At 38.1% G+C, this 134,616-nt stretch overlaps 1 protein-coding gene across 2 annotated transcripts; it reads left to right on the forward strand.

The window, feature by feature from the left end:
• The first annotated feature begins 214 nt into the window (after positions 1-214).
• Positions 215-101,067, forward strand: tun (N-terminal glutamine amidase tungus). 2 transcript variants are annotated; one of them, XR_016546788.1, is made up of 7 exons: positions 216-516; positions 23,881-23,980; positions 52,413-52,466; positions 65,885-66,036; positions 75,115-75,239; positions 91,752-91,911; positions 100,069-100,171. XR_016546788.1 is itself a non-coding variant. In XM_090370691.1 (6 exons), the coding sequence occupies exons 1-6, from the start codon at positions 443-445 to the stop codon at positions 100,170-100,172; spliced, it is 609 nt and encodes a 202-aa protein (XP_090226817.1). In that variant the 5' UTR covers positions 215-442; the 3' UTR covers positions 100,173-101,067. The 2 variants fall into 2 exon arrangements, 1 of the variants encoding a protein (XP_090226817.1); XM_090370691.1 differs by lacking the exon at positions 91,752-91,911 and having other exon boundaries at positions 215-516; positions 100,069-101,067.
• Positions 101,068-134,616: the final 33,549 nt, after the last annotated feature.

The raw sequence follows: 134,616 nt of genomic DNA on the forward strand, positions 1-134,616 counted from the left end.
CACACAGATGCAAAATTTTTCCTTTATTAATTTTTTTTTATCTTTTTTATTTATTATATAATAATACCGACAATTTTTTTTTTTTTTTACTGTTACAGCCATATATAGTTACACACAATGCATAAACATATACAATCGTAAGCTGGACTGTCATGCAGTTACTTTTTGTCTCCATTAGTTCTCGATCGATCTAGGTGTATCTAATAAAATGGTCTTTTGGTATATACAGATCAATGAAACCATCATGGGGGAATCTTGCATGATAATTGTGATATAATTTCCAATGATTTATATCTTACACAGTTGGATTTTATTTTGATATCAATTGTGAGCAGTGCCCTCCGATACTCTACGCTTTTGAAAGTATTGGAGTTGATTTATGCCATCAGTCCTATAATAATGATATGTGAAAGCTGATATTAGATTAGAAAAATAAAAAAAAATGCTGGAATTAGAAACACTGAATAAGTTGTCGTTGCCTCCACGAAAACTGTGTACCTATACATCGTGTTATTGGTAAGTTAAAAGAAAAATTACATGTTTGTTACGATTTTGTGTGATTTTATACTTCTGGTTATCCTAATTACCTTCTTAAACCCCAGTGGCGCACATCTTGTGACTATGGGCTTGGCACACATAGGTCCTGAGTTGGATATCATCATTCTTCAATTTCTTGGTGATTCCCTTCTACTTTTGACTCTCTCTATCTCTCTCCTAGGGTAATTTGAAATTTTTTTTTTGGCTGGTGCGCCTCAGGCTTCCTTGCAGCATATAGCTAATACTACTACTAATAATAACAACTTCGCCTCCCTTTAGCTAAACAGAAAGACATTGACTGCTAACTATAACATAACATTAATTTATATTTATATTCATAAATATAAACTATGCAGCAGTCGCAATATAGGCAAGTATTTTCGTACAAATTACTTATGCAAAAATTCCTCACAAATAACATATATATATATATATATATCATTGTTCAGCCCATTATTGTTTTCTGTATTTATTAATGATATTGCTGATGGTATATCAGGTTTAATGTCCAAGTTTGCTGACAATACGAGGTTGGCAGGGTTGTTAGTGACACAAATGACAGTACACTGCTGCAATGGGATCTAGAAAAGTTGAGCAGATGGGCTGAGAGGTGGCAAATTAAGTTTAACATTGATAAATGTAAAGAACTGCATATGGGAAGCAGTAACCCCAGAGTAACGTATCAACTGTGTGGTACTACACTGACAGTGGTAGAGAGTGAAAAGGACCTGGGGTTAATTGTGCAGGCAGATACGTAGTTTTCTGAGCACTGCAGACAGTCTACAAGAAGAGCTCATGGTGTCTTGTCAGTGATATATACAGGAATTTTTCTAGCAGGGATAAGGAGGTGATTATCCCCTTGTATAAGGCAATGGTCAGGCCACACCTTGAGTACTGTATACAGGTCTGGAGGCCTCATTTTAGGAAGGATGTAGAGCTGCTGGAATGAGTACAGAGAAGGGCAACAAGACTAGTGAATGGAACAAAGGGTTGCTCTTAAGAAAAAATGCTTAAGTTTTGCAAATTACCGTGTCTGGAGACTTGGCACCTGTGAGGTGATCTGACTGAGGTGTATAAAGCCTTGAATGGTTTGAGCATGCTCAGTGCTGAGGGAATTATTCCTCTTGTTCAGAATAATCGCCTGAGAGGGCATAAATTCAAATTGAGGAAAGACAGTTGTAGGATAGATATGCAGAAGTTTGCCTTTAGCCAGCGGGTGGTTGATTGCTGGAACAACCTTCCATCTGTCGTTGTAGAAGTCGATAGCTTAAATATATTTAAGGCAGAACTAGACAAACATTTGGATCGAGTGGATGAGTGAAATGAGAAGTTTTTTTTTTTTTTGGCTGATGCTATATAAGCTTGCTTTCTTACATCATGTGCCTTTACTAATGCTATATATATATATTATATTAATAGAAGGTACTACTTACATAATATACATGGGAAAATAAGCAAGATACAATCCCATCTTAGAGTAAAAAATAAAAATTGTTTCGTTTGCTGATAATATAGTAGCTTAACATGCAAGGATGTGGTTTAAAATAATTTTAGAGTCAATAATTATTCAAATTCTCTCCATGAACTACCTGTGTATAGAAAGGATGGAAGAAGAGAGTTCATAAAATAAATATTCAAAGCAAAAATAAATTGTAATGAAAGCAGGTGGACAAAGAGGAAGGGAGCATAATCTGACTAGAGCTGAAGATCTGAACAAAAATAGGATAGTTTGGTGATAAATAGTGAATGGAAGTCTTGTAGTCCAGGAGGATAGCTTTGTACTATCATAGTGATCTGTTCCCACTGGATATGACAGTTATGGATGATGATGATAGGAGGTCATAAGAACAATATAATTGCACATGAATTTTAACAAGTAGAAACTCAGGGAAATGGCTAGGAATAAAAATCAAAATGCATTTTGATTTTTGTATTGGTGTATACGTGTCCAAACTTTTGGGGAGCATAGAGAAATTTTCCTACCAAGGACAGAGATGACTTTCCCATTGTAATTGTATAATACATAAGAATCAATGGCAGTCCTACAGGAGCTAGCCATTGACAGTGACTCAGTGAAACTGGAAATATGTTGTGTAAGAGGATAGGTGGAATTTGACGGTACATTTACCAAGCTATAAAGTGTATGATTTAGGGCAGATATAATTTTTTAGGGGCACAAAATGTGATACTGTTGTACATGTTGGTACTAATGATGTTAAGAGAAGTAGATCTGAGGATTTAATTAAAAATAAGGGCAATGATGACAAAAAAGTCAAGTTAGAATTGAAATTAAAAGTCTGTGATTCTGCCCATGCATGATAGGAGGAAGTTAGTGATGAGAGTGTAGCCGATGTGAGAGACTATTTTTACACGGATGGGATGCATGTAAGAAGTGGTGCAGGAATATTGTTGATGCTATCGAGGCAGTGTTAGATGGGTTGAAACACTGATACACAGTCTAATTGATCAACAGCGTTCAGAGGTGAATGATTCTTGTGTTGCTTCTATTGTAACATACGGCAGCCTGAAAAGTGAAAGTAGCATGGAGATATTGGACAAGTTGATATAAGATTTAATCTCCATGTGAAAAACACATGGAGATTACAAGACCTGCTGGCAATCATCATGCAACAAGCAAATATGGGGGTTGTGTTGGGGTCTTTAAAAGCAAAAATTAGGTCCATGTATAACTGCTTGTACACTAATGCAGACATAGTAGGCGATTTCAGAAATGTCATCATCAGCACTCAGACATCATCATCAGCCATTTTCAATCCACTGCAGGATGAAGGCCTCTCCAGTAACTTTCCAGTTCCTTCTGTTTTGTGCAATGGCCATCCATTTACTACCCACAAACTCATGAATTTCATCTATCCATCTCTGCTATTGTCTTCCAGGTTTTCTTCTAGCTCCTCTTGGGTACCATTCTGTTATTTTCTTAGTCCATCTGTCATCATATCTTCAAGCTATGTGTCCTGCCCAAGACCAGTTTGGTTCTTTAGTTTTGATAAGAACGTCCTTTACTTGAGTTTGCTGCCTAATCCATGTGTTTCTCTTCTTATCTAACAGTCTGATTCCAAATATAATTCGTTTCATTCTTCGCTGTGTAGTTCTCAGCTTCTCTTCCATTCTTTTGGTGAGGGCCCAAGTTTCACTTCCATGTCATGGCGGGGAGTATACATTGGTTCATTATTTTACGTTTCAGACAAACTGGGATATTGCTCCTCAGTATGTTACTATATTTCCTGAATGCTATCCATCCAAAATTTATTCTTCTCATGAATTCCAGTCATTTATCATTATTACAGCTAATAACTTGTCCCAGATAAGTATATGACTCCACCTTTTCAATTACTGCTCCTTCAATCATTATGTCCCTTTCTGTGGCATACTTGTTCGTCATTACTTTTGTTTTAGCCATATTCATCTTTAATCCAAAATCCTTACCAACTGTGCATAACTGATTAAGATTTTCCTCTAATTCTTTGGGATTGTGGCTTATGGCCAAAATGTCGTCTGTAAATTGTTTAGGTACTCTCCATTCACATTGACTCATTTCTGCGACCAGTCTAATTTTCTGAAAGCTTCCTCAAGGGCAGCAGTAAACAGCTTCGGAGATATTGTGTCTCCTTTTCGAACTCCTTTCTCAATTTTAAATTTGCTACTGTCTTTGTCTAGTCTAATAAAGGAGGTAGTGGTCTCATATATTTTCTTCAAAATCATGCCTTGTCTTTCCAGTGCCCGAAACATTGCCTTATGTTGTATGGAGTCAAATGCCTTTTCATAATCCACAAATGCCAGGCATAATGGTGTTTTATATTCATTTTCTTTCTCCATTAGCTATAATATTATGTGAATGTGATCCATAGTTGAGAATCCTGTCCTAAAGCCAGCTTGCTCTTTCGGTTGATTCTCATCAAGTATTCTTTCTAATCTGTTAGTAATGACTCTTGTGAACAACTTGTAGATGTGGGATATCAAGCTAATTGGTCTATAATTTCCAATTTCTGATTTATCTCCTTTCTTATGCAGCAAAACTATGATTGCATTATTCCACTGCTTAGGCGTCATACCATACCTTTTCTAATAAATTTTGTGAAGAGCCTTGCCAGTTTTTGTGTTATGTCTCTTCCTCCCAATTTTAACAAATCTACAGTAACTTCATCTTCCCTCAGGGCTTTCTGATTCTTAATTTTCTTCAATGCATGTTCTACCTCATCAGGAAGAATATCGGGTTTGTCGAATGTGTTGCTAATTTGCAATCCATCTTCCCCACTGCTGTCATCATTCTCTCGCTCCTTGTATAATTCTCTATAGTAGTCTTCTGCTATTTGAATTATGCCTTTTCTGCTGTTTATAAGTACACCATTGCTATTCTTCAGTTTCAGTATCAATTGTCTTTCTTTATTACTGCTCATGGCTGCTGATTTAAGTCCTTTGTTTTCCCTTAATGCTTGTTCTACTTTTCTTGTATTAAATCTTCTTATGTCCTCTTTGAGTCTCTTTCTAATGGCTTTGCATAACTCAGTATACTCAAATTTCTCCTTGTCATTGTTTATCTTGCTCTTCATATGTCACCTTCGGTTCATCACAACAAGTGTTTCTTGGCTAATTTTTTCATCCTTGGATTTTTTTTTCCCTATAGGTTTCTTGGGCTTTACTACTTTCAGAAAGTTGTAATGTTCCTCGTCGATATCTTGGTTCTGAGCAGTAGTAGTAGTGGCGTGTGGTACAAGAAAGCAAGTGTATGAGCTTATGCAGCATCAGCCAAAAAAAAAAATCACACCATTCCCTCCAAATGCCTGTACAGTTCCTCCTTAAATTTATTCAACCTATCAACTTCCACAATGACAGATGGAAGTTTGTTCCAGCAATTAACCACCCGCTGGCTAAAGGCAAATTTCCGCACATCTATTCTACATCTGTCTTTTCTTTATTTGAATTTATGCCCCCTTAGGTTCGTAATCTGAACAAGTGAAAGGATCCCATCAGAATTCAGTGTGCTCAACCCATTCAAGGCCTTATACACCTCAATCAGATCACCGTGCAGATGCCTAGTCTCCAGCCACTGCACTTTGCCAAACTTCAGCCTCTTTGGTAAGAGGATACCTTCATCCCCCCTCACCAATCTTGTTATCCTTCTCTGTACATGCTCAAGCAAATCTGCATCCTTCCCAAAATGAGGCCTCCAGACCTGTACACGGTACTCAAGGCTTGGCCTGACCATTGTCTTATACAGAGGGACAATCACCTCCTTTTTCCTGTTAGCAAAATCCATGTATATCATTGACAACACCCCATGACCTGCCCAGGTAGCCTGTCTGCATTGCTCAGAAAACTTCATATCTGACTGCGCAATTACTCCCAGGTCTTTTTCATTTTCTATCACCGTAAGTGTAGTACCACACAGTTGGTACGTTTCTCTGGGGTTACTTCTACCCATGGTGCCTCCGTAGCCAGGTTGGAAGGACAGCAGTGCGTAGCACACGCTTTCTTGATTAGACTGGGGTTTGAGCCCGTCATCACCAAATACGGAGGATGCGGAAAGGTCAGGGAATGACCACCACATATTCCCGGAGCAATATGGCCTTAGTTGCTAATGCTCCTAAAAACCAAATAACAACAACAACTTCTACCCATATGCAGTACTTTGCATTTGTCAAGGTTAAACTTCAGTTGCCACTTCTTAGCCCATCTGCCCAAATTATCTAGATCCTGCTGCAGTAGCACACTGCCATTACTGTCATTAACAACCCTGCTAACCTTTGTATCATCTGCAAACTTCGACACTAAGCCTTGATATACCTTTATCAATATCATTGATAAATATACAAAACAGTAGAGGACCCAACACCGAACCCTGTGGGACTCCACTAATAACATTAGTCCATGAAGAACAGTGCCCATTAATTATCGCCCTCTCTTCTCCCACTCAACCATCCTTTTATCCATTGTAGTAACTTACCGTTAATACCATTCTGCTCCAGTTTGTAGAATTGTAGCAGAATGGTATTAATGATCTTCTCCAGTCTGCAGAAGCTCAAACTTGTTCTTAAGTTCCATTACATACTGCTCTTTCTCCTCTTCTGTTATCTCAAAGACCTTCATATTATTTACATGGTCAAGTGTGCATCTTACCATTCTGTGATCACTTGCAACATTTACCTTATTCAGGACGGTAACATTATTCAAGATATATCTTTTGTTAGTGAGGATGAAGTCGATTTCATTAAGATATATCTTTTGTTAGTGAGGATGAAGTCGATTTCATTAATTAATCCATTTGGACTCTTCCATGTCCACTTTCTGTTCATCCTTTTCTTGAAAAAAGTGTTCATTACTGGCAATCGTTGAGATTCTGCATATTCCACAAGTCTTTCACCTCTTTCATTTCTTTCACCAATTCCAAAATTTCCTATAGTTGCCCTTTCTGCGCTGTTTTGTGTTTTTCCAACCTTAGCATTGAAGTCCCCCCATGATAATAGTGTAGTGGGTTTTCTGCTCATTTAGAAGACTCAATGCTAGCCTGGCGGGTAAAGTGCCTGCCTGGCAACCCAAAGGTCGCGGGTTTGAATCCTGCCTCGGGCTTGGATCACAGTAGAAAATGCAAAAAACTTGGGAGGTGCAATATGGCCACAGAAGCTGATGCACCAACAACTAACAAAAAAAAAAAAAAGAAAAGAAAAAGAAGACTCATTTTCAGTGTACATTTCTTCAACCTCCTCATCATCATGGCTCGATGTTGGTGCATAAATCATTATAACCTTTAGCTTATACCTCTTAGAAATCTTGAGTATTAGTCTTGACACCCTTGGTGATGTACTTTTGAATTCCAAAATGTTGTTTTTTTATATCTTTATGGACCAGAAATCCAACTCCGCCTTCGCTCCTTTCACTGTTTTCACTCAGACATAAGTGATGCTGAATTTGAATGTAGTGGATATTATAATATGGTGGATATGATATACAGGAAGATACTATATCAAACCTGCCACATGCAGATGTGAAGTACTGGTCATGATAAAGCCAGTTGGTGTAGCACAGAATAGGTCTTATAATTGTAATGACTCTCATGTGTTCTAAGACTGGATGCTTAGCCTAGAAGTCCATAGGGTTCTATCCACCTAACTTTATTGTCCTTTGTCACGAGGAGCCAGGCCATCTGTACTATCAGTCTATCATTTATCAATTGAGCTGCTTTTGCCAAAATGGTTAGGCTATGAATAGAAGAAAGGGAGTATTAATGCTCTTAGTTAAGAAGCACATAGAATCTAAGGCAATGCACCCAGATCAACATTGAATCAGTTTGATGTGACAAGCATTGAGAAAACTAAAATGAGAATAGTTGTCCGAGGTTGGCCAAATAGCTATGATGAATGTAATAAACAACTGCACAGGCAGGCACAGTGGGCCAGTAGATTGGAATATCTTATAATGGAGAACTTTTAACTTTCTGGACATTGACTGGAATATAAGAGTTGGTCATTCACATAATAGCAGAAATTTTCTGAATTTATTGGATAATTGTTTCCTACAGCAGTATGTTAAGGAGGCAAAAAAAGAAAACAGGAAATTTATCTGATTATCAGGAATGACTCATCATGCATTAAGAATATTCAGATAAAGGAACCACTATGTAGCAGTGATTAGTAATAGCCATATAATAAGGGGCAAAAGTTGATGATGTAGAGCAGATATCATCTTTTAAGGGCACAAAGGGTGGTACTGTTGTACATGATGGCGCTAATGACATTAAGGTAGGAGATCTGCGGACTTATTTAACAAGTACAGGTCAATGTTGAAAAAAAGTCACGAGTTAGGGTTATATTTGAAAGTGTCTGCAATTCTGCCCAGACATGATAGGAGGGAGTATATGATGAGAACCTTGTCAATCAATTCGGTCCTGAAGATATTGTGCAGGGCTCATGGAGTAGAATTTTTCTCAATGTGGTCTGTGCTTGTTAACAGGAGAGAGAGAGAGAGTGTTTCTACAGGGATGGAATACACTTAAATAAAAAGGTGCAAGACTATTTGTGGTTGATGCTGTCAAGGCAGTGTTAGTTGGATCAGAAAACTGCTAACATGGGGTTGATTTACAGACTAATAGATTAATGGTAGCTACAGGCAAAAGTGAAAGTGCACAGCTTCCATTGGAATGAGCGGCAGCCTGGGAAGCAAGGTGCTGGGGATTTCAAGGACTGCTGGGAATCATCGAGGAAAAAGTAAATACATGGGCTGTGTTAGAGTAAGACTAGGTGTATGTATACACAGATGAGCCAAAACATTATGACCAGCAAGTCGTTATGCAAATTGAAGCAATGGCAGGTGAACTACTACGCGGGTTGGGACACGGTATAAAAAACACCTGATACTGAGCTCTGTTAATCAGTATTACTCTTGTTCTTCAGATGGGAAAGGCAGCAGACTTAAACAAGTTTGACAAAGGCCAAATTGTAATGGCCAGACGATTGGGTCAGAGCATATCCAAAACACCATAGCTGTGGTTAGTACCTACCAGAAGTGGTCCAAGGAATGAAAACTCACGAACCGCCGATGAGGTGTTGGATAACCATGGCTCATTGATGCTAGCAAAGGCTCTCCCAGATAGTAGATTATTACCCTGGCCTCCAAATTCCCCAGACATCAATCCCATTGAGCATCTGTGGTTTGTGTTGGAACAGTAACTCCGATCTGTGGCATCTCAACCATGGACCTTACAGGAGTTAAAGGATCTGCTGGTTACATGTTGGTACCAGATACCACAAGACAAATTTAGATATTTTGTAGCATCCATTCTTCGCCAGATATGAGCTGTTTTGGCTGCACCTGGAGGAACATTATATTAGGTAGGTGGTCATAATGTTTTGTCTCATTGGTGTACTTGCATGTACACCATTGCTGGGAGTATAGTAAATAAATTTCATGAATTTGGGGTGCTGGTGAAGACATCAAAGGCAGATATTGTTGGGATATTAGAGACATGGTGTCACACAGAGATAAGGAATGCAGAAATGGAATTTGGGAAGTACAATGTGTACAGAAAGGATAGCAAGGGAAGAGGGGGTGATGCTGTTAGTTAAGAAATATATAAAATCTATGGAAGTGCATCCAGTTGACATGGGCAGACAGTGCAGTTTTGAGTCAGTTTGGTGTGACATAAGCACTGGGAAAGCAAAGTTGGGAGTAGGAGTGTGTTACAGGCCTAATGACTCTGATGAATACAACGAACAACTCTACAGAGAAATAGTGGGCCAGGAAATCAGATTGTCTTGTAATGGGTGATTTTAACTTCCCAGATATAGTCTGGAACTTGCGGATTGGTCACTCACACACTAGCAAGACTTTTATAGATTTATTGGATGATTGTTTTCTATATGTGCAGAAGTTTGCCTTCGGCCAGTGGGTGGTTGATTACTGGAACAAGCCATCAACTGTTGTGGAAGTGGATAGTTTGAATAAATTCTGCCCCCTCGTGTGCATAGTCTGGAAATCCTATCAGCATTGAGTTTGTTCACGCCATTGAAAGCCTTAAAGTGTGCTGAACTTGGCTTTCCAATGTCAATGACAAAGCAAACAGTTAAATCTGCACATTTATATAAACATGTGGCTCCAAGGATAGGCTCATTCATTTGCACATCTCCAATCTGTAGGCACCTCCCCTGTATCCATACAGGTAAGCAAGCCATTTGCCATAATTATGCAAAGGGTTTAGTTACTGCTTTTGCTGCTTTTTTCAAGATTATGTAAGTCCCAGATATATTACAGTTTTTAATTTTAGCTTCAACAATTTTTAGCATATCTGAGTAAAGTGCTTATTGTCTTCATGATGTCTGTCTGTCTGTATGTAACATTGAAATGTGCTTTTCCAAAGCTTCTCATCCACTAGGGACACTTCTAAAATTCAGCACCTTTCATTCTTTAGGGGTACTGGATTTTAAAGTGTTTACTGTATTTAACTTTTACTTAAATATAATTTTATTTGGAGAACCAGTTTTTCATCCAAACTCATTTCATTTTTCATTTTAACCAAATTCATTTCATTTCGTTTTTCATTTCATTTCATGAAATGAACTTCAAAAATTCAACGAAATTCAACTCATTTCATTTCGTTTTTCATTTTAACCAAATTAAAATGAATTGATTGTGCAACATGCATGCATACATGCACACACAGTTTCCAGTTCCCATTAACACATAGATACAGAAATAGATATTTTACAGTATCAGTTCTGTTGTGTCAGTGTGAAACCTTTGCAGAAGCTATTGTGCAAGAACTGATGTACAGCAGTCTTCAGTTGGGACGCAAGTTGCTGGAATGAAGCAAATGACTGAGTTCAGATCTGGTGAATCTTCGAAAATGCTCTTGGCAACCAAGTCTAAACAGCAGTGCCATTGTTATGAACAAAAACTATGGCTTAACATTTCTGAAGATGGCAAAGTCTTTCATAGTATCTCTCTTCAAGCAGTCATCAGCTGATAGCTAACAGAAAATCCTCCAAACTGAAAAGGCACAGACAATCCTAGATAAGCTAATGTCTGAAAATATGCTGTGCTAGTAAATATCCTATTGCTGTATTTTAATATAAAATGTGCTAGTAAAATTTAATTTATAGTGCAGTGTGGACTTAAAAGAATCTGTTGCTTTTTCTGAAAAATAATTTTTCCCTTATGTTTTTTTTTTTTTTTTGCCTGTTTTCACTACAAAACCTGTTTAGTTACCCAATCTCCAATATTTTGAAAGTTGAGAGCTGGCAGTTATGAAGCTCTCTCAGCCAGAATTAGAAGAGCATCAGCATACGGGATCATGTGAATATTCCCATATTTTAAGCTATTCATTCAAGCATATGTTGCAGAATACTGGACCTAGAAACCCTTGGTCTGAAACTCTGTGAGCATCCTTTTGTAACATATGTGTTTAGTTAGCATTAGCGTTATTAGAGGCATACAATGCAAGAAAGCAAGCTTATGCAGCATCAGCCAAAAAAAAAAAACACCCCTTTTTCATTTCACTTATCCACCTGCTCCAAATATTTGTCTCGTTCTGCCTTGAATCTGTTAAAGCTATCAACTTCTACAATGACAGATGGAAGCTCATTCCAGCAATCAACCACCCATTGGCTAAAGGCAAACTTCCGCACATCTATCCCACAACTGCCTTTCTTCAATTTGAATTTATGCCCTCTCAGGCGATTATTCTGAGCAACAGGAAGAATCCCATCAGCATTCAGCATGCTCAAACCATTCAAGGCTTGATACACCTCAATCACATCATCCCGCAGGTGCCTAGTCTCCAGACACTGTAATTTGCAAAAGTTAAGCCCTTCTTCGTAAGAGCAACCTTTTGTTCCATTCACTAATCTTGTTGCCCTTCTCTGTACTCGTTCCAACAGCTCTACACCCTTCTTAAAATGAGGACTGCAGACCTGTATACAGTACTCAAGGTGTGGCTGACCATTGCCTTATACAAGGGGATAATCACTTCCTTATCCCTGCTAGAAAAATTCCTGTATATCATTGACAAGACACTGAGCTACTCTTGCAGACTGTCTGCAAGAGTAGAAAACTTCATATCTGCCTGCACAATTACCCCCAGGTCCTTGTCGTTCTCTACCACTGTCAGTGTAGTACCACAGAGTTGATATTTAAGGGCACAAAAGGTGATATAGTTGTACACGTTGGCACTAATGATATTAAGAGTAGGAGACCGGCGGAATTACTTAGCAAGTACAGGTCACTGTTGAAAAAAAAGCCGTGAATTAGGGTTGAATTTGAAAGCGTCTGCAATTCTGCCCAGACACGATAGGAGGGAGTATATGATGAGAGCCTTGTCGATCAATTCGGCCCTGGAGGGATTGTGCAAGGCTAAAGGGGTAGAATATTTTTCAACCTGGACTGTACTTATTAACAGGAGAGATTGCTTCTACAGGGATGGGATACACTTAAATAGAAAGGGTGCAAGAATTTTTGCTGATGCTGTCGAGGCAATGTTAGGAGGGTCGGAAAACTGCTAGTTGGGGGGGATACAAGGACTAATAAATTAACAGTAGCCACTGGCAGAGGTGGAAGTGATTCTTGCACTGCTTCTATTGAAATGAGCAGAAGCCTGAAAAACAAGATGCAGGATATTTCAGAGACTGCTAGGAGTCATTGCGGTACAAGTAAACACATGGGTTGTGTTAGGGTAGCTAGGAATAGAAACAGGTGCATGTATACCTGCGTGTACACCAATGCTAGGAGTTTGGTAAATAAATTTGATGAATTTGAGGTATTGCTCAAAACATCAAAGGCAGATATTGTTGGGATATCAGAGACGTGGTGTCACACAGATATAAGGAATGCGGAACTGGAATTTGGGGAATACAATGTGTATAGAAAGGATAGACAGGACAGGAGGGGAGGAGGGGTTATGCTATTAGTTAAGAAACACATAAAATCCAAGGAAGTGAAGCCAGTCGACATTGATGGACAGGGCAGTGTCGAGTCAGTTTGGTGTGACATAAGCATAGGGAAATTAAAATTGAGAGTAGGAGTGTGCTATAGGCCTAATGACTCTGATGAGTATAATAAGATATTGTACAGGGAAATAGAGTGGGCCAGTAAATCAGAGAGTCTTATAATGGGGGATTTTAATTTCCCAGATATTGACTGGAATTTGTGGGATGGTCACAAACACACTAGCAAGGCTTTTGTGGATTTATTGGATGATTGTTTTCTACATCAGCATGTTCGTGCGGCAACAAGAGGGAGCAATATTCTTGATCTGATTATCAGTAGTGATTCTTCATGCATTAAGAATCTGCAGATAAATGAACCACTAGGTGGCAGTGATCACAGTGTGTTGAAGTGGGATTTACTCAAGGAGGTAACTACCATCAGAGGTAAAGGGAAGGGTTTTTGTTTTCGTAAAGGCGACTATGATGGTCTGAAACAGTATTTAAATTCTATACAGTGGGACCAACTGATGATGTTACCAACAGCAAACTCAAAATGGGAAGCATTCAAGGAACTAATCTTGGAAGCTACCAGTCTTTACATACCAACTAGGAAATATTGTTCAAGTTTAGGCCTAAATGGTTGTCAGATGAACTAATGAGACATGTGGCAGAGAAGAAAAATGCATGGAATACATACAAATTAATGGGTGACATGGAAGCCTATGATAGATATGTTGGTCTGTAACCAAGTCACAAAGGATATTAGGTAGGCAAAGGCAGACTATGAAAAATCCTTGGCAAAGGATACAAAGAAAAACAGAAAAGAGTTCTTTACCTATTTAAACTCAAGAAGGAAAGGGATTAATCAGATTGGTCCACTGGATATTGATGGTTCAACAGTTGAGGATCCTGCTCGGGTGGCTAACAATCTAAACGAGTATTTTGCATCTACATTCACGCATGAGGAGTTATTCAAGAAGGAGAATGACGTAGGTAAAGTAAACATTGGCAGTGAGCTAGATGATTTTGTAATAACTGAGAGGAAAGTGGAGGAGAGATTGTTGAGGATAAACATAAAAAAGGCACCTGGGGTGGATGGGATCTATCCAGTTGTATTAAAGGAGGCAGCAAAGGAAGTAAGCAAACCCCTAGCCATAATTATGAGAGCTTCTTTGGACTCAGGGGAGGTACCCATAGACTGGAGATGTGCAAATGTAACCCCAATTCACAAAGGAGGATCAAAGGCTGACACAAGTAATTATAGACCTGTTAGTTTAACTTCCGTTCCAGGTAAATTAATGGAGGCACTGGTTAAAGAAGCACTGCAGGATCATCTAGACAAGAATTCAGTTATAGCTCAGATGCAGCATGGTTTTGTTAAGGGCAGGTCTTGCCTGACCAATTTGATTGGATACTATGATGTAGTCACAAAAGAACTGGATGCAGGGAATAACTTTGATATTATATATTTGGATCTTAGAAAGGCTTTTGATACTGTTGCACATGGAAGACTGCTGCACAAATTGGAGCAGTGTGGCATTGGAGGCAAATTGCTGCTATGGATAAGGGGATGGTTGAGTGGCAGAAGACAGAGTGGTAATCAATGGACACTGCTCAACGTGTACTAATGTTATTAGTGGAGTTCCTCAGGGTTCAGTGTTGGGTCCGTTGTTGTTTTCGGTGTTTATGAATGATATTGATGATGGTATATCAAGTTTAATGTCCAAGTTTGCAGATGATACAAAGGTTGGCAGAGTTGTTAAGGACACTACTGACGTTATGCTGCTGCAACAGGATCTGGAAAGGTTGAACAGATGGGCTGAGAGGTGGCAAATGAAGTTTAACATTGACAAATGTAAAGTACTACCTATGGGAAACAGTAACCACAGAGCAACGTATCAACTCTGCGGTACTACACTGACAGTGGTGGAGAATGAAAAGGACCTGGGGGTAATTGTGCAGGCAGATATGAAGTTCTCTGAGCAGTGCAGACGAGCTGCAAGAGTAGCTCATGGTGTCTTGTCAATGATATACAGGAATTTTTCTAGCAGGGATAAGGAGGTGATTATTCCCTTGTTTAAGGCAATGGTTAGGCCACATCTTGAGTACTGTATACAGGTCTGGAGGCCTCATTTCAAGAAGGATGTAGAGCTGCTGGAACGGGTACAGAGAAGGGCAACAAGATTAGTGAATGGAACAAAGGATTGCTCTTACGAAGAAAGGCTTAAGTTTTTCAAATTACAAAGTCTGGAGACTAGGCACCGGCGAGGTGATCTGATAGAGGTGTATAAGGCTTTGAATGGTTTGAGCATGCTCAATGCCAATGGGATTCTTCATCTTGCTCAGAATAATCACCTCAGAGGGCATAAATTCAAATTGAGGAAGGACGGATGTCGGATAGATGTGCGGAAATTTGCCTTTGGCCAGCGGGTGGTTGGTTGGTGGAACCGACTTCCATCATTTGTTGTTGAAGTTGATAGCCTAAACAAATTTAAGGCTCAACTGGACAGGTATTTCGAACGAACGGAGGGGTGAAATGGGAGTGGTGTGTTTTTTTTTTTTTGGCTGATGCTGAATAAGCTTGCTTTCTTGTGTCATATGCCTCTACTAATGCTAAAGCTAATATGTCACTCTGGGGTTGCTGCTTCCCATATGTATTACTTTACATTTGTCAGTGTTAAACTTCATTTGCCACCTCTCAGCCCATCTACTCAACTTTTCTAGATCCTGCTGTAGCAGCAGCGTACTATCATTAGTGTCCTTAACAACCCTGCCAACCTTTGTATCGTCTGCAAACTTGGACATTAAGCTTGATATACCATCATCATCATCATCATCAGCCATTTTCAATCCACTGCAGGATGAAGGCCTCTCCAGCAACTTTACAGTTCCTTCTGTTTTGAGCACTGGCCATCCATTTACTACTCAAAAACTCATGAATTTCATCTATCCATCTCCGCCTTTGTCTTCCAGGTTTTCTTCTAGCTCCTCTTGGGTACCATTCTGTTATTTTCTTAGTCCATCTGTCATCATGTCTTCTAGCTATGTGTCCTGCCCAAGACCATTTTAGTTCTTTAGTTTTGATAAGAATGTCCTTTACTTGAGTTTGCTGCCTAATCCATGTGTTTCTCTTCTTATCTAACAGTCTAATTCCCAATATAATTCGTTCCATTCTTCGCTGTGTAGTTCTTAGCTTCTCTTCCATTCTTTTGGTGAGTGCCCAAGTTTCACTTCCATAAGTCATGGTGGGGAGTATACATTGATTCATTATTTTACGTTTCAGACAAACTGGGATATTGCTCTTCAGTATGTGACTATATTTCCTGAATGCTATCCATCCAAAATTTATTCTTCTCTTGACTTCCAGCCATTTATCATTATTACAGCTAATAACTTGTCCCAGATAAGTATATGACTCCACCTTTTCAATTACTGCTCCTTCAATCATTATTTCCCTTTCAGTGGCATACTTGTTCATCATTACTTTTGTTTTAGCCATATTCATCTTTAGTCCAAAATCCTTACTAACTGTGCATAACTGATTAAGATTTTCCTCTAATTCTTTGGGATCGTGGCTTATGACTACAATGTCATCTGCAAATCGTTAATGGTTTAGGTACTCTCCGTTCACATTGACTCCTTTCTGCGACCAGTCTAATCTTCTGAAAGCTTCCTCAAGGGCAGCAGTAAACAGCTTCGGAGATATTGTGTCTCCTTGTCGAACTCCTTTCTCGATTTTAAATTTCCTACTTTGTCTAGTCTAATAAAGGATGTAGCACTCTCATATATTTTCTTCAAAATCATAATATATGGAGTATCTATGCCTTGTCTTTCCAGTGCCCAAAACATTGCCTTATGCTGTATGGAGTCAAATGCCTTTTCATGTCAAATACCATCATCATTATCATTTAAAATACAGAAAACAACAGTGGACCTAATACTGAACCCTGAGGGACTCCACTAATAACATTAGTCCACGATGAGCATTTTCCATTGATTACCACTCTCTTCTCCCACTCAACCATCCCTTTATCCATAGCAGCAATTTGCCTCCAATGCCACACTGCTCCAATTTGTGCAGCAGTCTTCCATGTGCAACAGTATCAAAAGCCTTTCTAAGATCCAAATATATGATATCAAAGTTATTCCCTGCATCTAGTTCCTTTGTGACCACATCATAGTATCCAATCCAATTGGTCAGGCAAGACTTTCCTTTAACAAAATCATGCTGTGTCCGAGCTATAACTGAAGTCTTGTCTAGATGATCCTGCAGTGCCTCTTTAACCAGTGCTTCGATTAATTTCGGAACAGAAGTTAAACTAACAGGTCTATAATTACTTGTGTTGCCCTTTGATCCTCCTTTGTGAATTGGGGTTACATTTGCACATCTCCAGTCCATGGGTACCTCCCCTGATTCCAAAGAAGCTCTTATAATTATGGATAAGGGTTTGCTTACTTCCTTTCTTGCCTCTTTAATATAACTGGATAGATCCCGTCCACCCCGGGTGCCTTTTTTATGTTTATCTTCAACAATTTCTCCTCCACTTTCCTTTCAGTTATTACAAAATCATCAAGCTCACTGCCAGAGTTTAACTCATCTCTGGCAATCCCCTCCCTGAATAACTCCTCATGGGTGAATGTAGATGCATCCTTTGCCAAAGATTTCTCATAATCTGCCTTTGTGATTTGGTTACAGACCAGCTTATATCTATCGTAGGCTTCCATGTCACCCATTAATTTATATGTATCCCATGCATTTTTCTTCTCTGCCACATGTCTCATTAGTTCATCTGACATCCATTTAGGCCTAAATATTGAACAATATTTCTTAGTTGGTATTTAAAGCCTAGTAGCTTATAAGATAAATTCTTTGAATGCTTCCCATTTTGAATTTGCTGTTGGTAATATCATCAGTTGGTCACACCGTATAGAATTTAAATACTGCCTCAGACCACCGTAAAGTAAAGTAAAGTGCACCCATTATCAACCCACTGCAGGATGGAAGCCTCCTCGACAATTCATGCTGAGAGAAATGGACCATAATCTGCCACTCTTGTCCAGTGCAGGTTGGCAGATCGACCGTATTCAGCAGTCAGGGGCTTGAACCCCGGTCTACTCAAAGAGTGTGTGCTACTGCACTCCTGCTCCTGCCCACTCGGCTACTCAGACCACCGTAGTCACCTTTAAGAAAGCAAAAACCCTTCCCTTTATCCCTGATGGTAGTTACCTCTTTGAGTAAATTCCACTTCAGCACACTGTGATCACTGCCACCTAGTGGTTCCTTTATCTGCAGATTCTTAATGCATGAAGAATCACTACTGATAATCAGATCAAGTGTATTACTCGCTCTAGTTGCCTCCCGAACATGCTGATGTAGAAAACAATCATCCAGTAAATCCACAAAAGCCTTGCTAGTGTGTGAGTGACTAATCATCAAATTTCGGTCAATATCTGGGAAATTAAAATCCCCTATTATAAGACTCTCTGATTTATTGGCCCACTCTCTTGCCCTGTACAGTTCGTTATTATACTGATCAGAGTCATTAGGCCTGTAACACACTCCTACTCTCAATTTTGATCTCCCAATGCTTACGTCTCACCAAACTGACTCGACACAGCACTGTGCAGTGATGTCGACTGGCTTCACTTCATTGGAATTTGTGTTTCTTAACTAATAGTATAACCCATCCTCCCTTTCTATCTTTTCTATCCTTCCTGTACACATTGTACTCCCCAAATTCCAGTTCTGCATTCCTTATATCTGTGTGACACCACATCTCTGATATCCCAACAATATCTGCCTTTGATATTCTGAGCAATACCTCAAATTCATCAAATTTATTTACCAAACTCCTAGCATTGGTGTACATGTAAGTATACATGCAATTGTTCCTATTCTTAGCTACCCTAAAACAACCCATGTGTTTATTTGTACCGCAATGACTCCCAGCAGGCTCTGAAATATCCTGCATCTTGTTTTCCAGGCTGTTGCTCATTCCAATAGAAGCAGTGCAAGAATCACTTTCACCTCTGCCAGTGGCTTCTGTTAATCTATTAGTCCTTGTATCCCCCCAAGCTAGCAGTTTTCCGACCCACCTAACACTGTCTCAATAGCATCAGCAAATATTCTTGCACCCTTTCTATTTAAGTGTATCCCATCCCTGTAGAAGCAGTCTCATACTTCCCCTTGAGCTTTGGTTTTGGGAAAGGGATGATAGAGACTGAATTATTGGAATTGTGTATAATGCAGTTTGTTTACTTCATATAAATTGTTTCCAGTGCAGGTGCCTTTTGTTTATTTTCATATTAACCTCAAGCTTTAAATGTAGAAGGGCTACTCTTTACAACTACGTGCCTTCCCATTTATTGGCACATTCACATTTTTTTTTAATTCAATGTTTTTCATCCACTTCTTTTGCTGATACAGTGATTAGTTTTGTGTGTTCAAGTTAGCAGCATTAAATTTCATCAATGATAACATTAATATTATGTTAATAATACATTTATACAGTAATAACTCAAGATATATATAAGGCAATGAGGTGTATAAGTCCTTGAGTACTGTGTACAGGTCTGGAGGCCTCATTTTATGTAGGATGTGGAGTTGCTAGAATGAGTACAGAGAAGGGCAACAAGATTGGTGAGAAGAACAAGGGGCAGCACTTGCGAAGAAAGGCTTAAGTTCTGCAAGTTGCAGCATCTGGAGACTAGGCACCTTCAAGGTGATTTGATTGAGGTGTATAAGTCCTTGAATGGCTTGAGCAGGCTCAATGCTGACAGGATACTTCCGCTTGCTCAGAAACCTGCGCAAGGCATAGATTCAAATTTAGGAAAGAAAGTTGTAGAACAGATGTGTGGAAGTTTGCTAGCCAGCAGATAGTTGATTTCTGGAACAGACTTCCATCTGTTGTTGTGGAAGTTGATAGCTTAAATATATTTAAGGCTGAACTAGACAAACATTTGGAGTGACCGGATGGGTGATATATTTTTTTTTTTTGGCTGATGCTGTATGAACTTGCTTTCTTGCATCGTATGCGTCAACTAATGCTAATATGTTTAGTTTAATAAAAATATTTTTAAAATTTTAATTTTGTGTTGCAAAATATTGATAAAAATAATCACCAAGGAGGACTAGGGGCTAGCTCCTTTGAAAGTTCCATAATGGGATTTTACTGTCCATCCACATGCACGCAGACATAGTGGTGAGTTGTGAATATTTTAACAATGGGCTTGCAGTTTTGCCGACTTTCTACTGAGTAAATTTGATCGGTCATCCGAGGCTTCCACCAGAGGCGCTGCTCACTACTAGTAGTGTGATTAGAGCGTGTGACGCATTTATCGTGACCGGTTTGATATCTCGAGTCAGGTGCAGATTTAGGGAGGTGGACAGATGGGGCTTATTCCCCCATTAACCATATGTATAATGTTCCTAGGTCTGTAAAAAAAAAAAAGAACACTCAAAAATCTGGTTGTCATGCCTCTCCTTATGATGATTCCTGGATACGATAGTGTCCGGAGTTCTAACTTTTTAGAATTCTTGAATAGTATGATGTCACAATCATACTTCCTGAACTTACTATTTCAGTAAGTTGCAGCAATACATGTATTTGTCATATGACTGCGACAATACTGTACAAGTATTTATCAATATATATATATATTTTTTTCATCTCGCATTTTCATTCCATTGTTAGGTGCCCCTAACAGCTACGTATGTCACTTGAACTACAAGATCGGTACTTCAATCGATGCTGTTTTCCAGAGACATTTAGATAAATTGCAATCTCAGGTATACATCTCTTACTTTAGTTATCATAAATCCATTGTATCTTGTGTTCCAGAAATTATGAAAATTTGTGAATGGTCAATAAAATATTTACAATAAAAAAGCTTTTTTATTTCGTAATAAATATATACAAATCAAAATATCTAAAAGAAATGCGAAGGATGTTTCACATAAATCATCTACTGCGCATGCTTGGCACACGCACAACTTTTTTATTCATATTTTTATTTTTTAACAACTAGGAAAATATAATTGATTCATTTTTTCATGATAAAATTTTAATATTGTGAATAAAAAATAGTATGAAATATTTCCTATATCACAAATAACATAAAAGCTATCACAAAACATTCCACAATATAAAAACAAATATTACATAAAAAACAAACTATTCTAGAAAAGGTACACAAAAGTCACAGATTACATGTAAAAATATTATTACACAAATATTCAAGAAAAATTTATTCTAAAAATTGCCACGTGCAATTTACTTCTTTATTAATATTTGTTGTCGATCTTCTTCTTTGCTCAATAGCTGAGTGATGATTATGGAGGAAAGATCTGGCATAATGATCCGAATCAAATTGAAGCAGTGGTTTTCCATTTAGATGTATGGTCATCATAATCTGCAACATGTTTAATTGCCAACATTATTCATTCATTTACATAATATTATTCATTACGCTGAAAGCTCACTCAGCTTCAGCACCGCTAATCGCAATGTTTTCAAAGATATTTCTGGCTTTCTTAATTGAAAAGGGAATTTTGGAATTTCACTATTTTAAAGATAAACTGTCTTTGACAAAATCTCTAAAATCATTCATTTTTATTTCATATTTTATCAGAAAACTTAAGTTTCTTATTTGGTTTTCACCGTCTTGCCACAGAGACGAAAGTTCTTTCATATTCCACGATTTCGGGTAGCATATGTTTAAAATAAAATTTCCTTCAATTCTTTGTTGTCAATGGCATCATCATTATTTTCTTTATTTAATTTAAAATCACTCTGTTGCATTAATAACTTATCCTTTAAGGATAAAACAATGCATTTAATAACTTGTCACGAGATAATTTTTTAAATGTGTTCTTACTTTTGATTTTGATTCCTTCAAATTCTTTCCACTTCAGCATGCTCTCAATTTTAGCATCATAATTTCCTTCACAATTTTTCAAATTAGCAATAGCATTGATAGTTCGAATCCCAGGGGCTCACATCTGGTGAGTATGGACTTGGCAAACCCAAGGTCCTGAGCTGGATATCATCATTCTTCTCTTTCTTGGTGATTCCTTTCTACTTCTCTCTCTCTCTCTCTCTCAGGGTAACTCAGGGAATTTTTTTTTTTTTTTTTTTTTTTTTTGGCAGGTGCAGCATCATAAGCATCAGGCTTCCTTGTACCATATGGCTAATAATGATGGTAATTAATTTATCTGCTTTTACCATAGTGATTCTGTAAAGCTTCTGAAAGGTAAGAGCTTCTGCAGGATGTTGATCATTAGTGCTAAATTGTTAAGAAATTACAGATTGAAAAGTCGTTTTAATAAACCAAAACATTTAACTTTCTGATTCAAAATGTTTTCACAAAGCGGGATAATTCCTCCAACCCATAATTGCTATCCACAAGCTACAAGCTGCCCATCGTGGCCCAAACACGTGACCGATCTTTATAGTTTCCACATGAAGTTCTTTAGCAATAATCCTTAATTCGCGCTGGATTTTTCGAGATTGGTGATATAATGCATACAGTTTTTTTTTTTATATTATTATTATTATTATTATTATTATTGCCTGTATACCATTATATTTTGGAATATTTTCTACACAGTGAAAGCCTCGACGAAGTTTCAAAATCTGCCAACATTTCATCTTCGTAAAGTTTATATAATATCTTAGTTGTCTCAATCCCTCCTCCCCTCTACGCTGTTACTGTCACTAGTTGTTTGAATACTCTGCAAAAGCTGACTGGGCTAGCCGAGTGGGTAAAGTCCTACCTGGTGACCCACAGGTTGCGGGTTCGAATCCCACTTCGGGCTTGGATCAGAGTAGAAAATGCAAAAACTTTGAGAGGTGCATTATGGCCACAGAAGCTGATGCGCCAACAACTAACAAAAAAAAAAAAAAAAAAAAAACCTGTGCAAAATGTCGGAATCACATGGATATTCAGCTACTGTGACCATGTAAACATAGACAGGAGAAATTTACTGGAAGGTGTGGATCACTCACTTCTCCGAAAAATATATGCCTGTTTGTTGGAGTAAAAGGGAACCACAACACAGGTTGACCAGAGGCTGTTATCCATGTTGGGAATCTTCTTAATCCTCTAGCTATGGAAAGCATATTGACTAGTGCAACTTCTCGGTATGTGACTGCATAGGTTTTACGGACACCACTAACATTGTGAAATGGTAATCCCTTTCACTCTTAATTCACGCTTTATAATTACCTAAATTGCCTAAAGGCCAGAGGTGAAAACAATGCGTACAGTTGTCTTGTAATCCGTTCATTATGTGGAAATTTTCCTCATTCAACGGAAACTATTTTAAATTTAATAACTTACCAAAAAGGAATTTAAAAAAAAATCGCTATAAAGAAGTTCGTTAAACAGAGGACTGACTGTAATTAAATCAGAAATGGAGCAATTTTAAAATACATAACTGGTCGATTACACCATTAAAATGCTGGGGATGGGGCCCCACTTGCCCCACTGTAGTTTTGGCTCTGGATACTCAGTTGCATTCAGGATTTCATTTGTAAAATAAATGATCGTCTCAACAATGGGCTCGCAAATTTTCAAAAAAAATAACAATGGGCTCTCACGAGCCCACTACAGCTCACCCATCGACGTGTGTGTGTGTGTGTGTGTGTGTGTGTGTGTGTGTGTGTGTGTGTGTGTGTGTGTGTGTGTGTGTGTGTGTGTGTGTGTGTGTGTATTTTTTTTTTTTTAAATTGATGCAAAGCTGTCATCCTCTTGAAATGACTTATTTAACTGTGAATATTCACAAATACAGTACTATATAGATATCTTGTGGAAAAACATTTTTTGAATATTTCTAAATAGCAGTATAAATGAAGTAATATATATATAACTGAGTAATGAGTAATCGTGTTCTTTTTGTCTTTTCTAGTGAAGAAAATGTGTGGAAACTATGCGAGTTAATTAGGGACAATCAGCATGACTTACTTCCATTTTGCTATGTTGTTTTCATTTCAAACAAAAGCGAGTCTGTAAGTATAAGTTTTTATTTATTTTAATTTTGATTGGTAAAAAAAATCTGCAAGGGAGGGTAGATATATACATGCACTTCATGACTATTCAGAATAGTGGAAGGAATAACAAACTTATTATGTACTTGAAAGGCATGTTCAAATATAGGTAATCAGCATTTGGTAAAAAGGATGCTTCTCGTTATTTCTTTGCTAGAAAATCTGTAGATTAAAAAGGTAAAATCACATGTGTACACATGTGAATCAAATCTGTTTACTCTGATCAGAGAGATTAATATTTTAAACAGTGTAACCTCAATATCACACATCTCTTCATACCATGGTGTCAGATATACTGCAGGTATGATCATGTCCCCCAAAAACTAATTATGAAAAAATTACTCGAAGAACTAGCAATTTCATATTGGAAACTGGAAAAAAGTGAATACTTTATATCTACTGTACCCTTCTACCATATTTCCAAGTGGGCAAATTAATTTTTAAATTGGCTGCATTTCACTTCAGTATTCGGTTGCAGAGTAGTAGTAGTAGTAGTGACATGTGATGCAAGAAAGCAAATGTATGAGCTTATGCAGCATCAGCCAAAAAAAAAAAATCCTTGTAAACAACAGGACTCGTCAGAGGTTAATTACTGTATACACTCAGTTTCTCCCTTAGCTAGAGATGCAGTAAAGGAGTATATCAGTGGAATGCTAATTACAAACAGCTACCTCTGGAGGAGAATACAGCTACTGTTCAAGTGCAGTACATTAGTACTGCACTTGAACAGTACATTTTGGTAAGATCAAAATAAATTTTTGTAATAGTACAACATCTTTTCTTCGATAATAAGTTATGCTTAGGATAGGAAAAACTGCTAAGTACTAAACTAGACAAAAATATGTGTAAATAGAAGTGGTTGATGGAGAAATTAGGACTTCACTTTGGCACTATAATAGGCTAGACAGTTTGGTTTTGATTTAATTTTCTCAAAACACGGTAGAATCTAGGCATCAGAAATAAATATACAGCAAAATTAGTAAATCAGTAGGCCACCAAAAGAAAAAAATTATACAGTTGAAGAAAGTTAAAGATTATTAAAAGAGTAAAGAGTGCCGAAACAAAATGCAGTATATTTCATGAGCGTGGAATTCCAAAAGGAAGAATCTGCAGTTTGATGAAAGAGAAAGAAAAGTTGCGTTTGTGGACCCCGCAGAAGATGAATTAGGGCTCCAAAGAAAGAAAACTAGATTTTGTTAAAACAGTAATGTAATGTGGAACAATGCTTATAGAAGTGGTTTCTACATACATGCAATTTCTACAGAAGCATAGTGAAGAAGTACGATAAATGGGGTAATTTTGAAAGCACAGGCACTTAAATTTCATATGCTACTTAGTGGATGTGGAGATACGTTTAAATCTTTTGAAGGGTAGCTTTGGAAAGGGAAGGCATGTCATGGGATATCCCAGATGAGGCTTTTAAGCAAATTTGCATTTGGAGACATTACAGCAGCAGTAGTAGTTGTAGTAGAGGCATGTGATGGAAGAGAGCAATTTTATGTAGTATCAACCAAAAAAAAAACCAACCCATTTTACATATTCATTCCCTCTAAATGTGTTTGTCCAGTTCCTCCTTGAATTTATTTAAGCTATCAACTTCCACAATGACAGATGGAAGTTTGTTCCAGCAATCAACTACCTGCTGGCTGAAGGCAAATTTCTGCACATCTATTCTATAACTGTCTTTCCTCAATTTGAATTTATGCCCCCTCAGGTTTATAATCTGAGCAAGAGAAAGAATCTCATCAGAATTGAGCCTGCTCAACCCATTCAAAGCCTTATACCCCTCAATCAGATCACTGCACAGGTGCCTAGTCTCCAGATGCTGAAATTTGCAGAACTTAACCTTTCTTCGTAAGATCACCCTTCTGTTCCCTTCACCAATCTTGAACTACTGTTCAGGATTGATTCCCCAGGGGCCAAAAAGTTGCTCAAGCAACTCTTCATCCTTCCTAAAATGAGACCTCCAGACCTGTATACTTTCTCTACTAGCAAACTTCTTGTATATAATTGACAATACTCCATGACCTGCTCTGGCAGCCTGTCTGCGTTGCTCAGAAAATTCATATCTGACTGCACAATTACTCCCAGGTCTTTTTCGTTTTCTACCACCCTAAGTGCAGTACCGCACAGTTAGTACATTTTTCTGAGGTTATGTCTACCCATATGCAGAACTTTGCATTTGTCAATGTTAAACTTCAGTTGCCACTTCTTAGCCCACCTGCCCAAATTTTCTAGATCCTGTTGCAGTGCATGCTGCCATTAGTCACTAACAACCCTGCCAACCTTTGTAACATCTGCAAAATTCGACGTTAAGCCTGATATACCTTCATCAATATCATTGATAAATATACATAACAGTGGGCCCAACACTGAACCCTGGGGGACTCCACTAATAACATTAGTCCACGAAGAGCAGCGTCCATTGATTACCCACTCTGTCTTCTCCCACTGAACCACCCTATTTCCAATGTAGCAACTTACCCTTAATACGTGCTCCAATTTGTATAATAGTCTTCCATTCATGTGCAACAGTGTTAAAAGCTTTCTTGAAATCCAAGTACAGGTTGACCGTCACTAATCCGCAGTGTTGGGACCTGTGGGTTGCTGGATCACCGGTGGTTAGATTAGCATATAGAGTTTATCCAACAGCTAACCACCTTTCCTACCTTTAAAACGTTGACTGCCAAGCTACTTTAAGAAAAAAATTCCCCAGGGGCCAAAAAATATTTAGCAAATAATTTGCTTAGTAATTCTAAAATAAATATTGTAATGTCAGTGTTGTCATCATTTTTTCGCTTAAAATATCAAAAAACTGACTGCACAATTACTCCCAGGTGTTTTTCGAAACAGCACTGTGTTATAAACTTCTCCCTGACAAGGCACTGGACATTAGAAAGGAACTAAACAAAGCCGGCATGGAAACTAACAAAGAGAGAATTACTGTGTTATAAACAAGACTGGAAATCACAAGGTAAAGGCATTGTGCATCAGTAAAATTTGAAGTATCCAGTGTATTGAGCATGTCAACCTGAAATCTCTACCTGTGATTTGTAAAAATATCTCCAGTGCTTGGATGATGGTTGATATTTTTGCTTCATCTTTTGAAAGTGAGTTTTTCCACTTGCTTTCCAGAAAACTTGAAGAAAAGGCTCTGTTACTGTTGGATCACTGCCCAACTCATCCTTTGGCTGATGTCCTGAAATTGAAAGATGGCAAAATCAGAGTCATGTTTCTGCTGAGGAACACAACTGCACACTAATTCAGCCCATGGGTCAGGGCATTATTCGAGCTTTCAAAGCCTACTGTTTTGGTGAACTACTTGCTGTTATTGTGAACTCAGAAATTGAAGTACTAGAATTTATAAAATCATTAATGCTTGCATACAATACTGGATTAGTGTGGAAGAAATTAAGTTCAATAGAAAACTGCTGGAAAATATGTATTGGAAAAGATGAGATCACTAACAATAACCTTGAATTAGCAGCATTTTCGGAACAAGAAACAAAGGCTGTTTGTAACGTACTTGGTGGCAGTCTTGGAGCAAATGACCTGGCTGCTTGGGAAGAGGTGGATCCAGATTACCTGAGCGAGGAAAAAATTTCAGTGTCTGTGAATAGTGGGATGACAATTGACAAACAAGGCCAGTGATTCAGAAGATAATGTGGATGACTGATATAAGGAAAAAGCACAAGAAATTAATAGTGCTTGAAAACATTAATAAGGTGATGGCATTGGTAGAAATTCAGAATGATAGTGAACATCTTCAATTATTGCATCTGACCAGCATTAAGAATTATGTACTGAAAGGAATGCTGTCATCTGTTCCGATAAACTAAATTACATGACTGTCTCAGAACGGATGCATAAAATGTAAGTCCATAACATTATGTATTAGTAGGATGTAAAGGGAATGATATAGCCTTTAATACTTTATCTTTTAGTTTGTATTCTCATAAAATATTAGTAAAGTGTATTTATGTTAAAATAACTGGGGGAAAAAATGGTAAAATTTTTTTGGATATAAGGCACTTCACTATGTACGTGGGTATAAAGGTTGTCATTTGACTTGCATTATATCGTGGTTACACTGTATTTAAATTATATAACATATGAAGATGTCTACACTGCATTTTGAACCCTTTCCTGCTGGGGGGTCATGGAAATAGAAAAAAAAGAATTATTATTATTAAAAAAAAAAAAAAAAAAAACCTTTTTCTTCTTTAAGCAATTTTTTCTGCCCCGTGACAGGAACTGGTGCAAAGTGCATGGGGCTGGTTGGTTGTGTCCAGTTACTGTTATTACTGTTTTTTTTTTTTTTTTATGAAAATCCCAAACACGAAAGGTATCAAAACCTATAGCACTTAGTACCGTGCATGGGTTGAAGGATAAGTATGGGGGGAGGGGGATGCCGGAAACTTTGCTCTAGAGACTAAACATGGGTTTCACCACTTCAAGCCTCCAATAAGCAAAGTGGTGGTATTTCACCAGTTGATGAAAATGTTTGTTGAGTAATTTTCTTACTATCATACAGATGTTCAGGATTGTGGGTTTCTGGCATTCCATGTAAGTGTTCTCTTGGAGGCCTGTTGCTGCTAGGTTCTTATGGTGGCTCTTTGGCATCATGCCAGTGGTTGACCCAATGATCAAGATGGTCATTACCACATATCTTTGACTTCCTTTGTCTTAGATCGAGTACTTCCTGATCTTTCCCTCACGTTTTCTGGAGTTTGTTGCTGTTGGGCACTGCTGTGTTGCTCAAGCGGCAACCCCCAAGGCAGAATGCGCTTGTCCCAAAGGAACTAGTAGTAGTTGTGACTCTATTGTCAGGGAAATGGGAAACATGCTTTGTAAAAAGGATAGGTGGAACAAGACCAGGGTATGTCTGTGAGGGGCAAAGGTTGATGACGTTGTATAGCGGATATCATCTTTTAAGGGCACAAAAGGTGATATAGTTGTACACGTTGGCACTAATGATATTAAGACTAGGAGACTGGCGGAATTACTTAACAAGTACAGGTCACTGTTGAAAAAAAGCCGTGAATTAGGGTTGAATTTGAAATGGTCTGCAATTCTGCCCAGACACGATAGGAGGGAGTATATGATGAGAGCCATGTCGATCAATTCGGCCCTGGAATGATTGTGCAAGGCTCAAAAGGGTAAAATTTTTTTCAGCCTGGTCTGTGCTTGTTAACAGGAGAGACTCCTTCTACAGGGATGGGATACACTTAAATAGAAAGGGTGCAAGAATGTTTGCTGATGCTATCGAGGCAGTGTTAGGTGGGTCGGAAAACTGCTAGATTGGGGGGATACAAGGATTAATAGATTAACAGTAGCCACTGGCTACTGTTAATCTATTAATCTACTAATCTATTAATCTACTGTGAAAGTGATTCTTGCACTGCTTCTATTGGAATGAGCAGCAGCCTGGAAAATAAGATGCAGGATATTTCAGAGACTGCTGGGAGTCACTGGGGTACAAGTAAACACATGGGTTATGTTAGGGTAGCTAAGAAAAAGAACAGGTGCATGTATACTTGCATGTACACCAATGCTAGGAGTTTGGTAAATAAATTTGATGAATTTGGGGTATTGCTCAAAGCATCAAAGGCGGATATTGTTAGGATATCAGAGACGTGGTGTCACACAGATATAAGTAATGCAGAACTGGAATTTGGGGAGTACAATGTCTACAGAAAGGATAGACAGGATAGGAAGGGAGGAGAGTTTATGCTATTAGTTAAGAAACACATAAAATCCAAGGAAGTGAAGCCAGTCGACATCGCTGGACACTGCAGTGTCGAGTCAGTTTGGCGTGAAATAAGCATTGGGAGATTAAAATTGAGAGTAGGAGTGTGCTATAGGCCTAATGACTCTGATGAGTATAATAAGAAATTGTACAGGGAAATAGAGTGGGCCAGTAAATCAGAGAGTCTTATAATGGGGGATTTTAATTTCCCAGATATTGACTGGAATTTGGGGGCTGGTCACTCACTCACTCACTAGCAAGGCTTTTGTGGATTTATTGGATGATTGTTTTCTAAATCAGCATGTTCGGGAGGCAACTAGAGGGAGAAATACTCTTGATTTGATTATCGGTAGTGATTCTTCATGCATTAAGAATCTGCAGATACAGGAACCACTAGGTGGCAGTGATCACAATGTGCTGAAGTGGAATTTACTCAAGGAGGTAACTACCATCAGGGATAAAGGGAAGGGTTATTGCTTTCGTAAAGGCGACTACGATGGTCTGAGACAGTATTTAAATTCTATACAGTGGGACCAACTGTTGATGTTACCAACAGCAAACTCAAAATGGGAAGCATTCAAAGAACTTATCTTGCAAGCTACTAGGCTTTACATACCAAATAAGAAATATTGTTCAAGGTTCAGGCCTAAATGGATGTCAGATAAACTAATGAGACATATGGCAGAGAAGAAAAATGCATGGGATACATATAAATTAACATGTGACATAGAAGCCTATGATAGATATAAGTTGATCTGTAACCAAGTTACAAAGGAGGTTAGGAAGGCAAAGGCAGATTACGAGAAATCTTTGGCAAGGGATGCAAAGAAAAACAGCAAGGAGTTCTTTACTTATGTAAACTCTAGAAGGAAGGGGATGAATCAGATTGGTCCACTTGATATCGATGGTTCAACTGTTCATGATCCTGCTTAGGTAGCTAACAAACTAAATGAATATTTTGCATCTACATTCACACATGAGGAGTTATTCAGTAAGGGGAATACCATAGATGAAGTAAACATTGGCAATGAGCTAGATGATCTTGAAATAATTGAGAGTAAAGTGGAGGAGAAATTGTTGAAGATAAATAGAAGAAAGGCACCTGGGCTCAGCTGGACAGGTATTTCGAACGAACGGAGGTGTGAAGTGGAAGGGTTTTTTTTTTTTTTTTTTTTTTTGGCTGATACTGCATAAGCTTGCTTTCTTGCATCATATGCCTCTACTAATGCTAATTTCCTTCTTGTCAATGAGGGTTATGTCTGGTCTGTTGTGCAGATAATCTTGTCTGTTATTATGGCACAGTTCCAGTATAGTTTGTGAGTAGAGGTGTCTAGTATAGCCTGAGGCTTGTACCTGTAATGCGGTAAACTTTCTTTGATCAGATATTTTTGCTAGCTTCTGATGTATTATCCCAGTGACCTGGTCATGTCTGTGAGTGACCTGGTCACGTATTTATCATCCTGCAGTGATGTGCTGGATTGTTTCTGGGGCAAGGTGGCATCAATGATGTGTCATCTGTTAGCCCGGGGTCCTTGGGGACATATTTCCTGTAGTTGCTGGTGTTGATTACTTGATCATGGATGGAAAGCATGAATCCTTCAGACTCCTGGAAGAGCCTATCCATTCGTGAGCCAAACTTTGGAAACCACCTTATCTATGTAGTCCCGATGGAGTGATTGTAATGTCTGCCATGGAGTGCCTTCTTTGCCCATTGTTCTGGCTTTGTTTCTTCTCTCTGTGCGAGTGTGGTCCTCTTGTTAAGATTGTGTGTTGTGTACCATTTGTCTACCTTTCTTTGGCTTGGTAGATTGGTGCCATGTTTTCCTGAAAGTAATCTCACAGGTTCTTAATCACCTTCCCTTGTTCAGTGAGGTCATTCAGGCCCCTCCCTCTTCTTTTATAGGCTATGGTCAGTCTCTCAATGGCCAACTTCAGGTGGTGTTGGCAGCTCTTGGGCATCATCATTTTGATTGATCGATCTCATAATTTCCTCCAGCTCGGTGTTTGTTTAATCTAAGATCCCAAAGGAGTATGTTAGTATTATTATTATTATTCTTATTGCTCATATTATTTTTCCCTGATTTGGGGATTCCACCTCGTGACTGGTATTGCTACCAGGTACACATGGTGGTTATTGTTATGTCTGGTGTTACTGTTGGTTGAGGAACTCTGACTGTCATACAGGTGTTCAGGATTGTGACTTTCTGAAGTTCCTTGTAAGTGTTCTGTGGGAGATCTATTGCTGCTATTGCCACAGAAAACAATTTGTTTTCTACATCAGCATGTTAGCAACTAGAGGGAGTAATATTCTTGATCTGATTATCGGTAATGATTCTTCATGCATTAAGAATCTGCAGATAAAGAAACCACTAGGTGGCAGTGATCACAGTGTGCTGAAGTGGGATTTACTCAAGAAGGTAACTACCATCAGGCGTAAAGGGAAGGGTTTTTGCTTTCATAAAGGTGACTACGGAGGTCTGAGACAGTATTTAGATTCTATACGGTGGGACAAACTGATGATGTTACCAACAGCAAATTCAAATTGGGAAGCATTCAAAGAATTAATCTTGGAAGCTACTAGGCTTTACATACCAACTAAGAAATATTGTTCAAGGTTTAGGCCTAAATGGATGTCAGATGAACTAATGAGACATTTTTCAGAGAACTAAAATGCATGGGATACATATAAATTAATGGGTGACATGGAAGCCTATGATAGATATAAGCTGGTCTGAAACCAAGCCACAAAGGAGATTAGGCAGGCAAAGGCAGATTATGAGAAATCTTTGACAAAGGATGCAAAGAAAAACAGCAGAGTTCTTTACCTATTTAAACTCTAGAAGGAAAGTGATGAATCAGATTAGGTCACTGGATACTGATGGTTCATCTGTTGATAGTACTGCTCGGGTGACTAACAAACTAATTGAGTATTTTGTATCTACATTCATACATGAGGAGTTATTCAGGGAGGGGAATGGCAGAGGTGAATTAAACTCTGGCAGTGAGCTAGATGATTTTGTAATAACATAAAAAATACACATAAAAAAAAAAAACTAACAAAAAAAAATACAACATAATAAACATAAAAAATTCACCCAGGGTGGATGGGATCTACCCAGTTATATTAAAGGAGGCAGCAAAGGAAGTAAGCAAACCTTTAGCCATAATTATGAGAGCTTCCTTGGATCCTGGACTGGAGATGTGCAAATGTGATGCCAATTCACAAAGGAGGTTCAAAGGGCGACACAAGTAATTCTAGACCTGTGAGTTTAACTTCTGTTCCAGGAAAATTAATGGAGGCACTGGTTAAAGAAGCACTGCAGGATCATCTAGACGAGACTTCACTTATAGCTCGGATACAGCATGGTTTTGTTTAGGGGAAGTCCCGTCTGACAAATCTGATTGGATACTATGATGTGGTCACAAAGGAACTGGATGCAGAGACTTTGATATCATATATTTGGATCTTAAAAAGGCTTTTGATACTGTTGCACATGGAAGACTGCTACACAAATTGGAGCAGTGTGGCATTGGAGGCAAATTGCTGCTATGGATAAAGGGGTGGTTGAATGGGAGAAGACAGAGAGTGGTAATCAATGGACACTGCTCTTCGTGGACTAATGTTATTAGTGGAATCCCTCAGGGTTCAGTGTTGGGTCCATTGTTGTTTTCTGTATTTAATGATATTGATGATGGTATATCAAGCTTAATGTCCAAGTTTGCAGATGATATGAAGATTTGGCAGGGTTGTTAAGGTCACTAATGACAGTATGCTGCTGCTACAGGATCTAGAAAAGTTGAGCAGATGGGCTGATAGGTAGCAAATGAAGTTTAACATTGACAAATATAAAGTACTACATATGGAAAGCAGTAACACCAGAGTAACATATCAACTCTGTGGTATTACACTGCACCAGCGGCTTCCCCTATCTCCGCATAGTGTACGTTGTCATTGTGAAACAGAACACTTTTGAGGTCAGAGATTTAAAAGTGTATGGATATTGTACATGCTTACTGTCGTGTACCGTTGTTCATTTGGTCATTTAGCTGCGGGATCCCTAGTGAAGCCCAACGTTGCCTACACTTGGCACCGTGGAGGCAGACCAGGTACACCAGTATTACAGTTATTTACTCTGGTAGGCCCTGCCACCTAATTTCCTGAAATTTCAGTGGCTAGGACCTATGTTAAAAAAAAAAAAAAAAATGGGGTAGACGCTAGTGGCTTAGATAAGGCCGAGATAGGTTTTAAATGAAGGTTAGGTTAATTTTTTCACATTGGAGTTTAGCGCTTGCAGTTGCGACATTCATGTTCGGTGAGGTAGAGTGGGGGAGAAAGAAGATTGGGAGGGAACAGGTAGCAGTATGGGAACGAAAGAGAAGGTGATCCCAGGAGTGTCAGAGGAGCAAGCCCAACCAGGGGAAGAGGGGGAGGCAGGGGGGATTACACAGAGGCCTATCTCTTTCCCCTCTGTGCCTAGGGATGGGGTTTTGAAAGTGAACGAGGCAAGGGTGCCCAGTTCAGAACACCAGGCAGCATGCTGCAGCAGAGCTGCTGTGGTCATGTCCAGTCGTTGCATCACACATGGGAGAAAGAGTCCCACCCAGAGAGATCATTATCTAGTAGAGTCCGCATAGATGGCGACGGATCGTCTATCCTTTGCGATGGAGGTTCAATACTGAGAGAGAGAGAGAGGTCCCACCATAACGGTCATAGTCTGGTTCAGTTTGGATGTTCATGTGCAGGTAGCATTGGGCTAATGGCATGCATCATTGATTGCAATTTGTGTTCTCCTTCTTGCAAATAAGTCTTCTGCAAATTTGGTGAGTGCACTATACTCATTGAAGCTGTTCAGGAGATGGCATTCCCGGTCCTAAGGTAAGTAAATTAGTCTGGTGATTAGGATTCCACGTAGGTCGTCGTACAGTGGGCATTGGTGCATCAAATGTTGCCAGCTCTTGCATTCCCCACATAAACAGTGTGGGTCCTCCAGGAGCCCAAAGGCTGCAAGTTTTTCATTGACAGTTCTGTGACCTGTCAGGAGATAAGTGGAGTGCAGACCTGGGTGGAGCCAAGTAAGTCATTTAGGGTGAACTTTGTGTATGTCCGGAAGAAATTCCTTGTCACTTCTCCTTTGGTACTGTTTGTCCAGTGGGTTTGCCATTCTTGCTTCAGATACCCCAATAATCGGGTCTTTTCGGTCTTTCTATCATTTGTAGGTTCGATGGTGTAACCCATGAATGTGACGGGCATCCCCGTTAAATAGGTTGTATGACATCCCCTTTAAATAGGTTGTAAGATTTTGATATTGTTGCACATGGAAGACTGCTGCACAAATTGGAACAGTGTGGCATTGGAGGCAAATTGCTGCTATGGATAAAGGGATGATTGAAGGGGAGAAGACAGAGAGTGGTAATCAATGGACACTGCTCATCGTGGACTAATGTTATTAGTGGAGTCCCTCAGGGTTCAGTGTTGGGTCCATTGTTGTTTTCTGTATTTATGAATGATATTGATGATGGTATATCAAGCTTAATGTCCAAGTTTGCAGACGATATAAAGGTTGGCAGGGTTGTTAAGGACACTACTGATGCTATGCTGCTGCTGCTGCTGCAACAGGATCTGTAAAGGTTGAGCAGATGGGCTGAGAGGTAGCAAATGAAGTTTAACATTCACAAATGTAAAGTACTACATATGGGAAACAGTAACCCCACAGCAACGTATCAACTCTGTGGTACTACACTTACAGTGCTAGAGAATGAAAAGGACTTGGGGGTAATTGTGCAGGCAGATATGAAGTTTTCTGAGCAGTGCAGACGGGCTGGAAGAGTAGCCCGTGGTGTCTTGTCAATGATATACAGGAATTTTTCTAGCACGGATAAGGAAGTGATTATTCCCTTGTATAAGGCAATGGTCAGACAAAACCTTGAGTACTGTATACAGGTCTGGAGGCCTTATTTCAAGAAGGATGTAGAGCTGCTGGAACGAGTACAGAGAAGGGAAACAAAATTAGTGAATGCAACAAAGGGTTGCTCTTACAAAGAAAGGCTTAAGTTTTGCAAATTAGTCTCTGGAGACTAGGCACCGGCAAGGTGATCTGATAGAGGTGTATAAAGGTTTGAATGGTTTGAGCATGCTCAATGCTGATGGAAACCTTCCTCTTACTCAGAATAATCACCTGATAGGGCATAAATTCAAATTGAGGAAAGACAGATGTAGGATAGATGTGTGGAAATTTGCCTTTAGCCAGAAGGTAGTTGGTTGGTGGAACAGACTTTCATCCCTTGTGGAAGTTGATAGCCTAAATAAATTTAAGGCTCAGCTGGACAGGTATTTCGAATGAACGGAGGGGTGAAATGGGAGTAGTTTTTTTTTTTTTTTTTTTTTTCAGCTGATGCTGCATAAGCTTGCTTTCTTGTATCATATGCCTCTACTAATGCTAATGACAGGCCACACCTGACAATCTCCAAGTCCAGTGGGAGAATCCCCGCCAGCACCTGCATACTGACAGTCCTGCATGCGTGGGTTATTACACTGACAGTGATAGAGAATGAAAAGGACCTGGGGGTAATTGTGCAGGCAGATATGACGTTTTCTGAGCAGTGCAGATGGTCTGCAAGAGTAGTTCATGGTGTCTTCTCAATGATATACAGGAATTTTTCTAGCAGGGATAAGGAGGTGATTATCCTCTTGTATAAGGCAATTGTCAGGCCATACTTTGAGTACTGTATACAGGTGTGGAGGCCACATTTTAAGAAGGATGTAGAGCTGTTGGAACAAGTACAGAGACGGGCAACGAGATTAGTGAATGGAACAAAGGGTTACTCTTACGAAGAAAGGATTAAGTTTTGCAGATTACAGTGTTTGGAGACTAGGCACCTGCAAGGTGATCTGATTGAGGTGTATAAAGCCTTGAATGGTTTGAGCATGCTCAATGCTGATGGGATTCTTCCTCTTTCTCAGAATAATCACCTGAGAGGGCATAAATTCAAATTGAGGAAAGACAGTTGTAGGATAGATGTGCGGAAGTTTGTCTTTAGCCAGTGAGTAGTTGATTGGTGGAACAGACTTCCATCTTTTGTTGTGGAAGTTGATAGCCTTAATAAATTTAAGGCTGAGCTGTGCAGGTATTTGGAATGAAGGGAGGGGTAAAATGGAAGCAGGTTTTTTTTTTTTGGCTGATGCTGCATAAGCTTTCTTTCTTGCATCGTATGCCTCTACTAATGCTAATACTAAACAGGAGAGATTGCTTCTACAGGGATGGGATACACTTAAATAGAAAGGGTGCAAGAATTTTTGCTGATGCTGTCGAGGCAGAGTTAGATGGGTCGGAAAACTGCTAGTTGGGGGGGATACAAGGACTAATAGATTAACAGTAGCCACTGGCAGAAGTGGAAGTGATTCTTGCACTGCTTCTATTGAAATGAGCAGAAGCCTGAAAAACAAGATGCAGGATATTTCAGAGACTGCTGGGAGTCATTGCGGTACAAGTAAACACATGGGTTGTGTTAGGGTAGCCAAGAATAGAAACAGATGCATGTATACCTGCGTGTACACCAATGCTAGGAGTTTGGTAAATAAATTTGAGGTATTGCTCAAAACATCAAACGCAGATATTGTTGGGATATCAGAGACATGGTGTCACACAGATATAAGGAATGCGGAACTGGAATTTGGGGAATACAATGTGTATAGAAAGGATAGACAGGACAGGAGGGGAGGAGGGGTTATGCTATTAGTTAAGAAACACATAAAGTCCAAGGAAGTGAAGCCAGTCGACATCGATGGACAGGGCAGTGTCGAGTCAGTTTGGTGTGACATAAGCATAGGGAAATCAAAATTGAGAGTAGGAGTGTGCTATAGGCCTAATGACTCTGATGAGTATAATAAGATATTGTACAGGGAAATAGAGTGGACCAGTAAATCAGAGAGTCTTATAATGGGGGATTTTAATTTCCCAGATATTGACTGGAATTTGTGGGTTGGTCACTCACACACTAGCAAGGCTTTTGTGGATTTATTGGATGATTGTTTTCTACATCAGCATGTTCGTGAGGCAACAAGAGGGAGCAATACTCTTGATCTGATTATCAGTAGTGATTCTCCATGCATTAAGAATCTGCAGATAAATGAACCACTAGGTGGCAGTGATCACAGTGTGTTGAAGTGGGATTTACTCAAGGAGGTAACTACCATCAGAGGTAAAGGGAAGGGTTTTTGTTTTTGCAAAGGCGACTATGATGGTCTGAGACAGTATTTAAATTCTATACAGTGGGACCAACTGATGATGTTACCAACAGCAAACTCAAAATGGGAAGCATTCAAGGAACTAATCTTGGAGGCTACCAGGCTTTACATACCAACTAAGAAATATTGTTCAAGATTTAGGCCAAAATGGATGTCAGATGAACTAATGAGACATGTGGCAGAGAAGAAAAATGCATGGGACACATACAAATTAATGGGTGACATGGAAGCCTATGATAGATATAAGTTGGTCTGTAACCAAGTTAGAAAGGAGATTAGGCAGGCAAAGGCAGACTACGAAAAATCCTTGGCAAAGGATGCAAAGAAAAACAGAAAAGAGTTCTTTACCTATTTAAACTCAAGAAGGAAAGGGATGAATCAGATTGGTCCACTGGATATTGATGGTTCAACAGTTGAGGATCCTGCTCAGGTGGCTAACAATCTAAACGAGTATTTTGCATCTACATTCACGCATGAGGAGTTATTCAGGAAGGACAATGATGTAGGTAAAGTAAACATTGGCAGTGAGCTGGATGATTTTGTAATAACTGAGAGAAAAGTGGAGGAGAGATTGTTGAGGATAAACATAAAAAAGGCACCTGGGGTGGATGGGATCTATCCAGTTACATTAAAGGAGGCAGCAAAGGAAGTAAGCAAACCCCTAGCCATAATTATGAGAGCTTCTTTGGACTCAGGGGAGGTATCCATAGACTGGAGATGTGCAAATGTAACCCCAATTCACAAAGGAGGATCAAAGGCTGACACAAGTAATTATAGACCTGTTATTTTAACTTCTGTTCCAGGTAAATTAATGGAGGCACTGGTTAAAGAAACACTGCAGGATCATCTAGATAAGAATTCAGTTATAGCTCAGACGCAGCATGGTTTTGTTAAGGGCAGGTCTTGCCTGACCAATTTGATTGGATACTATGATGTAGTCAGAAAAGAACTGGATGCAGGGAATAACTTTGATATTATATTTTTGGATCTTAGAAAGGCTTTTGATACTGTTGCACATGGAAAACTGCTGCACAAATTGGAGCAGTGTGGCATTGGAGGCAAATTGCTGCTATGGATAAGGGGATGGTTGAGTGGCAGAAGACAGAGAGTGGTAATCAATGGACACTGCTCAATGTGGACTAATGTTATTAGTGGAGTTCCTCAGGGTTCAGTGTTGGGTCCATTGTTGTTTTCGGTGTTTATGAATGATATTGATGATGGGATATCAAGTTTAATTTCCAAGTTTGCATATGATACAAAGTTGGCACGGTTGTTAAGGACACCACTGACGCTATGCTGCTGCAACAGGATCTGGAAAGGTTGAACAGATGGGCTGAGAGGTGGCAAATGAAGTTTAACATTGACAAATGTGAAGTACTACATATGGGAAACAGTAACCCCAGAGCAACGTATCAACTCTGCGGTACTACACTGACAGTGGTGGAGAATGAAAAAGGACCTGGGGGTAATTGTGCAGGCAGATATGAAGTTCTCTGAGCAGTGCAGACGAGCTGCAAGAGTAGCTCATGGTGTCTTGTCAATGATATACAGGAATTTTTCTAGCAGGGATAAGGAGGTGATTATTCCATTGTATAAGGCAATGGTTAGGCCACATCTTGAGTACTGTATACAGGTCTGGAGGCCTCATTTCAAGAAGGATGTAGAGCTGCTGGAACGGGTACAGAGAAGGGCAACAAGATTAGTGAATGGAACAAAGGGTTGCTCTTACGAAGAAAGGCTTAAGTTTTGCAAATTACAGAGTCTGGAGACTAGGCACCGGCGAGGTGATCTGATAGAGGTGTATAAGGCTTTGAATGGTTTGAGCATGCTCAGTGCCAATGGGATTCTTCATCTTTCCCAGAATAATCAGCTCAGAGGGCATAAATTCAAATTGAGGAAGGACGGATGTCGGATAGATGTGCGGAAATTTGCCTTTGGCCAGCGGGTGGTTGGTTGGTGGTACCGACTTCCATCACTTGTTGTTGAAGTTGATAGCCTAAACAAATTTAAGGATCAACTGGACAGGTATTTCGTGTGAACGGAGGGGTGAAATGGGAGTGGTGTGTTTTTTTTTTTTTTTTTGGCTGATGCTGAATAAGCTTGCTTTCTTGCATCATATGCCACTACTAATGCTAATGCTAAATCTCGCATTCCCAGTACTAGTATGCCCACAATGAAAGCAACGCGGAGATAGGGTAACCCCTGGTGCTGCTAGACATCAATACTTTCGCTTTTATGAGCCATGCATTGGAAGCAATTTTATCTATGTGATCTTGATGGAGATCATTGTAGTGTCTTCTTTGCCCATCTTTCTAGCTTCTTTTGTGCCGTCTGGGTGGGAGGCGACTCCTCGCTTAGTGTTGGGGTATGGGGGTAGGAGTGGGATATACTGCTTGTCTATTTTCCTTATGGCCTGGTAGAGTGCTACTGTGTGTTTCTGCAAGTAATCCTTCAGTTAGCAATTGCTGTTTTCTGTTGCTCGATGAGGTCTATCAGTCCCCTCCTCCTTCTTTCTGAGCTATTGTCAGTCTCTCCCCTGGCTGACTTCGGGTGGTGTTGGCAGCTCTTGGTCATCATTGTCCTTGTCTTTCTTATGATATCCTCCTGCTCGGTGTTAGTCCAATCAATCACCCCAAAGGAGTGTGTTAGCATTGGGACTGCATAGATGTTCCCTTTAACTGTGTTCCCTCCATTCAGCTTTGCTTTCAGCAGGCTTTTTAGTCTGTGATGATATTTTTAGTCAGGCAGGACTTGATTTCCTTGTGCTCTAACTGTTGAGCCTGCATCATCCCCAGGTATTTGTAGGTATCTCCATCTGTCATGGCTTTGATCTCTTATTATTATTATTATTAGTAGTAGTAGTAGTATAGGAAGTATTGGCAAATGATGCTAGAAAGCAAGTTTATACAGCATCGGTAAGAAAAAAAAAAAAAAAAAATCTGTCCGCCTCATTTTTATATCATCTCTAATAATATGCTTAATTCTTCCTTAAAATATTTGTTAAAACTACCCTCTTCAACAACACCAGATGGTAGGTTGTTTTAACAATCAGTTACTCTCTGGCTTAAACAAATTTTTGCTCATATATCCTGCTGCCATGTTTTCAGTTTAAGTTTATGTCCCCTTATATGTATTAGCATTAGTAGAGGCATTTGATGCAAGAAAGCAAGCTTATGCAGCATCAGCCAAAAAAAAAAAAAAAGTAAAATAAATAAATAAAAAATAACCACTTCCACTTCACCCCTCTGTTCGTTCGAAATACCTGTCCAGCTGAGCCTTAAACTTATTTAGGCTATCAACTTCCACGACAAGGGATGGAAGTCTGTTCCACCTACCAACTACCTGCTGGCTAAAGGCAAATTTCCACACATCTATCCTACATCTGTCTTTCCTCAATTTGAACTTATGCCCTCTCAGGTGATTACTCTGAGCAAGAGGAAGAATCCCATCAGCATAGAGCATGCTCAAACCATTCAAGGCTTTGTACACCTCTATCAGATCACCTCGCTGGTGCCTAGTCTCCAGACACTGTAATTCGCAAAACTTAAGCCTTTCTTCGTAAGGGCACTCCTTTGTTCCATTCACTAATCTTGTTGCTCTTCTCTGTACTCGTTCCAGCAGCTCTACATCCTTCTTGAAATGAGGCCTCCAGGCCTGTATACAGTACTCTAGGTGTGGCCTGACCATTGCCTTATACAAGGGAATAATCAATCACCTCCTTATCCCTGCTAGAAAAGTTCCTATATATCATTGACAATACACCATGAGCTACTCTTGCAGCCCTCTGCACGGCTCAGAGAACTTCATATCTGCCTGCACAACCACCCCCAGGTCCCTTTCATTCTCTACCACTATCAGTGTAGTACCACACAGTTGATACGTTGCTCTGGGGTTGCTGTTTCCCATATGTAGTACTTTACATTTGTCAATGTTAAACTTCATTTGCTACCTCTCAGCCCATCTGCTCAACCTTTCCAGATCCTGTTGCAGCAGCATAGTGTCAGTAGTGTCCTTGACAACCCTGCCAACCTTCGTATCTTCTGCAAACTTGGACATTAAGCTTGATATACCATCATCAATATAATTTATAAATACAGAGAACAATAAAGGACCCAATACTGAACCCTGAGGGACTCCACTAATAACATTAGTCCACGAAGAGCAGTGTCCATTGATTACCACTCTCTGTCTTCTCCCCCTCAACCACCCCTTTATCCTTAGCAGCAATTTGCCTCCAATGCCACACTGCTCCAATTTGTGCAGCAGTCTTCCATGTGCAACATTATCAAAAGCCTTTCTAAGATTCAAGTATATAATATCAAAGTTATTCCCTGCATCCAGTTCTTTTGTGACTGCATCATAGTATCCAATCAAATTGGTCAGGCAAGACTTCCCCTTAACAAAACCATGCTGTGTCCGAGCTGTAACTGAAGTCTTGTCTAGATGATCCTGCAGTGCTTCTTTAACCAGTGCCTCCATTAATTTTCCGGGAACAGAATTTAAACTCACAGGTCTATAATTACTTGTGTCAGCCTTTGATCCTCCCTTGTGAATTGGAGTCACATTTGCACATCTCCAGTCCATGGGTACCTACCTCCCCTGAGTCCAAGGAAGCTCTCATAATTATGGCTAAGGGTTTGCTTACTTCCTTTGCTGCCTCCTTTAATATAACTGGATACATCCCATCCACCCCAGGTGCCTTTCTTGTGTTTATCTTCAACAATTTCTCCTCCACTTTACTCTCATTTATTACAAGATTCTCTAGCTTACTGCTAGAGTTGAATACACCTCTGGCATTCCCCTCGCTGAATAACTCCTCATGTGTGAATGTCGATGCAAAATATTCATTTAGTTTGTTAGCTACCTGAGCAGGGTCATCAACAGTTGACCCATCGATATCAAGTGGGCCAATCTGATTCATCCCCTCCCTTTTAGAGTTTACATAAGTAAAGAACTCTTTGCTGTTTTTCTTCACATCCCTTGCCAAGGATCTCTCGTAATCTGCCTTCGCCTGCCTAACCTCCTTTGTAACTTGGTTACAGATCAACTTGTATCTATCATAGGCCTCTGTGTCACATGTTAATTTGTATGTATCCCATGCATTTGGTATGTAAAGCCTAGTAGCTTGCAAGATAAGTTCTTTGAATGCTTCCCATTTTGAATTTGCTGTTGGTAACATCATCAGTTGATCCCACTGTATAGAATTTAAATACTGTCTCAGTCCATCGTAGTCGCCTTTACGAAAGCAATACCCCTTCCCTTTACCCCTAATGGTAGTTACCTCTTTGAGTAACTCCCACTTCAGAACACTGTGATCACTGCCACCTAGTGGTTCATTTATCTGCAGATTCTTAATGCATGAAGAATCACTACTGATAATCAAATCAAGAGTATTACTCCTGGTTGCCTCCCGAACATGCTGATGTTGAAAACAATCATCCAGTAAATCCACAAAAGCCTTGCTAGTAAGTGAGTGAGTGACTAGCCCCCAAATTCCAGTCAATATCTGGGAAATTAAAATCCCTCATTATAAGACTCTCTGATTTACTGGCCCACTCTATTTCTCTGTACAGTTTCTTATTATACTGATCAGAGTCATTAGGCATATAGCACACTCCTACTCTCAATTTTGATCTCTCAATGCTTATGTCACACCAAACTGACTCGACACTGCACTGTCCAGTGATGTCGACTGGCTTCACTTCCTTGGATTTTATGTGTTTCTTAACTAATAGCATAACCCCTCCTCCCTTCCTATTGTCTGAGAAAGAGTTATGATACCATCATCCTTAAGTTTACTTACTCCATTTAAAGGCTTTAAACACTTCACTCAGGTCTCCTTTCAAGTGTCTAGTTTCCAAGTGCTGCAAGTTGCAGAACCAAACTTTTTGGTGGTAAGAGTGCCCTTTTGTGTTCTTCGCTAATATGGTTGTTCTTCTCTGCACCTTTTTCAAGCGATCAACATTATTCTTAAAATGAGACTTCCAGACATGAATTCAGTAAACAACGTGTGGCCTAACCTTGATTGCTTTCTCTATTGTCTTATGCAGTGGGATAATCACCTCCATGTAGCTACTTGCAAAGTTGCAATATATTATTGACCTCCCCCCTGCAAGCTGTTTTAGCTTGTCATCACTGATCAGAGAACTTCACGGCAGACTGTACAGTTATCCCTAGATCTCCTTTATTCTCCATCACCAATAAATGTGCTAAGGCTGTTCAAGAGCAGATGGGCTGAGAGGTGGCAAATGAAGTTTAACATTGACAAATGTAAAGTACTACACATGGGAAACAGCAACCCCAGAGCAACGTATCAACTCTGTGGTACTACACTGAAAGTGGTAGAGAATGAAAGGGACCTGGGGGTTGGTTGTGCAGGCAGATATGAAGTTTTCTGAGCAGAGCAGACAGGCTGCAAGAGTAGCTCATGGTGTATTGTCAATGATATATCGGAATTTTTCTAGCAGGGATAAGGAGGTGATTATTCCCTTGTATAAGGCAACGGTCAGGCCACACCTAGAGTACTGTATACAGGTCTGGAGGACTCATTTCAAGAAGGATGTAGAGCTGCTGGTACGAGTACAGAGAAGGGCAACAAGATTAGTGAATGGAACAAAGGGGTGCTCTTACGAAGAAAGGCTTAAGTTTTGCAAATTACAGTGTCTGGAGACTAGGCACCAGCGAGGTGATCTGATAGAGGTGTATAAAGCTTTGAATGGTTTGAGCATGCTCAATGCTGATGGGATTCTTCCTCTCGCTCAGAATAATCACCTGAGAAGGCATAAATTCAAATTGAGGAAAGACAGATGTAGGATAGACGTGCGGAAATTTGCCTTTAGCCAGCGGGTGGTTGGTTGGTGGAACAGACTTCCATCCATTGTCATGGAAGTTGATAGCCTAAATAAGTTTAAGACTCAGCTGGACAGGTATTTTGAACGAACAGAGGGGTGAAGTGGAAGTGGTTTTTTTTTTTTTTTTTTTTTTTTGGCTAATGCTGCATAAGCTTGCTTTCTTGCATCAAATGCCTCTACTAATGCTAATGCTAAAGAGAAGAATGTTGCATATCGTAAATGGCTTGTTTCTAATACTTCAGTTTCATTTTCTTGCCTACACCAAAGCTCGCAACAATTGTAAAGCAGTTATTAATCATTCCAAACAGGAGTTTGAACAGGCTAAGAGTCTAACTTACTTCTTGCCCTAATTGTAGCCGAGCATTCTGGTCTCTTGCCAAAGCTATTGGCCGCAACTTTTGCCTATCTTTGCTCCCACTTCTGTCCAAACCAGATGGTTCTCTTGTCACTTCAGCCAAAGATAAAGCTGACCTGCTAGCATCCCATTTTTCTTCCAACTCATAATGATCTTGGTAAAACGCCTCCCACCATTCCCAACACACTCCATTCAATGCCTCCTGTGGTCTTCCCTCAAAAGGATGTCAGAAGAATTTTGAAGAATCTTGATGCTAAGAAAGCTCCAAGTCCTGATGGTATTTCTCCACTTGTTCTCAAAACCTGTGCTCCTGAACTTACTCCTATTCTTTGCCACCTTTTTCACTTTCTTATTCCAAAGGTGTTTTTCCTTCTGCTTAGAAATTTGCTCATATCCAGCCAGTTCCTAAAAAGGGTGACAAATCCCTCCCATCCAGTTATCGTCCCATTGCAATTACTTCTAATGTTTCCAAAGTACTGGAGAAATCAATTAACCGCCAACTCTTAAACTACCTAGAAACCTTTCATCTGATCAACGATTGTCAGTATGGATTACGTCATTGTCGATCCACTGATGATATTCTGGCTTATGTTACCCATTTATGGACTAATTCAATGGAACGGTTCGGTGAAACACAAGTAGTTGCTCTTGATAGCTCAAAGGCTTTCGATCGTGTTTAGCATAAAGGTCTTCTAAACAAGCTTCCATTTTATGGTTTGCCAACTGTTTTTAGTAATTGGTTATCCAGTTTTCTCTCTGATCACTCACTGAGGGTGATGATAGATGGCTCACTGTCTTCTAACTTCTCCAGTAATGCCGGTGTCCCCCAAGGTTCAGTTCTTTCCCCCACTCTTTTCCTGTTGTATATTAATGACCTTCTTCCATTGACTGGAAATCCTATCCATAGTTTTGCCGATGACGGCACATTGCATTCTACTTTCCATTTTGAGAAACCTTGCCCTGCTCATTAGCTTCAACTTCTCGAAAATATGCTACCAGTTTCTTAAATGCCGATCTTCAGGTAATTCTCCAGTGGGGCAAAGACAACTTAGTTGATTTCAAACCTTCTAAAACTCAGTCTTGTCTTATATCTCGCAAAAAGATTCTTTTGCTCCTATGCTTATCTATAGTGACACTCCGATTTCTAGGGAAAATGATATATCTCTCTTGGGGATTACCCTGACTTCTAATCTCTCTTGGCACAAGCACATTACAAATATTGCTTCCTCTGCATCAAAAAAACTTGGTTTTGCTCTCGCCATTACTTTTCTTCCAAACAGCTGTTAACTCTGTATAAATCGGAAATCTGCCCTGCCATGATATATTGTTCCCACATATGGGGTGGTACCCCCCCCAAAACTGCCCTCAGGCTTCTTGATTCCATTCAGAAGAGGGCAGTTAGCATTAGCATTAGTAGAGGCATTTGATGCAAGAAAGCAAGCTTATGCAGCATCAGCCAAAAAAAAAAAAAAAAAAACACTTCCACTTCACCCCTCTGTTTGTTTGAAATTCCTGTCCAGCTGAGCCTTAAAGTTATTTAGACTATCAACTTCCACGACAAGGGATGGAAGTCTGTTCCACCGACCAACCACCTGCTGGCTAAAGGCAAATTTCCGCACGTCTATCCTACATCTGTCTTTCTTCCCTCTCAGGTGATTATTCTTAGCAAGAGGAAGAATCCCATCAGCATTGAACATGCTCAAACCATTCAAGGCTTTATACACCTCTATCAGATCACTTCGCTGGTGCCTAGTCTCCAGACACTGTAATTTGCAAAATTTAAGCCTTTCTTCGTAAGAGCACCAATTTGTTCCAATCACTAATCTTGTTGCCCTTCTCTGTATTCGTTCCAGCAGCTCTACATCTTTCTTGAAATGAGGCCTCCAGACCTGTATACAGTACTCTAGGTGTGGCCTGACCATTGCTTTATACAAGGGAATAATCACCTCCTTCTGCTAGAAAAGTTCCTATATATCATTGACAATACACCATGAGCTACTCTTGCAGCCTGTCTGCACTGCTCAGAGAACTTCATATCTGCCTGCACAACCACCCCCAGGTCCCTTTCATTCTCTACCACTGTCAGTGTAGTAACACGGAGTTGATACGTTGCTCTGGGGTTGCTGTTTCCCATATGTAGTACTTTACATTTGTCAATGTTAAACTTCATTTGCCACATCTCAGCTCATCTGCTCAACATTTCCAGATCCTGTTGCAGCAGTATAGTGTCAGTAGTGTCCTTGGCAACCCAGCCAACCTTCGTATCATCTGCAAACTTGGACATTAAGCTTGATATACCATCTTCAATATCATTTATAAATACAGAAAACAATAATGGACCCAACACTGAACCCTGAGGGACTCCACTAATAACATTAGTCCACAATGAGCAGTGTCCATTGATTACCACTGTCTTCTCCCCCTCACCACCAATTTATCCATAGCAGCAATTTGCCTCCAATGCCACACTGCTCAAATTTGTGCAGCAGTCTTCCATGTGCAACAGTATCAAAAGCCTTTCTAAGATCCAAGTATATAATATCAAAGTTATTCCCTGCATCCAGTTCTTTTGTGACTGCATCATAGTATCCAATCAAATTGTTCAGGCAAGACTTCCCCTTAACAAAACCATGCTGTGTCCGAGCTATAACTGAAGTCTAGTCTAGATGATCCTGCAGTGCTTCTTTAACCAGTGCCTCCATTAATTTTCCTGCAACAGAAGTTAAACTTACAGGTCTATAATTACTTGTGTCAGGCTTTGATCCTCCTTTGTGAATTGGAGTCACATTTGCATATCTCCAGTCTGTGGGTACCTCCCCTGAGTCCAAGGAAGCTCTTATAATTATGGCTAAGGGTTTGCTTACCTCCTTTGCTGCCTCCTTTAATATAACTGGATAGATCCCATCCACCCCAGGTGTCTTTCTTGTGTTTGTCTTCAACAATTTCTCCTCCACTTTACTGTCAGTTATTACAAGATTCTCTAGCTTACTGCCAGAGTTGAATACACCTCTGGCATTTCCATCGCTGAATAACTCCTTATGTGTGAATGTCGATGCAGAATAATCATTTAGTTTGTTAGCTGCCTGAGCAGGATCATCAACAGTTGACCCATCGATATCAAGTGGACCAATCTGATTCATCCCCTTCCTTCTAGAGTTTACATAAATAAAGAACTATTTGCTGTTTTTCTTTGCATCCCTTGCCAAATATTTCTCGTAATCTGCCTGCGCCTTTGTAACTTGGTTACAGATCAACTTGTATCTATCGTTGGCTTCTGTGGCTCGTGTTAATTTGTATGAATCCCATACATTTTTCTTCTCTGCCATATGTCTCATTAGTTCATCTGACATCCATTTAGGCCTAAAGCTTGAACAGTATTTCTTAGTTGGTATGTAAAGCCTAGTAGCTTCCAAGATAAGTTCTTTGAATGCTTCCCATTTTGAATTTGCTGTTGGTAACATCATCAGTTGGTCCCACTGTATAGAATTTAAATACTGTCTCAGTCCATCATAGTCGCCTTTACGAAAGCAATAACCCTTCCCTTTACCCCTAATGGTAGTTACCTCTTTGAGTAAATCCCACTTCAACACACTGTTATCACTGCCACCTAGTGGTTCATTTATCTGCAGATTCTTAATGCATGAAGAATCACTACTGATAATCAAATCAAGAGTATTATTCCCTCTGGTTGCCTCCTGAACATGCTGATGTTGAAAACAATCATCCAATAAATCCACAAAAGTCTTGCTAGTTTGTGAGTGACCAGCCCCCAAATTCCAGTCAATATCTGGGAAATTAAAATCCCCCATTATAGAACTCTCTGATTTACGGGCCCACTCTATTTCCCTGTACAATTTCTTATTATACTCATCAGAGTCATTAGGCATATAGCACACTCCTACTCTCAATTTTGATCTCCCAATGCTTATGTCACACCAAACTGAATCGACACTGCACTGTCCAGTGATGTCGACTGGCTTCACTTCCTTGGATTTTATGTGTTTCTTAATTAATAGCATACCCCCTCCTCCCTTCCTATCCTATCTATCCTTTCTGTAGACGTTGTACTCCCCAAATTCCAATTCTGCATTCCTGATATCTGTGTGACACCACGTCTCTGAAATCCGAACAATATCTGCCTTCGATGTTTTGAGCAATACCTCAAATTCATCAAATTTATTTACTAAACTCCTTGCATTGGTGTACACTCAAGTATACATGCACCTGTTTCTATTCTTAGCTACTCTAACACAATCCATGTGTTTACTTGTACCGCAATGGCTCCCAGCAGTCTCTGAAATATCCTGCATCTTGTTTTTCAGGCTTTTGCTCATTCCAATAGACGCAGTGGAAGAATCTCTTTCACCTCTGTCAGTGGCTACTGTTAATCTATTAGTCTTTGTCTCCCCCCCAAGCTAGCATGTTTCCGACCCACCTAACACTGCCTCGATAGCATCAGCAAATATTCTTGCACCCTTTCTTAGGTTTCACCCGTTAGGTTAATTAATGATTCATCTCTAACAGTCTCTCCACTTGCTGTCTCATAGATGTACTGTTTCTGCTGCATGCCTCTTCTACAGATACTTCCATGGGCACTGTTCTTCTGAATTGGCTTCTATAATTCTCGCTCTCTCTTTCAAAAACAGTCCAAACACGTGCCGCCACCGGCGAACATCCATTTACTGTCCCACATCAAACTCACAGAACCAACTTTTCAGCTTCCTCGTTTATTCATTCAACTGCTGTTTTTCTGGAACAACCTTCCTTCATATGTATTTCCTGAAAATTAGTCTACAGAAGTTCAAGTCCAATGTTAACAAATATCTTCTTTCGTCTTCTCAACCTCGAACCCAAGCACGGTACTAAGTACTATAGGTTATACCTCTCGTGTTTGGGGTTTACATAAAAAAAAAAAAATCACCTTGAGTGGTATGTTTTTCTGAGATGACTGCTGCAGTAGTATCATGTGCACTAGTACCTTGTATTTACCATTGTTAATTCTCACTCCATTTCCATAATTTTTTTAGGTCTTGCTGCAGTAAGATGCCCTGATGCCTGTCATTAGCCACCTCCCCCTCCCCAACCTTTGTATTGTTTGCAAACCTAGACAGTAATTTGAGGTGCCTTCATCAGTATTGTTAATAAATATTCTAAATAGTAAAGGGGTACAGCATTAAACTCTGAGGAGCCCACTAATAACTATAGTCCAAGAAGAGCAATGCCCATTTATGGATGCTTGAGTGGCAGAAAACACTCAATGTTTTCTGCCACTCAACCATCCCTTTAGCACTAATTTTCATCTATTGATCCTGCTCCAATTTGTATGGTAGTCTTTCCTGTGGAATGGTACCAAAAGTTTTTGATACCCCACTCCCCAACAACAAACCCATGCTGTATAATTCCAATCCTGTTGAGATGATCCTTCAGTACTTCTTTAACTACTGACTCCATTCATTATTTTCCTTGGAACATAAGTCAAGCTTACAGGTGCTATAATTGCTCATGTTGCCTCTTGATTCCCTTTATGAATAGGATAGATATTGGTTCATTTCCAATCTGAATCCAAGGATACGCTCATAATTATGGCCAAGGGTTTGTTTACCTGTTTTGCTGCTTCCTTTAATAGAACTGCAACTCAACCCTGGGTGCATTATTTACTTTAAGCTCTAGCAGTTTCTCTTTTGCTTTTTTCTTAGTTATAACAATCATTTAGCTTCCCAGTTATAACTTAATGTACTTGTGGTGTTTCCATCCTGAAAAACTTCTTCATGCATGAATATAGCTGCAAAATATTTATCTACTTTTCAGAAATCTGAGCAGGATCATCAGTAATTATGCCAATTATATCTATTGGGCCAGTGTTGTTGATCCCTTTCCTTTTAGTTTTAACTAAAGTTAAAGGAACAAAGAATTCTTTGCTCCTTTTCTTTGCATCCTTTTAGCCAAAGACTTCTGATAATCTTGCCTGAGCTTACTCTTGGTGACCAGATTGCAGACTAGTCCATGCTTATTGTAAGATTCCATTTCACCTGCTAATTTATATAAATCGTATATTTTTCTTCTCTACCACTAATCTTGTCATTCGTCTGACATCCATTGTTCAAGCTCTAAACCTTGAACAATATCTGTTAGTTGATGTAAGAATTTTAGAAGCCTCTCTGATTACTTTCCTGAATGCTTCCCATTTGGAATTTGCAGTTGGTAACATCATCAGTTTGTCCCACTGAAAGGAACTTTACTGTCCAAGGTCTACTCCCCTGCCTGGCAGGTGGAGGGGGTAGATGGATCCCTGTCTCCTTCCCCCCTGCCACCTGCTTCTGCCTTGTGGGGCATGCGCCTGCCTCACTGACTTTCTGGGGTTGCTTTCTCTATCGTCTCCATACCTCTCTTTACCCCCCAGACTTCAGTCACCTCTTCTACTCTGTCTAACTTGCCAGTGTATGCCCCACACAATTTATCAAATTAATAATGCCCAAGTTTAAACCATGGTTACATAAACCTCTCTTAGCCTTTTCTATTCTAGCATTTATCCCCCCCCTCTTTTTTTTTCCACATAGGCCCTTGCCACTGAAATCTTCAGAAACTAGGTGGCAGGTCCTGCCAGAGTACAAAATAAAATCTACTGGGTACCTGACCTGCCTCCCTGTGGCAAAGTCTGGTAATGGTGGGGAGCAATGGTATACAACACTACACATCCTTTCACTCCCTACACAATTTTTAAAATCTGTAGCCTATACAGAGTACACAACACTGAGATGGGGAAATCCTTGGTGCTGTCAGACAACTAACACACTTTTCACTTGTCCAAGATCTCTGTAGTTGCCTTTAAGAAGCAAAATCCCGTCAGTTTAGTCTGTCAGTAGTTATATCTCTGTTGTAAATTCCACATCAATATCATTATGTTCACCTGTGCATAGTAGTTCCTTTCTCTGCATATTCTTAATCTGTACAGAGTTTTTGCTGTTAATCAGATCCAGAATATTGCTTTCTCTTGCTGCCTCTGTAATATGCTGGCATAATCCAGTCATCCAGTAAATCCAGAAAAGTTCTACTACTTTGTGAGAATTTTTAAAATTTCTGTTTTAAAGATGAAAGTCTGAATTAAGAATAATTATAACCATTATAATAATTTTTTTTTTTTTTTTTTTTTATGTTTTAAAAATGGAGTAACTTATTTTGTAATTTATTGTTAGGTACCCCTTTGGGGACAAAAAACTGGAACTGGAGAAGACCATTTAGCTGTTTGGGTAAGTTGAATAATTGCTGTATTGATAGTTTAGTGCAGTGGTGCACAAACTTATTTTGCTCGCAACCCCCTTTATTAAATATAAAATTGATGCGACCCCCATGTAAATACAGAGGTGGGATGACCAGATTTTTAGAGAAAAAATAGCATTTTATAAATTATAGAGTAGACAATTTTATTCGAGTACCGAGAAAGGAATAAAACATTTCTTTCTTTTTAATTTGCACATTAAAATAATTGCTTAATTGAATACAGTAAAAAAACAAATCAAATTCTTATTCTTCAATTAAAATTACAAACCAATAAAAAACGAATAATAGCAAAACAATAAAAAAACGAATAATAGCAAAACAATAAAAAAATGAATAATAGCAAAACAATAAAAAATTAACAATAACAAAACAATTAATGAGAAGGATGAGCATGAATAACCGATAATATTTGGTCCATATTTGGCTCAATATTTGAAATTGCTAATCTCATGTCATCTTCTGGGTCAAGTGCTGTTTTATTTTTATAGCTGTTAATTTTGAGAAACCAACCTAACATAAATATGTAGACCCGAAAGGTAGAAATGTTCATATCGCCATTTTTGATAATTCTGGATACTCGTATCGAAGAGAAAGCCAAAATTTTTCACAAGTCGTAATGTTGAAATGAGCACGTACTGCTTCGTCACACGACAGGTCGATAAGATCTTCCTTTTGCACAATGGTAATTTCGGGGCATGAAGAAATATCAAAAGCAAAGGGATCACGAATCCAATACAACTTTTTTTTCTGAAGAAACATGAAATCGTTTGGAAAAATTCTTAATTAGCATTGTCAGGTGGGTGGCAATGATATCTCTAAATTGTAACATGTCAATATTACTGCTATTAACAAAATCAGAAAAACATGGGACCATTTCAATGTTATTACGCTCAAATTCAGTTTTCCGAAGATTAAGCTTCCCTTTGAAAGCTTCTAGTATTAATGAGTATTAATATATTTGTTCCCTGTCCTTGAAGACTTAAATTTAAATCATTAAGTTTTTCAAATATATCAACAAGGTAACTAAGTTTTCCAAGCCATTTTTGATTTGTAAACAATTGGGAAAGGTTCTGATTTGTATCTGATAAAAACAAAACTTCATGTTTGAGGTCAAAAAGACGTCGCAACACTTTACCACTGGACAACCACGTCACTCTCATATATAAAAGAAGCGTTTCATAAGCGGATCCCATTTCATTACAAAGTATAGTGAAAATTCTGCTATTTAAGATTCTACTTTTAATAAAATTGATCACACTTACTGCATCTTTCAAAACTTCGTACAAATCAGTTTGCATTTCCTTCACTACTAATGCTTCCCTATGTATAATGCAATGATTAAAAACTGTATTTGGAGCAACTTCCTTTACTTTGCCCTTTAAACCTCTATTTTCTCCTGTTAATGCAGCTGCACCATCAGTACAAATCGCAACACAGTTCTTCCACGTCAGATTATTTGTTTGAAAGAAAATATTTATAACATCAAAAATATTCTCGCCCATCATTCTTCCTTCCAAAGCTTTGCAAAATAGAAAATCCTCCAAAATATCTCCCTCGTAGCAGTATCTGACATATACAATTAGTTGAGCAAGGTTTGAAATATCTGTGGATTCATCTAACTGCATTGCAAAAATTGGACTTTCTCTCAATCGATTTAATAAATTGAATTTTATGTTGTCCGTGATAACTGCAATACACCGCGAGACTGTGTCTCTGGACAGAGGAATGGTTTTTAAATTGTTGATGTACTTTTCTCCATGCATAATTGAAATCATTTTTATTGCAGAAGGGAGAACAAGGGATTTAGCAATAGTATGTGATTTCAAATTTTTTCCTATTAAATACGAAACTTCTAACAATGCCGTTAAAGCTTTACAAGGAACTGCCGTATGTGTCTTCATGAAAGATTTCTGACCTTGTATGGCGTCGGCATGGCTTTTTTTATTAGCTCTGGATGTTTCATAAGTGTCTTTTTAATTTAACAGGTTTCATGCTTTCGTTAGCCAGTTTTTCGTAGCATATTACGCACAAAGGATGTTGCTCATCATCAACAACACTGTAGGTGAAGCCGTACTTCATAAATTCCTGGCCGCCTCTGTAGCCCGGTGGGTAGGAGCAGCAGTGGGTTGCACACGCTTCTTGATTAGACCGGGGTTCAAGCCCGTGACCACCAAATACAGAGGATGCGGAAAGGTCAGGGAAGGACCACCGCATATCCCAGAGCAATATGGCCTTAGTTGCTAATGCTCCTAAAAACCAAATAACAACAACATCATAAATTCCTCTTGATATTTTCTATTCTTTTTCGTTCCTTTTGATTTGGAATATGATGGCTCTCTACCAGAAATTGGTGGTTGCACTTCACTTGAAATAACATTGGTTTTCACATGATATAATATTTCTTACCTTATTCTGAAGTACATATAGCAATATTATTGTCGTCACTCCTCGGCCTTTTTGTTCTGATTACCCAGTTGTCCATGGTAAAATATGTATTTTTTTTCTTCTTAAAAACAACGATAATAATAATGAAACGTGCAATAGAAAAAGTAGCAGAAGAATGAAAAACACATCCAAGCTGTATGAAAGCACCAAATTACAAAGCAATGTAAAGCACATGTGCAACACACTTGCTGTATATATTTACTGCTGCATAGCAAGCACAAATTAAGAGCTAAAGGGATTAATTGAATAGTACTTCTCGGTGCTACTCATTGCTGAGTTGTATTGAGAAGTATTAACATATATTGAGAAGCTGCATCAGTCAGCCGCTTTTTGTGTCCATGGTCAGTGAGCAAATTAAGGCAAATTACAGAAGCAGTAGGGTTCATTCGTATCTCAGACTTAGTTCCAGTAGTAAGATTTCTAATGTACAGTATTGAAAAAGTAATTTTAACAACAGGTTTAGTAACAACAGTAGCTTTTATATGCACAAAAAAAAAATTTATTTAAAAATTTCCGCTACCACTTTCATTTATCTGGCAACCCCTCTAGGGGTTGCACTCCACAGTTTGCACACCACTGGTTTAGTGTATCAACTAAAATATCATAAAAATAACAAAGCGTCACACAGTAATGCTAGCATCACTTGAGGGTCTGAACTTGTCTAGCTGCGGAACCAGCTAGAATATAATCCAAACTCTATATTCGCTCATCACTTTATCATGGTATAACTTATTCTTAGAGAACTAGCTATATGGAAATAACCTTACCAATTTGGATAAATTATGAATTGAAATTTTATCGCTACAGAGGACAAAGTAATAAACTTGTACCTGCTAGTATCATTAAGATCATCAAGGAGCTTGTGCTAAATGGTAAATAAGTGGGCTGTGTTAGGATAAGAGTAAGAACAGGTGCAAGTATAGTAAATAAATTTGATGACTTTGAAGTAGTAATCAAATCATCTAATGTGGATATTGTAGGGATATCAAAGACATGGTGTCACTCAGATATAAAGGATTGAGAATTTGAATATGAGGAGTACCATGTGTACAGAAAGGACATATATGTATGTACATACACTGTGCTGCCACTTTATTAGGTACACCTACCTAGTAGCATGTTGAGCCTACTTTAGCTTTCAAAACAGCCTGAATTTTTCTAGGCATGGATTGAACAAGATGCTGAAAACGTGCAGGAATGGAGTACCATGCAGACGTGTGTCGCGCAGTTCCTTGAGATTCGATGGAGGTGTAGGCCTGCAGTGAACAGCCTTTTCCAGCTCATACCAGAGATGTTCAATAGGATTGAGATCTGCAGACTGAGTGGGCCACTGCAACAAAGAAAAGTCATTGTCATGTTCCTGGAAGTACCATCTGACTGAGGATAAATAACATGAACGGATCAACTTGGTCAGCAACGATGTGGCATTCAGACCTGAATCTGTGGGTATCAATGAACCCAACTGTGCCAAGAAAACATTCCCCACACTATAACACTGCCCCATCACCTTTCACAGTAGTCGTCAGACATGACGGGTCCATGGATTCATGTTGTTTTCGCCAAATTCTGAGCCTTCCATCAACATGATGCACCAGAAACTTCAACTCGTCAAACCAAGCAACTGTTTCCAATCCTCGATAGTCCAATGCTGATGTTGCTGTGCCCACAAGAGGCGTGCTCTCTCTCTCTCTCTCTCTCTCTCTCTCTCTCTCTCTCTCTCTCTCTCTCTCTCTCTCTCGTTCTTCATTGATAACAAAGGTACGCAATGTGGCCGTCGGCTGTTGTAGCCCATTCGCGACAAAGTGCGACTAGTGGTCCGTTGCGATATTTTGTTCTGCACACCAAGGTTGTATTCTGATCTGATGTGTGACATTGTGGCCCGTCTGTTTGCTTGCACAATTCTAGCCATCCTCCTCTGACAGCTCTCATCAACAAGCAGTTTTCTCCCACAGGAGTGCCGTTGAGAGGATGTTTTCTGTTCGTTGCACCATTCTCGATATACCCTTGAAACTGTGGGTGCGTGAAAAGTTGGCACCTCTGTAACCAGGTGGGCAGGAGCAGTAGTGCGTAGCACACACTTCTTGATTAGACCGGGGTTCGAGCCCGTGATCACCAAATAGGAGGATACGGAAAGGCCAGGGAATGACCATCGCATATCCCCGGAGTAATATGGCCTTAGTTGCTTAATTAAAAACCAAACAACCAATAGCGTGAAAAGTTCAGAAGAACTGCCATTTCAGAGATGCTTTGTCCAGCATGTCTTGCACCTACTACCATGCCACGTTCAAAGTCCGTTAGATCACTCCTTTTCCCCATTCTTCCTACGGTGTGTACACTTAACTGATACTTAAGTTATATCCACAATTGTGGTCATGTGACTTGCGATTTGTGTGCACAGCAGGGGTGTACCTAATAAAGTGGCAGTGCAGCAGTGCATACATGCATAGGCAGATTCAGGGTATGGACATGTGCCCCCCCCCATGCTGGCATTGTAGGTAACGAAACAGCAGACCAGGCAGCCAAACATCCAGACAGTACCGCACCTCCATCTTACCAAGTACCCTATATAGATTTACTAACACATATCCGACATATCTGTAGAGACCAGTGTTTAAACATTTGGAAGACCCACATGAACAATAAATTGTTTGAAATTAAACGTGAACCACAACTATGGAACTCCAGCTACAGGCGAAAGAGCCATGAAGAGGTAATACTGGCAAGAGTCCGCATAGGGCGCACACACCTGACCCACCTGTTCCTGTTCATGGGTGATGATCCTCCTATATGCATGCATTGTTCATCACAACTTGCAGTCCGCCATATTCTCTTAGACTGTTCAATTCATTCTCACATCAGAAATCATACTTTCCGCTCTCTGTCGCAAATGCAAGAACCCTTATCACTAACTCACCTGCTGGGAAACAATGCTTTGATATCGATGGGTCAACTGTTGATGATCCTGCTCAGGTAGCTAACAAACTAAATGAATATTTTGCATCGACATTCACACATGAGGAGTTATTCAGCGAGGGGAATGCCAGAGGTGTATTCAACTCTGGCAGTAAGCTAGAGAATCTTGTAATAACTGACAGTAAAGTGGAGGAGAAATTGTTGAAGATAAATACAAGAAAGGCACCTGGGGTTTTTTTTTTTTTTTTTTTTTTTTTTAATGAGAACCCCAAACACGAGAGGTATTATAACCTATAGTACTTAGTACCGTGCTTGGGTTGGAGGTTGAGAAGACGAAAGAAGATATTTGTTGATATTGGACTTGAACTTCTGTAGATTGTAATTTTCAGGAAATACGTATGAAGGAAGGTTGTTCCAGAAAACGGCAGTTGAATGGATAAATGAGGAAGATGAAAAGTTGGTTCTGTGGGTTTGAAGTTGGACAGTAAATGGATGTTGGCTGGTGGCGGCACGTGTTCGGACTGTTTTGAAAGAGAGAGCGGGAATTATAGAAGCCAATTCAGAAGAACAGTGCCCATGGAAGTATCTGTAGAAGAGGCATGCAGCAGAAACAGTGCGTCTATGAGACAGCGAGCGGAGAGACTCTGTTAGAGATGAATCATTAATTAACCTAACTGCCCTCTTCTGAATGGAATCAAGAAGCCTGAGAGAGGTTTTGGGGGCACGACCCCAGATGTGGGAACAATATTCCATGGCAGGGCGGATTTGCGATTTATACAGAGTGAGCAGCTGTTTGGGAAAGAGAAAGAGAAAACCAAGTTTTTTAGATGCAGAGGAAGCAATATTTGTAATATGCTTGTGCCAAGAGAGAGAGATTAGAAGTCAGGGTAATCCCCAAAAGAGATATATCATTTTGCCTAGAAATCGGAGTGTCACTAAAGATAAGCATAGGAGCAGAAGAATCCTTTTTGCGAGATATAAGACAAGATTGAGTTTTAGAAAGGTTGAAATCAACTAAGTTGTCTTTGCCCCACTGGAGAATTACCTGAAGATCGGCATTTAAGGAATTGGTAGCAGATTTCCGAGAAGTTACAGCTGATTGAGCAGGACAAGGTTTCTCAAAATGGAAAGTTGAATGCAATGTGCTATCATCGGCAAAACTATGGATAGGATTTCCAGTCAATGGAAGAAGGTCATTGATATACAAGAGGAAAAGAGTGGGGGAAAGAACTGAACCTTGGGGGACACCAGCATTAGTGGAGAAGTTAGAAGACAGAGAGACATCTACCATCACCCTCAGTGAGCGATCAGTGAGAAAACTGAATAACCAATTACTAAAAACAGCTGGCAAACCATAAGATGGAAGCTTGTTTAGAAGAGCTTTATGCCAAACACGATCAAAAGCCTTTGAGATGTCAAGAGCAACTACTTGTGTTTCACCGAACCTTTCCATTGGATTAGTCCATAAATGGGTAACATAAGCCAGAATATCACCGGTGGATCGACACTGACGGAATCCATACTGACGATCGTTGATCATACGGAAGGATTCTAGGTGGTTTAAGAGTTGGCGGTTAATTGATTTCTCCATTACTTTAGAAAGAGTAGAAGTAATTGCAATGGGACGATAATTGGATGGGAGGGATTTGTCACCCTTTTTAGGAACTGGCTGGATATGAGCAAATTTCCAAGCAGAAGGAAAAACACCTTTGGAATAAGAAAGTGAAAAAAGGCGGCAAAGAATAGGAGTAAGTTCAGGAGCACAGGTTTTGAGAACGTGGAGAAATACCATCGGGACCTGGAGCTTTCTTAGCATCAAGATTCATCAAAATCCTTCTAATATCCTTTTATTGGAAGACCACAGGAGGCATTGAATGGAGCATGTTGGGAATGGTGGGAGGTGTTTTACCAAGATCATTAATACATGAGCTCAAAGAAAAATGGGATGCTAGCAGGTCAGCTTTTTTTTTTATCCTTGGCTGAAGTGACAACAGAACCATCTGGTTTGGACAGAGGTGGGAGCAGAGATGGGCAAAAGTTGCGGCCAATAGCTTTGGCAAGAGACCAGAATGCTCGGCTACCATTAGAGCAAGAAGCAAGTTTTCTACTCTTAGCCTGTTCAAACTCTAGTTTGGACTGATTAATAACTGCTTTACAATTGTTGCGAGCTTTGGTGTAGGCAGAAAATGAAACTGAAGAATTAGAAACAAGCCAATTACGATATGCAACGTTTTTCTTTTGGACAGCCTTAGCACATTTATTGGAAACCCAAGGTTTAGATAAAGGACGAGGTTTTAAAGTGGAGTGTGGGATAAAGGATTCCATTCCTTCAAGAATAATTTCACTGACACGATCTGAGCAAACGTTGACATCAGAAGTTTTGAAACAGTAATCAGACCAAGGAAAAGAAGAAAAGAAGTCTCGCAGGTCATCCCATTTTGCATTCTTGCAATGCCAAACAATACGAGGTTGGGAATAGCCATGAGATAAAGGTTCCATTGGAGAAGAGGCAATCACCAAGTTGTGATCTGAAGTGCCTAAAGGACCTCTCACTTCAACCTTGTACTTAGAAGGGTTGTTTGTGAGAAAAAGATCAAGCGTATTGGCTGTATGATTAGGATTGTCCGGTATTCTTGTAGGTAAATGAACAATCTGTGCTAGGTCATTAGTAATTGCAAAAGCCTCAGCATCTCGACCTGCTGGGTCGGTGTGACTAGAAAACGGAAGCCAGCTGGAGTTGTGAACGTTAAAATCACCAAAGAAAATTACCTCACTGTTAGGAAAGTTGGACTGGAGAAAGTCAAGTTGCAAAGAGAGGAAGTCAAAGAGCTCCAAGTGATTAGTGGAGTTGGGAGAACGGTAGAGACAACAGATGAATTTTACACAATGAGGTAGAGAGATTTTAAGCCAGTGAAGATCAAAGAGAGGGGATTCCAAATTGCCAAGTCTCTGACAGGGAATATCAGAATGGACATATGCACAAGTACCACCTTTGAGACGAAAGGAATCATACAGCAAATAATTTGGACATCTGAGATGAGCAGTAGTTGAATCAACTGATAACTGAGATTCAGTCAGAAAAAGTACATGGGGTTTGGAAGACTGCAAGTGGAAATGGACATCGTTGAGATTAGAATTGAGACCACGTATATTTGTGAAATGAATTAGGAAGTCCTTGGGAGGTTTAGATCTTTTCGCAGATAAGCTTGCTCTATTATTTTGACAATTCATGGTGTATTCAATAGTAAGAAAAAGTGGGTGGGACATGCTCTATGAAGTAATGAAATTTTTGGATATGGCGTACATGTGGTAAGAATATACCCAGATCCTTGACATAACGTGGCCTCGACAATGCTCCCCGCATACACACTACTTGGACTCCCTCCAGTCACTATCTGGCAGAGTAGAGGTAGCAAGATTATACACTAGCTGATCCGGAAGCTTCCTAGAGAGTTACCAATAGGTTCAGTCCGGTGTACTAACTAGCGGCCGGCCTGCGAACACCGTTTTAGAGCTGTACCCTCGAAATGTAAGGAATATTGGATCTCGCCACGACATTCATCATAACCTCAAAAATCATCAATCATACTGCATGGTGGATGAGATAGGGAAGGGTTGGCCGGAACTTAGCTCTAGAGACTAAACATGGGTTCCACCACTTCAAGCCTCCAATAAGCAAAGTGGTGGTATTTCACCGGTTGATGAGAGTCATCTACCACCTAGCTGCCTGGTAACATAGAGGGGCGGCATTCCTCCATGTGGTGTGGGCGCCACACCTCGACCCCTGCTTACGTTGCTTCACACCTGGGTGGTCATCCACCATGTACTTGTGCATGAAAGTTATACCTAGGATTACTAACAGTCCCACCATCGTGAAGGTGCAAGCAGAGGATTTGGCTGTCATAGACCGTCCGGACTTCGCCGAAATTGGGTCCACTTTGACTTGAGTGTCACCCGAATATCAGTTCCATCAGCGTTTTAGACTCCCAGGTAGCAAGAACAGCTTGTCTGGCATATCTGAGAGAATGTCTGTGACAACCTCAAGGGTGGATGGGATCTATCCAGTTATATTAAAGGAGGCAGCAAAGGAAGTAAGCAAACCCTTAGCCATAATTATGAGAGCTTCCTTGGACTCAGGGGAAGTACCCATGGACTGGAGATGTGTAAATGTGACCCCAATTCACAAAGGAGGATCAAAGGGCAACACAAGTAATTATAGACCTGTTAGTTTAACTTCTGTTCCCGGAAAATTAATGGAGGCACTGGTTAAAGAAGCATTGCAGCATCATCTAGACAAGACTTCAGTTATAGCTCAGACACAGCATGGTTTTGTTAAGGGGAAGTCTTGCCTGACCAGTTTGATTGGATACTATGATGCATTCACAAAAGAACTGGATGCAGGGAATAACTTTGATATTATATACTTGGATCTTAGAAAGGCTTTTGATACTGTTGCACATGGAAGACTGCTGCACAAATTGGAGCAGTGTGGCATTGGAGGCAAATTGCTGCTATGGATAAAAGGGTGGTTGAGGGGGAAAAGACAGAAAGTGGTAATCAATGGGCACTGCTCATCGTGGACTAATGTTATTAGTGGAGTCCCTCAGGGTTCAGTATTGGGTCCATTATTGTTTTCTGTATTTATAAATGATATTGAAGATGGTATATCAAGCTTAATGTCCAAGTTTGCAGACGATACGAAGGTTGGCAGGGTTGTCAAGGACACTACTGACACTATGCTACTGCAACAGGATCTGGAAAGGTTGAGCAGATGGGCTGAGAGGTGGCAAATGAAGTTTAACATTGACAAATGTGAAGTACTACATATGGGAAACAGCAACCCCAGAACAACGTATCAACTCTGTGGTACTACACTGACAGTGGTAGAGAATGAAAGGGACCTGGGGGTGGTTGTGCAGGCAGATATGAAGTTCTCTGAGCAGTGCAGACGGGGCTGCAAGAGTATCTCATGGTGTAGTGTCAATGATATATAGGAATTTTTCTAACAGGGATAAGGAGGTGATTATTCCCTTGTATAAGGCAATGGTCAGGCCACACCTAGAGTACTGTATACAGGTCTGGAGGCCTCATTTCAAGAAGGATATAGAGATGCTGGAACGAGTACAGAGAAGGGCAACACGATTAGTGAATGGAACAAAGGGGTGCTCTTACGAAGAAAGGCTTAAGTTTTGCAAATTACAGTGTCTGGAGACTAGGCACCAGCGAGGTGATTTGATAGAGGTGTATAAAGCCTTGAATGGTTTGAGCATGCTCAATGCTGATGGGATTCGTCCTCTTGCTCAGAATAATCACCTGAGAGGGCATAAATTCAAATTGAGGAAGGACAGATGTAGGATAGACGTGAGGAAATTTGCCTTTAGCCAGCGGGTGGTTGGTTGGTGGAACAGACTTCCATTCCTTGTCGTGGAAGTTGATAGCCTAAATAAGTTTAAGGCTCAGCTGGACAGGTATTTCGAACGAACAGAGGGGTGAAGTGGAAGTGGTTACTTTTTATTTATTTTTTATTTTTTTTTTTGGCCGATGCTGCATAAACTTGCTTTCTTGCATCAAATGCCTCCAGTAATGCTAATGCTAATTTGGAAGATTAATCAATCAGTTTTCCTTCTAAAACTGCCCACCAGTTTACTATCTGTTGCTGCCATGATTCTGTTTTAGGCCATCAGGTTTTCCAAGTGTAACTTGGTAGTCATTGCCTGTTTAATGGGATCTTCTATGCTTGCAAGTATACCCAGCTGATTTATTTCCTCTGTTTCAGCTTTTTCCTGACTCTCCACAATTACTGGTTATACCTATCCTTTTCTTGCTCTTTTAGTACTCGATGGCCCTGGTGAGCAGTTGTCTCAGCACATCATCATTGGTGTATTTTCACTCATTCTACTAATTTCTATTATAGGAAGATCTTCCATTTCTAAGTCAGGGTTTGATCCTGATGTTTCTACAGCCATTTTTTTTCTTACATTTTTCTTAGTTCTACTGATTGTACTAAATATAAACCAGATGACAGATATCCAGGCAAATAATTCAATACAGGAATACCTCGCATAGCGCGGTTAATTCATGCCAAAAAAAATACCGCACTGATCGAGGTATTATTAGTATGTATTTTAATGTAATGCGTTCCGACAATTTGATTATATGGGTTGAGTTGCAAAAATATATAGGTGTTTGTTTACAATAAATTGATGCACACGAAGTTCTTGCAAAAAAAGAAACTAAAATGATAAAAATGAAAAATACTAGTAAGTACAGTAGAAATGATTTTTATTGCAGTATGTATATACCAAAAGAATATAAGTGAAGTATGTACTGTATTTTTATTTTGAAAATTAACTGATCAGCTTAGTTTGCACAGTTTTTTTCTTCTTTTTATCTGCATACATCTCTTCATAACATTGAATGTCATTTTGTAACGCCTGCCTTACTTTCATACCTTGTTCAATGTTTGGATCTAGAAGAACACTCAGCACCATTAAATTTCTTCTTTCCACTCATATTTGTGTATAAAGGTGTAAGGTTTTTTAAAATAATTTTTAATAAAAATACACAGCGAAAAATATTTGTACAGCTTTCACACAATCAACGACCTCACCGCTCGGAATCTAGAGTGTTTACTAATGTATGAATGCTAGCATAGTCTGTGTATAATGGGAGTTTCGACAACAGTCAGAATAGCCTTGAATCCATAACTCATTGGCCTATGTGCTGGCATTATAATACATACATACCAAATGTATTGGTGCGTAACGCAGTTAATTTTTTTTCAATTTGTAAACCGCGCTATAGTGAAACCAGCGCTGTTCGAAACCGCGCTATGTGAGGTATTCCTGTACTAATTTTGTAGTAATATTCCCACTACAACCCAAGTTTCAGCTATCTGAAGTTTTGGGGGTGGGTAAAGAAACATTCACGAAAATCATCAATAACAAAGAAAGTCACTTGAGATCTATGTAAAAACATAAAATAAATTATAGTTAGATAGATTCCTTGGTCTAAAAACCCATATTTCAACATTTCTAGCCCCAAAATAATTACTATTGGTAAAGTTCTGAACTGAAAAAAAAGTGCCATATGTCACTAAATTATCATCATGGCAATGACCATAGCGAACGTGAAGCGACAAAAACAGCTCAGAAATAGACAAATACAGTAAAAGTAAAAGTGAGTTTATTGTAAAGTAATACAATAAACTCACTTACCTTGTAATTGCTAAGGGGTGACATGAATACTTACCTTTGAAATGCTGATAGCCATTATTATATTCTATGTTGCGCTTGAAATTTGGTACTGATGTTCACCAAGGCACAGTGGCCGCGATTGTCATCTTCCTCCGTATACGATGAAATTTACTTTGTTCTCCCCTAGTGGTAATATTCTGCCACCTACATCAAGCGCAGCTAGACAGCATGCAACTGTTCACATCGACGCCCTCTAGTGGACTTCCCAAGATGTGCTCTGTGATATTTTCCATAAGATGTTGTGTGAAGCATGAACTACCCTCTTGCATGAATAGTTTTCCATATAATGGTTGTTCCAGTAGACTTTTTTTTAGTGTGCTAACTCCCCCCCCCCCCAAAAAAAAAAAAAACCCACACATATCTGGCAACTAGGTTTTTGCAGGGTGGTGCCTAGATCCTGAGACAATTTGTTGAAGCCTGCTAATGGCACCATTACCAAAAGCTTACCTTTGTAGATGAACTTAGTAAAGTCAATTCAATGTTTCTTTTAGTGTCATCAGGGAAACAAATTTTTATTTTATATAAGTTTGACTCTCCCCCCCCCCTCTCTAAGAATATATTAAATATATAATATTGTGTAACAACTATTCCAGATTAGATATTAATGTTAAATTTAGTTTATCTGTAATGATGTGGAAGAAGCAACTTCCACATCTCATTTCCTTTCAGAATTTATCACTGTTAAATGATCATACTTTATAACTTTAATTTCTTTTCTTAAAATTGCATTACTTACATTAATTAAAGTTTTTTTTTTCCTCTCCATTTTGTAGGACTATCATGTGATACTTCTGCATGTTCCACCGGATAATAGTGAAACTTTGGTGTATGATTTGGATAGTATGCACCAGTTCCCAGAAACATTTCTCACTTATGTAAATGCAACATTCCAGCCAAACTTTAAATTGAATTTGGAATATCACAGGCAAGTATATTTTAATAGAATATCATATGTAAATGGCATGGAATGTTTATCATTGATACAGTTTAGCAATACAAAGTATTACTGAATAAATCTGGATTTTTTTCTTACACTGGACTTTTCTGGACATGAGCCACTATTAATATAGTTGGGGAAGAAACCCACCAAAACACAAGGTGGGGCCACATTCTACAGTAGTTCAACATCCCTTAAAAAAATATGCCTAAAAATACCTGACAACAATCCCAGAGGGCCTATATACTACATAAGGTGCAGTTGTGTGGTCACCTGCATCAGTGGCTTCAATTCAGACTGGATAAACACAGGATGCACTGTATGGTAGGTCGAACAAATTGGATACAACCTACCATGGCATCCAATGTGAGAATCTTTGGGGATTCAAAGATACAACTGTACTCACCACTGATCAAAATTACAAAAGAAGAACCTTCAAGGAGTTTCTTCATCAGGATTTTTAGTGATCATTCTTTAAACATAAAACAAGGATCAAACATCAACATCCTCAAAAAAACAATATAAAATGAAACAAAGAAACGGTTACTCACCAATCATGAGAATACCAGCTACCAGACCTCACCACAAGAAGAGAAGTGAAAAACAGCTAGACATTGTTGGAACCAATAGGATGTAATGTGCACAATTTTTGTGTAGATGTGTAAAATTTCCAGTTCACTGTCATTATCCTAGCTGAACCTCCCAATTCACAGCTATAGAACCAGCACAGTTGTCTTACAACCTGTGTCCTCAGGGTGGTCCTTATTCGTTGGGACAGCCACCTACCGTAATTGTACCTAGTTATTCTTTATAAAGCCTGTTCACTAGGAGAATAAAGTTGTAATCAAATTGCGATGTAGGAAGTAAGAGGGCCATATCCATAGAGCTATAGGTATGTCAGTTTTCGTGGTTACCATTTTATCTTGGTTATAATTTTAAATTCCTGAATGCACATCAGATTGTCTTTTAACATAATATCAGCCTTACAGCTTTTCCAGAATACAAAGTGTTATGAGCAATTTGATATACTGTAGTTTTATTGTACAGCATCTCAGAAACAGGAAGTATCATCACAGACCATGGATAGTAGAATGGTCAATTAGTAGGCTTCATATATGTCTAAAAGTTTATGCCCATCATCCATTTTTCTTTTACAATGATAGTTCATAGGGTTTTTTTTTTTTTTTATAATGATAGTATTAGTTCTTAATGCTGATTGTTCTGATTTACTGGCTTTCAAAGCTGCATTGCACTGTATGCTAGATATGACTGTCAATAGATACCATTACTAGTAGTAGTAGTGGAATACAATGCAAGAAAGCATGCTTATAAAACATCACCATAAAAAAAAGCTTCCAAATAACCTGTCCATCTCTTCCAATAATTTGTCAAGTTCGTTCTTGAATTTATTCTAACTACTCAATTCCACAACATGTGGAAGTTCGTTCTTAAAATCAACCACCTGCTGGCTGAAGCCAAACCAATTAGAATTTATGATCTCTCATGTGTAATCTCAGCAAGAGGAAGAATGCCATCAGAATTGAGCATGCTCAATCCAGTCAAAGCTTTAAACACCTCAAACAGATTACCACCTTGCAGGTGCCCAGTCTCTAGACAACGTAATTTGCATAACTGAAGCCTTTCTTGGTAAGACTACCTTTTGTTACCTTCACCAATCTTATTTGTCCTTCTCTGCACCTGTTCCAGCAGATTTACATCCTACCTAAAATGAGGCTCCAGAACTGTGTGCAGTACTCAAGATTCAGCCTAACCTTTACCTTTGTACAACGGAATAATCACTTCCATATTCCTGCTAGCATAGTTCCCACATACCCTTGACAGAATCCTATGAGCTGTCCAGGCAGCTCTCTGCATTGCTCAGATAACTTCTTATCTGACTGCACAACTGACTGTGATTTTTAGGGCTCAGGTTGCAAAATAGTTAATTGACGTGTAAGTTGGGCAAGTGCATCATTTCTACACTCAGTCAGCTACTAAGTAACTAGTAATTGGTATCGTTAAGTACATCTCATATTGTGAATACCTTCACAATGAGTTACTACCTCGAATAAATAATGCTTCACCAATGAAGAAGACTACTGTTACTTAACCATTGGTGAAGCATTACTTATTCGAAGTAAAGTGTGTTAGTTGTCTGACTGCACCAGGGGTTTACCCCATCTCCGCATTGTATTCTTTGTGAGTGACATAGAACTCTGTGGAGGCCAGAGATTTAAAAAGTGTATGGGGAGTGGTCTGTGGTGTAGTGTTATGTTCTGTTGTTTCTCTGACTATTTAGCCATTGGGACCCCCAGTTGCCCACACTTTGCCATGAGGAGGCAGGTCAGGCACCCAGTAGATTATTTAAGTACTCTGGCAGACTCCACCACCTAATTTCAAAGGATTTCAGTGGCAAGCCTAAAAAAAGGGGGGGGGGGGGTTGTACATTAGAATTTGGCCAAAAGAGATTTACAAGAAAGCAGTAGAATTTAGACATTGATTAGAATTTGGCAGCATTGTTAAGGGGTGTACTCAGTCAGTTTAGTAAGGGGGGGAGACTGAAGACTAGGGGAAATCAGATAGAAGGATAGGGACAACAGAGTAAGCATCCCCCAAAGAGGTCAGTGGAGACAAGCCCCACCAGGCAAAGTATGGGGGAAGGCAGGCAGGCAGGGAGGAGAGGAAACAGAAACCTGTCTCCTCCTCCCCTGCCTGGGGATGGGGTTTTAAAGGGAACCGGGTTAGAGTACCCAGTTCAGATCGCCAATGGTGTGTCGGCAGCAAAGCTGCAGAATGTCTTTGTCAGTGATAGTTGTCATGTCCAAGTGGTGTCGAATCCAGTAGGAAGGTCAAGCTGCCCATTCCACTCCAGGGATGGGATATGTTAGCTGCCAGTGGGGAACCCACCAGGCGAAGGGCTGGGAGAGACACACATTTACTTCATTCATAATCTGCATTCTCACTCTACTTGCATTCTATTTTTTTTTATTTTTTTATACTTCTTATATTTTATATATACAGTGGATTCCGGTTATTTGGGCCACCGGTTAATCGGGGCAGCCGTTTATTTGGGGCAAATCATAAAAAACAGAAACCAGTCAAGAAAATAGCCAGGGTTTACTTTGCTTAATTGGGACAGCATGCTGTTTAATCGGGGCAGAACTGGAGATTACCCTGCAATTGTCTCCAACGGTACCGCATGGTTCAGTCAAAATTCTGGAGGTCACAACCATAAAACAATAAAAACAATTAGCAGTCACCTGTTCTCTTCTTTCCTATTTTTAAAGCTTTGTAACTTGTTACTCGGTTCTCACTTGCACGTATTGTGTTACTTGCAATTTGTGTGTGCCATGTTCTTTGTTATTGATTGCTTATCTTTTTAACTGTGTTAAATTTTAACTCCCACCCACAAATGTCAGTGAACAGAAACGTCAACTAGTTCGTATGTACATATTACAATACGTTATTAATTATTCCGATAATCACGTATATTCTACCGATTTTCACGTATTTTTTAATTCGTAAGGTAATAAAGGGTAAATTTTTGCTTAATTATCTTTGCTTTTATAGCCTGTGGATAATATCCTCCTATTTTTGCTAATTAGCATCTGTTTAATAGAATTAAAATTCAATTCACAAACGTGATCACAATGACTGGCCTTACTGCACATTGTATAGTGAACGGTACTTTACTATGTTGAGTTCTTTGTAACGTGATTTGATTTTACAGTGAACCAATTGTAAAAAAAGGGGGGGGGGGTACATTGTATTTTTAACTATTTACGTGAAACTTTGGATAATTGGGCCAGCCACTTAATCGGGCCAAAATGCACTAGACCCGATGTGTCCCAAATAACAGGAATGGACTGTATGTGTGTGTGTGTGTGTGTATATATATATATATATACAGCCCCCTTTACAATTGATTCACAGTACAATTGAATCACATTATGACGAACTCAACATAGTAAAGTACCGTTCGCTATATGATGTGCAGTAAGCGCCGGTCATTGTGATCACTTTTGTGAATTGAATTTTAATTCTATTAAACAGCGATTCTAATTAGCAAAAATAGGAGGAATATTATCCACAGGCTATAAATGCAAAGATATATTAAGCAGATATTTACCCTTTATTACCTTACCAATTAAAAAATATGTGAAAATCGGAAGAATATAGTAATAGTAATAGAGGCATGTGATGCAAGAAAGCAAGCATATGAGCTTATGTAGCATCAGCCAAAAAAAAATTCACACAACCATTCCCTCCAAATGTTTGTCCAGTTCCTCCTTGAATTTATTTAAGCTATCAACTTCCACAACGAAAGTTGGCAGTTTGTTCCGGCATTACCCATCTGCTGGCTAAAGGCAAATTTCCACACATCTGTTCTACAACTGTCTTTCCTCAATTTGAATTTATGCCCCCTTAGGTTCGTAATCTGAGCAAGTGGAAGAATCCCATCAGAATTTGATGTGAACAACCCATTCAAGGCCTTATACATCTCAATCAGATCACCTTGCAGGTGCCTAGTCTCCAGCCGCTGCAATTTGCAGAACTTAAGCTTCTCTTGGTAAGTGGATTCCTTCATTCCCCTCACCAATCTTCTTGCGTTTCTCTGTACATGCTTGAGAAAATCTACATCCTTCCTAAAATGTGACCTCCAGGCCTGTACGCAATACTCAAGGCGTGGCCTGACCATTGCCTTATACAAAGGGATAATTACCTCTTTTTCCCTGCTAGCAAAATTCCTGTATATCATTGACAAAACCCTGACCTGCTCTTGCTCCCTGTCTGAATTGCTCAGAAAACTTCATATCTGACTGCACAGTTACTCCCAGGTCTTATATATACGTGATAATCGGAATAATTAATACGTACTGTAATCCATGCTTTTTTTATTAAAGGTGTAGTCAACTTCCAAAGATTTTGTGCCTCTAAAACATCTTGGGTTTTTTGATATTCCGACGACCAGAAGTCTTAATTTTTCACTTCCTGTCATATTTGCTCCAACTAGCACAGTGATTCTTTCTTTGCTTTGTTTTCTGCCAAAACATTTATCATCCTTAAAAGCAAGTGTTCTATTTGGTAAACATTTAAAGAATAAACCCATTTCATCAGCATTAGAAACAATCTTACGCTCATATTCTTCCAAAATCTTCTGGTATTGTTCCTCCAACCGTTGCAATCTTCTTCGCTTACATTAACACTTTCTCCACAAATAACCTTTTCCACAATTCTGTGGCGCTTCTTAAATTTATCTAGCCACCCAGTGCTCGCATTAAATTCTTTATGTCCAAAGGACTGTGCAAATTTCAGAGCTTGTTGCTTAATTATTAGGCTCGATATTGGGATATTCTTTTCACGTATCATTTGCACCCATTTTAGAACAGCTTTATCAACATCTTTGTATATACACAACTTAATTCGCTTCTTGTCTGCTCCTCCTTCAATTGCATTTAAAATTGATTCTCGATTTTTTTTTTTTTTAAATCGTAGATTTTAAAAAAATCTATCTTGATTTTTATCTAGATAAAAAAAATCTATCTAGATTTTAAAAAAATCTATCTTTAGATAGATTTTAAAAAAATCTATCTTTAGATAGATTTTAAAAAAATCTATCTTTAGATAGATTTTAAAAAAATCTATCTAAAAAAAAAAATCTTGCCATATCTGCTTGCAGATATGCCATATTTCTGCGCAACATCGTTTTTCTTAAAACCCTGGTCAATATCATAACAATCTTTGCTTTATCATTAATACTTAAACACTTTCTCTTCGACATTGTTTTTGCAATTGTAAAAATTACTGGACTGCAGCTCTTGGCGATACATATATCGGAAACTTCTCTATGCTGGCCGTATAGTGAATTATTAGTACAGGTACTTCCTACTCAATGACGTTCCCTTGCCAATTTAACAGTATCACTCCCTTTGAAGAAATATACGACTTTGTGAATTTCTTTTATTCCGCTTTCATTCATATATACACGAAAGAAAATTTATGATTAACGTATGCTGTATGTTACTTTTCAGAAAAAAAAAAAAAAAGAAAAACAACAAGAGCATATAGCCTATGTGATTGATGACGAACGAAAAAAAAAAAAAAAAAAAAAATTCATGAAAACATCTTCTGGGGATCCAGTTAGACGAGAACGGAAATATCATATAATGATTGACATGAAGGTCACGTGGTACAATTGAGGTGAGAAGCTAATGTCACTCAGTAGGTGTTACTAAAAACCGACTATGGTAGCATTCTATGTATTTCTGCCGCAGCATGCTAAAGGCTTACTGCAGCAAATTTCGTTTTCCCCTAAGCCAACATCAATTTACAAATCTTCCCTATTTATTGTAAAGTTTATGACCACTTTTAAGAAAACCCATTTGGTTTAATAACTGTAATGAAACAAAGACCCTCCTACGGGCGTCAATGGCCACAAGTGTTCACTAAAAGCATGACTAATTCCAGATGCTAATGTGCAATTTCGGAAGGAAGGAGCAGTATATTTGAGTGGCTGTTTAGCAGTAAATGCTTGAAAATCTTCAAAAATGCTTTAACTAATTTTTTTTAAAAATTTGTTATAGAGAGACTAACACTTCGTTATATGGGGTTAATTTTACCATGTAATTTCGTTTCAGGGTGCAATGTTTCGCGAAAAAATTCGTAATGTAGAGAAATTCGTTAAATAGAAGTTCGTAATAGAGAAGTTCCACTGTATTTTTTTTTTTTTCTTTTTGTTTTTCTTTCTTTTTTTTTTTTCTTCTTCCAAGTTTCATATATATATATATATATATATATATATATCTGATAATTAAAATAAATATGATATTTAAAATAAAAAACATCAGCCAGTAGTACGGCAAAAATGCAGAGCGAAACGAAACGCAAAATAATCAAAAAGGGAAGGAAAAGTAGAGATAATAAGACAAAAAAGTAGTCGATAATCCCCTGTATAATTTAGTCGTTAAACCCAATTAATAAAAACGATGTAAATTTAAAATAATGCCAATTATATATAATTTAGCGGTATCCCCCTTGAAGGTACCAGTTCCAAAAGACGTGAAATATCACCAAAAAGGGGTTAAAGAAACTACAAAAACTAAAATATCAAAATGATAGACTGACCATTATGCCCCATATCGACAGAGGACCACGAGGCCAATAATGGTCATGGAATCGCTGTATTTCAATCGTCATACAAATCATCGCAAAGGCGGAAATATCGAAGAACCAAACCACCCTTCCATTCTCCGATAGATCAACCAATGCAGAGGATTTGCATGGCGGTGGTCCTTATGCAGCGAGAAATAATCTATAGAACAGACAGCACTCTTGATCAGAGCCACACCACTGACATAATGCAAGCTTAACCAGCTTATATAATAGAAAGGAAAAGAATAGATGGCGGCACAGGCGCTGCTTATTTAGCATATCAACCCACTACTACCACTAATTTATATAATGTGATGTAAAAGTTAGGCAAAAGTAATAAAAATAAATAAATATGAATATGATGAATATGAATATTATTTTGCGTTTCGTTTCGCTCTGCATTTTTGCCATACTACTGGCTAATGTTTTTTATTTTAAATATCATATTTATTTTAATTATCAGATATAATTGGGCTTCATGTGGAGGATGTGCATTTGCTGCCTCTAATGATAGCTTCATATTCATATTTATTTATTTTTATTACTTTTGTCTAACTTTTACATCACATTATATATATATATACTATGTATATACACAATATACACTTGTGTATATACATAGTATATATGTATATACACAAGTGTATATACACACTTGTGTATATACAAGTGTATATACACAAGCTAATATACACAAACACACACACACACTTTGTTTTTTCTCACTCACATATCTTTTTCTCACACGCTGATAGGTGGCAAATGAAGTTTGCCGCCTCTCAACGTTCAGAAGTTTGCCACCTTTGAACGAAAAGGACCTGTGGGTAATTGTGCAGGTAGATATGAAGTTTTCTGAGCACTGCAGATGGTTTGCAATAAGCAAATTAGCTCATAGTGTCTTGTCAGTTTTATACAGGAATTTTTCTAGCAGGGATATGGAGGTGATTATCCCCTTGTATAAAGCAGTGGTCAGGCCACACCTTGAGTACTGTATACTGGTCTGGAGGCCTCATTTTAAAAAGGATGCAGAGCTGTTGGAACAAGTACAGAGAAGGGCAACAACATTAGTGAATGGAACAAAGGGTTGCTCTTAAGAAGAAAGGCTTAAATTTTGCAAATTACAGTGTCTGGAGACTAGGCACCTGCGAGGTGATCTGATTGAGGTGTATAAAGCCTTGAATGAACCATCAGCATTGAGCATGCTCAATGCTGATGGAATTCTTCCTCTTGCTCAGAATAATCACCTGAGAGGGCATTAATTCAAATCGAGGAAAGACAGATGTAGGATAGATGTGCAGAAGTTTGCCTTTAGTCAGTGGGTAGTTGGTTTGTGGAACAGACTTGCATCCTTTGTTGTGGAAGATGATAGCCTAAATAAATTAAATCTGAGCTGGACAGGTATTTGGAACAAACAGAGGGGTGAAATGGGTGTGGATTTTTTTTTTTTTTTGGCTGATGCTGCATAAACTTGCTTTCTTGCATCATATTGCTTCTACTAATGCTAATGCTAAAGACCATTATATGCTCCAGCATACAATGGAGTTGATGTTCACCAGTTTCTGGCAAAAAAAAATAAATCCATGTGTGTGAACATGCACCCTACTCATTGTCATAAAATATAATATTTATTTTATTGCTTAAGGGAACCCATTTTCAGTCCATTGAAGACACTGGGGGAAACAAAAATAACTGTGGTGTTAAGTGTTTACAGAGGCTGACTTCCAGAAATGTTTCTGTGCCTATGTCTGGATGATTCATGGTTTTGCTATCCACAGACAGCCAAAGTGTGACACATTTAATTAAAAAGTACAGATCTGTACTTTTTTAAGCTTTGATACTTAATGAATTTTTCATGCAAATTTTTGATACTTAATTATTCATGCAAATAGATGTAACATGTTACTTTTCTTCCAGGCAATTTAGAATAATACCAGGAGAGTTGTATTTAAAAACCTTTTCATCTGACCGATCAAGAATGAAAAAATCTGATGGCAGTTGGATTAAAAATCCTCCCGTATATCCTGCAATTCAGATTGAAGGTAAGTTGTTATGATAATATTATTAAAAATTTATTAATGTTGTTTTAGGCTCATTACTGTTTTCAGACATAATTGTTTGTATTGGAAATATTGCTTACATGGTCATGTTATGGTAGTCTTTTTTAAGATTGTGAGTATTACCATGTTTTCTGGGGATGGAGGAAATCCTTCAGATTATACATAAAAGGAAGTGGAATTTAAAAAAAAAAAAAAAAAAAAAAAAACAACTAGAAATTAATTTACTAATAACTGAATAATAGATGAAAAGCATTACAATTATTTAGTAAATATGGGTTGAATTTGAAGATATTAAATATCTTTCCAATATGGGTTGAATTTGAAGTGTAATATATCAAATTTATTGCTGGAGATTATCTCAAAAGTTTCAGTTCCTTGGTACATTTCATACTTTTTTTTAATTTCCATTTATTTCTTTTATTTTTCAATCACTATCTCTATTTTACTTTGAAATTGCTTGTGCATTACCTAAAGACTTGTGAAATCCAGATACTATACATGAAACTATACAATTTCAGCTGTCCACTGACAAATTTCACTGTACAGGATTCCTCTGCATAATGCTCTTAACTGCAGAAAAAAATAAACTAAGAGTGCTAAGTGCACATTAATGCAGGGGTTGCCCATAGGAAATAACATAAATAATTTAACTTGTTTGTATGACCATTATTTTTTGACTGATTTTAAGGCACCATTTTCTATATAACAATATCAAATGTAGTTTTAAGTTTAAATATAAACTTAAAATGCATAAATTAAGCAATAAATACAATATATGTTTAAGAAATGCAAGAAAACTTTCTTTAAAATCATGAAACCTTATGTCATTATAATCTTTTTTTTTTTTTTTTTTTTTTTGTAGTTGTTGGCGCATCAGCTTCTGTGGCCATAATGCACCTCCCAAGGTTTTTGCAGTACTTTGATCCAAGCCCGAGGCAGGATTCGAACCCGCGACCTTTAGGTTGCCAGGTAGGCACTTTACCCATCCGGCTAACCTGGTCGGCGTCATTATCATCATCCATTTTCAATCCACTGCAGGATGGACTTTCCAACAACTTTCCAGTTCCTTCTGTTTTGTGCAATGGCCATTCATTTACTGCCTGTGAACTTTTTAATTTCATCTGCCCATCTCCTTTGTTGTCTTCCAGGTTTTCGTTTAGCTCCTCTTGGGTAGCATTCTGTTATTTTCTTAGTCCATCTGTCATCATGTCTTCGAGCTATGTATCCTGCCCAAGTCCATTTCAGTTCTTTAGTTTTGATAAGAATGTCCTTTACTTGAGTTTGCTGCCTAATCCATATTTCTCTTATCCAACAGCCTGATTCCTAATATAATTTGTTCTGTTTTTCACTGTGTAGTTTCAGCTTCTCTTCCATTCTTTTGGTGAGTGTCCAAGTTTTCACTTCCATAAGGCATGGTGGGGAGTATATATTGGTTCATTATTTTACATTTTAGACAAATTGGGATATTACTCCTCAAAATGTGACTGTATTTCCTGATTGCTATCCATCTGAAATTTTATTCTTCTCTTGACTTGCAGCCATTTATTATTATTACAGCTAATGTCCAAGATTAGTATAAGAATCCACCTTTTCAGTTTCTGCTCCTTCAAAGATTATACCCCTTCCTGCATCATACTTGTTCATCGTTACTTTTGTTTTAATCATATTCGTCTTTAGTCTGAAATCCTTCCTAACTCTGCATAACTGATAAGCTCTTATGATCACAATATCATCTGCAAATCATAAATGGTTTAGGTACTCTCCATTCACATTGACTCCTTTCTGCGACCAGTCCAATCTTCTGAAACTAAGGGCAGCAGTAAACAACTTTGGAGATAATATGTCTCCTTGTCAAACTCCTTTCTCAATTTTAAATTTGCTATTGTCTTTGTCTAGTCTAAAAAAAAGAGAAGTTGAAACTACCTACATGGTAAACTAAAATCAGTTGTACAGGTGTTTCAGTGATTATTTTAGCCACAAGAGTGATATTTGATGCTAAGATCACTCTGAATTGTTGTTTTAGCGGACTGTAAAAGGAAATCCAAGTCTGACACGAAGCCATCTGTGTATCTACTACGTGTAATCACTGTGAAATGTAAAGTACTGTACAATGAACTGACTGGAACCAAAACTAAACTGAAAACAGCACACTGCTAAGCAGAGTTACTGCATAGTCTGCTGCTAAAAGCAGCTCCCTCTTTTAGGAAACAGTAATTCCTAAAGTGAAGTTTTATAAACAATGCTTCAATAAACTTTAGTCATTTAGAACAACTGAATTAGCAATTCCTTTCCCATAACACTGCTGGGTGGGTGGATTTGTAAAGTGTATATTTTTGTAATATGCAAGAAATGGGCGCATGTGTGCATAGTGTTTTACTGCCACAAACACAGAAAACTTGTGACTGTACAGAGATCTACAGAAAATTAACATAGAGATATAAATTATTCATGGGCACATTAAATAATTCTTAGGACAATTTATGATAGACACTGTCATAAATCAGAAATAAATTGGAAATGCAGCATTTATTCAGTTAGCAGTTCAGTGTTTTTTTATTAATTAGTTAAATGTTAATTTTTAATAGCAAAATTAAAACTTGAAGTTACCTTTGAAGGTATGCACTATGAATTATTACAGTAAATTGGAAAATCACATTGAAGAGTTTTTTTTTTTTTTTTTTGATGGAGTCTTTCAGACACCCAAACATCTACTTTTTCTGAGAGAAAAGTGGGAGCAGCAGATGACTGACAGACAGTAATTAGTACAGTATTAGAAATGGCCACATGCTGTAAGGAAGCATATGGCTTATGCTGCACCAACCAAAAAGAATAAAATAAAATAAATAATCGTAACGATTACCATCTTTGAAGGTGCCCATCAATCGGTAGTTTAAATAAATTTTAATAATTTGTCCAATCTTGCTTTGAAAGGATGCGTGAACATTTTTTTTTTTTTATTTGTTGATACCATATAAGCCATTATCTTTTCACATAGTGCAAAATGATCCTTGCATCATTTTGCACTACTAATACCAAAAGAGTGAAGTTGGCCTGAAAAATCTATCTTTTTATATATTTTCCAAAATTTTTCTGTCTAAATATGATTTCTCCATTCATCTACCTGTTTTTATTAGCCTCACATATTATCCCTTAGGAAAACAGTTTCTGGGTAAATTTTCTTTTATAAATAAATCATAAAATAAATAATGTGGGCAGTTTTGGGCATCCAGTGTTATAGATAAAATAACTGTAAAATTTTACTTTTCGTAATGACTTGTCCTGAATAAATCCTCCCTTGAATTGCACTGTTCTCAACAATGATATGTTAAGTGTGATACCGCCTAATTGGTGATATCACACTTAACATAATGGAGAATGAAAGCGATATAGGGGTAATTGAACAGTCTAACAAAGTATTCTGAGCAGTGCTGACAGCTTTTTCAGGGCTCAGTCAATGATATACAAGAATTTTGACAACAGGGACAAGGATATGATTGTCCCATTGTATAAGATAATGGTTAGGCCAGATCTTGAGTACATATACTGGTGTGGAAACCTTATTTTAAGAAAGATGTGAATCTCTTAGAATATTGCCATTTCTTTCCTGTTTTAACAGACAGAATGAAATTAGTCATCAAATATGATATTCCTGTAGTAGACATAACTTTTTTTTTTTTTTCATTAGTGGTTCCTGTTACCCAAATAGGTATAAACATTGAAAATGATCTTTTTAGCCTGGCTATAGTTTACCATGTTTAAACAATTTGTGTGTTTGTTTGTTCAACTCTGTTACCAACAGAGACAAAATACGTGATGGTGCCAGAACTGATTACTGCTTTCTGTGTGCATGTGTGAAAAATCCTCATATTTATGTGGCTCCATGACATAGATTTAAATTCAGCACATTAGAATTTACTAGACGCGTCTATTTCTCTTTAAAGGACAGAGAAAATTTTTTTTCATTTTGTTGTTCAGTGGTATCTGTTTGCAAATGCATTACCAGTAGCATACTTTTAACCTATATATACAGGGTGTTTCAGTTAAACGTTTCAGAACTTCTAAGAGGGGTAGGGTACATCCTGACAACTCGAAATCATATAGCAATGTGGGGTCGGAAATGCTTTCCCGAAGCGGTGTTGTACACAGAAGCACCATAAAGAAAAGAGACCGTAAGTGAGAAATCGTTTTAATACATGAAAAGAAGCAAAAGGTACATGGATTAAAGTAAGTGTTCGAAGTTTCTTCCACAGGCTACAATGCACGCCTCACATCTCCGACGCATGGACATCCGAACATTCTGGAATACTCCAGGCGAATTTCGAATTTCTTCGGCAGCTACTGCGATTCTTGCAACCAGCTCCTCAGCATTGTCAACAGGGGTGTCATAAACTAGCGATTTCATATGACCCCAGAAATAAAAATCAAGACATGATAGGTCGGGTGACCGAGCAGGCCAATGCACGGGACCACCACGTCCGATCCACTGTTGACCAAATGTGACATCCAGGTAGTTACGAACATCTCCGCTATAATGGGCAGGGGCTCCATCGTGTTGGAACCACATTGTCTGTTGCGTCGATGCAGAAATCTGTTCATCTCTCAAAAGTTGTGGCAATACTTGCTGCAGAAAGATCAAGTAGATAGGTCCGGTTAGACGACACGGTAACAGGTAAGGTCCGATGAGGTGATCTTCCATAATACCGGCCCATACATTGACCGAAAATCGAATCTGTGCTGCACGACGTCGTATTGCATACGGGTTCTCGACCGCCCAGATATGGTCGTTATGCGTGTTGAAAATTCCTTCTTTTGTGAAGGATGCCTCATCGGAAAACAACACTTCAGCAGGAAAAAGGGGATTTGTAGCACATTTTCCAAGGTACCACTGTGCGAAAGCAATACGAGGTGCATAATCCTCCGGTTGCTGTGTCTGGACACGCTGCACGTGAAACGGATGCATGTCTTGTTCTCGGAGAATCCTCCAGACGCTGCAATGGGAAACCCCAACTGCGTTTGCTAGACTTCGTGTACTCGTTCTTGGATTCCCCTGTACATGCTGCAGCACATTCTGTTCGACGGCTGGAGTCCGTGCTGTTCTTACCCTGTCCCTGTCAGCTCTTTCAAATGAACCTCTCTCAGCTAACCTCTGGTGCAGTCTTGCAAAGAAATTATGACTGAGAATACGCCTCGTCGGATATCGTTCCGCGTACAAACGCTGTGCGGCTGGCCCACTACAATTTGCAGCCCCGTACGCCAAATGCATATCGGCTAACTCTGCATTCGTGTAATCATCCATCCTACTAACTTGGCGTCCTTGTGAGAAATTAAGATTCCCTGCACTAAAGCTCGGAATTTTCGATTCTGCCCATTGGTATATGATTTCGAGTTGTCAGGATGTACCCTACCCCTCTTAGAAGTTCTGAAACGTTTAACTGAAACACCCTGTGTATATATATATATATATATATATATATATATATATATATATTTTTTTTTTTTTTTTTGTATTGACATTTCTATGGGTAGTTTATGCCCGTATTCCATGTTTGGCTATACAGCTAGTGGGAGGTAAAGTTAGATAAGTACTTAGGACAGCAATAGACACTCCTGCCCTCATATTGCACTAATAGCTCAGAGTGTTGAAAAGATTTAAGGGGAAGGATAGTAAATAGAATATGATTATAGAAAATACAGTTGGTGCTCAGGGAATCCGGGGTTGCAAATTTCCATCTGTATTAGTAACAGCCCTGGATTAGGTAGGTATTTGCAATTTGGAAAGAGTTATCTTTGTCTCTTTGTGTATACAAAATTTTTTTTTATGTCTACTCTTAATTTTGTAATGACCATCAACTATTAACAATAATAGCCTCAACTAGCCTTAAGAGCTCAATTTTTTGCAATTTTAAAATATTAACCATCAATTTTACGTTCTGAATAGTATTTACCATAATAGCCTTATTAGCATTAAGAACTCAATATTTAAAATTTTTCAAAAAATATTAACCATCAATTTTATGTTCTGAATAGTATTTACCATAATAGTCTCACTAGCATTAAGAACTCAATTTTTTATTAAAATCTAAAATTTTAAATATTTACTATAAAATTAATGTTCTGAATAGTTTTATATTCTTAGATTTACTAGCTTTAAGAATTAAATTTTTTAAAAATTAATTTTACAATATTAACCGTCAAATTTGCTTTCTGAATAGTTTTTGAAAAAATAGACTCGCTAGCCTTAAGGATTCAATTTTTATATATGTTAAATTTAAAGTTTAAAATATTAACCATCATACTTACTTTCTGAGTAGTTTTACAATTAAATAGGCTCACTAGCCTTAATAACTGGATTTTAAATTTAAAACTAACGATCTAACTTACATTTTGAAAAGTTTACATAAAAATTAAAAATTCTTAGATAAAAGATTCGACCAAGTGAGTTGGAAAAATATTTTCAAAAAATACAAAACTTATTACCACCACTGAAACAGAGGATTATCATTATTCCTAGATATAACCTCCAATCTCCTATCGGATTAAAGATCTGCAATTATAAAACCATAGCAAAAGAACTAGAAACAGCACAAAACTGTTACTGCAACCATTCCAGGTAAAAAAAGATTTATCAGTACAGACCATCAACATGTCCTCACAGGCAATTTATAAATAATAGAAGATAAAGATTTAAGGAACCTTATAAAACAGGGATTTAAATATAGACCCAACTACAAAAGTAATTGGAATAAAGTAAGAAAACAGGTATACTCTGACCTATTACAGTTCAGTTACAAGCTATCCATTAAATATGAAATACCAATCGAAGATTTCAACGGTTGGATTAGAAATGTGCTGGATGACAGCACAAACCTTATCAAAAGCACTGAACAAACGGCAACAATTAATTATGCAAACATAAATAGCAAAATTAGAGAATTACAAAACAAATTCATAATTACTAGCGTGGATAAAGCCTCCAACAACTTTGCAATCATATGTAAAAAATTATATGCTGAAACACTAAAAAATGAAGTAACCATAAGCAACACATACAAAAAAATCAGTAATAATATGAGAAGCACATTGAACAAGATATTAGCATTACATAAATGATCAACAGTTAGAATAAACAATACTAAGATTCCATTCTTATATATGATACCCAAATTCCATAAAAAACCGGTTAGCTTCAGATTTATTACTAGTGGAAGAAATTGCTACACCAGTGTCATAGCCAATAAGTTTGCAAAAATACTAAAACAAATATACATGAACATTGAAGTAACTTGGATTATAAATAGTAATGCCAAAGTGATACAGTATATAAAAGAACATCAAAATACAACTAAAATAGAAACACATGATTTCTCTCATCTATTTACAGCAATTCCTTTAGACAAACTCAAAATAGTACTTTACACATACTATAGAGAGCATGAAGAAAAATTAAAAATAAAAGACAACCAATGGGCAGTTTATACAGAGTTCTGCCTATTCGCCGACCGGGCTAGCCGAGTGGGTAAAGTACCTGCCCGGCAACCCAAAGGTCGCGGGTTCGATTCCCGCCTCGGGCTTGGATCAAAGTACTGCAAAAACCTTGGGAGGTGCAATATGGCCACAGAAGCCGATGCGCCAACAACTACCAAAACAAAAAAAAAAAAAAAAAAAAAAAATCTGCCTATTCAATAATTACATACACAATGGCAAATACATGTATAAACAAGTAATAGAATCAAAATTGAATTCCCAATGGAATCAAAATTCTCAGTTCTGGCAGCAAACCTTTTCCTACACCACTATGAAAAGGAATACAACAAAAAGAATTATAACAAAATTAAGACATACAGACACATTGACGACATGATTTCCTTTGACTTAGAAGAGATCAAAAAGGATATCTATCCTAATGAACTAACCTTAACAAAAACAAACAGAGATAACACTAAGGTAACATTTCTAGACCTAAATATAAATATGAAGGCGGTTAACCAGATAGAAATCCGAATTTACGATAAAAGACAAGAATATAATTTCGAAACAATACACCTTAGCTATTGGAGTTCAAACATACCTATTAAAATTCAAAGAAACATAATTACCTCACAGGCCATAAGAATAATCAGAATTTGCAATAACAGTAGACTTAAATGGAAGCACTCAGAACTTTAAAAGATATAAGCTTATTAAGAACAATATTCCATACAGGCTCATAGATAAAAACTTAAAGTAATTAAAATGATACAATATGGATAGAATAGCAAACTTTGACAGAACCATTTTGTATATGGTGTATATATTTTTGTAAATAAAGTTAATCTCTGCTTACATGGACTGTACAATTCCTCTAGTATGTAAGAGAGAGAACACCCTCCAGAAGGGCAGTTTCATGTTGCTTATTACTTTTTTGTAACTAGTTTCATCTTAAAATTTTTTTTTTTTTTTTGCTTGGTTCTGCTATTTTGTTAACATTATTGTAGAGGACCGTTACCACATTGATAGATCTTGGACCGTGAGAGGTCACCACCTTTGCCCTTGACTAGGGCAGAAAACTCTAATGATCATTCTCATTTTGTGGGTCTTGTTGCCTTGGGGCAGATGGGTAAGTCCTTGCAGGAAGATAACTTGGTAATTGGCCTTTGTCTTAAATTTAACAGCAGCTACTGTCAATAACTTTAAAGAAAAAGTAACCTAACGTAGATGCCACAGTTTCTGTACATAAAATTAATCCACGTTTGTAAACTTTTGGCCCTAACACTAATATTTAAAAAAAAAAAAAAAAAAAAAAAAAAAAATGGACAGGAAACTATTGAAATGTTAATGGCAGTATATATGTACTATTTCAGTACATGTACTGTAATACTGAAATGGTGTGGCATCCTGAAGAGATATCGTTTAGCATATATCTGCCAGTTACCTACTAATTTTTAATTTTTATGTAAACTTTTCAAAACGTAAGTTGGATCGTTAGTTTTAAATTTAAAATTCAGTTAAGGCTAGTGAGTCTATTTTTGTCAAAAACTATTCAGAAAGCAAATTTGATGGTTAATATTGTAAAATTAAAATTTTAAAAAAATTTAATTCTTAAAGCTAGTAAATCTAGGAATATAAAACTATTCAGAACGTTAGTTTGATAGTAAATTGTATAAAAAATAAAAAAAAATGGAGTTCTTAAAGCTAGTAAGTCTATTATTATAAAACTAATCAGAACATTAGTTTTGTAGTGAATATTTTAAATTTTAGATTTTAATAAAAAATTGAGTTCTTAATGCTAGTGAGGCTATTATGGTAAATACTATTCAGAACATAAAATTTATGGTTGATATTTTTTATAAAATTTTAAAAATTGAGTTCTTAATGCTAATAAGGCTATTATGGTAAATACTATTCAGAATGTAAAATTGATGGTTAATATTTTAAAATTTCAAAAAATTGAGCTCTTAAGGCTAGTGAAGCTATTATTGTTAATAGTTGATGGTCATTTCAAAATTAAGAGTAGACATAAAAAAATTTTTTGGATACACAAAGAGACAAAGATAAATTTTTGTTAAACTCTTTCCAAATTGCAAATACCTACCTAATCCAGGACCGTTACTAATACGGACGGGAACTTGGAAACCCGGATTCCCTGAGCACCAACTGTATTTTCTACAATCATATCCTATTTGCTATCCTTCCCCTTAAATCTTTTCAACACTCTGAGCTATTAGTGCAATATGAGGGCAGGAATGTCTATTGCTGTCCTAAGTACTTACCTAACTTCACCTCCCACTAGCTGTATAGCCAGACATGGAATATGGGCGGAAACTACCCACACTTAGAAATATCAATACAAAAAATATTTACTTACTGTTTTATCTTTGCAGCCTGTGCAACATAGGCAAGTATTTGAGAACAATTACGATAAGAATAATAGCTTGCAAACCACTTGGAAAAAAAATAAAATAAAAACACACACACACACACACACACACACACACACACACACACACACACACACACACACACACACACACACACACACACAAATATGTAATAAGAAATAAAAATATAGAAAAATAGAGAATTAGAAAATGAGTTCAGAACAGATTAATGCCATCAAGGTATCAATTAAACATTACATCTGTCTGTAAAACTTATATTACAGTATTTATTGAACAGAATACCATGGGAATCAAATGACAAATGAAATTTAATTTAATTAGAATATGGAATATAAGTATTTAGAGTAAAAGTATACTTATAGTGCCAAGTATTTAGTTAACCTAAGTTGGAATTCATTGTTATACCCTATAATTAAACACATAATATATAATAAAATAATATAAATTAGTATTTAGTATTTGTAATGGCCACATGGTGCAAGGAGGTTTATGCTGCGCCAGCCAAAAAAAAAAAAAAATAAATAATAATAAAATAAAATAACAAAAAATAAATAAAATAATAAGAATAAAAAACAAATTAATAATAATAAGAAAATTTTAAAAATAATAATAAAAAAATTAATAAGAGAAAAGGAAATGGACAACCTATGCATTTCCCTCCTCTCTTAGGTAATTATCCAGCTGACCTTTGAATTTCCCCAGACTGTCAGCCTCTACCACCCATGTGGTAACTTATTCCAGTAATTTATAACTTGCTAGGGAAAATAAAACTTCCTGCAATCCAGTCTAAACAACTCCCTACATACCTTGAAATTATGGCCCCTAGTTCTAGAATCATTTATAACTGTGAAAATTTTGCCCTTATTCATTTTGCTTATTCCTCTCAGAGCCTTAAACACCTCAATCAAGTCTCCTTGGGTGAAACTAAGGTGCCAAGTTTCCAAGCTCTGCAACCCACATATTCAAAGTCTTCCTTCATATGGACACCCTTTTTGCAAATCTCACCAGGCCAGTTACTCGTCTTTGGACCTTTTCAAGAAGAACAATGTCTTTCATTGCCAGTGAATCAAAAATAATGAGAGTGAGTGCCAACTAATTACTTTCTCATAGGTTTATTTACCAGTGAAAAATAATTGTCATGAAAGGGAAGGGCTTTTGCTAATTTAAGAAAAAAAGGAAGAGCAGTTAGGATAGTTATAGTATCTCAATTTTCCCTGAATTGCTTTAATAGATTTTGAGGTTTAAAAAATTAGGGTTAGTAAGCATAAAGAAAAACATATTATAGAGATACTTCAGATTTACCGGGAACATAACTGCCCATCCCATTAGTAGGAATCCTGATATTACAGCAGGTAATGATGCCTGAAGTAAAGTTGAAGAATTTATGGAATACCAGAAGTACTATATTACAGAAATACCTGATGTAATAGAAGATTTTAGAATAGAATAAAATGAAATATTAATTATAAAATTCTACCAAATTTCAGGTCAAATTTAGTTTTTAGAAATAATAAGAATAAACCAGCCTTACTGAAATAGTAGAACAAAGAGAAAATCAAATTTGGTTAGTTACTGTAATTATATAATACTAAATAATAAATTGAAAATGAACAATACCTTCGTACTGTAAGAAACATGGCTAAATGGATTTATAACTTGAATTGCAGCCTGATATATGATAAAGAAAGATAGCAGCACCCTCTCAATTTTGGTAACTATGTGACCAATTAAAGAAATAATTAATTTAATTACTGACAGTTTTAGAAAAATACTGTAAATTGTGGAAAAATAAAATAATTAATTAAATAACTTACAATATTTGTAGAAATTGAAAAAAAAGGCAGCAAATAACAAAATAAATAAATAAATGAGCATGGCATATAATAGAAAATAGTTAGATAGTATGAATCAGAGCTGTAATACTCAATATGTTCTACGTTGATAATAATATTAGTAAATTAATAAGAGGAGTTTACCTCAAATAATTTATCTTATTAATTTACTAATAGAAAATAGTGAAAATATAAGCAATGAAAACATGATAAGACAAAGAAAGATAGCAGCACCCTCCTATTTCTGGTTACTTTAAGGGCCAATTAAATAAATAATTAATTAAATAAATGACAATGTTAAAAAACAGCAATAATCAATTCAATAACTGACAAGGTTAGAAAATTTCTGGGATTGCTATAAATTATGTAAAAACTGCAAATAGTTAAATAACTGACGTTAGAAAATTACTGAGAATTGGAGGATAAATTGCACAGAACAGATAGCTGAAAATAACAGCCAATTGCATATAATTGTTGAAAATAGTGTGAAATCTGAAGTAATTCAAAAAAATTAACAGTAATTTTTTATACCTCAAAATCTATTAGAGCAATTTGAGGGAAATTGAAGTACTATAGCTATCCTAACTGTCCTATGTTTAGCTTTGTTAATAATATTTTTATTCTATAGCACAGAATTGAGCATTCCTATGACCTTTCTACCTTCACTCAGTCTTATGTCAATTTCCTGTGCAGATGATCCATCAACCTGAATAATTGCATCCAAGTATTTAAAATTCCTGTACAGTTTTCACCCGTATTCCATCTAAATCCAGAACATCCTCACTTTGATTCATGTACTCTGTCTTATTAAAATTTATCGTCAGTCCCCATGTTTTATATTCTTCTAATAACTTTTTTGCCCATGTAATTTGCATCATCCTATGCTACCACAACTTGGTCGTCTGCAAACAGTAGATTGTAATAAACCCTTTTTAACATTTATTAAAGATTCGTGAATAGTGTGAGACTGCATGAACACTAAACAAATAGCAAACCCCAAAAAACTTTTGTGTGGTTGTTCACCTCCACTTCTTTACTCATATAGCTTTTCATGAACAAGTTCACCTGCAATTCCTGCAATGCAGTGAACTGGTTTTAGCAGTCAGTCCCCTCTCTGTTACTTTCTGCGGCAACAGGATTTGCCTGCGGAAGTGAAAAAGACAATAAAATCATTGGGAATTCAAATTTATTGCAGAAATGAAACACTTTACTACTGGCAAAGTATAGCTTTCCTTTTGAATTTTGTAAGAGAAGGTTATATGTGTATGTGGTGCTAATTTTATTTGAAGGTTGTTTTATTTTAATTTTATTTATTTATTTATTATTTTTATCTTTTTATAAAATACACCAATCAGGCCTGCTAAAAGGTTAATATGCATTAACTCTACATTAGAGACACAATAAATACAAATTGTGAAAAAAGGCACACAAGATGGTGAAGTTATGCATATACTTACTAGAATAAATTGTAGCTTTTAACCAAGTTACTATACTCCCATCCAGTGAAGATGCTCAATCAAACTAAATAATAGAAATAAGAACAAGAAACTGAAATGTTATGTACACTGCCCTTTTCAGTAATATTTCTCTGTCATCAGTCTAGTTATGTGTTTTTTGTGATTATGCCATGTAATAAAAAAAAGTCAGTTATATTTTAACTTTCTTGTATGTATTTTGTGTGCTGAATTGAATGGTTGTTTTGGTTTTTCATTTGGTTTTTGTCATTGGATTTTCTCTAGCATCGATATTTTGGCACAGTTGAAGGTTTTATATTTGTTCAACTTTTATGTGTATTACTTTAAGTATTGCTCTTATATATCTAGAAATAGAAGGAAAGCAGAAGAAATATGTATCTGCAAATTTTGAAAAATATTAAGTAAGGGGCAAATACAGCCAAAATTATAAGCCAATAAATAATAAATTAAGATCAGCATCACCTAACCACAAAAGAAAAATAGATATAGGACAAACAAAGCAAGGAACAAAAATAGACAACCATTGCATCCAATCTCATCGGAAGGCCCTGGATACTACAGCCGTGAAAATTACTGAATTTAAAACATAATGCTGATTATTGCAACGGTCAGAGACAGACATTAACTGAAATGCCAGCCTGCTGAATCAATAAAATCACATCATGGAGGCCTTAATGCAGCAACTAGAAGAACAGAGTATCTTAAGCACTCACTACTAAACCAGACTGCTGCCAAAAAGAAAGAAATGAAGTTAAGAGAAAATATTTTTTAAAAAAATATACAGGAAACCCTTGATTAATGCGGTTTTGAACAATCCGGTTTTAATTAGTGCGCAAAATTTTTTTGATACTATCCCCTTAATATACGTGTTATCATATTTGATTAGTGCGCTGTTTTTTTCTTGCGGTGCTTGGCAACTCACAATGGCGCCTGAAGCGGCAAAAACGTGACACGCACTCACCAGGGTCTTCTAACTTAAATGAATGGGAATCGACTCCAAAACGCTCGACAGCAGCACCCCATACCACTCTGAAATTGAAATTTGCTCTGGTAACTCATATTCTTTTATTCTTTTATTATTAATATTAAACTTCTTTAATATTACGATATTAAAGAAGCAGTTGAGAACATACACAAATCGTGGGAAGAAATGACGAACAGCTGCATGAGAGCAGTCTGGCAGAATCTTTTGCCTGAATGTGCAAATGATTTTTGCAGTTTCATTAATCCTGTCAACAAAGTTATTGATGAAATTACTACAATTGGAAAAGACCTCGGCTTTGAGGAAGTAGATTCAGAAAACGTTAGAGAATTATTGGAATCGCATTCAAAAGACTTAAGTAACAACGATCTTCTTGAAATTGAGCATCAACATGCATACGAGGAAGAAGACGAAAATGAAGCAGAAGAAAAGCAATTTGCTCCCAAAGAAATTTCATTCAAAAAACTTGAACTATTTAATACACTTTAAAAAGCAAAAGAACTCATACTAGAGATTGATCCAGATGCAGAGAGAAGCATGAACGTTCGTCAAGGTTTAGATAAGCAAATTGATTGTTATCGCAAAATCATGGAGGAAAGGAAGAAAGCTACCACTGTTCAATTGAAGTTAAATAAGTTATTTTTGCAAAAAATAAAATTTAAATCATACTATCTTTTTTTAAATTTATTCCTTAATAATTTAAGAACTATGCAGTGCATTATAGGTACGTATTGAGTAAGAAAAAATGTTTTTACAATTTCATAATTTTCAAGGATTCATTATAATTATTCCCATTGTTTCTTAAGTTTGATTAGTGCGGTTTTAATATGTGCGGTATATTTCAAGGATTCATTAACCGCACTAATCAAGGGTTTCCTGTATATATATATTTTTTTTATTTATTATTTTTTTAAAATAAATAAATAAATATATTATTTAAAAAAAAAATAAAATAAATAAAGATGTAAATTATCTCCAGCCTTGTTCTACTATTTTTAGGGATATTATTTAGATCTGAAGCAGGTGAAGCATAAAATCGTTGGTGACACTGAGTTTTGCAGTGCATATGAAGCTTATTTTGGAATGACTATGGATGATAAGAAAGCTATTGTGGGTGTCTCATTTTTGCTGTAGTAGTTGTAGATCAACATTAGAGAGATGGTCTCTTGGTAGTCACAATAATTGCTACTTTTGTATGGTGGATATATTAAAGATTAAAACATTAGCGATCAAAAAGCTATAGTGTATCCCACCATACCATCCTCTGTTACTCCAGTGCTATACAGTGAAGAACTGTCAATTTGCAATCTTACCTTCCAGAGAAGTCTTCAGAATTGGATGATAAATTTGGTGAATGTTTTTTCTTAATAGGGATTATCACCTCAGAAGCTGGTTTAATTAAAGTGATACATTCCCTAATCAGCAAGAGTTGGATGACTTAGTGAAGACAGCACTCCTGACATCTTGTTGAATCTTCTGGATCCCGGCTTCAAAACCTTCACATACAGAAAAAGACATGTTGCTTATTATTCATATTTTTACACTGTTGCAGAATCTCAGAGCTACTGTTGATTTGATTGGTATTTTACTAATACCAATCAAAGACAGTTCAGCTAAACATTTGAAGTTTAGTTGAACTGTCTTTGGACTGTCTGAAAAGACTTTGGAAATGTGAAGTATGGATTAGAGAGGATTAAGTAGGACCAGTATAAATAGGATGTCTGGGGAGACTTCAAGGTGCTTGGGTTCCTTCTGGATTTGCAAGATTGTAGTTTCATGCATGCATGTTCCCAGTGCTTTCTCTGCCTCTGCAACAGCAGGACAGTGAGCACAGTACTATATACCAAAACTGTATAATTTTATAAGTATGAATGGTCTGCCAAAATTCAGTTGCAACCTGGCACACAGTGTAGTAAAGTAGTAAATAACCAGTACCCATGGTTTTCCAGTCTTGTTTCCCTCTCCATACCTGGCTGGAATTGTTCAAACAATCTGTTAAAGTATTAGATCCTCAAGTTGACAACTTCAAGCATACAATCTGTATTTCCAATATTGTCTCATAAAAAGTGAAAAGTGGCATATCTATTAGTCCACAAGTTGAGCAGACCTTGGTTTAATAAGAGCTGGAAGATGCTGAGCAAAATGCTTGGCAGTTATTTTGCCTTGTAGTGAATGGGTTTCTTGGGAACATTAAGAGTGAAAATTGCAAAGAATTAGTTGATGAGTTTGACTGAAAATTATAGAAAAATGGGAGCATAATATTAATCAAGCTACATTACCTGTACTCTCACATGGATATATATATTTTTTTTTTTTCTTTTTTCCAGACCAAATGTGGGCAGTAATAATGAAGAACATAGAGAGATTCCACTAGGACATGCAGTTAATGAAAAAGAGCGACCAAGGAAGGTGGAATGAAGCTGTGATGTGTGACTATATCCGATTCTTGGTTTAAAATGATCACACAGACCACAAAGACATTCAGAGGTACATCTTTAGGAAGCTTTTTTTTTTTTTTTTTTTTTTTTGTGATTACCTCATGGAGGGTTTCTACTTTTTAATATGTGATTTTTAGCTTTTTGCCTTCTTTTGGCAAAGATTAATATTTTATTTTTTAAAAGTTTAACATTGTTAATAAATTATGTTGAATTATTGCATTTCTGGACAAACCACTGAATGCTTTACAAAAACTAAGGTCATACTTGGAATCAGTATACCCAAATTCATAAATAAAAATCAAGAAATGCAGAGAAACAGAAAATTTATTACACAGTGTTTTGTATCTTTTACGGAGAGGCAACTGGTATTTAAACTCAACAGCTGCAATTTATTCTTATAGGTAAATGTGTATTCTTTACTGTCTTGTATATCTCCAGGGTCTAGAGACCCCACATAATCCACTCCTGGATAATTCAGTCTACACTGCCCTATTATTAATATCCAGACACCCTCCCACCACCCAATTAATTGGCCATGTCCATGCATCAAACACAACTACAAATATGCTCAAATGCCTTCCAGGAGGCAGTAGTACAATTTTGACTGCAAGATACTGCAATCAAGGGAGTTAAAAGACTTCTAACATGGAATGATTAATAGGGTACCACATAAGCAATCGGTCTATATTTGGCATTTCAACATCACCTGAAATACCTAGGTCAATAATTGATGATATGATCTGTGAATGTGTTGAAACCATCACAAAACAACCCAGAAACTTCTCAAGTTGATAGAACAAGAGTGGACTGCTCTGAAAAGAATTGTCTGTTCGGAACAGAGGTCAACATTGTTGCAGCAAACTTAAGCTCTCGATGAGTGCAGGATGCCACTGGGTTACCATGGTCATGTAGCTGCACACAAACCACTAACCACAATGACTAATGCCATATGACATCTATCTTGGTGTAAGGCCCACCATTCCTGGACTGCAGACCAATGGAAAGCTGTGCTTTGGTGTGAAAAGTTGGATACATGATCTACCAGGCTGATGGGCATGCCTCGGTGTGATGGGTACCCATAGAAAGGTACCTGCCAGGTTATACCATTCTGACAATGAAGTTTCGCTGAGACAGCATGATAATCTGGGGCTGTTTTTCAGGGACCATTTGTTGTCTTGTACAAAGCCATAAGTGCTGAGGTCTCTCTATGCATCCTGGATTCAAGACCTACAGTGGGCAGGTCCTTGTGGTGTCTCTGAAACATAAAGGATGCAGAATTTGAACAAGCAAATACATTGGCTGTGTTAGCATTAGTAGAGGCATATAATGCAAGACAGCACCTGCTGGCTAAAGGCAAATTTCCACACATCTATTTGACAACAGTTTTTCCTCAATTTCAGTTTATGCCCCCCTCAGGTTTTTAATCTGAGCAAGAGGAAGAATCCCATCAGTATCGAGCCTGCTCAGTCCATTCAAGGCCTTATACACCTCAATCAGATCACCTTGCAGGTGCCTAGTCTCCAATGCTGCAATTTGCAAAACTTAAGCCTTTCTTTGTAAGAGCACCTCCTTTGTTCCCCTCACCAATCTTGTAGCCCTTCTCTGTACTCATTCTAGCAACTCTACATCCTACCTAAAATGAGGGTTCCAGACCTGTACGCAGTACTTGAGGTGTGGCCTGACCATTGCCTTATACAAGGGGAAAATCATCTCCTTATCTCTGCTAGCAAAATTCCTGTATATCGTTGATAAAAACCCATGACCTGCTCTGGCAGCCTGTCTGCACTGATCAGAAAACTTCATATCTGACTGCACAATTACTCCCAGGTCTCTTTCATTCTCCGCTACCCTGAGTGTAACACCACATGGTACATTTCTCTGGGGTTACTGCTACACATATGCTACACGTTGCATTTTTCAATGTTACACTTCATTTGCCACTTCTCAACCCATCTTCCCTACTTTTCTAGATCCTGTTTCAGTAGCATACTGCCATTATCAACCCTGCCAACCTTTGTATCTCCTGCAAACTTCGACATTAAGCTTGATATACCTTCATCAATATCATTGATAAATATACAAAACAACAATGGGCCTGACACTTATTATTAGTCCACGAAGAGCAGTGTCCATTGATTACCACTCTCTGTCTTCTCCCACTCAACCATCCTTTTATCCATTGTAGCAGCTTACCTTTAATGCCATACTGCTCCAATTTGTATAGTAGTCTTCCATGTTCAAAAGTATCAAAAGCTTTCCTGAAATCCAAGTGCATACACTTGGATATCAAAATTATTTTTTGCATCCAGTTCCTTTGTGACCATGTCATAGGATCCAATCACATTGGTCAGACAAGACTTCCCCTTAACAAATCCATGCTGTGCCTGAATATTACTGTAGTCATGTCTATATGATCCTGCAATGCTTCTTTAACCAGTGACTATTATTTTTCCCAGAACAGAAGTTAAAGTAACAGGTCTGTAATTATTTGTCACCCTTTGATCCCACCCTCTATTAATATACATTTGCATATCTGCAGTCTGTGGAGACCTCGTAGAGTCCAGTGATGCTCTCATAATTATGGCTAAGGGTTTGCTTACTTCCTTTGCTGCATCCTTTAATATAACTGGATAGATCCTGTCCACCCCAAGGTGCCTTTCTTATGTTTAACTTCAACAATTTCTCCTCCACTTTGCTCTCAGTTATTACAAAATCGTTTAACTCCCTGTTAGAGTTTGATAAACTTCTGGCCTTCCCCTTGCTGAATAACTCCTCGTGTGACAATGCCAAATACTAATTTAGTTTGGCAGCTATCTGAGCAGGAGCATCTACAGTCAAACCATCGATATCAAGTGGACCAATCTGATTCATCCCCTTCCTTTTAGAGTTTATATAAGTAAAGAATTCTTTGCTGTTTTTCTTTGCAGCCTTTACCAAGGATTTTCTCGTAATCTGCCTTCATTTGCCTAACCTCATTTATGACTTGATTCAGACTAGTTTATATCTACCATAGGCTTCTGTGCGGCCTGATAATTTATATGCATCCAATGCAGGGCCGGCTCGAGGGTACCGCTAGGCCAGTTTGGTTTTCAGCGCCCGATCATTTTTTTTTTTTTAAATTTTTAAGTTTTATAAATTTTACAAAAGGGGCATATGTCGTAATAGAACATATTTAAAAAATCTTACATAAAATTAAATTTACAAACTTATTTACAAAAGAAACAACATTCGAAAACTAAACAAAAAAATATATAACAAAGCACTTTAACAAAGTGCTTTGTTATATATTTATATAACTGTATAACAAAGCAAAAAACTTCTTAAATAAAGTGTATAAGCTGTGTCTATAAAATATAAGAATAATTATTGAAACTCGTAACAAAAAAAACTTTTTTAACTAAATTAAAACTTTTCTGGCTTTTACTGTGCCAAAATTTGTTATCAATTCTTCCATATCAAGTTCTTTTAAAATATCTCGTTCAATCAATAATATTGTTAAACCGTCTAATCTTTCCTGACTCATAGTTGTTCTCAAACGAGTTTTAATAAATTTCAGTTTCGAAAAACTACTTTCCGCGCTAGCCACAGAGACAGGCAACGTTAGGAAAATGCGGATAGCAATGAATAGGTTTGGTAAGGAAGATGTTAATTGCTGATCACAAATGAATTGGAGAATTTTCGCGGGTGACATTTCTTCATTCGAATATGAACAGTGAAGATATCTAATTTCGTGAGGCTAATCCGTTCCTGATATGTCTTTTTCTTTTTCTGCTGTTAAAAGCATTTCTAAATTCATACAATGTTTTAAAAGTTCTGTCATTCATAGATGTACATTTATTTAAATTCAAAAGAATATTAAAATTATTATTGTGTTTCACTAACAAATCAAAATGATCCTTCAAAGCAGTGATGGCGTGGTCTAAAATGTTCCAAAAAAAAAGTTATATTTTAAAATTTTCTTCTTCATTGCATATTGCTTCATCTTTATTTTCATATGGAAACATTACTTTTCGTCTCCGTGTTCTAATTTTTTCAATATCTAATTTTATTGCAATATCTTCTGCTTCCAGCAAAATATTTTTAAACTTTTTGTCGCACCTATAATCGTGAAGATTAATTCAAACTGAGGAATAAAGATAAGTGTGATAGACTGCACAGATGTGTGGAGGTTTGCCTTTAGCCAGCAGTTAGATTGTTGGAACAAACTTTTGTCTGGTATTGGAGAAGTGGATAATTTGAATGAATTCAAAAACTAGACAAACTAATGGATGGGATGGACAAGTTATGTGGGAAAGTTTTTTTATTTATTTTTTATTTTTTGGTTGGTTGTGTAAACTTACTTTCTTGCATCAATTGTCATTGTTCATACTAAATAATGCATTACTGCCAGCACATTGGGAAGGCTCCAATCTGCAAAAGCAGGACAAAGCAATATGTCATACTGCTCACTTTGTGATGGATTGGCTTGAGGACATAAGTGTTGAATGATTTGGACTGGCCAGCCAAGAGCCTTGACTTCAATCCTATGGAAAACCTCTGGGATGAAAACCTATTGGATAATCAGTTGCATGCTGCAAATCTAAACCTCCCAAGTACTTCTTAATTCATTTCACAAATATACGTGGTCTCAATTCTAATCTCAACGATGTCCATGCCAAACCCCATATACTTTTTCTGACAGAATCTCAGTTATCGGTTGATTCAACTACTGCTCATCTCAGATGCCCAAATTATTCGCTGTATGATTCCTTTCACCTCAAAGGCGGTACTTGTGCATATGTCCGTTCTGATATTCCCTGTCAGAGACTTGGAAATTTGGAATCTCCTCTCTTTGATCTTCTCTGGCTTAAAATCTCTCCACTTCATTGTGTCAAATTCATCTGTGGTCTCTACCGTTCTCCCAACTCCACTAATCACTTGGAGGTCTTTGACTTTCTCCAGTCCAACTTTCCTAACAGTGAGGTAATTTTCCTTGGTGATTTTAATGTTCACAACTCCAGCTGGCTTCCGTTTTCTAGTCACATCGACCCAGCAGGTCGAGATGCTGAGGCTTTTGCAATTACTAATGACCTAGCACAGATTGTTCATTTACCTACAAGAATACCGGACAGTCCTAATCATACAGCCAATACACTTGATCTTTTTCTCACAAACAACTCTTCTAAGTACACGGTCGAAGTGAGAGGTCCTTTAGGCATTTCAGATCACAACTTGGTGATTGTCTCTTCTCCAATGGAACCTTTATCTCGTGGCTATTCCCAACCTCGTGTTGTTTGGCATTACAAGAATGCAAAATGGGATGACGTGCGAGATTTCTTTTCTTCTTTTCCTTGGTCGGATTACTGTTTCAAAACTTCTGATGTCAACGTTTCCTCAGATCGTGTCAATGAAATTATTCTTGCAGGAATGGAATCCTTTATCCCACACTCCACTTTAAAATCTCATCCTTTATCTAAACCTTGGTTTTCCAATAAATGTGCTAAGGCTGTTCAAGAGAAGAATGTTGCATATCGTAATTGGCTTGTTTCTAATTCTTCAGTTTCATTTTTTGCCTACACCAAAGCTCACAACAATTGTAAAGCAGTTATTAATCAGTCCAAATTAGAGCTTGAACAGGCTAAGAGTAGAAAACTTGCTTCTTGCCCTAATGGTAGCTGAGCATTCTGGTCTCTTGCCAAAGCTATTGGCCGCAACTTTTGCCCATCTCTGCTCCCACCTCTGTCCAAACCAAATGGTTCTGTTGTCACTTCAGCCAAGGATAAAGCTGACCTGCTAGCATCCCATTTTTCTTCCAACTCATGTATTAATGATCTTGGTAAAACACCTCCCACCATTCCCAACACACTCCATTCAATGCCTCCTGTGATCTTCCGTCAAAAGGATGTTAGAAGGATTTTGACGAATCTTGATGCTAAGAAAGCTCCAGGTCCTGATGGTATTTCTCCACTTGTTCTCAAAACCTGTGCTCCTGAAATTACACCTATTCTTTGCCGCTTTTTTTCACTTTCTTATTCCAAATTTGTTTTTCCTTCTGCTTGGAAATTTGTTCATATCCAGCCAGTTCCTAAAAAGGGTGACAAATCCCTCCCATCCAGTAATTGTCCCACTGCAATTACTTCTACTCTTTCTAAAGTAATGGAGAAATCAATTAACCGCCAACTCTTAAACCACCTAGAAACCTTCCATCTGATCAATGATCACCAGTATGGATTCCATCAGTGTCGATCCACTGGTGATATTCTGGCTTATGTGACCCATTTATCAATGGAAAGGTTCGGTGAAACACAAGTAGTTGCTCTTGACATCTCAAAGGCTTTGGATTGTGTTTAGCATAAAGGTCTTCTAAACAAGCTTCCATCTTGTGGTTTGCCAACTGTTTTTAGTAATTGGTTATCCAGTTTTCTCTCTGATCACTCACTAAGGGTGATGGTAGATGGCTCTCTGTCTTCTAACTTCTCCATTAATGCCGGTGTACCCCAAGGTTCAGTTCTTTCCCCCACTCTTTTCCTCTTGTATATTAATGACCTTCTTCAATTGACTGGAAATCCTTTCCATAGTTTTGCTGATGATAGCACATTGCATTCCACCTTTCAGTTTGAGAAACCTTGCCCTGCTCAATCAGCTTCAACTTCTCGAAAATCTGCTGCCAATTCCTTAAATGCCGATCTTCAGGTAATTCTCCAGTGGGGCAAAGACAACTTAGTTTATTTTAATCCTTCTAAAACTCAGTCTTGTCTTATATCTCGCAAAAAGGATTCTTTTGCTCCTATGCTTATCTTTAGTGACACTCCGATTTCTAGGGAAAATGATATATCTCTCTTGGGGATTACCCTGACTTCTAATCTCTCTCTCTCTCTTGGCACAAGCACATTACAAATATTGCTTCCTCTGCATCTAAAAAACTTGGTTTTCTCTTTCGCTCTCGCCGTTACTTTTCTTCCAAACAGCTGCTCACTCTGTATAAATCGCAAATCTGCCCTGCCATGAAATATTGTTCCCACATATGGGGTGGAACCCCCAAAACTGCCCTCAGGCTTCTTGATTCCATTCAGAAGAGGGCAGTTAGGTTAATTAATGATTCATCTCTAACAGAGTCTCTCCACTCGCTTTCTCATAGACGTACTGTTTCTGCTGCATGCCTCTTCTACAGATACTTTCATGGGCACTCTTCTTCTGAATTGGCTTCTATAATTCCCCGCTCTCTCTTTCAAAACAGTCCAAACACGTGCCGCCAACATCCATTTACTGTCCAACTTCAAACTCACAGAACCAACTTTTCATCTTCTTCGTTTATTCATTCAACTGCCGTTTTCTGGAACAACCTTCCTTCATACGTATTTCCTGAAAATTACAATCTGCAGAAGTTCAAGTCCAATATCAACAAATATCTTCTTTCGTCTTCTCAACCTTCAACCCAAGCACGGTACTAAGTACTATAGGTTCCAATACCTCTCGTGTTTGGGGTTCACATAAAAAAAAAAATAATAAAAAATGTGAGAAGAGACTGGCTAAAAAACAGCTAAAGTGACTGCCTCTTTGAAAGCTGGTTATTAATGATGAAAATATCGGAGGATATCAGAATTAGCAGTGGCAAATAATGAAAGAAAGCAAGCTTATACAGCATTAGCCAAAAAAAAAAAAAAAAAAGCCACCCCATTTCACCTATTCGTTTTTTCCAATAGTTTGTTTAGTTCTTCCTTGAATTAATTTAAGTTATCAACCTCCACAACAGATGCAAGATTGTTCCAACAATCAACCACCTGCTGGATAAAGGCAAACTTCTGCACATCTATTCTGCAGCCATCCTTCCTCAATTTGAATTGGTGTCCCCTCACATGTGTGGTCTGAGCAAGAGGAATAATCTCATCATCATCATCATCAAGCTTGCTCAATCCATTCAAAGCCTTAAACATTTACAACACATTTACAAAAACCTCGTGGAGAGTGTTCCACAGAGAATAGAGGTTGTCATAAAGGCTACAGGTTTCAGTACCTGTTATTAGTTATTTCTGTAAATAAAAGTTATTTGTGGATATGCTGGTGTCTGGATATTAATCATAGGGCAGCATACTTCATACTGGTTTTCATTGTTTAAAATCTTAATATATAAAACAAGTTTTAAAATCTTTAATATTGGATTTTTCTTAAATTATTAAATTACTACAAAATAATTTGATTATATATATATAATTTATTCTTTTTGTAGATTGCATTAACAATTTGGAAGAATTTATCAGCATGGATCCAAATGTCGGCATTGGAGAAATAATGAATTTAAAACAGTTTACTGAACGATTTTGGAATACCTGATAATTATTCAAGTATTGAAGAATAAATAATGCACTCAACTGTCCTGTTAAATGGCTATTTATGTTACTGCAGAAATATATATATTTAGTATAAAATAAAAATTGCTTCTGAAAAATTACCTCAGACTGACAGTGAAACACCCTCTTAACATTTTGTGTGGGTGTAAGGGGGCCTAGAAGTTCATAGTTACACTTGGAAAAATGTCTTACCTTTCAAGAGTCAGCTAAAACTTGTCAGCCAATTGCAACATAAATAGTCAGTTGTTAATAATATTCCATAATAAACACTTAGTACTAGTTAATTTCATGTTATGTAAAAATCTCATCTGAAATTTTGCTCACTTATAGATTGTCAAATAGTACTGCTATGCAAAATTTTAGTTTCTAATACCAACTACAAGTATATTTTGGGGGGGCCAAATTTCTGTCAGTGGCATGCTGTGAAGATACAATTGTAATATCTACTGTGGGGACTTTAAGAGTAGTGTGACTCACGCATGTTTTCAAGCAAAGCATAGAGGCAAAGGGGAGAATGAATAACCACAAGAAACCATACTCTTCACTGGAAACCCCTTTAATAGTTGATTCATGCTTTTATGTCAATAATCGCAAAGTATATGCTCAATGTGTTAGTGATAAATCTGAATTCAATTTTTGAAGAGGCTAAGAGTAGAAAACTTGATTCTGTTGCTAGTCGTACCTTCTGGTCTCTTGCCATAGCTATTGGCTGCAGCTTATCTCCATCTGTACTTCCACCTCTGTTAAATCTTGATGATGGGTCTATCACATTATCATCTAAAGATAAAGAAGATTTATTAATATCTTACTTTTCCTCTAACCCTTGCAAAATGGTCATGGTAATTTCCCTCCTACTATGCTCATTATATTCTATTCAAAAAAAAAAAGTCTCAGTTTGGCTTCCATCAGAAAGACATTAAAACAATTCTGAGTAATATTGAATTTTTCCAAAGTATTGGAAAAATCTATCAACTGGCAACTCATACATTATGTTGAAACCTTCCATCTAGCTAACAATGGTCACTATACATTCCATCAGCAGTGTTCTCCCCAGAAATTTTTACCAGCTGGGTGGAATGAAGAAGTAACAGATACTGCGCAGTATTATAAAATTTTCTGTTATCTGTAAAGATAACCCCTCTTTTTCTGCAAATACACATACTTAAAATAAATTTATATTAAGTATTGCAGGGCAAAAGTTAATTGCATAATTTAAGATGAACTGATTAAGTGATAATTTATGTAATAAAGGCAAAAGCTACATGTAATAAATAATATTTGTGTGTGTATGTGTATGTATATATATATATACATACACACACATATATATATATATATATGTGTGTGTATATATATATATATATATATATATATATACACACACACACAAAAAGGTAAAAAAAGTATATTTGTGTATATGGTAGGGGAGTTGAGCTATCAGGTGTAATAACCATGGAAGAATAGGGAGAACCTGTAAGTAAAAAATAAAATTCAATTAATAAGGGCATAATTATTGTAAGAAGCTAAAGCTGTGGGTCCTAGGACTTTAACTACTTCTTCAATAGGGTTGGCAGTGAAAATTGTAGGAGCTGTGGCAATAGGCCAGGTCTTTGTTTCTGTTATAATGTACACGTAAACGGTACAGCCGACCCGACAGAGACCAGAAGGAAAAATAAAAGAATAAATAAACTATAAAATAAAAATAATAATGATAAATAAAATCCTGTGGAAAGAGAAGAATGAAATGTAAACTCAAAAAAATCTAAGAGATAGGACAAAATAGGAAAACTTACTGTCTGTATGGACCGGAAGACGTTGAAAGTCAATGGTGATTGAAGGAGAGAGTTGAATGTTCACGTGCGGTGTATATATGCGTCAGTTGAAGTAGCCCCGTGTGGGGGGGAAAGGTGTGAAATCGTAAACCGGAACTGCACCCGTGTGACGGGGAAGCTCACTAATTGCTCACTTCCTCGTCACACAGGTGCAGTTCCAGTTTACAATTTCAGACCCCCCCCCACACACATGGGGCTACTTCAACTGACACATATATACACCACACTTGAACACTCAGCTCTCTCCTATTTAGTCTAAAATATTTTGGTAAATTTGACAATTGTCATCAATTTCCTGTCCATTATTCCTGGGTGGTTTAGTTAGTGGTGAGTTGATGTACATCGACTTCGCTTTGCTCTTCCTTTTGGTAATGAGTAGATTATGGAAATTGAATACAGGATTATTTTTAAGAAACCCTTATATATTAACAATTTTAAATCATAATATCGTGTCATAAATTTAGTTTCATATAATGTATTAATTTGATGTTGAGTGTCAGGCTGAAGAACTTCCTATAAAAAGGTATGAGTTAAATCTCTTATATTTTTCAAATAGTATTAAAGTAGGAAGGATTGAGCTGTATTGTCCTTATATATTTTGAAAACTATAAGTTGTGCAGTAAGCGCCGCTCATTGCGACCACATTTGTGAATTGAATTTTAATTCTATTAAAGCCGACTGGGCTAGCCGGGTGGGTAAAGTGCCTGCCTGGCAACCCAAAGGTCGTGGGTTCGGATCCCGCTTCTGGTTTGGATCTGAGTAGAAAATGCAAAAACCTTGGGAGGTGCAATATGGCCACAGAAGCCGATATGCCAACAACTAACAAAAAAAAAAAAAAAAAAAAAATTCTGTTAAACCGATTATAATTAGCAAAAATAGGAGGTATATTATCCACAGCCTATGAAAGTAAAGATTAAGCAAAAATTTACCCTTTATTACCTTACCAATTAAAAAATTAAATGATACGTGAAAATCAGAATATACATGATAATCAGAATAATTAATACGTACTGTAATATGTACATACTAACTAGTTGACATTTCTGTTCACTGACATTTGTGGGTGGGGGTTAAAATTTAAAACAGTGAAAAGATAAGCAATCAATAACAAAGAACGTGGCATACACATAAATTGCAAGTAACACGATATGTGCAAGCGAAAACGGAAACAAGTTACGAAGCTTTAAAAATAGGAATGAAGAGAAGATTCTGAAAATTAATTTTTTTATATGATTGAAGATTTCATGGAAGTGTAAACACGTTTTGCCATAATAATCCACAGAATTCCAGCTGGCGGTATTATCGCAAATTCAGTAAGATCGAGTTTACTATCTGTTTATGATAGATTGCACTAACAGAAAAGCCCAATAAACAGGTGACTGCTAATTGTTTTATGAAACAATTCCTAATCCGAACCATGAGGTACCATCGAAGACAATCGTAGGGTAATCTCCAGTGCTGTGGTCTCACGCCTCGATTAAATGGCGTGTTGTCCCAATTAAGCGAAGGAAACCCTGGCTATTTTCTCGATTGCGTTCTGTTTTTTAAGATTTGTCCCAAATAAACAGCTGCCCCGATTAACTGGTGGCCCAAATGGTTATGGTATTAAGGTTTTCGGGTACTACTGGTTTTAATGTCTTTCACATTTGGAGTTTTCATATATTAATAAAAAAAATCCACAATCAAAGGTCTTATACAGGGTGATTCACTACCAGTGCGACAAACTTGCACTGGTAGTGAATGTACCAAACTTGCACTGGTGTAGGGGGCACAAAGACGAATCGGAATCACATAGCATTGCAGGGTCCGAAATGCCTTCGTCATGCGGTAGAGGATGTTGAACGGGAGGTCGCGTGAACAGTGATCCCGCTGGAAGTCAGCATTTGCGAACCGTTTCTGTTGAAGAAACCAAGTAGCAAAAGTCCTCCAGAGTGGAAAATCTGCAGGCTCCAATGATTGGACGTGTTGCAGATGGTATGAACTCATTTGGTTTGTTGACAGTATCCTCCATACAGTGGATTGGGAAATACCCAATCGTTGGCCTATCGCTCGAGTGCTTGTACTCGGTAGCCTTCTGCAAGATGTAGGACATTCTCCTCATTGTCTGGCGTCCTCGTCGTTCGCTCTCGATTCGTGGTACCTCTCGTGAAACAACCAGTCTCATGTAACCTTCTGTGCACACATGCGAAAATCATATGATGAGGAGCACGCCTGTGCCGGAAACATTCCTGGTACAAGCGCAGAGCGACACACCCATTTCAGTCCGCAGCTCCATACGGGAGGTGTATGTCGGCCAGTTCAACGTTTGAATACTCGTCCATCCTACTACTTCGGGAACTGGTTCGCAAATGCTGACTTCCAGCGGGATTGCTGTTCACGCGACCTCCCATTCAACGTCCTCTACCGCATGACGAAAGCATTTCGGACCCTGCAGTGCTATGTGATTCCGATTCGTCTTTGTGCCCCCTACACCTCCTGCAAGTTTGTCGCACTGGCAGTGAATCACCCTGTATATGCCAAGGACAACTGCCTAAGTTTCTCCTAACTTTTCTGCTGAATTATCTAAAAATGAGTAATATAAGCCAAGATTTCACCAGTGAATTGACACTTTTTGCAGTGTTCTTCTTCCAAGGATCTTCTGAATGGGCATGCCTCCTGGTTGGTTTTAATGACCACCCGGCTAATTAATCTGGTGAACTGACATGATAAATTAATGAGCAGGAATGGAAAAATGATATAAGACATTTTTAATTAATACTAATAAATTGTAAAATTTCATGAAAATATAATATGGAATAAAGTAGATGCTTTAATGATTTTAAACAGTGAATGATAAATGTATATGAAATTTCTAGAAAAACAACTCATACATAATGTTTTAAGGTCACGTTGTCTACTGCCGGCTGGCTTGGTGGCATACTACTGGCTGTGCCCTGCACTATCAAAATTATTTATGTAAACAATTAATGCTGCCTTTCATATTTTTGAATATTCAATATAGTAAGCCTTCCCCAGTTTTAGACATACCAAAATCAATCTAGTCTACAATCCAAAGTCGTGTCACGATATCCCCACTCCCATCAATACACCATCTCTTTTCTTTGCTCTTGTTCTTGAATTTTATTATTAGGACAAAGATGGTCCTAATAATAAAATTCAATTTAGTGTACCGGAACAAGATTATTTTTTTTTAACCAATGTAAATAATGTTATTTATACATGTGCTTAAAAGTCCACGAGTCCAAAATCGTGTATGGTCTACATACATTTATAGCGTTAGGGTTTAACTTCATTTCAAGTGTTTCGTCTGTTAGGAGTTTTGTATATTCATATTGTGTATTAATTACTTTAGCCTCATTAAAAAGAAACATTCTCATGGATGGTATGAAAGGAAAGTTCAGACACACCTGCTCTTTTTGCCCTTGCAGATTCCTGGTGTTGTTGTTGTTGGTGTGGTGTTGTAGTCGCATTGAAAGACAAATAACTTTCTCCCTTATTAAGAAGTTTAGTCTAAAATATTTTGGTAAATTTTAGTAAATTTGACAATTGTCTTCAATTTCCTGTCCGTTATTGCTGGGTGGTTTAGTTAGTGGTGAGTTGATGTACATCGACTTCGCTTTGCTCTTCCTTTTGGCAGTGTGTAGATTATGGAAATTGAATACAGGATTATTTTTAAGAAACCCATATATATATATATATATATTAACAATTTTAAATCATAATATCGTATCATAAATTTAGTTTCATATAATGTATTAATTTGATTAATTTGATGTGTGTCAGGCCGAAGAACTTCCTATAAAAAGGTATGAGTTAAATCTCATTTCAAACAACTTATAGTGAACGGTACTTTACTATGGTGAGACCATCGTAACATGATTTGATTGTACAGTGAACTAATTGTAAAGCAGGGGTCCACTGTATTTTTAACTATTTAGCTGAAACTTCGCATAATTGGGTCAGCCGCTTAATCGGGCCAAAATGCACTAGTTCCGATGTGTCCCAAATAGCCAGAATCGACTGTACTTATTGACATTAGATTTGAGTTTCTGTAGATCATAATTTTCAGTAAATATATTCAGGGTTATTCCAGAAAACAGAAGTTGAAGAAAAGTTGGTTCTATGAGTTTGAACAGTAAATGGATATGACTGGTTTGTGAGGGAGTAGAGGAATTACGGATGCCAATTTAGAAGAACAGTGTCCATCTACAGAAAAGACATGCAGCAGAATGTCTATGAGACAGAGAGTGAAGAGACTTTGCAAGTGGGGTGAACACTGACCTGGACCTGGCTACTCTCTTGAATGGAGTCTGGAATCCTGAAGGAGATTTTTGGTGCACCACCCCACAAAAAATGGGAAACAATATTCCATGGTATGGTGGGTGGATGTGGAATGTGTACAGAGTGAGTAGTTATTAATCACTAATAGAGATGTGATCTTGTTTAGAAATCTGAGTGTCATTGAAGATAAGCATAGGAGTAGTAGGATGTTTTTTAAGATATATAAGATAGGACTGAGTTTTAGGCAGATTAAAATTAACTAAATTATCTTTGGTAAATTGTAGAATTACCTGGAGATCAGCATTTAAAAAAACTGGCAGTGGTGGAGAATTTTTACTTAGAGGAAGGGCAATACTATACAATAGGAAAAGAGTTTGAGAAAGAACTGAACCTCGGGGAACAACAGCATTAGTGGAGAAGTTAGAAATCAAAGTTTGTTTGTTTGTTATTCGATTTTTAGGAGCATTAGCAACTAAGGCCATATCACTCCGGGACATGCAGCGGTCATTCCCTGACCTTTCCACATCCTCCGTATTTGGTGGTGATGGGCTCGAACTCTGGTCTAATCAAGAAGCGTGTGCTACGTACTGCTGCTCCTTCCCACCTGGCTACGGAGGCACCAGAAATCAAAGCTATCTACCATTACCTGCAGAGAGGAACAACTGGATATCCAATTGCAAAAAGCAGTCAGCAATCCAAAAGATGAGAGCTTGTTTAGAAGATCTTTTTGCCAAACACATTTCGTACCCAAAAAAATTAGGTACGAGAGTTCATGTAGACACATGAAGTTTTTACAACTCCAGCTAACAGAGAAGTTTCCTTAAATTTTTGAATTTTTATTGACTTAAATTGGTATATTCATTTATTTTCTAGAGTTGCTTTATATACCTAGTAACGATACTTTAGTTTAATTTGAACTTAGATAGAGATTTTGTAGGTTATTACTTAGCATCGGAAGGTATTTAATCCACGTGTTGGACAAGTTTTGCAGCTCCCACGAATGGTAAGTTTTTAATTATATTTAGCCAGTTTATTGACTTAATTGTTAGATAAAATTATTTTCTATAAGTAGCTTATAGACCTAGTCAAGCTCCATGGTTTATTTTGAATTTAGATGGCACAATTTTGAAAGTAATTAATACCTCGTGTCCATAGATTTACCATTCGTAACTTGCCTTCATTGTTATATGATACAACATATCCCGAAATAGATAGCGTAAGGTTTAACGGAAAACTAGATAGCGAGTATAGTAGTATCAGTTAATCAGTAAAATTTACTAATCTTATTAAATTTCATTGTCAATTAAATTGTACTTTTTTAACTAAATACACATAATGACCTAGTTTTTACAAATGTAACATTATAAATTAATACATATAACTTGACGGGAAATAAGAAAGTCACATAACGTAACTCGGAGAAAATATTCGATACTGAAATATATATAGTGTTATAACTGCATTGGGATATAAGTTTAGGGTAATATTTTTTATTGGAATTTTATTTTAAATTGAATAGAAATCATGACTCAGACCAGCACAGCGAAGCAAAAGGCTCAAACTAATGGGAGTGCTGTGGCTCAGGGTAGAACTGAGGGGCAGTTGTCCTCTGAATCACAGCCTTTTGAAATGCATTGCTTGTTTGATGTTTGTGGAGTAATCAGGAACGGGACATGATATTTCCAAAAGGAATGTCTTTGTGTGTGCATGATGTAAGGAGTGTGAGAAAATCAGGTGCCAACTCAGCGTTGTTATGGGCCTATATGAGAGCTTGAAGGTCAGGGTGGATACTCTCGAAGGATTTAAATTGAGGGGCCCATCAAGATCTCAGCTGCCCACATCAATGCCAGAGTTTGCATTTAAACTTCACGCAACACCCAAGACAGAATGTGCTGGTTCCAAAGGAACTAGTTGTTGTGTGTGACTTTATTGTCAGGGAAACAGGGAACATATTGTGCAGAAAGGATAGGTGGAACAGGACCAGGGTATGTCTGCCAGGGGCAAAGGTTGATGATGTTGTAGAGTAGATATCATCTTTTAAGGGCACAAAGGGTGGTATTGTTGTACACATTGGCACTAATGATATTAAGAGTAGGAGACCAACAGAATTACTTAACAAGTACAGGTCAATGTTGAAAAAAAGCCATGAGTTAGGGTTGAACCTGAAAGTGTCTGCAATTCTGCCCAGACATGATAGGAGGGAGTATATGATGAGAGCCTTGTCAATCAATTCGGCCCTGGAGAGATTGTGCAAGGCTCAAGGGATACAATATTTTTCAGCCTGGTCTGTACTTGTTGACAGAAGAGACTGCTTCTGCAGGGATGGGTTACCCTTAAATAAAAAGGGTGCAAGAATATTTGCTGATGCTATCGAGGTAGAGTTAGGTGGGTCAGAAAACTACTAGCTTGGGGAGAATACATGGAGTAATAGATTAACAGTAGCCGCTGGCAGAGGTGAAAGTGATTCTTGAACTGCTTCTATTAGAATGAGCAGCAGCCTGGAAAGCAAAGTAATGGAGATTTCCAGGACTGCTGGGAATCAGTGGAACAAGTAAATACATGGGATGTGTTAGGGTAACTAAGAGTAGAAACAGGTGCATGTATACTTCCATGTACACCAATGCTAGGAGTATAGTTAATAAATTTGATGAGCCTGAAGCGCTAGCCAAGACATCAAAGGCAGATATTGTTGGGATATCAGAGACGTGGTGTCACACAGACAAGCAGTGCAGAATTGGAATTTGGGGAGTATAATGTGTACAGGAAGGGAGGAAGGGTTATGCTGTTAGTTAAGAAACACAAAATCTAAGGAAGTGCATCCAATTGATGTTGGTCGACTATGCAGTGTTGAGTCTGTTTGGTGTGACATAAGCACTGTGAAAGGAAAAATGAGAATAGGTGTGTGCAATAGACTTAATGAATCTGATGAGTATAATGAGCAATTGTACAGAGAAATAGTGGGCCAGTAAATGAGTGTGTCTTATAATGGGGATTTTAATTTCCCAGAGATTGACTGGAATTTTTGTGTTGGTCACTCACACACTAGGAAGACTTTTGTGGATTTATTGGATGATTGTTTTCACAGCAGCAGGTTCGGGAGGAAACTAGAGGGAGTAATACTCTTGATCTGATTATCAGTACTGATTCTTCATGCATTAAGAATCTGCAGATAAAGGAACCACCAGGTGGCAGTGATCACAGTGTGCTGAAATGGGATTTACTCAAAGACGTAACTACCATCAAGGTTAAAGGGAAGGGTTTTTGCTTTCTTAAAGGTGACTACGGTGGTCTGAGACAGTATTTAAATTCTATATGGTAGGACCAACTGATGATGTTACCAACAGCAAATTCAAAATGGGAAGCATTCAAAGAATTAATCTTGGAAGCTCATACCAACTAAGAAGTACTGTTCAAGATTTAGGCCTTAATGAATGTCAGATAAACTAATTAGACACGTAGCATAGAAAAAAAAATGCATGGGATACATGTCACTTGAATAGGAAAAGCCTAGAATATGGGTGAAAGTTAATTTGAATGTATTAAATGTTGTGTGGGGCATTCGCTTGCATTAAGATTGAGTGGGGGAGAAGACTGAAGACTGGAGGAAAAAGACAGAAATATGGAGGCAATAAAGAAGGCACTCCCAAGGAAGTCAGTGGGACAGGCCTATGCCCCACCAGGAGGGAAAGGGGGTCGGAGAGGAGATGGAAGACTCTCCGTCCCCACCAGGAAGAGGGAATGAAGGTGGCCAGGCGAGGTGCCTGGTCCAGGTGGCATGTTGATAGCAAGGTTCTGTGGGATCACGGATAGCTAGTGCAGGGCGGGGGGGGGGGTATTTCTGCACTCAAATTAAGCTCCACCAAGATGATAAGGCATAGGACAGCATCCCGTCCAGGTTTGGTTGTTGCAGTCAATATGTTTTTCTTTCTTTCCTTCAAAGCATTTCTCTCTTACTTTCCTTGTACTTTATTCTTTCCCTTTTCCTTTCTTTACCATATCCTTTCTTATTCTCTCTGTTTCTTGCAGTGTATTGTCTCTTAAGAGTTGCTGGGTTTGGAGGATTTGGACTGATCGTTGTGGGCTTGCAGACTTGCTGAGAAGCCATGCCGGTAGCTTTACGAGGTGTCAGTCTATTGTTCTATGGTTGTGGAAGAGTTTTTTTTCTTGAAAAGAGCTCCTGCACGAAGAGTGTGAAGGCATGGTAGTGTTCCTCATTTTGCAACACGATCTGTTCTTGGTTCCTGAGTGTAAACTGGGTCTTTGTCATGAGGATGCGGCGCAGGTCTTCATAGGTAGGACATTCATGTATGAGGTGGTCCCAGGTTTCTTCCTCTCCGCAGTGACACTGCGGTGAATCTGAAAGACCAAAGTCGTAGAGTTTCCTCCTGAAGGACCCATGTCCCATGAGGAGAAAGGTGGTATGTTGGCCTGGAGCGAACCATGCTGGCTGGCTTGGGTATATCTGATATACTTCTGGGAAGAATTTCCATGTTATGGCTCCTTTGGGGGAGTCGGACCATCGGGCCTGCCAGATCTGCAACAGGTGTGCCGTCAGATGCCTCTTTTCAGCACTTGTGTTTGTTGAATCAGTGGTGAAGCCAGTGCAGGAGGCTGCTCTCCCTTTGAACAGTCGGTAAAGCAGCCCACAGCGCATAATTTCCAGGTTCAGGGGAAGGGATCCAACAAGGACCTGGAGCACGTGGGTGCTAACCGCACAACACACTCTGGAGATAGTCAGAAGGATAGAGCGCTGTTTACTGCAGTGATTGCTTTGTTGTACCACACATCGTGGTGTCAGAGCCGGGATGAAAACAGTCTTGTAGAAAAGGGAGAGTGCACTCTTCTTCAAGCCCCAGTCCCTTTTGGTAACTGGAAATCATAGTGGAGTAATTCCTGATTTTGGTATGCAGGTAATTGAGATGTGGGGTGAATGACATGTTCTTATCCAGGACTATCCCGAGATATTTTAGTTCCATTTTTAGCTTTATGGTTGTTCCGTGGATTTTTATCTGTGGGGGCCTCCTAATATCCAGAGAATCCCTCAAGAGGATTGAACTCGTTTTTTCCGGCAAAATTCTGAGCTGGTTCTCTTGGGTCCAGCGCAGCAGTGTTGAGATGGCTTGATTTGCCATTGCTTCCATTTGGGATCTGCTGTTTGCTTCAAGCATCATTATCAAATCATCGGCGTAGGCTTGCATTTTTACTGTGTTCAGGTCAAAGTTTAAGAACTCATCAAGGACCAGATTCCACAGAAGGGGTCCCAGGACAGAGCCCTGTGGGCAACCCCTGAAGACTTGTTGTGACACCTGACAGTACAGAGCACTGATGTTGACTTTTCTATTTGCTAAGTAGGTCTGAATGCATCGGTATAAGTTGATGGGTATGTTTGCCTTCTGGAGTCTGCAGAGGACGCTTGGCCACCATAGCGAGTCAAACGCCCTGGCAAAATCTATTGAGATTATTAGGAAATACTTGCTGGTGCAGGTATGTGCTTTGTTTATTATGTTTTCCAGAGCATCAGCCACAGAGTGCCCTCTCCTAAAACCATATTGATTTGTTGAGGAGAGCCCCGCACCAACGTAATGGGTTTAAATTTTTTGATAGAGCAGTTGTTCGAAAGTCTTGCTAAGCAATCGGCCTATAGGATCCTGGAAGGTCTTGTTGCTTTTTTTGGGTTCTTCATTATGAGTCTCACTCTTGCTAACCTCCAATCTGTGGGGAAGTAGCCCTCTGTGAAGCAGTGGTTAAATAAGTTCAGGATTGTGTCCAGGATATATTCGACTGTCTTTTTGGCGATTTCAGGTTCCAGTAAGTCTTCACCAGGTGATTTCCTGTTTCGAATTTCAAAATCTACTCGAGTGAAGGCTCCTTCAACATGTGAGGGGTTGTAGTCAGCGTTCTCTTGGCAACACCTGCCGAAAAAGCTACCAGCAAGGTAGCTTTTTCGGCAGGTGTTGACTTCATGCCTTAGTGCTTGGAGCTGTGGGGACCACCAGGGGACCGCTCCAGGAGTCGGTTTTCTCCTCTAGATAGCAGCATCCGTAATTATTTTAACAATTACACGTTGGTGTTGGTCAGGACTGAGGTCTGAAGGGTTAAAGTTCTGGGCTGTCTTATTCATGGTTTCCCAGAAGAGGTTCCAGTCAGCCTTGTCGACTGCAAATCTGTGAAGAGTCTGTCTTGCTGTTGGTTGGACAATGAGAGAGCGATGCAATTGAAAGGTGAGCACCGTGATCAGATGTTATCCAGTCACCTTTTACCGTCCAGGAAGAAAGGTGTCCTGCAATCGAGCAGCTTGCAAGGCTCATGTCAATTGTTGCCTCCCACAGAGTGCTAGAGTAGGTTGGTAGATTATTTGGTCTATTGAGGATCGTGAGGCTGCTTTTGGAAAGGAAATCTAGGCATTGACCATTATTAGTGCTACACCCTGGTGTTTCGTTGTGCCAGGCTGGCGGCCTACAATTCACGTCAGCACCGATGATGAGTCTAGCAGTTTGGAGTTGTATGAGGATGTTTTCCAGATATTTGATGACTGGGATGATGTCAATTCCTGGTCTGCTGTAGAGTGAGATTGCATAGAACTCTCCCAGCGGTGTGGTAATGTAGGCGTATTCTGCCCAGCTGGTGCAGAGATCAGAGATTTTTGTGACAGTGAAATCCGCATTTCGGACAACAACAGCTGCCCAGGGGTATAACCTGTACCACCTTGTAGGTTAGCAGGTATCCTTTCACTACTTTCTGTTGTGTGTAAGGCTCCTGAATAAGGAGGAGATCCAGGTTTTCCTCCTCCGCCTTTTTTCTAAGTTGTGTCGCAACTGCGGTAATTGTCTGGTCGTTATGTTGTGCAAATTTTAAGATGTTAGTGTTAAAATTTTTGCAGTTACTCCCCATAGTCAATCCGTGATTGGAGGGCACTCTTTGCTTTTAGATACACCGGACATGTGTTTTCACAGATCGAGTGGTTAGCTGGCATTTTCTGGGCTTTGCAGTTTGTGCAGGTTGGGGACACTGACTTGTTCAGACAGTGTGTTGTATTGATGTCCGCTTTCAGTGCCCGCAGGTTGGCTGCTTCAGTGCACGTGTGTGTGTGTGTGTTGTGTGGCCGTAGCGACAACACCTGTATTTTAATATAAAATTTGTATTTTATCATGAAATTTTATTTCTAGTACAGTATAGACTTTAAACCCTCCCCTGCTTTTTTCCACCTCTTTTTCTTGATTTCCTTCTTACAATTACCTAAACGCCAGATTTTTGAATGGCAAATGTCATGCATCTTTTCCTTATGTATATTAATGAAAATTTTTTTGGGAAACATTTGGGAACAGCCAACATGTTCCTTGAATTGGTGGCTGCCCCAGTTTATGTAGACTCTTTGTTGATGGCTAAGAATTTTCCAGGCCACTGGGGAGAGTTCAACAACCCAGTTTTATTTTAATATAAAATTTGTATTTTATCATGAAATTTTATTTCTAGTACAGTATAGACTTTAAACCCTCCCCTGCTTTTTTCCACCTCTTTTTCTTGATTTCCTTCTTACAATTACCTAAACTCCAGATTTTTGAATGGCAAATGTCATGCATCTTTTCCTCATGTATATTAATGAAATTTTTTTTGGGAAACATTTGGGAACAGCCAACATGTTCCTTGAATTGGTGGCTGCCCCAGTTTATGTAGACTCTTTGTTGATGGCTAAGAATTTTCCAGGCCACTGGGGAGAGTTCAACAACCCAGTTTATGGCAATCCCAGTCCTGCTCTTTGTTTGATATTTTGGAGTGATTGCTTTGTATAACGGGATAATCACCTCCGTGCTAGCAAAATTCCTATATATCATTGACAAGACTCCATGACCTGCCCTGGCAGCCCATCCGCACTGCTCAGCAAACCTCATATTTGACTGCACAATTACCCCCAGGTCTTTTTCACTTTCCACTTCCCTGAGTGTAGTATGACACGGTAAGTTTCTCTTCGGTTATTGCTAACCATTGGAGTCTCCTAATAGAACTAAGTCCTTTTGAACCAGAATAGTTTGCACTTGGTTATTCTGGTCTGGGGTCCAAATCGGTAGTGCATCGCTTGGTAGGTTACGTCTTGAGTCCCTGACGAGCTCTCAGTTACATTATTCTCGGGGCATGCACGTGTTTTTTTCAGTGACTCAAACCATTCTAGCGATGCATTAAATTTTAACTTAAGATCGGTACACCCCACACAATGGTGACAAAGAAAAGAATTGCCAGGTGAGCTATGATTATCCACTAGGTCGACCTTGGAATACATGCCACAGGTTCTGCAAAGGATAATATGAATCAGCCAAAAATAATCATCAGCTATTTTATTTCTGTATGAGTCATGGTACCGTCTGACGAAGTGTTCAAGGTCGATCTTGCAACAACCATGGTGAAATTTACTAAATATCAATGAAAGTAACTTTCAAAAAGTTATTTATAATGTTATAAAAATCAAACTATTACAGGGTAAAAAAAAAACATACAAAATCAACTTTACAATTACTAATATAAATTATTTAAAAGCAATATTCAAACTTCTACAATCTTACTCTACTCCACTAATTTCAAACTATAAATTCAGATCTATCTCAGTACAGTTTTAGAAATAATTTTACCTCCATCTCAACAGCAGTGCCATTGTTTTAAATGAAACTTGGACTCAACATTTCTATAGACATGAAGTCTGCCACAATATCTTTCTTGAAGCAGTCATAATTTGTCGATATCTAACAGACAGTTCAAATGGAATTTAGTTTTTATTTGATTTTGCATATTTATTTTAATTTTCATACATAATGAAAAGCTATTAAATCTAACAAGTTAAAAGTTATTAAAATGCTTAACTTCAAGGAGGGTACCTCCCAGAAGTACATTTAGTTTGTCAAAACTTATTAACTCGCAATAAAACACGAAACCGAACGTGGTAACCCTTGAAAAATCACAAAAATCCACAGAAAAATATTCTGTCGATGGATTTCTGTGTAGGTAAGCTAATGTTTAAAAAACATACTGTACTGGTAAATAATGCTCTGGCTGTATTTTAATATAAAATTTGTATTTTATCATGAAATTTTATTTCTAGTACAGTATAGACTTTAAACCCTCCCCTGCTTTTTTCCACCTCTTTTTCTTGATTTCCTTCTTACAATTACCTAAACTCCAGATTTTTGAATGGCAAATGTCATGCATCTTTTCCTCATGTATATTAATGAATTTTTTTTTTTTCCACTGATTGGAATTCCTGTCCATATTGGATAAAAAATTTAGTGAACCTGTCTTATAACTCAGTCCTTAATTATTTCTCACAAAAAAAGAACACCCCTATCTGTTGCTCCACTGCTGCTCCCCTTTAAGAATAACACTCACATTCTAGACATCACATATCTTTATTATGAAAATATCACAAATACTGCTTCGTCTTCATTGAAAAAAAAAAAAAAAATTTTTTCATTTTGGCATTACCTTTCTTCTAAACAGCCACTGACTACAAATCACAATATCCAAGCGGAATACAATGTCTACATCTGGTGCCCCCAAAATTTCTTTTAAGCTCCTAGGCCAGTGGTTCCCAATCTTTTGTCACTCAAGTCACACTTTAAGTTAAAAGATGAATATTGACGGCACACTTAAAAAGGTTCATGGCACGCCGATTGGGAACCACTGTCCTAGACTCAAAAAGAGGCCAGTCACTTTAAATAAATACCCTATCTCTTAAAAACTCTATCACAGACATTCAATTTCTGCTGCTTGCCTTTTCTATAGATATTTTCATGGACATTGTTGTTGTAGTTTAGCATCTGTAATTCCACCTCTTTCTTCCAAACACTTGCCTTAATCAGTCAATATCTTTTTCACAGTTCAACTCAATCCTCGCTAAACAAACTTCCTCTTCCTCATTTATCCCTTTTGTGTCTAGAGATCACCATAAAAATATAAATTAAACACTTCTTGGCATGTGGAATCCAGTAAACTTTCTGAAGCCTGCAATATGACAAATGCAAACTAAAAGCCAAAGTTGATAACTTCAGTCAGCTATCACCCAGATTGTGTGACCTGATTGTGCAACTTTTTCTTTTCACTCGCAGTTGTTGATAAAGCATTGCCATTGGTTGCCACAACCACTGACAATGCTTTACATTCCGGAAAGTGAATATGAAAGCATTTTGTAAACATCAATCAGCCATCTCATGAGAAAAAGTAGGTATCGACATGATCAACATATGAACAGAATTTCAAATGAGGTTTCAGTTGGATAATGTTGGCTGCAAGAAATAGTGATAACTAGGAACTGAGTGATGTGGAAGGAATGCACTAGAAAATATTCTTATAAAAACCTATTTATTTATAACAATATTACAATGTATAAAACTGAATTCAGTTATGTATTTTCAGACTTTTTAAATAGACTTTTTACATTATAAGACTGATCTTACAATGCTACACCTGTCATCTGTTTTGCAATACTGAATTTTGAAGAAAATTTTTCAAAAATATTTTAAAATTGAAAATTGTAGACGTGCATTTTCAATTTTTTTTTTAGTAACTTTAGATATTTTGTAAAATAGCATAATTGCATTATAGAGAGCAACATTTCTAAAATGCAGTAAATCCCATTTATCTGAAAGAGCTCTGACCAAAGGTATTTTGGGCAGTTTTTTCAGATAATCAATTCTAAATGTACTATATATATAAAGATATATATATAAAAAAGGGAAGCACAAAAAAATTAATGAGTGTACAGTATTATGGTAATCTGCATTTATTATAGACACATTATATACCATGTATCCATGTATGTTTTATACAGCTTTAAAATAATTGCCATAAAGATTCAGTGCTTGAAGATTCAGTGTTTTCATCTGACACATAAATTGGGCCTCATTCAGTTATTGTTGCAATTCAACCCATCAGGTAGTGATCTGAAGGATAATAAATACTTCACAAGTGTTTCCATGGTATTTATTTATTGTAATATCTCTCATTTTCAAACCCTGACTGATTCAGATTAGTATTTTATAGGTAAAACTATTTCCTCATCTGTCAAAAAATTATAACCTGGATCATTATGAAAATTATGTACCACACAGTTTGTGCTTTGTCTCTCTAGCTTTTGTGCTTTGCTGTTAAAATTTTCAAAGAATTTATGACAGACTGTCCAACTGTACAGAGAAAACATGTTTAACTGAGGAAACTTCACAAAGTCCCTCAGTTAAAATTTAAGAATGAGGTGTATTAAAAAACTAAGCAGTTTGATATGGCTGTGAAAAAAGATATCCATGCCACTTCTGACACCAATCACACATGCGTTGCATAATAATTCTGCTAAAAAAAAATAAATAAAATGTATATAAATTGACTATCACTTTTTTTTTTTTTTTTCAGTATAATATTTAGTTATAATTTATATAACTAAAAAATTTTTTACAGTGAAGTTTTTATAAATCGTATTGGTGTGGTTTTTATTATATAGAATGAATGAATGAAATTTACACTTTGCTTCATTCATAATGCTTTATATAAGCAAATCATGATTTTATTATATTGATTGATAGCTTTATTTCTCACAGTTAAATATCACGGATGAAGATATTTCCTTTGACTGTAATTAAAAAAGTAAAAGCAAAAAAAAACAAAATTTTGGCAAGTTCTGTGTTGAGGTTGCAAATCTTGTTCTGGGAGGACCTTGTACGTCTTAGAAAGGCATTATTCAAGCAAAAGTGTGGGGGGGCAATCAATGCCCTACATACAATACTGTTAACAGTACTGTTCCAGATTTTTTGTATGTGGAAGGCTTTGATTAAATCCTTCTTTAATGGTAGGATTATGTTGAGAACTTTAGGGTTTCTGGTAACATCCTGAGATTGCATGGTGTGCTATAAATTGCTTTTGGCCATGTTGCCTCTTCTTGTGTAGTAGACATTCCCTTCTACTCTTTTTCAATGACGCCAAGTTCTGATGGGCTAGACATTTCAGAATTTACGCTATGTTTCATCACTAGAAACAATGCAATTGATGAAAATTTTCATACCAACAAAGAAATACTGTTCAAGATTTAGGCCTAAATGGTTGAACTAATTAGTCAGATGAACAAATTAGATATGTGACAAGGAAGAAAAATGCATGGGATACATATAAATTAACATGTGATACAGAAGCCTATGATAGATATAAGCTGGTCTGTAACGAAGTTACAAAGGATGATGTTAGACAGGCGAAGGCAGATTACGAAAAATCTTTCGCAAAGGATGCAAAGAAAAACAGCAAAGAGTTCTTTACTTAAGTAAACTCTAGAAGGAAGGGCATGAATCAGATTGGTCCACTTGATATCGATGGTTCAACTGTTGATGATCCTGCTCAGGTAGCTAACAAACTAAATGAATATTTTGCATCTACATTCACACATGAGTTATTCAGGGAGGGAAATGCCAGAGGTGTAGGCAGTAAGCTAGATAATCTTGTAATAATTGAGAGTAAAGTGGAGGAGAAATTGTTGAAGATAAACATAAGAAAGGCACCTGGGGTGGATGGAATCTATCCAGTTATATTAAAGGAGGTGACAAAGGAAGTAAGCAAACCCTTAGCCATAATTATGATAGCTTCCCTGGACTCAGGGGAGGTACCCATGGACTGGAGATGTGCAAATGTGACCCCAATCCACAAAGGAGGATCAAAGGGAGACAGGTAATTACAGACCTGTTAGTTTAACTTCTGTTCCAGGGAACTTAATGGAGGCAATGGTTAAAGAAGCATTGCAGGATCATCTAGATAAACTTCAGTTATAGCTTGGACCCAGCATGGGTTTGTTAAGGGGAAGTCTTACCTGAAAAATTTGATTAGATATTATGATGTAGTCACAAAGGAACTGGATTCAAAGAATAACTTTGATATCATATATTTGGATCTTAGAAAGGCCTTTGATATTGTTGCACATAGAAGACTGCTGCAGAAATTGGAGCAGTGTGGCATTGGAAGCAAATTGCTGCTATGGATAAAGGAATGATTGAGTGGGAGAAGACAGAGTGGTAATCAATGGACACTGCTCTTCGTGGAATAATGTTATTAGTTGAGTGCCTCAGGGTTCAGTGTTGGGTCCATTGTCGTTTTCTGTATTTATAAATGATATTGATAATGGTATATCAGGCTTAATGTCGAAGTTTGCAGACGATACAAAGGTTGGCAGGGTTGTTAATGATACTAATGACAGTACACTGCTGCAACAGGATCTAGAAAAGTTGAGCAGATGGGCTGAGACAACTCTCAAATGAAGTTTAACATTGACAAATGTAAAGTACTACATATGGGAAGCAGTAATCCCAGAGTAACGTATCAACTCGGTGGTACCACACTGACAGTGGTAGAGAATGAAAAGGACCTGGAGGTAATTGTGCAGGCTGATATGAAGTTTTCTGAGCAGTGCAGACGGTCTGCAAGAGTAGCTCATATTGTCTTGTCAATGATATACAGGAATTTTTCTAGCAGGGATAAGGAGGTGATTATCCCCTTGTATAAGGCAATGGTCAGGCCACACCTTGAGTACTGTATACAGGTCTGGAGGCTTCATTTTAAAAAGGATGTAGAGCTGTTGGAAATAGTACAGAGAAGGGCAAGAAGATTAGTGAATGGAACAAAGGGTTGCTCTTAAGAAGAAAGGCTTAAGTTTTGCAAATTACAGTGTCTGGAGACTAAGCACCTGCTAGGTGATCCGATTGAGGTGTAAAAAGTCTTGAGTGGTTTGAGCATGCTCAATGCTGATGGGATTCTTCCTTTTGCTCAGAATAATCACCCGAGAGGGCATAAATTCAAATGAAGAAAGACGGTTGTAGGATAGATGTGCGGAAGTTTGCCTTTAGCCAACAGGTGGTTGATTGCTGGAACAAACTTCCATCTGTCGTAGTTGATAGCTTAAATAGATTCAAGGCAGAATTTAACAAACATTTGGACCGATTGGATGGGTGAAATAAGGGTTTTTTTTTTTTTGGCTGATGCTATATAAGCTTGCTTTCTTGCATCATGTGCCTTTACTAATGCTAAATAGGATTTTTTTTTTTCTGTTCTTCATTTTTCAGATGGTTAATCATTTTATCACTGCTAAAATGAACCATTTCATCATTGCTTTAAGGTAAAGGTTGGCATGAATATTAATCTTCAAAAGATTTTTGGCCCTTTTGGTAACATTTCATCCACTGATAAATGAGAGCCTTACTTCATCAACTACATGTTAATGTAGCTCTTAACATGTGGAGGATTTTCACTCCATTTTTCGGCGCCTCCGTAGCCAGGTGGGAAGGAGCAGCAGTGTGTAGCACACGCTTCTTGATTAGACCGGGGTTCGAGCCCGTCACCACCAAATACGGAAAGGTCAGGGAATGACCATCGCATATCCCAGAGCAATATGGCCTTAGTTGCTAATGCTCCTAAAAACCAAACAACAACAACAAACTCCATTTTTCACATTCTTTACACAAAATGATTCAGGTTTTGTCTACATTATGATAGCAACCAGAGGCAGACTGGCCATAAGATTTGCCAGGGAAACCCCGTGAGACAGATGCCAGTGGAGGCCGGTGTGATTTTAAATATTACACTCTGACCTCTGATACATTCTATTTGTTGATTAAATAAGTATGAACTTTATTGTAAGGTGCAAAAGTACACGCAGGTACCCAGACTTTACAAACCCTTCAGGAACCTCTTTAGCCAGGTGGGCAGGAGCAGCAGTACATAGCACACGCTTCTTGATTAGACTAGGATTTCAGCCCGTGACCACCAAATACGGAGGATGCGGAAAGGTCAGGGAATGATCACCGCATATGCCCGGAGCAATATGGCCTTAGTTGCTAATGCTCCTAAAAAAATAAAATAAAATAAAATAACAAACCCTTCACAGCACTACGCCAGCAGTAAATATGAAAAGTAAATGAAAAAAATCCTAACAAGAAAAATATGGATCTTTCTTATCCACAGTAATGTACGAGTCAAGTCGTTTGAAAATGTTTTGTTTGCCTGTACGGAAGCCACATCAATTTGCTTGATAAAAGCAGCACCCACCAGGTTGCCATTGCAGCTAGCAGCCACTATTATTCATACGATGTAGTTTGATTGTTGCTGCTGTGTTGTGGTTATCACAAGAACAATTTCTCAGTACAGCATATGGGAGAGGTAGTAGTAGTTGGTGGCATGTGATGCAAGAAAACAAGTGTATGAGCTTATGCAGCATCAGCCAAAAAAAATTTAAAAAAACAATTCCCTCTAAATGTTTGTCCAATTCCTCCTCAAATTTATTTAACCTATTGATTTCCACAAAGACAGATGGAAGTTTGTTCTAGCACTGGCTAAAGGCAAATTTCCACACATGTCTTCTACATTTGTCTTTCCTCAGTTTGAATTTATGCTCCCTTAGGTTCGTAATCTGAACAAGTGGAAGAATCCATCGGAATTCGGCGTGCTCAACCCATTCAACGCCTTAAACACCTCAATCAGATCACCGCGCAGGTGCCTAGTCTCCAGCCACTGCAATTTGCAGAACTTAAGCCTCTCTTGGTAAGAGGATCCCTTCATTCCCCGCACCAATCTTGTTGCCCTTCTCTGTACACGCTCAAGCAAATTTACATCCTTCCTAAAATGAGGCCTCCAGACCTGTACGCAATACTCAAGGCATAGCCTGACCATTGCCTTATACAGAGGGACAAACACCTCCTTTTCCCTGCTAACAAAATTAGCATTAGCATTAGTAGAGGCATTTGATGCAAGAAAGCAAGCTTATGCAGCATCAGCCAAAAAAAAAGAAAAAAAAAAAACCCACTTCCACTTCACCCCTCTGTTCGTTCAAAATACCTGTCCAGCTGAGCCTTAAACTTATTTAGGCTATCAACCTCCACCACAAGGGATGGAAGTCTGTTCCACCAACCAACCACCCGCTGGCTAAAGGCAAATTTCCGCACGTCTATCCTACATCTGTCTTTCCTCAATTTGAATTTATGCCCTCTCAGGTGATTTTTCTGAGCTAGAGGAAGAATCCCATCAGCATTGAGCATGCTTAAACCATTCAAGGCTTTATACACCTCTATCAGATCACCTCGCTGGTGCCTAGTCTCCAGACACTGTAATTTGCAAAACTTAAGCCTTTCTTCGTAAGAGCACCACTTTGTTCCATTCACTAATCTTGTTGCTCTTCTCTGTACTCGTTCCAGCAGCTCTACATCCTTCTTGAAATGAGGCCTCCAGACCTGTATACAGTACTCTAGGTGTGGCCTGACCATTGCCTTATACAATGGAATAATTACCTCCTTATCCCTGCTGGAAAAATTCCTGTATATCATTGACAATACTCTATGAGCTACTCTTGCAGCCCATCTGCACTGTTCAGAGAACTTCATATCTGCATGCACAACTACCCCCAAGTCCCTTTCATTCTCTACCACTGTCAGTGTAGTACCACAGAGTTGATGCGTTGCTCTGGGGTTGCTGTTTCCCATGTGTAGTACTTTACATTTGTCAATGTTAAACTTCATTTGCCACCTCTCAGCCCATCTGCTCAACCTTTCCAGATCCTGTTGCAGCAACATAGTGTCAGTAGTGTCCTTGACAACCCTGCCAACCTTTGTATCGTCTGCAAACTTGGACATTAAGCTTGATATACCATCATCAATATCATTTATAAATACAGAAAACAATAATGGACCCAACACTGAGCCCTGAGGGACTCCACTAATAACATTAGTCCACGATGAGCAGTGTCCATTGATTACCACTCTGTCTTCTCCCCCTCAACCACCCCTTTATCCATAGCAGCAATTTGCCTCCAATGTCACACTGCTCCAATTTGTGTAGCAGTCTTCCATGTGCAACAGTATCAAAAGCCTTTCTAAGATCCAAGTATATAATATCAAAGTTATTCCCTGCATCCAGTTCTTTTGTGACTGCATCATAGTATCCAATCAAGTTGGTCAGGCAAGACTTCCCCTTAACAAAACCATGCTGTGTCTGAGCTATAACTGAAGTCTTGTCTAAATGATCCTGCAGTGCTTCTTTAACCAGTGCCTCCATTAATTTTCCTGGAACAGAAGTTAAGCTCACAGGTCTATAATTACTTGTGTCAGCCTTTGATCCTCCTTTGTGAATTGGGGTCACATTTGCACATTTCCAGTCTATGGGTACCTCCCCTGAGTCCAAAGAAGCTCTCATAATTATGGCTAAGGGTTTGCTTACTTCCTTTGCTGCCTCCTTTAATATAACTGGATAGATCCCATCCACCCCGGGTGCCTTTCTTGTGTTTATCTTCAACAGTTTCTCCTCCACTTTACTCCCAGTTATTTCAAGATTCTGTAGCTTACTGCTGCAGTTGAATACACCTCTGGCATTCCCCTTGCTGAATAACTCCTCATGTGTGAATGTCGATGCAAAATATTCATTTAGTTTGTTAGCTACCTGAGCAGGATCATCAACAGGTTGACCCATCAATATCAAGTGGACCAATCTGATTCATCCCCTTCCTTCTAGAGTTTACATAAGTAAAAAACTCTTTGCTGTTTTTCTTTGCATCCCTTGCCAAGGATTTCTCGTAATCTGCCTTCGCCTGCCTAACCTCCTTTGTAACTTGGTTGCATATCAACTTGTATCTGTCATAGGCTTCTGTGTCATGTGTTAATTTGTAAGTATCCCATGCATTTTTCTTCTCTGCCATCTCTGCCATATGCCTCATTAGTTCATCTGACATCCATTTTGGCCTAAACCTTGAACAATATTTCTTAGTTGGTATGTAAAGCCTAGTAGCTTCCAAGATAAGTTCTTTGAATGCTTCCCATTTTGAATTTGCTGTTGGTAACATCATCAGTTGGTCCCACTGTATAGAATTTAAATACTGTCTCAGTCCATCGTAGTCGCCTTTACGGAAGCAATAACCCTTCCCTTTACCCCTAATGGTAGTTACCTCTTTGAGTAAATCCCACTTCAGCACACTGTGATCACTGCCACCTAGTGGTTCATTTATCTGCAGATTCTTAATGCATGAAGAATCACTGCTGATAATCAAATCAAGAGTATTACTCCCTCTAGTTGCCTCCCGAACATGCTGATGTAGAAAACAATCATCCAATAAATCCACAAAAGCCCTGCTAGTGCGTGAGTAACCAGCCCCCAAATTCCAGTCAATATCTGGGAAATTAAAATCTCCCATTATAAGACTCTCTGATTTACTGGCCCACTCTATTTCCCTGTACAGTTCCTTATTATACTCATCAGAGTCATCAGGCCTATAGCACACTAATACTCTCAATTTTGATCTCCCAATGCTTATGTCACACCAAACTGACTCAACACTGCACTGTCCAGCGATGTCGACTGGCTTCACTTCCTTGGTTTTTATGTGTTTCTTAACTAATAGCATAACCCCTCCCCCCTTCCTATCCTTTCTGTAGACGTTGTACTCCCCAAATTGCAGTTCTGCATCCCTTATATCAGTGTGACACCACGTCTCTGATATCCCAACAATATCTGCCTTTGATGTTTTGAGCAATACCTCAAATTCATCAAATTTATTTACCAAACTCCTAGCATTGGTTTACACACAAGTATACCTGCACCTGTTTCTATTCTTAGCTACCCTAACACAACCCATGTGTTTACTTGTACCGCAATGGCTCCCAGCAGTCTCTGAAATACCATGCATCTTGTTTTTCAGGCTTCTGCTCATTCTAATAGAAGCAGTGCAAGAATCTCTTTCACCTCTGCCAGTGGCTACTGTCAATCTATTGGTCTTTGTCTCCCCCCCAAGCTAGCAGTTTTCCGACCCACCTAACACTGCCTCGATAGCATCAGCAAATATTCTTGCACCCTTTCTATTTAAGTGTATCCCATCCCTGTAGAAGCAATCTCTCCTGTTAACAAGTACAGTCCAGGCTGAAAAAAATTCTACCCCTTGAGCCTTGCACAATCTTTCCAGGGCCGAATTGATCGACAAGGCTCTCATCATATACTCCCTCCTATCGTGTCTGGGCAGAATTGCAGACACTTTCAAATTCAACCTTAATTCTCGGCTTTTGTTCAGCAGTGAATTCCTGTATATCATTGACAAACTCCCATGAACTGCCCTGGCAGCCTGTCTGATTTGTTCAGAAAACTTCATATCTGACTGCACAATTACTCCCAAGTATTTTTAATTTTCTACCACCTTAAGTGTAGTACCACACAGTTGGTATGTTTCTCTGGGGTTACATCTACCCATATGCAGTACTTTTCATTTGTCAATGTTAAACTTCAATTGCCACTTCTCAGCCCATCTGCCCAAATTTTCTAGATCCTGTTGCAGTAGCATACTGCCATTACTGTCATTAACAACCCTGCCAACCTTTGTATCATCTGCAAACTTCGACAATAAGCCTGATATACCTTCTCTATATCATTGATAAATATACAAAACAATGGTGGACCCAACACCGAACCCTGTGGGACACCACTAATAACATTAAGGCACAAAGAGCAGCACCCATTGATTACCACCCTCTGTCTTCTCCCACCCAACCATCCTTTTATCCATTGTAGCAACTTACCCTTAATACCATTGTGCTCCAATTTATACAGTAGTCTTCTATGTGCAACAGTGTCAAAAGCTTTCCTGAAATCCAAGTATATTATATCAAAATTATTTTTTGCATCCAATTCTTTTGTATCCACATCATAATATCCAATCAAATTTGTCAGACAAGACTTTCCCTTAACAAACCCATGCTGTGTCGGAATTATTGCTGCAGTCTTGTCTAGGTGATCCTGCAATGCATCTTTAACCAGTGACTCCATTATTTTACCTAGAACAGAAGTTACACTAACTGGTCTGTAATTATTCATGTCACCCTTTGTGAATTTGGGATACATTTGCAGATCTCCAGTCTGTGGGGACTTCCCCTGAGTACAAGGGAGATCCCCATGTGAAGGGTTTGCTTACTTCCTTTGCCACCTCCTTATAACTGGATAGTCCCATCCACCCCAGGTGCCTTTCTTATGTTTAACTTCAACAATTTCTCATCCACTTTGCTCTGTTATTACAAAATCATTAAGCACCCTGCTACAATTTAATAACCTTTTGGCATTTTCAAAACTCCTGATGTGAATGTAGATGCAAAATACTCATTCAGTTTGTTTCCGGCACCTCCGTAGCCAGGTGGGAAGGAGCAGCAGTGCGTAGCACACGTTTCTTGATTAGACTGGGGTTCGAGCCCGTCACCACCAAATATGGAGGATGCGGAAAGGTCAGGGAATGACCACCGCATATTCCCGGAGCAATATAGCCTTAGTTGCTAATGCTCCTAAAAACCAAATAATAACAATAGAATATATCAGTTTGTTTCCTCTCTGAGCAGGATCATCAACAATCGAACCATCGATATCAAGTGGACCAATCAGATTCATCCCCTTCCTGTTTTATTTTAAATAAGTAAAGAAATCCTTGCTGTTTTTCTTAGCATCCTTTGCCAAAGATTTCTCATAATCTGCCTTCGCTGTCTAACTTGATTACAGACTAGCTTACATCTGCCATAGACTTCTGTGCCACGAGTCTCATTAGTTCATTTGACAACTATTTAGGCCTAAACCTTGAACAATATTTCTTAGTTGGTATGAAAAGTCTAGTAGCATTCCAAGATTCTTTGAATGCTTCCCACTTAGAATTTGCAATTGGTAACATCATCAGTTGATCCCACTGTACAGAATTTGAAAACTGTCTGAGACCACTGTAGTCACCTTTGCAGAAGCAAAAACCCTTTCCTTTACCCCTGATGGTAATTATATCTTTTAAGTAAATCCCACATCAGTACACTGTGATCACTGCCACCTAGGTGGTTCCTTTATCTGCAGATTCTTAATACACGAAGGATCACTGCTGATAACCAGATCAAGAGTATTATCCTCTCTGGTTGCCGCTCGAACAGGCTGCTGCAGAAAACAATCATCCAGTAAATCCACAAAAGTCTTACTAGTGTGCGAGTGGCCAAACCACAAGTTCCAGTCAATATCTGGGAAGGTAAAATCACCCATTATAAGACATTCTGATTTACTAGCCCACTATTTCTCTGTACAATTGTTCATTGTACTCATTCGAGTCATTAGGCATATAACACCCTCCTACTCTTATTTTTGCTTTCACAGTGCTTATGTCACACCAAACTGACTCATCAGTGCACTGTTCTTCTATATCAACTGGATGCACTTCTTTTGATTTTATGTTTTTCTTAATTAACAGCATAACACCTCTTTCCTTCCTATCCTTTCAGTACACATTTTACTCCCCAAATTCCAATTCTGCATTCCTAATATCTGTGTGACACCACGTCTCTGATATCCCAACAATATCTGCCTTTGATGTCTTGACCAACACTTCAAATTCATCAAATTTATTTACTATACTTCTAGCATTGGTATACATGCACCTATTTTTATTTAGTTACCCTAACACATCCCATATACCCACTTATTTCACGATAACTGCCATCAGTCCCTGAAACCCCAGTACCCCTCGCTTCAGTCTGCTTATTCTAATAGGAGTAGTGCAAGAATCACCTTCACCTCTACCTGCAGCTACTTTTAACCTTTTAGTCTGTGAATCCCCCCAAGCTAGTAGTTTTCCGATCCACCTAACACTGCCTCGATAGCATCAGCAAATATCCTTGTTCCCTTTCTATTTAAGTGTATCCCATCCCTATAGACACAGTCTCTCCTGTTAAGCACAGACCATGTTGGAAAAAATTCTACCTCTTGAGCCTTGCACATTCCCTCCAGGGCCAAATTGATTGACAAGGCTCTCATCATGTACTCCTCCTATCGTGTCTGGGCAGAATTGCAGATACTTTCAAATTTATCCCTAACTCACGACTTTTGCAACATTGACCTGTACTTGTTAAGTAAATCTGCATATCTCCTACTCTTAATGTCACTGGTGCCAACGTGTACAACAATATCACCCTTTGTGCCCTTAAAAGGTGGTTGTATAGGTTTTAAGGACACCATTCAATTGTAGAATGTTAATCCCTTTAGCTCTTAATTCATGTTAATTGGACTACCCATTAATTGAGAACTAAAGGGATTAACATATCAAAATTCAGTGGAATGTTAATCCCTTTCATTCATTTCACAATAAAGCTTTATCTTTATGGTTGTAAACATGTCGCCATTTATTTATGTTAAGTATTGTTGAATAAATGAAAAAGATATTTTGTTTTCTTATAAAAAATAATTATTTGTGATTAATATATTTAAAATTCATTAAAAAATTAATGATTAATAATTACTCTAGCTATTTGTAATCCCCATCCCCAACATGCAGTCTTCCTCACAATATGGCCATAAACACTAGTATGAGGCCGCTACAAGTTTTCCCCAATAAGAATTTTTTGACTCAGTCCGCCTTTAATTGCAACAAAGACCTAAGGTACAGTTGGATTTCAGTGTGCACTGCTCATTATCAGATTTACAGAGGAGTAGAAAGAGGGCTAAAGCAATAACCCCTCCCCCATGATTACTCTTTATCCTGGTCCTCTACTTCCATTGTTTTTTTTTTTTTTTTTTTTTTTGTAATAGCATTAGTAGAGGCCCATGATGGAAGAAAGCAAGCTTATACAGCATCAGCCGGAGGAAAAAAAAAAAAAAAAAAAAACCTTCCCATTTCACTGATCCATTCATTCCAAATGTTTGTCCAGTTCTGCCATGAATTTATTTAAGCTATCAACTTCCACAACGACAGATGGAAATTTATTCCAGCAGTCAACTACATGCTGACTAAAGGCAATCTTCCACACATCTATTCTGCAACTGTCTTTCCTCAGTTTGAATCTATGCCCCTCAGGTTTATAATCTGAGCAAGAGGAAGAATCCCATCAGCATTAAGCCTGCTCAATCCATTCAAGGAATTATACACCTCAATGAGATCACCCCACAGGTGCCTAGTCTCCAGAAGCTGCAATTTTCAGAACTTAAGCTTTTCTTCATAAGAACACCCCTTTGTTCCCTTTCTGCCTTTCTCTGTATTCATTCTAGCAACTCTACATCCTTCCTAAAATGAGACATCCAGACCTGTATGCAGTACTCAAGGTGTGGCGTGACCATTGCTGTATACAAAGGGATGATCACCTCCTTATTCCTGCTTGCAAAATTCTTGTACATCATTGACAAGACCCCATGACCTACTCTGGCAGCCTGTTTGCACTGCTCAGAAAACTTCATATCTGACTGCACAATTACACCCAGGTCTCTTTCATTCTTCACTACCCTGAGTGTAACATCACATAGTTGGCACATTTCTCTGAGGTTACTGCTATCCATATGCAGTACTTTACATTTGTCAATGTTAAACTTCAGTTGCCACTTCTCAGCCCATCTACCCAACTTTTCCAGATCCTGTTGCAGCAGCATACTGTCATTATTGTTATTAACAACCCTGCCAACCATTGTATCATCTGCAAACTTTGACATTAAGCTTGATATATCTTCATCAATATCACTGATAAATATACAAAACAATGGGCCCAACACCAAACCCTGAGGGACATCACTAATAACATTGCTCTCTTGTCTAAATGACCCTGCAATGCTGCTTTAACCAGTGACTAATTATTTTCCCTGGAACAGAAGCCAAACTAACAGGTCTCTAATTACCCGTGTCACCCTTTGTGAATTGGAGATACGTTTGCGCATCTCCAGTCCGTGGGGACCTCCCTCGAGTCCAAGGATGCTCTCGTAAGTAGTTTAGGTAAATAGGCTTAAGAAGTTTTTGATTATACCATGTATACTGGGGCATGCCAATGTCCAGTCCCCAAAATGTATTTTTGTTGGTGTGCTATGTGTATGTGGTCAGATGGCCCGTTTTCTGTGAAAAAGAAAATTTTTCTGGCTTTGGCCATTTCCAGGTTACAAACAAAAGTTTCTTTCTTTAATAGTAAGACCTCATTATTCAAGTATGAGCATTATATAGCAGCTTACGAACCGCCATTACATTTCAGGCAGCAAATGTTACTGGTAAGCTTTGCATCCAAAGTTTGGAACCTCCCAGCACATCATGTTTGACTACATCTCTTTGAATCTCAATGAATGATACTATTATACAGAAGTAATTTTTATTCTGACAAGCCTGCAGGCATTAGACTTGATGAGATTACCTTAAACTGGAATTACTAGGATTAACAACTATCTGTTAAGATGTAAACCTGTTCAATGCTCCACTGACTCCAAATGTGATCCTGATTTAATTAATACAGGTAAAGAAGTTTAACTGTTTTAGGTGGAGCATCTTTCTTTTCCAATGGTGGATCTTTTGAAAAATTACTGATTTTTTACCTCAAAGGAATTTTTGCTCCCCTTGCTGTCGCACACACCCAAACGTATGCCGATACTTTGAAGCCAGCATAACAACAGGTGCTGTTGCAATTTTACTTGCTCAGATAATTTTGACCTCTCTACCAAGAGAGTTTAGCAATTTCTCTGCAGGACTTTTTGCCATTTACCTAGCACTTACCTTTAGACTTGGCGCACAATAGCCATAGATGCTGATGTGCCATTAAACTCCAAACAAACAAACAACCAACCAACCTAGCACTTTCTCAAATCAGCACACGGCATATCTTCTTATTTTGGCTCTTTATATGGAATGAAATACACACTAATCGTCCTCTGCTGGAACACAAGATCAAAATTGATCCATCCTGCTGGAATACAAGGAAATGATGGGCAGATCAGGCAGCAAGACAATTTAAATTGCCTATATTGCAAATATACCATATGAAAGGTCTGCTAACAGGAGAGATTGTTTCTACAGGGATGGGGTATCCTTAAATAGTAACGGGGCAAGAATATTTGCTGATGCTATCGGGGCAGTGTTAAGTGAGTCGGAAAACTACTGGCTTGGGGGAGGGATTCACAGACTAATAGATAAACTGTAGCCACAGGCAGAGGTGAAAGTGATTCTTGCACTGCTTCTATTGGAATGAGCAGCATCCTGGAAAGCGAGGTACTCTGTACTGGAGATGTGCAAACGTATCCCCAATTCACAAAGGGTGACATGGGTAATTACAGACCTGTCTAACTTCTGTTCCAGGGAATATAATGGAGTCACTGGTTAAGGAAGCGATGCAGGATTATCTAGACAAGACTGCAGTTATAGTTCAAGCACAGCATGGGTTTGTTAAGGGGAAGTCTTGTCTGACAAATTTGATTGGATACTATGATGTGGTCACAAAGGAACTGGATGCAAAGAATAATTTTGATATCATGTACTTGGATTTTAGGAAAGCTTTTGATACTGTGGTACATGGAAGACTACTCTACAAATTGGATCAGTATGGCAGTTAGGGCAAACTACTACAATAGATAAAAGGATGGTTGAGTGCAAAAAGACAGATGGTGTCATGGACTAATGTTATTAGTGGAGGATCCAAAGTTTCGGTGTTAGGCCCATTGTTGTTTTCAGCATTTATGAATGATATTGATGAAGGTATATCAGGATTAACGTTTGCAGACAATACGAAGGTTGGCAGGGTTGTTAATGACAGTAATGATAGTACACTACTGCAATAGGATCTGGAAGAGTTGAACAGATTGGCTGAGAAGTGGCAATGAAGTTTAACATTGACAAATGTAAAGTACTGCATATGGGTAGTGCAGAATGAAAAGAACCCGGGGGCAATTGTGCAGTCAGATATGAAGTTTTCTGAGTAGTGCAAAAAGGCTGGAAGAGTAGCTCAATGTGTCTTGTCAATGATATCCAGGAATTTTGCTAGCAGGGATAAGGGGATGATTATCCCCTTATATAAGGAAATGGTCAGGCCACACTTGAAGTACTGTATACATGTTTAGAGGCCTCATTTTAGGAAAGATGTAGAGCTGCTGGAACGAGAGAAGGGCAACGAGATTGATGAGTGGAACAAAGGATTGGTGTCACCAAGAAAGGCTCAAGTTCTGCAAATTGCAGCTTCTCAATCAGATCACCTGCGAGGTGATCTGATTGAGGTGTATAAGGCCTGGTGATCCGATTGAGATGTATAAGGCCTTGAATGGGTTGAGCAAGCTGAATGCTGATGGGATTCTTCCTCTTCCTCAGATTACTCACCTGAGGGGACATAAATTCAAACTGAGGAAAGACAATTGTAGAATAGATGTGCAGAAATTCGCCTTTAGCCAGCAGGTGGCTGATAGTTGGAACAAACTTTCATCTGTTGTTGTTTAGGTCAGCAACTTAAATAAGTTGAAGGCAGAACTAGACAAACATTTGTAGTGAATGAATGGGTGAAATGGGAAGGGGTTTTTTTTTGGCTGATGCTATATAAGCTTGCTTTCTTGCATCATATGCTTATGCTATTCACAATGACAAAAAAAAATAAAAAAATAAAAAAAATACCAATACCAAACTTGTTAAAATTAAAGATGCAGCTATCCTTCCATGCTTAGTGAGCATCAAGAAAACAAGCAAGAAGTGGTCCTTGATGCAGCATAAATTAGACTCACTCATAGAAACCATTACCTTCACAGAAGTGAGAATTTGCAGTTTAATCTGTCATAATCTTCTTACAGTAAAACATTTTACTTCACAGCCCTTAGCATATAAGGTGAGAAACATTTTTATCTCTCAGAAATCTACTAGTACATATAATGCTGAAGCACACCTTGAAAAATGAAGCGAATGCAAGTAAATTCTCCACCTTTCTGAAGAAGATACATAATTTTTCTTGCTTCTGATTCGGTTTATATTATGGTCGTCATGACAAAACCTCTTATATAAAATCATTTATTTCCATCTAATAAAGTAAGGGCAGTAGCCCAATACAGCCAAACTAGAGGATACATAAATTAAATTAAAATAATAACACATGAAATATGTAAATGTAGCTTTAACAAAGGAATAAAATAAAAATATAACGAGCTTAATGAAGCTGGAGATAAGTCAGCAAAAAGTTAAAAGTCAGATATGAGAAAAATTAAAATACTCTTTCTGTACATACTGTCATGAATGTAAACATCAAGACCAAGATCAAAGCAGGTAACTAGCTTGACAGAGTTGTGGATAAATACAGAATAAAATCTTTTTATTCTGAATGGTTCTGTTTGTTCCGAAGACTGAAGAGACGACTGGCTTAGGTGGAATTTGCCAATAAAGCACATCCTAGATGTTAAAGAAGTCACTTTGGCCAGTGATCAGAATTGGAAAACACTGAATGTCTTTATGGCTTTACATTGCCAGTGAACGGTAACAGGCACTATTTCATTTCGTTGGTACAATTGGTGTTGAGATGACACAATAGGATGTCCAAGCTTGATATTTAACCATCTGATGAGAAAATATTCAGCTGACATGATAGGCTGAAGAGCAGATTCGAGATGAAAGACCAGATTAGTGATGCACAGAGAAAATGAGGTAGGATATAGATGGCAAAATATTTCCATATAGTGTTTTGATTGTGAATGAGAGCAAGGTTGCACTTCATAAGCCAAAATGCTGTTAGAGTGGTAGATTGAAGCTTTGTGCAAAAACGACCAAGAAAAGAAGTTTAAAATTCAGATGTTCTTCTAATAATTTAATTCGGTTTACAGGGGGAATTAATTTAGATGGGATTCTAACTTGTAGGAAAGAGCAAATGGTAGATCTTTGGTCTTTGATGGATTGACATACAAACCAAAATATGCAATATAATCCAGGAAACTGTCAATCAGTTGTTGAGCCTTACACAATGAATTGAAAAGGCTGACACTGCCAGAAATGGCTGGAAAAGCCAGGAAAATATTATCAGCAATAAGAGCTGAAGTTCTGGTGGCTCAAAAGAAAAAGAAAAGAGTATGACCAATAAAAACAGGACCAGGAGGGCTTCTACTTGGGGCAGTCCTAAGCAAATATTTGAAATATAGGTTGAAGATTTGTTAAACATAAGAGTGCAATCATAAAGTAACTTTGAACCACTTCCAGCAGGGATCCTGAGATGACAGAAAACAAACTTCCATCTGTCGTAGAAGTTGATAGCTTAAATAGATAGAAATCTATTTAATCTTAAATAGAAAAAAAAGGCAGAACTAGACAAACATCTGGAGTGAATGAATGGATGAAATGAGGGGGTTTTTTTTGTTTTTTTCTTGGCTAATGCTATATAAGCTTGCTTTCTTGCATCATGTGCCTTTACTAATGCTAATTCTGGAGTAAAGATAACGGGACCAACAGCAAGTGAGTTGAAGATGGTGTTGATATCAAGGAAGAAGCAGTGTGCAGATTTTACTTTTGTACCAAGTTGTGTAAATCATAGAAATAAGTTGAAGATACATTTCAGCTGAACATGCTGAGATGAC

Source organism: Mastigoproctus giganteus, chromosome 3 (assembly GCF_048544385.1).
Source record: "Mastigoproctus giganteus isolate SK-2022 chromosome 3, ASM4854438v1, whole genome shotgun sequence".
NCBI lineage: Eukaryota > Metazoa > Arthropoda > Arachnida > Uropygi > Thelyphonidae > Mastigoproctus > Mastigoproctus giganteus.

Excerpts from the sequence above, each read along its gene's own strand:
- tun (XM_090370691.1), top strand. The coding sequence starts at position 443 with ATGCTGGAATTAGAAACACTGAATAAGTTGTCGTTGCCTCCACGAAAA. Across the intron at positions 517-23,880 it reads ACCTATACATCGTGTTATTG|TGAAGAAAATGTGTGGAAAC; the intron begins GTAAGTTAAAAG and ends TGTCTTTTCTAG. Across the intron at positions 75,240-100,068 it reads TCCTGCAATTCAGATTGAAG|ATTGCATTAACAATTTGGAA; the intron begins GTAAGTTGTTAT and ends TTCTTTTTGTAG.